Here is a 144,179-nt window from a genome sequence, read left to right on the forward strand (position 1 = left end):
TACTGGGAGAAGGGTGAAAGAAAAAGGAAGATGGATTCCTTTAATAAGAGTGTAGTGCTCTTTTATACTTCTATATGTGTGTAGTGAAAGAAAATGCTTGATATCAAATATAAGAAGGCCCCTCTTAGTGTTCTGCACTGGAGACTGCAGGCATTTTGATTTGTGGGTGGAGGTGGAGGGGTGGGTTGGATTCCAGGTTATTTTACAGCCCAGGGGTGGGCTGTTTGGCAGCATTAGAATGTGGTCCTAAAGTAGATTCCCCATAGTTCTTTAGTTAAACAACAAGGAAATGATTGACAATTGAAAACATTTTGTGTGTGTGGCCAAAATATTGGAACCAGTGTGAGATGCCAAATATTATAATGTAAATTCAGAAGCATTCCTGGAGTTTTTTTAGAACCAAACCACAATGAAAGTGCTCCTGATGCAACTTTGCCATAATGAGGAAAAATTCAATAGGTCCAGTATCCCAACCTTTGTATCTGCCCAAGGCAGACCATGTGTGCAGGCAACAAGGGTAGAGATGGGTTGCCACAGAGCCGAGGAATACCTGATGATACAGGTAGAAGTTATCAAAGTGGAAGGCACCTACCTCAACATATTTTTCACTCTAGAAAATGGGTTATTTGGAGAATAGATGTTCATGATAATAAGAAAAGATGAGAATAATTAGTTTTTATTTCATTTTATTTTTTGTTTTTTTGAGATGGAGTCTCGCTGTGTCTCCAGGCTGGAGTGCAGTGGCGTGATCTCGGCTCACCGCAACCTCCGCCTCCCGGGTTCAAGTGTTTCTCCTGCCTCAGCCTCCCAAGTAGCTGGGACTACAGGTGCATGCCACCATGCCCAGCTAATTGTTGTATTTTTAGTAGAGATGGGGTTTCACCATGTTGGCCTGGATGGTCTCCATCTCTTGACCTTGTGATCCGCCCACCTCGGCCTCCCAAAGTGCTGGGATTACAGGCCTGAGCCACCACGCCTGGCTAGTTTTTTTTCTTCGAATGGTTGACTTACATTGGTATTTGTGTGTATTTCTTATGAACTCTCAAAACTATACTATGAGATAGGTACAAACAGAGAAAATTGGAGGTAGAGAAGCTCAATAACTTGCTCAAGGTCACAAAGTGGTGGAACTGGGTTTTGAACCCAGGCACTCAGGCTCCAGAGCTTATGCCCTTAATCAGCTAAACCCCTGTAAACTTAACTGCCTCTTAGTCTCTCTGGATTTATGGACAAAAGAATGCAGCAGCTTTTTGTAGTCTAACCTCCCACAGGTGGAAGAACCTCTGTTTTCTAAACTTTGCACTTAACCTCACTTATTCTGCAAATTCAGATGTTATGCAGCGAGACTGGGGAAATTTTCAATGCATTGATTTAATAATTTGGGCATTTTCCATTGTTATTTCCCTCCCCATTGGTCTCCAGTTGCTTTCCAAACCCATCATCACTGCATTGCCTTTGGAGGATATTACAGTGGCTAAAATGTTTTAATTCCCAGATTTGCTATGTGTTTGTACATGACCTTAAAGCTAAGGAATTCTCAGGTGATTCTAGTATCTACATTTGTAAATGGCAGTATCTAGGCTGTAAATAGCAGGTAATGGCTACTGCCTGATGGGTTTTTACAAAGCAATTTCTTTGTAAGTGACTTTTGGCTTCTTGGGTCAAAGAATTACATCAATTAAATCAGAAGTGAAAGGTTCTGACGTGATACCAGTTATTACTAGGAAATAGAAGAACATGCCTACAATAAGAACCATGGAGATCAGAGAACAAATACACTCAATTGAGTGAAAGTAACAAATTATTGGAAAACACTTTTCAAGTAGAAAAAAAATGACATGTATATGAACAACAATATTCTTACTAATTTTAAAAGAATACAGAACTTCTCCCATTGCAGCCCATCAAAATCACCTTTAACCATTTTTGTTTGGAAAAATGACTTACTATAATATTTTATTTAGAGACTGAAATTCCTGGCTTGGCTTGTGGCTCATGCCTATAATCCCAGCACTTCGAGAGGCTGAGGTGGTTGGATTACTTGAGCCCAGGAGTTCGACACCAGCCTGGGCAACATGGCAAAACACTGTCTCTACAAAAAAATGCAAAAATTAGCTGTGTGGTGGCACATGCCTTAAGTCTCAGCTACATAGGAGGCTGAGGTGGGAGGATCACTTGAGTTCAGGGGGTGGAGGTTGCAGTAAACTGAGATCACTCCACTGCATGCCACCTTGGGTGACAGAGCCAAATCCTGTCTCAAAAAAAAAAAAAAAAAAAGGCTGGGCACAGTGGCTCATGCCTGTAATCTCAGCACTTTGGAAGGCTGAGGCAGACAGATCACCTGAAGTTGGGAGTTCAAGACCAGCCTGGCCAACATGGTGAAACCTCATCTTTAACAAAAATACAAAAATTAGCCAGGTATGGTGGTGCACATCTGTAATCCCAACTACTCAGGAGGCTGAGGCACGAGAATCTCTTGATCCTGGGAGGCGGAGGTTGCAGTGAGCCAAGATGGCGCCACTGCACTCCAGCCTCGGTGACAGAGTGAGACTCTGTCTGAAAAAAAACAGAAAAATGAAAAAAAAAAGGTGAAGAAGCACTTATTTCATTGATTGACAGAGCTGGAAACTTAAAAGACATTAGATTGAGGTGGTGAAAGCAGCCCACAGACCTTCTCAGAAATGAGATCAAGATGTGCACAGGAGAATTACCAGAAGAGCCTGTCAGATCTGAAGGAAAGGTTGACAACAGACCGGGATCTACACAGCAGATATTATTTAAACACAGAAGATGTATATAGCAACATGGATTACAGTATCTCTTCCATAAATACCAGAACCATATCACCTTTAAATCTTTCTAATGGCACCGTAAGAACTAATGAGGAAAAATCCTCTTGTTTCACGTTCAGACAGGTTAGAAGAATCCATGGGCTTATTGCTCCACGTTGTTCAATGATTTCCAACTCCCCTCAAGACATGCTTCATGCTCCAATATTCCCTATTCTATATAATTGCCAAATTAAAGCTCAGTTTCCTAAGTCAGACATTCTAAACCAATGTGTGAAAAAACAGCTTTGGGAGGGTTGAGTTATTTTCCTCAGTCCTCAGAGTGGCTACATAGGGCCTGAGGCCAGTGGTTTCTAGCCATATGCAGCTTTGGCAGTTTACTCTCGTGTAATATGGAAATAATGTATTCTATGCATGCTGTGACTTTTTTTTTTTTTTAAGTTAGGGAAGAACTTTAAACTTGGAAGACCTGTCCTGAGTATAGCAGGTAGACACTCTGATTAATATTACAAGATTAGCTCATACTAATTTAGGAAGCATTTGGAACAGTATCCAGCACATGGTGAGTGAAGTTAAAGTGCTTGTCAAAAAATACATATAATTGAAGCTATTATTTAAAAGAATTTATACTAAAGTATAAATGACTAATATGTTCAATGTACCATGAGGGTGTTAGCTGACTAATAAAGGATCTTGTTAATCTGAATTAATTTCTAATTGGATAAATCACAACTTGTGTGATGAACCCTTGCAGTCTGTGCATTTTATGCCTTGCAAACTAGTCCTATAAGGCAGAAAATGCACAGATCAATGTTGTTTTATAGTAGAAAGCATCCTGTCACCTACACTTCTCCTAACACCCTTACAAGTGATTTCATATCCCATAGGATTTGGTAAAAATAATCATCACTGGAGCAAGAAGTGAAAGTTGGCAAGAACCATAATGGATATTTAAAATCAAGGAATTATACATATAAATCAATAAATAAGTTCTGGTTGATTAATGCCAAATATCATCAAAGAATAAAGCAATCTGGTCTCTGCACAGTGCTTTAGCCTGTCAAAGACAATGTAGCAATAAGCAATTTTACCAAAATATCATAACACAATATCTGAGAGTTGAGAATTATTGTACAATCCTATTAACTTGACTAGTCAAATATACAAGTTAGATATTTCAATCTATGTTGCACTGATTCCCAAAATTAGATCACAAATCAGGACTGAAACAGACCTATCAGTAACATGGAGAAATTTCAAGTATATTTCTAAATCCACTAGGAATCAACTATTGTTTTTTTTTGTTTGTTTGTTTTTTTAACTTTCAGTGCCTTTAATTCTTTGCATATATGTAACCTTTGGGAAAAAATATATATTGCAGGGTTTGACATTATGTATGAATTCTATGCACATAGATTGACTGTTACTGAGTCTCCAGGAGGCTTTGGAGAGAGCAAAGTGGCACTGAATTTGATCATAGAAGACAGAATCATATTTGTAAAAGAATTCTCCTAGCAATTCAGCTACATAGCAAAGGTTTGTCACTTTTCCTCTCAAACCCTTCTGGCTGTCAGTGCTCTTGGAGGAAGGTAAGGAGGAATGTAAACAAACTGCTGGGGTGAAATCGGATAATAGAGTTGGGCCCTACTGGGGGCTTCTGGGAAGAAACAGCCCATCTAACGTTACTTCCACTGCTATCTCATTGTCCAAATCCTGCCATTAAAACCTTTCATTAGGCCGGGCGCGGTGGCTCACGCCTGTAATCCCAGCACTTTGGGAGGCCGAGGCGGGCGGATCACCAGGTCAAGAGTTCAAGACCAGCCTGACCAACATGGTGAAACCCTGTCTCTACTAAAAATATAAAAATTAGCCGAGTGTGGTGGTGCACACCTGTAATCCCAGCTACTCAGAGGCTGAGGCAGGAGGATCACTTGAACTTGGGAGGTGGAGGTTGCAGTGAGCCGAGATCGTGCCACTGCACTCCAGCCTGGGTGACAGAGCGAGACTCCATCTCAAAACAAACTTTCATTAATACTATACCTTACAGACTTAAGGTGTGGCCAAAGAAGTAATCCTGTCTACTCACAATGCCAGCCTATTTTCCCTTTGAAGCAACCAGGAGAAAGATTTAATGGGGCCTCATACATGGGTTAGGGAAGAAGTACAGCCAACATCAAACTGAGCTACTAAGTCAGGCTTTCATCTCAGGCTTAGCGTCCTTTCTGCTTCAGCACGGTAGCTTCACTGAGTCTCTGCACCTTTAGGGAGCCATTGCCTGAGGAAGTAGCTAGAGATGACGGCCATTTTGGAGAGCCTTGGGAGAGGCTGCAACACACTATAGGAGGCTGAGGTGCTTAGGCTTCTGGGCATGCAGCAGACATGGACAAAACCATTGCTGAATGGCAGTAAAATCTGCTCAGTGTTCTTTGCCTTGTTTATGATCTTCTTGTTATTTAGGAACTAATTACACAGTCTGCAGAGTGTCTCTGTTCCCAGGCCTTGTGCTGCTCTCTGACCACTTGCCTGCCTGTTATTTCTGTCTGTAGACAGAGGTCAGCAAGAGAAGCCATCAGACTTTAATCAAACTTCCCTCCCACTTGTTAATATCAGGGACAAAATCTTTGATGAGGACAGAATGTTTCATACTTGGCTATCAAGGATTCGGGGATCTAGGGATTATTTATGGATTTCATTACACACTTAATTCCCATCCACTGTTATTGTGAATAGCTGAGGTTTTGCCTATATCCCTAACACAATTTCAGATCTGCAGAGGGGCTCCTATGCCCTGAAGTGCTGAGCATGTTCAGGTTGCCATGCCTATCCAAGAATTCTGGGTTGCAGAATACAAAAATATGCAAGAAGCACTCATGTAGGATTACAGGGTAAGCTAGGTGAAAATGTTTTAAAGTGTAGGAACATCTCACTTTGAACAACAGAGCTGTTTCAGAAAAAGTTGTGGTAAAATGGATTTATGAACATTTAGTTACATTTTAATCGACCAGACGAGTTGACAACTCAAGGCTCACTGTGCAATGAGCTCTTTTGCAGGTGCAAAGTATTTATGTGAAGAAATAATTCCCTCCCCATTTATCTTTTTTATGAATTTGAATTTTAATATATCAAGTTGTCTTAAAACACCTGTATAGCTAAATCTGCCAAGATGCTTTTCATTGAATATCTGGTAGATGAAGAGACTCATTCTCCCAGGGAAATATTATAAACAGCCTGGCTGTTTCTACTTTCAAAGCTGAGAAATGCTTATTGTAAATTGAACATAAAGTTTTCAATGGGCCACATCTAATTAGGTTTCTACGCTTCTTGAACACTCACTCTCCACATATGGGAGAAAAGCAAGGAGAGCAGTTCATATAGTCAGGTTTAGAAGCTTTTGCTTTGTTTAATGTTAAATCTATTTGTTATTGTATTTATGTATATTTGGGTAAGAAAGGCCTATGTATTTGTTTTTATTTTAAGTTTCTAAATCTTGTATCTTTGCAAATACTTTAATCACTTGCCTACAGAATTTTCACTTAGACCCAAAGAATCAGAATAAGCTCATTTTCATTTATAAATTTCATCTTTTTCTGCTGTTTATGCCTCATCTTTTCTCTTCTACTCCTAGACAAAAGCTTGTGTTTTTAGCTCCCATTTTCCAGATGATTGCTCTCTTTGCTGTCATTTGTTCACACGGCTTCAGAGTTCCAGCACAAACATAAAGTGCCATAAAAAACAAGCCAGATTTTTTTAAAAAAATGTTTAAAACACAGTAAATCTGCTTTTGCCTACTGTTTGACTTTCTCTTGGCTCACTGCCTGACATCCATTAGGTACACTTGGAATATTCTAGCCCTGGACACGAAGGAAAGAATTTGCTTTTAAGATTGCTTTGTACTATTTAAAGTCAGAGATGATAGTAACCAGAACAATGGCATTGAGCCTTGTTGCCAAGTCTTTTGGTTTACGGCTCTTCCTTGGCTTTGGTATTCATTCTCATCTTTGCATCTGAGATGAGAAGTCCTATTTTGGTTAATGACAACTTCCCTCACACATGCCTAATCATCCTTAGAGGCAGACCTGGAGGCTCTTTTGGTTGTTTAGGCATATGTTCATTTATAAACAAAAATGAGTGTATTCTGATTCTTCTGGTCTAAATGAAAATTCTATAGGCAAGTGATCAGTTAGTAACCTATCCCACAAGACAGGGCAGGGAAAATTAGAAATGGAGAGTCATGGAAGCTGACTGCATTGGTGGACACCACGTTTTAACCACAGTATTGTTTGTTTCTGGTTCCTAAGCACCAAGGGAAGTCTACTAGCATGCACACAAAGCCTCAAGAAGCTTCTTTACTTCAGGCATCTCCTTAGGCCACCTTGTTAAAGAATTTACTTTCATAATCAGTTTCTAAGAATCAGTATTTCTTTTCCTATTTTCCTCCACTTGGACATAATGTGATTAGAACAAAGAGTTCTCATGCTTTGGGACTGATCAGGATCATCACTAAAGAAAATACTACCAACAGTCCTACCTTCATGTAGGAACTCTGTTGTTTTCCCTCCACTTGCACATCGTAATGGCTGTGAGAAATGAGGCTCAGAAGGAAGTCAATTCACATGGAGCCCCATCTTCTTGGAGGGCTCTCTGGGAGGGGCAACTGCACCAAGATTTTTGTTGAACCATATTTGCTGCAACGATGACGTGTCCATCACACTCATATCTCTCGAGAGGCCCCCTAGGAGACAGTGGCATTTTGCAGTGAGTGTGGCCTAATTTGGGTTATTCCAAGGAACATTTGGATCTATCTAATTTAGGTAAATAATGATGAAATACATAGGGGTTTTCCCTCTCTTAAGAACTGGAGGATGTTTTCTAAGGTTTTCTTCAATCAGTGGGAGGGTAAAAACACTTGAGAGTATTCACACTGGATTACTGTGTAAGACAAATTGCTCATAGGCACCCAGGTTAGAAAGATTGGGATTTAACACCACAAGCAATCAGAGGCTGAACTGAACGGTTAAAGGGTCTGTGTCCCTTTGTAGAATAATCAGAGATTGTTAATGAAGCACAATCCAGAAAAACTGTTATTAGGCTTGTAAGTGCTGGTAATATAATGTGTCCAAAAATATATGGCAAAGCTCCCTCTCCCTTAAAAAGACACAAAATTTTCACAAAAAAATTGTGTGAAATGTGTATGGTAAAATCTTCATAAAAGCTGTGAAATGTGCAATTGATTTGGAAAAGGGTTAATGCCAGAATATTTTAAAGCTTTACTCCCTCCTAGAAGTGTAATCCAAAGATATCTTCGGTTTTTTCCTTCCTTTGTAAACTCAAACTCCTAATTGAAAAGCAGTCTGTGTTACTCAATATGAATGAAATAAGCACACTTGGGTCAGGTGTAGGGTTGGGTTGCTTTGGACAGTCTAAAAAGATTCTCCCCTTAGCCCTTATCTGTTTGTTCCCTAAAGGATTTCTGTATCCCTTCAGGCAAACCAAGCAGTAGCAGCAGCAATAATCTTATTTACAAAGAGGGCAAGAGGGCAAAGGGTTGGAAACCCCAAGGGCTAGCGCTCAATACGGTCCCTGTCATCTTGAGATCAGAGGGTTTGCCCCAGCCCAGGTGAATAATGACCAAGAACACTTTGTGACTGATGACTCTGCTATGTGTGGGGAGTTAATTGATGTCCCTCTGTTCCAAGTGAATAATCCACTTTCTAGCAATGATGGTAATGTCATCAAGTGGGAAAATACGCAGCCAGCTAATGTGGAAACAAGATATAGAGTCCCCACCCCCACCCCAGACTCTCTTCTGGGAAAGCAGGAAGTGATACTTTTACAGATATATATATAATGCTTTGTAAAAAATCTCTGAACTAGCAGAACTAGGAAAAAAGCTATCTAAACTTTGACCTTTTGACTAATATTATGAATCTTCTCAGACCTCTGTAAACCACAATGCAGGTGCATCAAGAACAATTAATCACCTTAGCATCTATGATCCTTGGTTATCTGGCCCTCTGCCCTCATCCTCATTACTCTCCTTCAGGTACCATGTCCCAGACACATGAGACTATGTGTCATTCACTAGACATATCACACTGTCTTACATCTCTCCCCTCTTACCCCCAACTCACCATAATTTATCTCCTTGGAGCTTCCTTTATCCCCATTTTTGCCTTTATTCTTTTCATAGCTAGCTCCTACTTTGTCTTCAGTGCTCTATTCAAGCATCATCTCTTCTTCCTAAATCAGGTATTTGTGCCCTTTCTAGTTTCCCATAGCCTCCTCCATTTTAGCATTGATTGCATTGTGTTGCAATTATTTTTTTAAGTGCTCACCTACTTTAATTAGATCTTCAGTAATTTGATGATTCACCATGGTAGATAATAAATGTTGCTTGAGTTGAACAGGATATATGCACAGCACAGTTCACTTATATAGAAATTGACTTATGGGTCTCAACTCAGTAACCTAATAGCTAAGAGTGAATCTGAGCTATACTACTTACTAGTTGTGTGATCTTCAGCAGGCTACTGTCTGTCAAACTGGAACATTAATACCGCACAGAGTGGCTGAGAAGATTAAATGAGATGATTCATCTCATACTAAATGAGATAAATACCAATCATTGTTATCAATGCCAAGTACGTGGTAGGTTCTCAGTAAATACTTGCTAAACTGTATTTTACAATTTTCACAATTTACACTTCACTGGCTATCAGAGTATTATTTCCTCAATGACATATTCTATGTACAAGTTAAAAATAAAAGGCAAGTTTTTTTTTTTTTTTTTTAAATAAGTGAGTTAAAATCAAAACAAGAAAGTGGCTAAAGGCTGGAAAACTCGCTACTGTAGGTGGGACCAGGAATTATTTTAGTGCCCGGCTCTGGAGATAAAATAAATCTAACTTCCCCTCAGCCACTCTTTCAGCTATCCAAGGTGTGTGATGATTCATATGAGGCCAAGTAACAAAGAACACAAATTTAATTTATTTTGACATCCAGAATATATTTGACAAAGTTTTTGAATTGCTGCTGTCTGGGAAGGAAAGGAAATGGAAACATGTACCTCACACACCCATGCTCCCTTGCAATGTGGTGTGATGGAAAGATCCAGAGTTTAGAGACAAAAGACCTGGGTTTGCGTTCAAGAGCAACTTACTAACTACCCATGTGAACTTGGGCAAGATACTTGGCCTCTTTGAGCCTACATATGTAGAATTAGACGTTAGAATTTTAAACATTATTTTTACTAGGCATTCTGGTAGGTAGAGGTGGTGGTTTTCATCTTTAAATTTGTTAGCACATGGGAAATTTTCAGTAAATACTTGTGGAATATATGGCTTTAACTGAAAGAAAAGTGAATAAAAGGAGGCACTGCTTAATAAAAATAATTTGGGCTTTGGAATCAGGAAGTCCTGGGTTCTAACCGTAGTTACCTTGTCTTTACCTCATAGAGTTTTCCTTTTGCTAATAACATGAAGTTAATAGGAGAGACATCACAAGGATGCTGTGAGGGTTAAATAATATATATATAAGTCGCTGGCACAATGCCTGACACTCAGTAGGCACAATAAAATATAGTGCCTTTGTCCTGATCACTAGCTAAAGAACTGGTATAGACATTATTAACTGAATAAGCCAAAATGAAGTATTCCAACACAGATTAATTCTAATACTTTACATTGTTGTAGCCTTTTGCAGGTTTCAAAGCTCTTCAAAACACTTTATACCATCTGATGTTACTGCTATTTTCAGAGCTGGCATTTTTACAGATGAGAAAATCGAATCAGGGGTTGTGGCTTGTTTGAGTCTAAACAGCTAGAAAGTGAGCACACACTTCTACATTTCTGCTACAAGTGGGTCTGCATCTACACAGCTGGTAACTCCTCCTCCAGTGATCTTTTCAACACAGTGGCTGCCTGGGTCAAAACTGGGTATCTTTGACATTTGTCATGATTCTGATATTAGCCAAAAAGATTGCGTACTCAGTAAGGAACATATGAACATTTTCAAATAGATCAGGCTTACCCAAAGTTGTATTCTATTATTATTAAAATAAACACGTACAGTGCTGCATTAGTCACCTATTTCTTAGTGTTGAGAACAATTATTTGTTTGCTCTACAAATATTTGAGCATGTTCAAAGTAATGAAGGAGGTGCTGCAGTTAATACTTGGGAGTCCCAGTGTCTGATTTTTCTCTTAAGCTAAGACTGCAACTGTAATATTTTAACCACTCTTCCCATTTGTCAATTTCTTTTGGTCATTTCCCCTTTTTTTGGATATGTCACAGGGAACTATGTAGTCTATAAGCCCAGGTATTTGTTATTTACTATTACCCAGAAACTTTTGAAGTGGTTAAGACAGTACTTAATGACCAGCATTTCTGAGGTGTTTGGAGACCAACCCATTACATATTTCACCTCCTAAGCTAACTAGATATATATCCTCCAAATTTCTCCTATCAGCATTCCAGGGGTAGTGAGTAAAGGAACAATGATGATGTGTACTGTTCACTTTCTAAAATCCAATATGGAGCCAAGAACTTTACATGTATCACCTTCAATCCAGGAAAAATTTACAGAATATTCTAGAGATGAGTACAGAAATTTTCCAGTTGGAACCATCCTTGAGGCAAACTGGAGTTTCTGCATGTCTTAATTGATTTTGTTTCTACATTATCCCAAATGTATATTTCAATATAGATAGTAACATATATTGATTGTAGATTAGTTTTTGAGTCTTAAGATACTCTATGAAGATACTGAAATAAGTATCTTTCTCTCATCGTCTCAGTATGAAATTTAAGAGCTAAGAATACCTACCATTTGCTTTTTGTTAAGAAGCATTCAGCTTATGCACCTAGCCAGAGTTTACTAAAAGGGGCAAAATGATCAATTTTTGACTATAGTTATTAAAAAGCAAAGATAATCTACTCTCAATATTTCAATATAATCTATTTTCAAATATTACTTGAAAAAATTAAAATCTTTCAAAATTGACTGCAAACAGACTTTATTTCAGATAGTAATATTTAAACTTCATTGTAATGCTTTCTTCATTATAAAATTTAAAGGTATTTTCTCTTATTGTTCAAATTGAAATTATGAGTTTTTACAAACTGTGTTGAAAAGCACTTATCTCTTTTCTGTGGTTCAAAATATATAATGCTTACAAATTCTTTCAATTTATATTGTACTATGTCTGTTAAGTCTCAATTTACACATTATGAATGGTATGTTTGTTTTAATTTACTGCAAAATCAGTTAAAATATTTAATGAAATAATGCTTTTTAAAGGTGTGGTGGCCTTTTCTGCTTTATTGTGTAAAAAATAGCTTTTTTTTGTGTTTTTCCTATGTTAAAAATAAATAGATTAATCCAATATGTCCCCACTTTTCAAGTAAAGTCGTTAAGTGCTTTTTGAGGAATAAATTAGTTCGGCAATCTTTTAGAAATTAAATCCTTGGTATTTTGCCATCAGACTGTAAAATAAGGGAGAGTTCAAAGGCATTTTATGTTCTTCATGGTAATCTAGAATTTTTATTTGATTCCAGGTAACTTTGGACAATAGACATGATGAGATGTTTTCTCTTTGAATAAGTAACAGTTTAATTACATCATTGAAATAAAATATACTGTGGGCTTAATACATTGTAAATATTACAGAAGAAGTACTACTTTGCTATAGTAATTTAATGACTGAAGCTACATTTAATAACAATCTTACCAGTACTTGTATACAAAGTATTATACAGATTACTAACGAAGATATTGCAGCAGTTGCAACGATGTCACCAGCTTAACAAACATCTAACAATACAATATTCTTCTAAGAGGAAAAGTAATAATGTTAGATTTACAGACAATAAAGAGTCATGTTTTCCACTTGAAACATTGGAAATAAATTTGAATCCAGATACAAGAAAAGGTTTCCTTTCTTGGGAACTCTGATCCCCAGTAGGCCTAGTACAGTCAATTTACCTGAAGATAGCTTTTAAGATGCCACGGCAATGTAAAGAAACTCTCCCATCTGAAAATTACTGATTTGTAGGCCACTGCTCAAACATCTGACTTTTTAGAAACCTATTTACATACATTCAGCCCAAATCAGTAGATAGAATGTTTTTTTCTATATTACAATAGGCATTGTTAACATTTCATCAGAAGGCCAGTGCAAGACAATTAATTGTTAATAGCCATTGCCCAGCATTTAGGAGATTTTAAAATATCATACAAATATACAGCTAGAGTGTGAGAAATCTAATTGTGTGCATGATATGGGTGGTCTCTTTTATGGACATGAAATGGCAGAAATTAATCAACAGGACAGTAACTAGAGCACTACTTATCCAGGGCCTAATTCTCATCTGGTGGTTGGGCCTATTTCCTGCAGAGTGGATTTAGGCAGCAAAAGGTCCTTGGCATTTAATACCAGATAGACTTAATTCAAAGTGCCAGAGAGGCTTGGAAATCATCTCAAGTGTAGGACAGATGTCTACAGCATCTCTCAGATTAATATTCTTTCACATATATTTCATACAAAATAAATCAGAGGTTCCTCTTGGAGGCAGCCCTACTTGTCCAAATGAAACATTCTAGGACTGATTCATCATGACTCTGATAAAAAAAAATGAGCAGGTTGGGAATTTGGCCCTTTCTGAAGACATGTGTGATGGTAAAATGCATGGTCAGGGCAAGTACATCATCCTCAGAGGAAAGTAAGATACCTCTGATGTCAGACCTTATAAAACTTACTTAAATTTAAATCATATTTAAATTAATGGATCTAATTATGGGGCTAATGAGTGATATTAACAAATGGTAATTCTAATGAGTATATTCATTGGGGACAACGTTTTCGTCACTTGGGTTAAGAAATGGTATGAAAAGTGTCAAAGCGAATCTAACTAGTTTTAAACCTTTTTAAATGAAGGTTGTATAACATACGTGATGATATTTCACAGATATTTCTTAGAATATCAATAAGCACCAAGTTTAGTGCTGTCAGCCCCATTGTCCCTTAATTTATTATATATGATTTAGATCTTGAAAGCACAACACACTATAAAATCTACATTGCATACGCACAAATGCAGTTTCAAAAATGAATTGTGAAATTTTTCTACCATAACAAGAATTTCATCTCTACTAGCTCTTCATAGCTGTGAAAAGAGCATTGGTACTGCCTGGTGAGCTCTGAAACATGTGGATTAATATTGAAGATGATGCTGGACAAAACACTGGCAATTCTTAAATGGAAACTAGACTCTGGTGAGTTCTTCTTGTAAATAATCTCTCCTCTCTTTAGAAAGAGATCTTATTAATCCTCTAGCACCCTGAGCCTTCATCTGCACATGACAGAGAGGTAAAGTAAAGGAACCAGCAGGCAGATTCAAGGTGTGCAGACAGACAATGCAAAGTATCTCACAAGCCACACCCTGCCTTAGAGCATGAACTGCAAGAAGGAGAACTGCCCCATCAGGCTGCTTGGGTATCTCGAGAGCTAGAAATCACCAGATAGATGCCAGCTCTCTACTTCACTTCAGACTATGTAGACCTTGGGGCCTTGTAGGAGTCATGTTTTATCTGTATAAGAAGAGATTATAATTAAAATTTGTCAGGGTTAAGTAGATTCTTCAGCAATTATCATTCCTTACTGGAAAAAGGCCCAATAATGAGCACCCATGGCGCCATGAAGGAGTATGAGACCAGGGTGTAAGAAGAAAGCAGCTGTGTTTATCTTCATGCTTGAGTGGATCTTGCTAACCACGAGCAAAGAAGAGGTCTGTTCCTTAGACCAAACCTACCAAGAGAGCTGGGTGCTCAGCTGTCACCAAGGGCATGTGGGCAAAGCACAGATGCAGCATATCTAGACGTCAATGCCAAGTGTGTCGGCTCTTCACTGCCGTTTTGTGTCTCATCCACTGTCTGATTCAGCTTTTTTAGCCACATGGGCTGGGTGTGATAGTCCTACTTTAACGTGATGCATATAGTGCATACTACCTACACATGCTATTGAAAAATGTTACCATTTGCTTTTCTGTACAAGTCTTCCTTTTAGTGACTGACATCTTGCTCAATATTCGGTGCTCAGAAACCAAAGTACTCTCCTTTCCCGGCAATAACACTATAAATACATCCCTTACTTGGATGTCTGTCATTATTTCTTGCTAAACACTGGTCTTATGTAATACCTAAAGGTCAATTTAGTAATACTTGATCCAATCTCTTAAGGAGGGATGGGGTGAAATTTTTGAATGGTTGGAGTCAGTATTTTTATCAACAAGATTACAGGAAGAACTCAATTTTAGAAACAGAATCCATGTGCAAGAGGGCAGCAAGTGGTAATAGTTTATACTTGGTCACAGTTTTCTCACTTTATGACATTACTGTAACAGTTACAGGACAGAAACACACATACACACATTTATATTCACACTCACACACTGTATAATTTTACTGATCCAGACACAACTTCTTTTCAATTAAAAAAAATGAAGACTGTTGTTTGGCCACCCAGGCATCAAATCTACTTAAACCTGGAATATAGGAACACAATAGTATTCAAGTAAACAGCAACTGCACAGTGATAACAATATACATTAAGATTAACACATGCTGTCTTAAGAGATCCAGTAATAGCTAAAGACTAAAGAAAGTCAGAGATGTCGCTCAAAAAAAGTCAATATGCTTTCTCTCTTCCATTCTGATTATAATCCATTAGAACAGCTAGAGTCCAGAAGATAATGTGTCTTCCTATGAAAATGCAGGGCTAATAAATTTTTAAGTATGAATGAATTCTGCTCAATATTTTGAAGTCTTCAAATTCTTCTTGTTGAGGTAACAGAAAAATAAATCTTTATGGTTATTTCAGTGTCAAAATTAAAGAGATATTTGAAGAAATACTAAGGTTTATTTCTAGTTATATCATGGGCAATAATACAGAAAAAAAGTGCACTCATTGACATGTATCCACTGCTTGTTCATTGTTCTCATAAGAGTTTACTTTTCAGTTTTGCTAATTAAACAAATATTTATAGCACATAAACACTGATACACATCTCACAGGACATAATACATTTTACAAAATATCTCTAGTACTATAACTTGTAAAAATGGACATCTCTGATACTACGGACAGTTACATTTCACATTATAGTGAAAGTTGTGGTTACAAAGGCATTATTCATTTGATGGCATTTTTTGATGGGTTCTTAGACTTCCAATTGTGTAGCCAAAGGTTTCCCTCCTATTTTGTTGAGACTTTGAAGGATGGTTCAGTCACCTAAGCAACAGGCTTTCTTCACTGTAAACCCCTAGAGAATGGAGTTTGAGTACCTAAACTATGGAAACATTAGCAAACTGATAAGTGATCATGGTGACAATCACCTTTTCACTGAGCATGGTAAACTTAAAAAAATATAACCGAGGAGACAACAGACTCTTCTAGATTTTGAGCTTAAAAAAAAAAAAATCTTTTCCTGTGCTGCCAGGGAGGCATCAGGCTCACAGAGCCTCGGCAGACGTGTCTGTGGACACAGACATGGTTACCTTGGCAATCTTGACGGTGCTCTTGATGCAGCTTTCTGCGGCCCTGTGAACACTGGCTGCGTTGTTTGCGTGTTTGTGCAGGCAGTCTGAGTCCCCCATGCTGTTATCCAGAGGCTGCGCGGTGCCTTCACAAGAGGGAAACATGCTCCGGAAAGCGTGTCGCAGGTCCTTACTCCTCAGAGCATAGATGATGGGGTTCACGGTGGAGTTCAGCAGGCAGAGCATACTGCAGAATGCAAACACCGTCTTAATGAGCTTGTTCATCTTCCCAAAGACATCATACACCATGATTGCAAGCAGAGGGCCCCAGCAGATGATCAACACCACCAGGATCAGGACCAGGGTCTTGGCTAACCTAATGTCCATGCGGGCTTGGTCTGGCCGGGTCACCTGTACCTTCCCATCCTCAGACGTGTGGATGATGATGCTCTTCTGGGTGCCACGCTGAATCATGCGGACGGCGTGGCTGTGAGCCTTCCAGAGAATGTACATGTACGCATACACGATGAACAGAAGCAGTACGCTGGTGACCCCGATCCAGAACATCAGGTAGGTTTCATCAATGTGTGGGAAAATGTCTGAGCAAACGGACTGCAGTTTCTCGCAGTTCCAGCCGAGGAGAGGCAGCACGGCGATCACAATGGCTATGGTCCACATCAGGCAAAACGCCACCACAGCCTTGGGCCTGGTGACAATCCTCTTATAGGCCAGGGGCCTGTGAATGGATATGTACCTGTCGATGGCCGTGAGGAACAGGCTGCCCACGGAGGCAGTGAAGGAAGCCGTGACCCCACCCAGTTTGAATAGAAACACGTTGCGGCTATCTTTGCGGTGGAACACGTGGAAGTCAATGAAGCTGTAGACAAAAATGACACTCCCCAGGAGGTCTGCCACCGCCAGGCTGCCGATGAAGTGGTAGGAAGGCCTGCAGCGGAGGCTGCGGGAGTGGAGGATGACGCACAGCACCAGGAGGTTCTCCAGGACCGTGAAGGTGCCCAGCGTGAGGGACAGGACTGCAATGGCCAGCTGCTGGCTGGGGTTCAGGACCATGAAGCACTCTATGTCCATGAAGTTCTCCCCACACTGGATGTTCTCCTCATTCTCCTTGAAGGACGAGAGAGACTTGTTGTAAAATTCTGTAATGTTCACCTGGTCTGCTGGGACTAGCTGGGGATTGTCTCCTGCAGTCATCTTCTCTTGGAAGGGACTTCCCCTAAAGGAAGTTAAAGGGAATTTCTGTGGGAAGTACCCTAATTTGGATGCCATGTCACCTTTGATGTCTTCGTACTGAATGTCATTTGAGCCCACGTACAGGAGGTCAGTGGTGATGGTGCGGAAGGTGGTATCTGCAAGGCCATCTAGGATCGACTTCATAACCTCAGTCTTTGATTAGGCTGAGCTCAAAATGACTGAGAAAGTGACCCGCAGGGGGCAATCCTAAGAGGAGGGAAAACAAATAAGCTGAATGGTGAGAAACAGGAAGAATAAAAACAGAGAGACACTGTAAATGTGGCAAATGTACTGTCATGGCAACTCATTCCTGTCTCTGAACAGTAGGAGGTCAAGTTCTCACCAGATTCAGTCAACAAAATGAGTAAGTCACTCAGAGAAAAGCTCCCCAAAGTTCGGGGATGGCGTGACACCCACCAGAAACATACGACCTTTTCATTATTTAAACCCTCTGTATTGAAGTCAGTGTGTGAATCCAGGAAGGAACTCCAGGGCCAAGAAGGCTGAGCTAAATGAAATGTTTCTTGGGGACAGTGTCCATTTCGCAGTCACATTAGTAAGTGCTTAGCACCTGGCTTCTCCTATCACATACACATGGTACCTCAGTGCTGGTGGAGGCCGGCGAGTGCACTGATGTGTCACATGACCCCTACTCTTGGAGACCTCACCTTGTCAGACAAATGAGACTAAATGTAAAAGACAACCAAAGAATAAGACAGTGTAGAATCAAGTGGTGAGTTGTGTGGTCCGTGTGTTACTTGTAGCGGGGGAGGAGGAAGCTAGTGAGAACAGAGGAAGCTTGGGGCCATGTGGGCACAGATGCTCCTCAAGACAAGTTTCTTCACCCCGAGAAGGGGAGGTCTGGACTGAGCCGTGGCTGACATGAACTTCTAGGATGTCCACATCAACCAAGAAAAACGTCACAAAGACCAAACTTGCAATGAGGCGTATAGGAAGACTGAGTTTTTTTTCTTTCTTTTTTTTTTTTTTGATACAGAGTCTTGCTCTGTCACCAGGCTGGAGTGCAGTGGCACGATCTGGGCTCACTGCAGCCTCTGCCTCCCCAGTTCAAATGATTCTCCTGCCTCAGCCTCTCGAGTAGCTGGGACTACAGGTGTGCATCACCATGCCCGGCTAATTTTTGTATTTTCAGTAGAGACAGGGTTTCATCATGTTGGTCAGGCTGGTCTCAAACTCTTGACCTCAGATGATCACCTGCCTCGGCCTCCCAAAGTGCTGGGATTTCAGGCATGAGCCATTGTGCCCGGCCAAGACTGAGCTTTTTCACAACGGGGAGGGGGATATGGAGGAGGCCTCCTGACGGCCCCCCTCATGAACAGGTTGGTGATACAAGCGTGCCTGGTAACAGGAGACAGGCCAGAGAGTGTCCAAGGATTTCCATGGTGACAGCTAAGAGGAAAGGCCCAAACTTTAAGGCTCTTCAATTCTAAGCTAAGCAATTTGGTTTTGTTTCAAAATAAACAGCCAGAGAAGTGATCTCAGTATTTATAAATATTTGTTTAAAATGTGGGCTATTGATTTCTTTAGTTTATTTTTAAAAATTAGAAGTATAGAGTGATATCTATAACAATTAAAATAATCATTAAAACAATATACTACTTGTTAATTGGCATTTGTTGTTCCTGAAACATATCACACTGTATGGGGTTGGGGGAGAGATAATCACTATTTTAGAATAAATTTTAAAAATGTTGAACTAACAATAAATGAGTTATTAATTCAGAGACCCTGCATATCTGAATTAATAATTCATTTATTCATGTATTAACAAATTATGAAGCATCCACTATGCACTTGTATTATGTCTAGCTACTGTACTAGACACCAGTGTTGGCAGCATCAAGAAAGAGTCCCTGCCCTTGGCCGGGCACAGTGGTTCATGCCTGTAATTCCAGCACTTTGGGAGGCTGAGGCGGGCAGATCACGAGGTCAAGAGATTGAGACCATCCTGGCCAACATGGTGAAACCCCGTCTCTACTAAAAATAAAAAGAAATTTAAAAAAATTAGCTGCTCATGGTGGCGTGCCTGTAATCCCAGCTACTCAGGAGGCTGAGGCAGGAGAATCGCTTGAACTCGGGAGGCGGAGGTTGCAGTGAGGCGAGATTATGCCACTGCACTCCAGTCTGGCAACAGAGCAACACTCTGTGAAAAAAAGACTCCTTGCCCGCATGAAGGATATGGTCCAGCAGAAGAGGCAGGCAGCTGACTCAGAAATTAAAAGAAAGCATGGGGAGAGCTACAACTGGGGACGTACAGGATGCTCTGGTGACACCCAGTCTAGAGGGCTGAAGGAGGCTTCCCCAAGGAAAAGATATTTATGCTAAGAATAGGTAGCATCAGTGTAGGTGGGGACAGGACACAGAGTCAATGAAAGTAATTTTATTTAATACCCTAGTGTCATGATTCTTAAGAAAAGTAATTTGGAACAGGCATAAAGTGCTAAATGTGGCCCACCTTCCCACATGCTGCCACCTCCACTTCCAGGATCTCATCACTGCTCACCAGAGTTAGGGCGCCTGCTTTCTGACCAGTTTTCCTGCCCTTCTCTGGTCCTGTTCCTTTCTGATCACTTGCCACACAGCTGTGGGGGTGATCTTCATAAATGTATGCTGATTATGTGACTCCCCTCTTTCAATCTCTTTGCCCTAAAAACCAAATATAAACTTTCACGCAGTTTCCCTTTCAGGCCCAGGCCCTCCAGACATGTATGCAACTCTCATCTGCCTTCTATGTTTCCGTCCAGCTGAGCTCCTTTCCAGTTCTGACCCTCAGGCTCTTGTCCTTAATCCTCTCCACAACCTGTCTCCCTAAACAGGATGGCTTTCTATCTCCCACCTGCAGGATGAAGTCCAGCAAAAAGTTTCCTGTGATCTAGCTCCTGCCCACCTCTCCGATCTTCTTCTTGCCAGCCCTGGCCTTGCCACTTGGGCTACACCAGATGAATTTTAGTTCCATAAACACAGCAAATTGACTGCTCTTCACCTCAGTGCTGTTGCTCCCATTGCCCCTTACACTTCTGCTTGGTCAACTCCTCCCCATCACTTTGATGTCACTTCTTGCCAAAGCTCCCTGCTTCCCATGGCGATGAACACCCTTTCTGGGCTCCCAGAATACCCAAACAGAGTTCTATCATGGTACTGACCAGATTTTCTAATATTTCTTCGTGTTTGCGTCTGTTCCACTACTTCCTCCTACCCACTAGACAGTAAGTTCATTGAAGATCTTACTGGGGACTTTATCTTAGTATCAACTCAGCATTTAGTAGAATGCCTAACACACAGAAGAAGGCTCCAAATAAGCTGGTTGATTGGATATATGTATTTCAAAATGGAACAAAAACAAGAAGCTCTTTTCTACCCAAGGAAGGGGAAGGATTCTCCCAATGCTGATTAAAAAAAATGATCATGTAACTTGAATCAAGATATCTAGCCTGGAGAGCTGCCCAATCCAATTGTGCTAGAAATATGCTCTATTTAGGTAAGGTTATTAGCATTTTAAATGAAGCTACCTATATAATTATCTAGTCTAAACTCTCATGGAATGAGCTATATGCAATAAGCAACTTTGGCTACAGAGAGGCAAACAAGAATATTGGCAATGCCATACCAAATGGTGAACAGAGAAAGAGCCCTCAGCACTAATGTGACAGGCAAGCCAGAAGGCTCCCTTAGCTCCTCCATGGTTGTGTAACCCTTTTACAAGGTCACTGTAGCCTGTGATGGCAGTAGGAGGCACTGCCAAACTGAGGGCTCCGAATCTCCCATGGGTAACTTCTATCATCACTAAGAAAATTAAAGGTTTTTTTAGTCGGGGCTTCTGGACCAGTTCTGCACACCTCTCCTGCAACTGTCATAGAATAAAGGAGATGGGAGCCCATCACCTACTGGACCAGAGGCAGGAGCTCTAGGGCACAAGCCACACAGAGGCACCCAGTGTGCTGGTACAGTCTGCTAATGCCAATCAAGTCAAGGCAGTGTCTCAGGGGCAAAGGCTAGTGGCTATAGAAATAAAGGATGCAGAAATAAAAGACTAAAGACCAACAGCCAAGCCAGTTGCCCAGTGCTTCCGGGCTCCTCTATCTAAAATATCTCCTGAGTTCCTAACCTCAGCCTGGCTCCAATGTTAACTCTCGAGTATCCTTAGGTTCCCTGTTCATCTGTCTGTCTGTCATATCTTTTCTCATATCCCCACCTCTTCTAGAACATGCTCTATATGTCCCACCATTCGGCTATTTCTCAGGAGTCAACTCTTGCTCTTTGCAAACTTATGTTTGCTAAACAACTCCATTTACATATGAAAAGTTTTCATCCATAATCAAAGGGACACAGAAGACAGCCACAATGTATGAGAGAGCCGTTCCTTACATGGTCCTGGCACATCCACAAACCTAACTTTTGCCTTTCGACTCCCACCCATACTTAAACACCAGGCTTACTGGCCCTGAGTGACTTGCTGCTCTTTGAATATACCATCACACCTGCACACCTTCCTCCTTCACCTTGTCCCTTCTTTTATCTGGATGGAAGCTCTCTGCCTACTAAACTTAGCTTTCCAGGTCTGTGCCAACGCTACTTCCATGTCTGAGACCTTCCTGACCAGCCCCTCCCACTAGGTATAACTAGTTCCCCAGCGCATCCCTCTATTACAGGCCTCATCACATCATATAATCAGGAGTTCATATATTTATTTCCATAACTAGAATGAGATTTCCAAACACAGAATGGCATCTTTTTTTCTTAAGTGGTTTACCAGCCTGATAGCATGATAGCAGGAGAGCAGAGAGCTGAGTTCCCACAGAAATGTTCACCTGAACCTAATAAAATGGCAGTTGAATTTTTATTAGGTGGTACCTTAAAACAGTGATTTGCATTTGCCTTTTTCTTAAAATTAGAGGACACAAAAAATAATTAATGCAATAGGCATTTAGCCTGAAAACCAGAGTTTGAGCCTCCATCTCCAAGTGGCTCCTGCGAGCCATTCCAGTCATCTTCCCATTCCTTATGCCGTCTTCCCTCAATTAACTAACTCCCCCTTTACACTTTCCAACTGGAAACTAGTTTATCAGAAATTTTGATTATCTTTATGTATTAGATTCACAAGGTTCAAGATTCAAAAGGTACAGAAAGACATACAGAGAAAAGTCAATCTCTCTCATCCCTATATCCCAGCCACCTAGTTTTTTTTCTCAAAGGCAAGGAATAAGTTTCTTGTTACCCCTTCCAGAGATCCTCCATGCATATTCAAACAAACACATGTATTTACCCCTCTTTGTTTTCTTTTTAGCAAATAGTAACTAACATTATTATACATGCCTTTCTTTTCTTCTTAGAAGTACACATTGTGAACAGTTCCATATTCGTATATAAAACCTCTCTCTTCATTCAGCTGCCTTAAGGATCTGTTAGATGAATGTGACCAGCCTCCTACTGATGGAGGTTTAGGTTATCATCTTTTGCTATTAGAAATGATGCTGCAATAAATTGACTCCAACCACAAGTCACTCAGCAAGTCACTCAGGGCCAGTAAGCCTGGTGTTTAAGTATGGGTGGGAGTCGAAAGGCAAAAGCTAGGTTTGTGGATGTGCCAGGACCATGTAAGGAACAGCTCTCTCATATATTGTGGCTGTCTTCTGCGTCGCTTTGATTATGGATGAAAACTTTCATATGTAAATGGAGTTGTTTAGCAAACATAAGTTTGCAAAGAGCAAGAGTTGACTCCTGAGAACTTTTTCACATTTCTTATGGCATTGTGAGTAGTCTTTCTAATCACCTAAGTTCCTAACTTGGACTTACTATGACACCTCCTCTTTCTTGACCTCTACAATCAGGTAGACCACTAAGTCTTGCTGATTTTCCTCTTTTAAGCATATAGAGACAGCTTCTTATGGACTGGTGATACTAAGCCTATTATGTATATATCAATTCCTGTTATTTCACAATGGCCCTATGAAGTAGGTGCTATTATCCCCATTTTCAGATGAAAGGCACAGAGGGTAAGTAAGTTGCTATAGGCAAAGCTAGTAAGTAGTAGAGCAAGGACTGCACCCAGATGAGAGCCACATTTCAAGCCCTTAATAGCTCCATGTGGTTAGTAGCTACCATACTGGACAGCGCAGGTCTAGGGCCCTTGCTTGTAACTTTTTTTGATACACCGTCTCTCTAAGCTAAGACAGGGATATTACCATCTTCCTTGTTTTCTTCACTGATCCCAACCAGTCAAAGCACCTAGTCAATGGAATTAAGAGTTAGCAGACCAAGATTGGCGTTAGATGGTACGTGGGCAATCGGTCTTTCTAAGCCTCAGTATTTCATCTGTAAAACGGGGATGAGGATGATGACAATAATGCCTAAATCGCAGAACTGATCTGAAATTAAATGCAATTAAATGCATGTAAAACATAGTGCCTGACACAAAAGTAAGTCTTCAATGGGTATTATTATTATCATTACTTAGTATTATGGCTCTTTGCTATATACTATATACTAATTATATTGCAAGAATATATTATAATAATATAATACATACTAATTATATCTCAAGAATGCTCATTGCCTTAATTATTCAATCTTATTTTTGCCTCAGCACTTAAAACATAAAGCAAATAGTAGATATATATAGACATGGGTGAGGGATGGGGAACCTTTATTGAATGTCTGTTATATCCAGCCATTTGAGAAACTTTAGATATAGTCTATCATTAAATTGTCAAGGCAAGCCTATCAGGTGCTTATTTATAATCCCCATTTCACAGAGGAAATGGAGGCCATCAGATGTTAAGTAAATTGCCTAGAATATGATGGATTTGCAGATGAATCAAAGTTTCTCAGACTCCACAGTCTGTTTTTAGATTTTATGTGACGATTTCAAAATTAACAGTAAGTAGATTAAAGCCATTTTGCATCTTATATTTAAGTCTTCTGGACTCTTAGAAATGTAAATTAAGGCATTTTGCCAATAGTAATTAAGACTACCTGCTACTAAATCCCTATTTCCTATCAAAGCTCATCTAGGTTAGTCTGCCTACTTGCATGGCCCTAAAGATTAAAATTTAGTCACTATTTGGAAGAGCTATAAAGCTTCTTCAGTGAAGACAAAGGATCACATATCTTATTCCAGTAATGCAAAAAACATGTTTCTGTGACTTACTTTAGATTAAGATCACCACAAGTGTGATCACAATTTCCCATTTCAACGCAACCAAGCACTTTCATTAAAACAAACTAGCTTGTTAAAATCTAAGCTAGGGCATGGTGTGGTTATACGATAATAGAGTAATTTCTGTCCAATATAAGCCAATTTAATTAAAGAATACAGTTAAAAATATATGGATTTTATGTAGTTCAAAGATCTCAGTAATGTCGAAATACTACTGTGCACAGGCTATTTTAACAGTTAATGGGATCATGGCAGGAAAAGTGCTGTCTGCATTTTGATAATTCTTTCCTTTATTTCTACATTTGGATTATTACAGTAATTTCCACCTTATTATTTTTTGCATCAACAGCTTTCTTTGAGAGTTCATTACTAATATGGCTTAGGCTTTGGGGGATGTAGCTGCCATTAATTTTGTTTTTGTTTGCTACTGGGAAAATCATAATTGGAAATTTCTAGCAAGATGTGTAGATGCACCTATTAAAGAAGCAGTTGGTTTTTATTACAGTTATAGTAAAAGAATGATTGAATGACATATAAGGGAATTTTCCCAGAATTCTGCTTTAAAAAATATAGCCAACATATTCTAACAGTGTAAGCTATATAAATCATGACTTCATAGTAAAGATAAAAATATTTTAATGTATTAAATCCATTATTTTTAAAAAATCATTTCAATTTTTAGACTAATATCATCTATTCTTTTTGTCTATTTCTCTATATGCAAACCTGCCTCTCCATTACCTGCTTCCAAGAAAACCATATCTATCAGCTAGCAAGCTATGGTATCATCAAAGGAATTCTGTGGGTATGGCTGCTGCATAAAGTTTTTTTTTTTAATGTTTATCCAGTCTTTATTTTTATTCACATAACCACAAAGGGTTTAAAATGTCCATGTGTTCTAGGCTGAAAACACTGTAGAAGTATTGGAAGGACTGGTGCTCCCTGATATATTATAGACTGCTTTAATCCATCATACTCCTTCTTTGATATTCTAAGTTTCTAAGTGCTTTAAAGAGACAATGCCTGGCACAGTGTCTACACTGACAGGAGTCCAGGATGTCAAATGCAGACGTTCCAAGCCCTTGCTTAACTTGTTGTTTGTCCTACTTTGTTGGTCCTGTTGTTCGCTTGGCTGGCCTCATAAAAGAACCTTGTGAAGAGTTCAGGAGAATGCAGTTCCCAGTGGATATATTTGTTGGTTATTTTCCATTCATTTCTGGAAATAAGTCTGTTTTCTACTAATTTGATCAAGAGAATACTGTGCTAATGTGTTTCTCTAAAGTTAGTAGGGAAAATTTTAGTCAACTCTTATAACTGCATTATGTCTAAGTCACGCTGTCAATATACACGGCAGATGCCATAGGCCAACACCATAACGTGATGAATGATGTTTCCACTCCAGTTGAATGGGCAATGAGTCTTTTCTAACTCTTACCTAATCATTAGAGTTTTGGAATTATTAAAGAAGCTTGGTCACCTTTCCCTCATCTTCTACAGCAAAGTGAAATAATTGATTGACTTAATTATCCTGATAATTCAGGCAAAAATACATAATCTTTCTTCCTTATATTAATGTCAGCTCCTTTTCCTACATATGAAAGAAAATTCCATTATATTGGTAATGCTCAATTGGCTCTCATACCTTCAGTTCTTCATAAATTTTGTAACATAAAATAGAAGTTATTTCATGCACCATTTTCTCTAGTCTATTCTTTACTAACACTGTATGTGTTATATTTTTCATAAAAACATATCAATTGATATGAACTTAAGACATTAAGAGACTTATAAGACTGTATTAGACTGTACTTCCGTTCAAATTTAATGTGAAATATGCCAAAGGTTTCACATTTAGAGACTAGTTAAAACAATTTCAGGGCTCAAGAAAATGATGTCTCGCAACTTCATTGGGTTAGGAACTACATGGTGATGATGCTAAAAAAAAAAAGCCTCTTGAATTAATGATACGAATAAAATCATTTGTTGATCTGTATGACAAATTCCATTTGCTATTTAATTTTGCTCTTCTGTTTAGCTGTTTCCTCCAATTAAGAGTGCCTTGGCATTTTTCTTGAGAGAGAGATCTTTTCTACATACTGGGTAAAGAAAGCAATTTTTTATTATTTTTTTTATTTTTTGAGATGGAGTCTCGCTGTGTCACCCAGGCTGGAGTGCAGTGGTGTGATCTCAGCTCACTGCAACCTCCACCTCCCGAATTCAAGTGATTCTCTTGCCTCAGCCTCCCAAAAGGCTGGGATTACAGGCGCATGCCACAATGCCTAGTTAATTTATATATTTTTAGTAGAGACAGTGTTTCACAATGTTTGCCGGGCTGGCCTTGAACTCCTGACCTCAAGTGATCTGCCCACCTCGGCCTCCCACAAGTGCTGGGATTACAGGCGTGAGCCACTGCGCCCACCTGGAAAGCAATTATTAAAGCAGCCTTCCACTAACAGAGAACATACAAAGTTTTCAATTAAGTAAAAGCCATGGCCATATTCAAAATACTCTATAAAATTGTCTTTATCTTGCATATGAGATTTGGTCATTAAAAGTGGAAGGTGATATATTATTCTGGTCCACAAAATGTGTAGAAACTAGTAAACAGGCTCTTACTTTTGCAGTTCATTATCAAGGAGTCCATAGCAAGAGTGAAAAGTATGCTACATGATATCCAATTGTGCAGCACACCTTTCACAGTTTCTTCTCTCTTCATCTATCAGTGAAGGCATATTTTCTCTTTGACTCCATAATCATACAAATTAAGTCCAACTAAAAGCCAAGTCTTATTACTCCAGATTCAAATCTGAGAGAATTTGGGCAAATGCACAATAGAGAAAATACTAATTTTCAAATATTTTCATTTAAGAAACATTTAAACTTTTATTACACGCCAGTCATGGAAAAAATATATTATTTTTCCTTAATATTTACATGAAGTGGGTGCTATTACAATCTCTGTATCACACAATCAGAGAGAAAAATGCTTTACCCAAGGTCTCTAACTAGACAGGGCAGAGCTGGAACTTCGATCCAGGTCTGCATAATTCAAAGCCCCTGCTCTCAACACAGAGTTCCAAGAACCGTTTAATAAGACACCCTTTCATTCATTTACAGGGAAGAAGAGTTGGTTTGGGAGAAGGTACACATTATCTAATGTGTACATGATAATTTTACACCGTAAACAACTAAAATCTGAAGGAACGATCTGTTGACAGCAAAAGGGCTGCCCAAAGCACTTGCAAGTCATCCTTGCTCCACGGTCTTCAGGAACAAAGTATGCCAATTAACTATAAGGTATAAATCCTAACTCTGCATTAGCACCTTGTTTGCAGTCACTGGTGCTAATGGCAGTAACTGGCAAATAAAACCTAAGTCATTTTTGCCACTATTTTGTAAGTAAGGGAAGGTGTTTTTATACTTCATTAATCAATTGTCAGGAATATAGATGGTAATGACACTTTCCACAACACCAGTGAGACATGAATAGGGCACCTTCTTTAGGTCTGAATGAGACATGCTTATTAGTAAATGAAAGCTTCAAACATCCAATCCCTACATGGAGAAATTCAAACACTCAAAATCACTCAACTTCCCACCATAAGCCATGAGGTTTTCTTAGACCAGGGAGAAGAAGACTTTCTGTGGCCCATTCCTAAGTTCCTGGCTGGAATCAAGGTAGACAAATTATATAAACCTTGCATCATTTGTTGTTCCAACAAATGAATGACCATTACCGTCTCCTGGTGCCCAACGGATGTAAAACTGCACTACTACAGCAATGTGGCTAATAGATATAAAGTTTTAGGCCTTCAAATGCTTGATTTAAGACATTTTTATTGGGCATATAGTCTGTGCCTAGGATTGTGGACATTATATTCCAAGATATAACATTTTTCTGTGATAGATGACCCCCAAAATATATCCATGCTTCATACCCATGTAAGGGACATGGGTCAGGTCAAGAAAGCAAGGGAAATGGTTCTCCCCTCCACCCCTCCACCTCGAATACAGCCCACCCTTCTGTCTTCCTTTCCCTAGTTGAAAGAGTAGAATAGGTTATAAAAACGTATAAAGGGAATATATTTAATCATCAGATAGTATTGGGCTGTGTAAATTCTCTTTCTCTACGTGCTTTGAGATTTTCTCCCAGGAGAGGTGATGGGCATTGCTGAGCCATCCTGTAGTTGTCTTTATTGTGTCTAAACTGTTCAGACCATGAACACCTTGAGAGCTGGGTATCTTATAGGTCTTTTGCCTGGCACAGTGCCTGGCACAGAGTAGGTATTCAATACCTGTTTACTAAGTAAATGTTGGTATGCATCAGCAACATGGAAGATCCAACGTAACAGAACAGCTTTTAACCATAGACAGTTTTTTCTGGCATAAAGCCAGCTGATCATGAGGGCATTAAACCTAAATCTTGGTCTCATACAAACATCCATCTGAAAAAGTGTCGAAATGGGAAAATTATATTGAATCCATCAATTATTTACCCCAGGATGTCTTATTTCAGTATCACATAGAAATTATATTGATGGCAAGTGGAAGTTATGGGCAAAGATCAGGTATTTACTTTTTATTCCAATCCTTGTTCAGCCTGAGTACATATTATGAACTGCAAAGTTCAGCCACTTAACAATCAAGAGTCTTTTGTGACATGCACAACCTTGAATGAATCTTAATTATATGCTGTTGATAGACGTTTAAAGACAATATATGAAATTACTATTATAATGGACTTTTTCTTCCCCCAAATGCACATTATTGTGCATTGATGTTTCCCAAATGGGTTTCTCCATTTGCGAGTGTGCTTCTAAAACTTCTCAAGAGAAGTCATGTGAAAATTCAACCACTAGATGGAGTGGCTTTTATAAGCCCTCAGGAATCAATTTGTTATTCTATTTGGTGGACATAGTTCTTGCTTTGGTTGAGCAACTTCTCCTCCTGCTACAACATTTTATGTATTTTACAACTGAATTAATTAAAATACAAATAGGAAAATATGTTATGGAGAGTTAAAAATGGGTTATTACTACTGCCTACGAAAACTAAATTTCTAATTACTTTTCTGAGGCAAAAGGGCATTGAGAAAATTTAATATATTGATAAAAATTAATTTTGAATATCGGGAATTCTGCCTCAAGAAAGTAATTAAGAATGAGAAAAGGAAAGCAGTTCTACTTAAAACAAATATGTTTAAACCAAGAGATGTTAAAAGTAAGAGGGGTGGTCTCAGGAGCCCACAATCAATATTAATAACCAACTCATTCTATTTTATAAAATATTCAGCTTTCCAATTTCCAAATATGCAGTCATCACTATTGGTCCTAACTCTGTGATGAAAAATAATGGAAAATTAATCTCTATTATTGTAGGGACTAAAATGGAATATTTAACAAGAGAAATGAATCTTGGTTCAAATATTCATACAAATTGAGGACATAGTGACTTTCTAAATAATTCAATTTCCTTCCTATCATTCTCTCACTAAAATAATTTTAAATAAGTTTTTATTATTGCATAAATCCGGGGTTTCCTTCAGACATTATTTTAAAAACGAGGTACTTATGTATCACCTACTTTAGTCTAAATGTTAAGGAAATTTTCAGTGTGTGCTAACAATGCAAGACATAAACAGAAAAATATGCTTTCAAGATGTAAATAATTACATACAAACAGAACTGGAAGAACGAGGTTTCAGTAGCAATGCAAAATATGCTCTGGAAATGTAGTTGTGATTAAGAAGTATGTATGCAAATTGGATGCAAGTGCAGAATTTTTATGCCATTGAAACCATGAGGCTGTTCTATTGTATTCATTCCAGATCGAGCCCTTCTTAGGGTTTGTGTGATACAATTAAGAATTAAGAGATTCCAGGAACTGGAAAGTGTTCAGAAAAAATGATGTGAACATATTGAATTAGTAAATAAGACAGGCACCAATGGGCTGAAAATTATAATGTACATCTGAAAGACCAGTCTGAGAAGTTACACAATGGCTTGCAAGTGCATGCAGGGTTAGTCTATAGGTCAGTGGCTCTCAAAGGGTGGTCTCCCAACCAGAAGCATCAGCAGCATCTGGGAACTTATGAGAAACACAAATTCTCAGGATCCAGATCAGATCTATGGAAACAAAAACTCTAGGGTTGGGGTGCATCTCCATTCTTAGCAAGGCCTTTAGGAGATTCTAGCACATTCTGACGTTTAAGAACCACTGTGAAAGATTACGGAGACATATGAAAAGGACTAAAGGAGAAGAGGAAGTAGATTTAACCTTTAAGAAGAACTAAGGTTAGAGAAGAAGAAAGAATATTCTGTAAGTACAGGTTTTTAGATCATTGAAACAGATTGCTACAGGAGCCAGCTCAAGATAAAATAACCTCCCACAGAAGATCTTTATAACTGAGGTATTCCTATTTGGAATAGAATAATGTCATTTAGCCAGAAAATAAGAGTAAAGAGTGGAGAACCTCTCCAGTTTTTTTAGTCTACAATCCAGGGCTTCTCTGTACTTTTTCAGGAAACTTTTTTATGTATTTTGTCCAGCAAAGGAAAGTGGCTTCAAAATGTAATGTGTACTGATATAATACACAGGTATATATTGAGAACTCCAAACCATTTTCTCCTAATTCTATTTACAAAGGCTATGCAAAGCTTTATAGGATTGCTAAGACATTTCGTCACCACCACTGTGAAGGAACCCATGATTATTGAGCATAACAAGAAAAAACTAAAAGTAATGAACATGTCAGCTTATTTCTTTCAAACTGGAAATACTTGTTTCTGTTCTTCTTTTCCCCCAAACCATAAAATGCTACATTTTAAGAGATGAACCCAGGAAAGAACAAACTAAAATGAAAATTTTGCTGCAGGCCCAAGTAATACAGATCTACTGCAAATTATTTTACAGAATTACTCTGGCAATTATGCAATTTGCACTTTTTATAGTGGACATATTTCAAAAATACCTAAAAGTTATAAATATTTAGAAATATATCCCAACGCACTTAAATACATGACTCTGGGCAAACTGTTCTCTCTTTAATTATTTTGTCAATAAAAATGGATCACAGATTACTCACAATTAGTTACTTTCGCTGAAGACTAAAGTAATTCAAAGATTTCTCCTTTTTGTTTATAAGACATTAGATGTCATTTCCAAAAGTAGCTGTGTATCTTCCAAAGTTAAATTCCCACATATGCAGAGACACAAAATTCTTTGGCCAATCTTGCACTTGTTTTAGTTATATGTTAAATTGTCTAGCTTTCGTTTTTCACATGCATACTGCCTGCTCACCACAACTTGTACAAAAGCTAAAGAAAACATTTAGCAAATTCTGGTAGCGATGCATTTCAATGAGCTGAAAATTGGATTCATTTAGCCAAACACCATGGAATAAACCAAAATACTCAGATCATAGTGGCATTAAGTCCCTCATATAAAGAATAAATAAATTTGATTAATTTTTAAATATAGCTGAGTTAAAAGCAAACACAAGTGACAAAGGTCTAGTACCTAAATGATCTTTTTTTTTAAAGATCAACAATTATATTGGTTAACTTGCTATATTAAAAATATCATTTTTAGGCCAGGCACGGTAGCACACGCCTGTAATCCCAGCACTTTGGGAGGCTGAGGCAGGTGGATCACTTGAGATCAGGAGTTCAAGACCAGCGTGGCCAACGTGGTGAACCCGTCTCTACAAAAAATACAAAAATTAGCCAGGCGTAGTAGCATGAGAGAATCGCTTGAACCCAGGAAGCGGAGGCTGCAGTGAGCCGAGATTGTGCCACTGCACTCTAGCCTGGGTCAACAGTGAGACTCTTATTTTAAAATAAATAAATTAAAAATAAATAAATAAAAACATCATTTTTAGCTTCTTGACCCAAAGAAATCAATGTTATGAATTACCTAGTACAAATGTCCATATAAGTAGAAATTTATTTAAAACAAACTTTAAAAAATTTTTTTCTTTTTTTTTTTTGAGGCAGAGTCTCACTCTGTCACCCAGGCTAGAGTGCTGTGGCGTGATCTTGGCTCACTGCAACCTCTGTCCTCTGGGTTCAAGCAATTCTCCCACTTCAACCTCCCGAGTAGCTGGGATTACAGGCACATGCCACCATGCCCGGCTAATTTTTGTGTTTTTAGTAGAGACGGGGTTTCACCACGTTGGCCAGGCTGGTCTCGAACTCCTGACCTCAAGTGATCCACTTGCCTTGGCCTCCCAAAGTGCTGGGATTGCAGGCGTGAGCTACCGCGCCTGGACTAGAATTTGTTTTTTCAAAAGCATATTAGAATTTATCGCCAGCTTGAATGTAATACTCCTTAAAACTTCACTCAATTCTCAGGACTCATAGATTCCAATTTTCTTCTCTAAAGTTATGATCTAAAAGAATGAATAAAGAAACGGTGAAGGAAAGAGGAGGACCCACTCATTTAAACATAAATTTTGAAAAACATAATTTCCTAATTAATTAAGAATCCAAATAAGAGTGGAAAAATAAGCCATTAAGTAGTAAAATATTGTATTTTAGGGAAAAATTATTTGCCATTTGTGTTGAGAGAAAAGGCAAATTAAATTCTTGCATTCAAAAAAATGCAAAATGTACTTTTGAAAACATTCAAAAATATAGAATATTATGCAACAGCACAATGGGTTAAAAAAGAATTTGCTCAAAAACAATGATTTCCATCTAACCAATCTCTACATATTCAAAAACAAAAGAAAACAAAGCAAAGAAAGCAAAACTTTGAAAGCTTTCCTAAAGTGCAGGTGTGAACATTTCTCCAGCTGGGTCTAAAACAGAATTCATAGTATTCCCAGAACAACTGCAATGACTCTGCCATGCCCCTTTGCTCAGGTTTGGGAGTAAACAATTCTTCCCTCAAAAACCCATACAAACTATGAACCTCGAGAATTCCATGGTGATTAAGTTATTAGCTTAACCTGCCCAAGTGAAACTTAAACTAGAGGCTGTCCACTATTAATTCATCTATATGGAAAATACTTCAAATATATGGCAAATATCAATGGAAACTAGATCAAGAATATATACATGTAACTAACTGTCCTCTAAACTATTATAAAAAATATACTTTTTTTCATTATGGGACCTTGTTTAGTCAAGAAATATAACCCAGGAAAGCTTTTAGTAAATACTTTGATAAGAACTAAAGATAATTACACTACTTTATGTCATGACTTTGACCTCTTATTAGCAATATGTACTAAACATACCTCTTATCCATGTGAGCAAGTTTGAGATGGAATTTGCTTGCTCTAACATCAGTTTCAAAAGCAGCAAGAGAGGTGACAGGGTCTACTAAAAATCACCCACCTTACAAACCTGCCCGCCTAACAAATTTCCTATAGTTTTAACTCACTTGTGGTAACATTGTAATGTGTTATATATAAAAAATGTAACTATCTTAATATGCATTCTGAGATATGGTAATAACCTTCCGTATTTTCCTCCAACTTGTATAGCCCTAATTTCCAATAAATAATAAACAACTAAAAGGATTGGCTACAAAAAAAACTGTCTTAAACCCATCAGTGTTTATGATAAAATTATAATCAAATGTGGTGATGCTCATTCTGGCATATTTGCAAGATTCTTAGAACACATGGGACTGGCACGGATTTCCACCTATCCTGGACAACAAGAACGGCCTTGTTTCCATTCAAGGTGGATATTTGCTTTAACTCTTCAGTGTCCATCCGCACAGCTGCTTTGAATGCGGACATTTCCCCAAATTTGTGGTATTTATTTAAAATCAGAATTATATGTTCAAATGTATAAAGGCAACATATTTAATTTTTATTTCAGTCATTATTTACATCTATAAAAACGTTTATGCATGTAAATAAAAGTATTTATATGTCCAGTTGTCCAAAATTATGCAATATATACTTTGATATTATACATATATTCCAGGTGAATTACTGTTTCTTTTAATCCAGGAAACATTTTGGAGAAATCTGAATTTATAAAGTCAATCCAATCTAATCTAAGAATATACAGAAAATTAAATGCTATCAAAGTATTAAATAGCAATTCAGTGGCAAAAAGTTGAATCCCCAAGTCCCCAAAAGCAGCATTCATGCAGCCATAATATAAAGTTACCATTTCTCTGAGAATAGGATTAGGAAAGAACTGGAGATTCAGGGAAGAAAACATGAAGTTAAAATTTTGGCAACATAAAGTATATAAACTGATTTTGATTTCCTCTTATTCTTTGAGTTCTCTACCAGTCTTCCGTATATAAGAGAAAAATCAGCAAAGCAGGCCGCTTCTCAAAATACAGATATGCAGTATGTAAACCTGGCCCTAGCACAGTGTTTCAAACAATGTTGGGTCCAGATCGTTTTAGAGCCAACAGCAGAATTACAATAATTTAAACCCAAAGTCTGGTTTCACTCTAACTATTTGTCAGTTCAATTAGAAAATGATAAATACAAAAATAGAAGAAACAGACTTACACTGGTGGAGGCATGGCATCCTTTTCAGCAGGGAATGAAAGCTCTCATCTATGTTCTTTATGCAACTGAGCTAACATGGAATTTGGTAAGTAAGATGGAGCCTGTCCTTTAGGTTACTGCCTGTTAGCATGCTTTAATTGCTTTAATTAGCATTTAATTCACTGTATATTCTTAGATTAGACTGGATTAACTTTATAATATAGATCAATTCAGATTTCTCCAAAATATTTCCTGGAATAAAAGAAACAATAACTGTCACCCAGAATTCTTATAAATTCAAGAAGCTATAACCAAATCTTTCATTTTGCTAATTATGTGTCATTAGGTATTTTCAAATTCAATTTGTTACTCTTGTTTTTGCAGCATTCCTGGATAGCTAGTTATGGGAAATAATCCCTTATTAGGCCAACTGTTTTCTGGTAAGAAACATTTGGTAAGCGTGGCGAACTATAAACTGCTATTAGAAGTTCCATCACATAATAGTTTATTCTTACATAGCAAAGTATTTGAATTCTAATTCCAAACACTAATATGCAAGACAACCAAGGAGCCTGTCTAAATTTCCCCGTGGTTAATGTTAATTTTGAGTCAAAGCAAAGAACAGTGTTATACGACTGTTTTGAAACAGTTCCTCAGGCTTTGCCTTAGTAATTAATAAGCTGACACTGCATACTAAACACTTATCAACACAATCAATGGGGCTGCTTCCTTCTTGGGAAAATAGGTAAACCGAATCAAAGAGTTTTCTTTTGGAAGAGGCTGAAACATGCCACAAATATAGTGGTTCTTTTTGAGAATTTCATTCCCAGCAGTTTCATCTTGGTAACATTTAACAATTTCACTATTTTACCATTTTGAAATGCCAAAAAGAACACACTGATCCTGCAGCTAGGCTTATTAGAGAAGAGCAATCTCACAGGCAAGACAGAGAGGAACATGGTCCACTGGGAAATGGGTAACAGAAAAGGACAGAAAACAGTGGATAACAAACAAAGCCAAGCACTACTTCAATGTGAGACCTGGTTTTCATCAGAATTTAAAACTTTACACAGTAAATAATAATCACTTATGGCTTATTTAAGGTTCTAGTCATAACATTCTTTTTACATACATATATTAATGTTATTAAAATTCAGGGGCATGAATATCTAATTTGCTTTCCTAACAACGAGTATGCAAGCACAGTATTTTACTTGTGAAAGGCCAGAATTGAGTATTTCCACCTTGTGGCATCATGTTACCCCCATGGACACTTAGAAACACAATGAGACCTCTCCCCATCAGACACTTGATACATACCTCAGCCAAGAGCGCTCCTCGCCTGGAGTGGGAGACATCTTTGAAACAAAAAGAGTCTGTTTACAGTAAGTTCTCCTGATAAGCTAAAATGGATTAGTTTTTTAAAACCATGTCCAACATCAAGTCTCTTGCCCCACTATGGTAACTGCCATTGTGCCTACAAATAAGTGCCTGTAGTATGCAATGTTTAAAATTCTGGAGGTGCATGTCTTCTGCTCATGTATGGATATAATCTGAAAGTAATTTGTCTCACTTAAGAAACTATAAATGGCCTTTTATTTTTATAAAATTGCTCTTAACTGAGTTAGAGAGCGGGGGAGGGGGAGGAGTACCAGGGAAAAAAGGCACAGAGAAAAATCAATCAGTGTATCTTCCCTTGCAAACTGTCAGTAGGGTAGGATTAGAAAAGCAACACTTTAAATCACATAAAGTCCTATGGGAACCTTAAAGGTTGGTTGCTCTGAGCTTCTCAATATTCTGCAAAATAGATTGATGTCAATGGTGACCCCACTAATACTCAGTGTCCACTGAGCTTCCTCTAAGAAATTGCATTTCCCCCATTGTTCAAAAGATACTAACTTGGTAATAAAAATGAGGAGAAGTTATGGGACCCACAGAGATAATCTTTCAACACCTTTAAAACCAGTAAATCTGTTCTAATCTCTTATTGGATTACATGCCCAAAGAGGCTTAATATATCAGGAAATGAACAACAAAGGCAAGAATAGCACTTATTTGGAGGAAAATAAAAAAAGATGGGAGGCAAAATGATTAATACGTTACTAAACATTTCTTTTGTTTTTCTCATCTGTTCAATTTTAAATATCTGAGAGACAATCTATTAAAATCAGAAACATGCATGCTGCTTTTAAACTTCCAAATGACCAAATGACAGTTTCTCACGTCTGTTACAGCAAACATATTTTTATTTGAGAGGTGATCCGTTTATGATTTGTAAGCCTTAACAAGAAATGTCTTTTAAAAAGGCAACATTAACTTTAGTCATCTAAAGGCTAGTTCTGAGTTAAATGGTTCCATCAACATTCAATTTTAGGTATTAGTTACATGGACATTTGTTTTTCCTCAAAGAGAAGTGGTTCCTGTAGCTTTTTCTTTATCAAAAGTTTATTATTTGACATACATCTCTTTATATGACATTTACTATTTTACATTAGTCAGTTTCTAGGTTTGCAGCAGAGATCGATGTATTTCCCTGGGAAGACTTAGCTGCTAATATGGTTTATAGGCATTCAGCACCAACTCAAGCGCCCGTTTTTCAAACATGCACAATTACACATTTTCTACAAACAGACATCAGTGCATACAGAGCCAGGTGCACACACATTCAATAAATAGTAAATGGTAGAAATCTCCAGAAGTAGCACAGATCACAGTTAACAGGCTGGGGCCATACAGCTAAGTAAACACCGACGCACGATTCGCTCACACGGAATAAGAACTCCACGAAGGACACTTGGGGACCACACTGGTCGTACCCGAGGGGGCGGGAGGCGGAAAAAGTATTTCCAAACGCAACTCTGCCAGGTCTTACCCTTCGCATCCCCTGGTCCTCGGGACAGAGGCTCCCTTGGCACCTCTCGCCCAGCTCAGGGGCTGGCTGTCCGCTAGAACGAAATGTCCCCCACTGACTACGGAGAGCTCTGCAGGGAGCCGAGGCCCCCGCCCGGGCCAAGGGAAGGCGCTGGCGCCGCGGGAGACAAGAAGAGGCGGAGGCGGAAAAGAAGTGGAGAAGGAAGGGGTGGCAGAGGGAGTAGCGTGCGGGAGGCGGCGCCGGCGCCGGGCTGCTGGCGAGGCGGGGTGGGGTGGAGTGGGGTGTGCCTCCGGCGGGCGGTCAGCAACTCAGTCCGTCCGTGCGCCGGCGTCCCGGTCTCCAGCGCCCGCCCGCGACAGCGACCGGGACTGGCGTCCCGCTGCTCCGACCGCCGGCGAGCCTCGCCCCTTCCCCGGCTCTTCACTGGGTCCTCCCGCGGGCCCTGCCTGGCCCGGCGTGGGGCCGCCCGTCTCCGCCAGCCCGAGCACCCGTCGCCTCGTCCCGCTCGCGCGGCCCCTGCCTCTCCCTCCGCTCGCGCTGTCTGTGGCTCCCTCTCGCTCCAGTCCCATTTATGAAGCGCGGTCCCATCACGTGTTAATGAGCCTTTGTCCTGCCCTGGCAGCGGCGGCGGCACAGACCCAGCCGAGGGAACTGCGCGGGGAGGGACCTGCGCGCAGCGCCCGTAGCGCCAAACTTTGCTTGGGGCGGGGGACCCGCCGCAGCGCCAGCCCTGGGGCCAGAGGGGACAAGCCTCTTCGGCCCGTGTCACCTACTTCTCCTCTTCCTCCTCCTCCTCCTCCGCCGCCGCCGCGCTCCCGGAGGCCCCCGCTGCCATGACCTCGCTGTGGTCCCGGATACGCTCACACCCTGGCCAGGCCAAGAAGGGGCTCGTGCCTGCGCCGCCCACGACCTCGGGGCCGTTAATCACACGCTCCCGGGCAGCGCGCATCGCCAACACCTTGCGCGGGGGTCACGTCTGGGGCAGCGGGCTAAGCCGGAAGGGGAAGGGGAGCGGGAGCCCAGAGGCCTAGGCGCGCCGGGCCCGGGGGTGCGGTCTCGCGCCCCCTCCCTCCGCCCAAGGCCGCTCCCGTGGCAGGCGGCAGCGAGCCGGGCCCGGGGCCGGGCTGAGCTTTTGGACCGCGCTGCGCAGCCCCCGAGCCGTTCGCTACCTGACTGCGGCCGCGCGGCCACCTGTCCTCCGCCCTCGGGGCGCCGCCCAGCTTCGCGCTAGGCGCCTTCCCCAGCGCCCGCCGACCCTTCCCGGCGAGACCACTCGGGCGCGCCCCGCCCGCCGGTCCCCGATGCAAACAGTTGGGCTCCGTAGGCGGCTGGCTCGGCGCCTCCCGGCCCGGCGCGCCCCCTCCCCGGCCACCCGGGGCCCCGCTCCTCGCACCTTTTCGCTGGAGGAGGACGCCCCACTCCAGGGCCGGACTGGGGGCTCTGGGACTCGGGGGCGGCCGCGGCGGGCGCCTGGGGAGCCGCGGTGTGCTCAGCAGCCGCGGCAGGAATTAGGGGACATGCTCGTTAATTGTTTCCACTATCAGCCGCCGTCTGCCTCCTGTGTGCACGGATCAAACCTTAATTGGTCTTTACATTTATCATGGTGAATTGCGAACCTCCAAACAAGCCTGGGCCGCCGCTTCTGCCAAGGAGGCGCTCCCCTCCCCTCCGCCCCCGGGGCCCCGCAGGGTGTGCGGCGGCGGTCGTGGTTATTTAGACATCTTTATCTCTCGTGAGTTGGGTCGGAAGAGGATCGCACGGTCTCCACCTGACGGAGCCACGTCACGTCGGCCACAAGGGCCCCGCGCTGGGCGCTGGGTTCGGTTCCCGGCCCTCCTCTTGTGGCCGCCTTGGCGTTCATTTTATGATACCTTGCCGGTGTTCCCAGACATCATCCTGCACCGCTCCGTTTTACCGACCTGCAGGGTCTTCCCGCCCCTGATCAGACCCCAACAGCAACCGTAATATATCTGGACCCTATATTTGAACTACGTGGTGAGAATCCGTGAAAGCAAGCCTCAGGGAAAGAAGGAAGACTGTTGAGTTGAAGGTCCTGGAAGAGGGAAGGCTGTAAATCCGTTTTGGAAACGTCAGGCCAAATCGTACAAAGGCTTCCCGCAGAGCACTAGTGCAGTTTTTGAAAATCCCCCTAGACTGCTTTAGACTAGAGGTATTTCCGTCAAGCAAATGACCATTTGACTCCATTGAGAGAGTCCACCACAGAAATGATTAAGTCCTACTAGGTAGGTGGTTAGAAAAGGTTATCAATAGAGGTCTGATGGACCCATCGATAGATGGAAGAATGACTGGGAGATAGATAGTAGATGTGGGATTAGTGCTGAGCCTTAACCCTGCTGCTTGGGGCAGGCTCTACTCACAGGCATTTTTAGCCTACCTCCATGGCAGAGACAGCTCCAGCGCAAGATTCAAAGGGAGGGGGAGGAGGCTTCAACATCCGTTGCTTTTTTCTTTTAGGGGTCGTGGTTGTTAGATTTTCCCTTCACCTCACACCCCTGGCGGTAGGAAATATTTGCAAAAATTTTCTCTCCTTATGACCTCCCAGACTCTGATTTCCCAAGAGGCCAGATGACGATAACTTCAAAGTCTCTCCTCCACCTGGCAGCTCAGGTTCAAATGATTGCTAGTAATTAAAAGAAAGGATGAAGGCAGCGCTTCCTCTGACTGTGATAAGGACATCTTTAGTCACAAGAAACCTGGGGGAGCTGGACTCCTAGAATGCTTTCAGGCCACAGGATTTCACCTGGGTGCTGCCACCCTCCGCTGTAGCTGGAGGGCATGAGCTGTTGGAGTGGCAGAGCTGTTCAATATCACTCAGCTAAACAACACTGACACACCCTGGTGGTGCCCCTTCTATAAGGAGCACTCTCCCACATGTTGATCTATACCTTCGTGGTGGTCAGCATCAACCTGTGAAAGGTATTCCATGGAAATCTTGTATCTCAACTCAGCCACACCAGCTTTTGCTTTTTCATAAAGAGGAACAATCTGATTATTGTGTCTCTAAGTCATCCCAAATATCTTCTGATTGATGTTGGGTTTCTTCACTGAATTCTATGAAATTCCAAGCAGAAACCTAAGATCGTTGATGGGCCAGTGTGACTTGTGGCCAGAGCCAATCACTCAGAATCTCATGTAGTGGTGACTCCAGCTGAGATAACTGTTTAGTTTGTTATTCTATTGTTGTTCAGGGTTGGGGGAAAACTGGAGCCTGACAGCTGAATTGTACTGACTTTCCATTTAGAGCTCAAGGATAATAATCAGTAATGGAGTCAAAACTTGACTTATGACCTGGCATTTTATCACCACAAGTGAATGCTGTGTCAAAACCAAGAGAGTTATGTTGCTTGGCAAATACTGTTCTCGTGGGCATTCATGTGTATCTTTAAATTTTCGTCAAGGTGTTAGACTGACAGTCAGGAGAGCTGCTGTACTTTTCCCTTGGATTGGGGCAACTGGAAGAGGGGCAGAGATCAGACAGCAGACGGTGCAAGGGAAAGATTCTCTTCAGTACCTTGGAGTTCACATTTTGCAAGGATCACCTTTATGTGGGAGGAAATGATTTAGTTTCCACATGTGGTTGGCCATCCACTGTACTCCTGAGACAGTCAGCAAGAATGAGAAATGCAAGCTGTCAGCCTCCCTATTAGGAACATTATGTTGAGAGCACATATAAATCTAACATGAAGTGCTGAATGGCTCTTGGTCTTCACAGACCCAGGTTGAATTTGAATCCATGGCCTTCTGAGGAAAGGCCCCGGCAGCCCCTGAACAGGCTTCAGTAGTCCCTTCAGTGCTAGGCTGCCTGGTTTTTCAGATCCTTATCCTTTTAAAATTAGAACAGGGCTATGATGAGCCAATTTACTGCCGTTCTGTGTAATTTAGGTTATTCACTCAGTGAAATGTAGAGGATGAGAGCACAGTTAAGGCTGCGTATTTCAACTTCAAAGAAAGATCTCAATTTATGCCTGCCAAAGTGTTAAGAGTTCCACTGGCCATAGAGCATCAAGCAAACATGTCTGCTTTGGTGAGATAGCTGTGGATCCAAAAGGAGCTCTACTTCAAGATGTTTTTGGTTTTATTTTATTTTTTTTAACTTGTCATGGTTTGTCGTGCTTCTCTCCCACTCCCCAAATGGGTGGTCTGTTGGGGATGATGAGTCATGATTTCCTGGTTTGGAAAGCGACATCACTCTCTTTTAGAGTTTTGGGGGTTCGGTCCAAGTTTGGTCCTCACGTTTTCTTTGGTATTTTCAGTGTGATGCTCACACTACAGGGCTGGAACGCTCACTGATTAAGGACATTTTAGGAATGATATTATGACTACACGATTTCATTCTAATTCGGAGCATTGCTTTAGAGTTTCGACAGCTGTTATTGGTTCTCCTTTGAAGCATTTTGTTTTTCAGTGGCTTTGCATCACTAGATGGGAATCTGCTTCTTCACTCCCAGTCTAAAGGGTAAGTGTCAGTAAGCCTGCAGACTGGGCTGGGGCTCTGCCATCACAGCGTAAGGTCTGAAATGCCTGCTCGTGAGATGCTCCACCAGTGACGCAAGCAACTGAAAGAAACTCCTGCACCACTTCTGCGTGCTTCTCAAGAACTACAAGTTGGTGTTGGAAAAGAGATTCTTTTTCACTCAACCGTCAGAAATTAAACTTTGTGAGACCTGCTCTAGGTGGAGAAGTGGGTTGCCAGGGTAGGCAATTAATGGGTAAGGAAGGAAGGGCCACGGGCTTCTTTGACCTTGGGAGATACTGCGTTGTATTAGGTACAAAGAAAATTACTGCCACTTCTCAGTGATCTTCCCGTATAACTAAATATACGCTCATTAGGGCTTTTTGTGTTGCTGTTCACTTTCTCACCTTCTTTCATTAAATCCAGATCTTTAACATCCCAGCTGAGCAGCACAGGGAAGGCCGAGAAATGACAGGAAGGCATTTTCCTTTGTTCATATGTTTTGTTTTGTTTTTCATCACCAAGCAGAGGATTGGTAATGAGGAGATGGATCATCCTTTCATTTCAAACCATATGAGGAGTATGTTCCAACAGATAATAAACAAGCACATCGTGCAAAGAAGGGGGGTGAGGAGGCAGGTTAATAAAGCTTTTGTTCCCCTTTGATTAAACTCTTACAAACGAGTCATCACAACTTTCCAATTAAAAGACTATAAATATTATATGTCTAAATATTTCACTTTTAAAAAACAGGGCAAGCAGCAGTATTATAATGCTAAAATACAGCAAAGAATAGAAACATACTACTAAAAGATACGTACTTCTTAATCACTTGGCCTTCCGAGTAAACTCTCTTCTTGGTGTTCTTCATGGTTTATTTCAACTTCAGGTAGAAACTTGGAAAAAGAAAAAGAAATGACCATCTGTCTTGGTCTATGAGGATTAAATGAAACAATATACATGAAACAACCAGCCTGGTACCTGGAAGTTAGACTCTCAATCAGTGATTGCTGTTTTTATTTCTCCCACAACTTCTGCTACACTGTTGCTGCATCTGTGTTAAGTGTATGGAGAGGACCACAGCCTGGCTGAGGCTCTTTAATTCTCAAGCCATAGAGCAGGCAGCTGATTCATAAACAAAGTGCTCACATTTTGAGGGTTTCTTGGAGCTCAGCTGTGACTTCTTTGCTGTCTCTCCCATTCTAAGCAGATGCCGTAGATTATCTGCTTTGCATAGTGGTCTGGATGTACTGATACCTTGAGAAGCCCCCATTATCTACTTCCTGCAGTTCACCAGCTTTTCCTTGAAATGCAGCTGCCAGTAAAAATGAGAATTGGCAAAAGCCAATGGGGTGTGTGGTTTATCTCTGGATTCCTTGTGTGGCTTGTTGTATCTAAAATATTGTTAAAGAAACAGGTACAGCTTAGGCCTTATTTAAGAATTGAAAGGATCAGATTGTTTTTGAATTTTTTTTTGTTTAAGGAACCATTAATTTAGACAGGCTGTAGTGGAGATTTGAGAACATTTCGGGATATAGATTTTACCCCCAGCTGTGGTGCTGATGGCCCAGGCTATCATGCACCATTTCTAGACCTCATTTTTCTATTCTGTGAGATGGGAATAACACTAATATCTCTAACTTCCTTTATACAGTCTTTGTGAATATCTAATATAATAAAGGTAGAAATATATTGGTAGAGCTTCAAGAAAAATTCAAACAATTATTATCAATAATTTATTTGATTTAATGGTCCACTAGTTTCTTAGTTGTATCAAATTACACAGAATATTTTAATTATTCTTATTTCAAGAAAGAACAATAAATAAATTGTGAATCTTAGAGCTTCGACAGCATTGATTTTTGTATTGAAGGCTCATGAAAGAGGATGTAATGTGTTAATAACCAAGTTAAAGACTCTTAAGCCAGAATACTAGATGAATGTAAAGGATGATTATATATATTGAAAGCAATTTTAGTTCATGGCACGATGATCTTTAAGCTGCGAATTGACTGATTGCTGTGGTCTAAATGTTGGCGTCCTTCCAAAATTCATATGTTGAAACTTAACCCCCAGTGTGATAGTACTAAGAGGTGGGAAGTTTTGGGAGGGGATTCGGTCATGAGGGCTCCACTCTCATGAATGGGATTAGTGCCCTTAGAAAACAGGTTGAAGGGAGCTACCTTGCCTCTTTCACCATGAGAAGACACAGCATTCATCTCTTCCATCACAGCTTGGTCTCGAACCTCCCAGCCTCCAGAACTGTGAGAAATAAATTTCTATTATTTCCAAATTACCAAGTAATTCTACAGGTTTTTGCTATAGTAGCCCAAGTGGATGAAGACATTGATCTCCCTGTGATTATCGCTACTACATGCTACAAACTGTTGCCCACTGGGGGTTACTTTTTCAACTTAAGAGAACACAGCTTCCTTATACATAAAAATCTATAAAACATGCAATTTGTTACCCTCTGAAAATATCCTTTTTCTCAAAACTGGGGTTGATGAATGTTCAGGCTGCATATTCTCCCTATAGTAGGCATTGAGTAAAATAGTGATAACTTTATCTCTGTATTGTGTGTGGTTCTCAGGCATCAGAAGAACAACTGTAAATGCAGAAATCCCATGCGAGATGTTAATTTAGGAGCTATTAATAATTTCTCAGATATGACCTCATGTATCAACTCAGCACAACTCTAGTGTTAAAGTTATTAAAGAGCATATGGGGGGACGATGAACCATTGGTTAATGTTTAAAAAATATCTTTAGTTCTGAGCTTTATATCATGATCTGTTTTGAGGAAAATCCTAATGTCAAGGCCACGTCCAGTCCTCTGACATCTTCCCTCCTTTGTCACCTTCTAGAGGAAGCCTTCCTTTCCCCCTTCTGCAGGTCTTTCTTCCTTTAATAGCTGTCTTTGTTTTAATGGGGAACCTGTGGGGGGCAGGGTAGAGATAAGGAAAGGAAAAAATGAACTGAAGGAATAAAGAAACAACAGGAAAAGAGAAAATAAGAAAGATTTTTCAGAAGTATTTATATCTCTTACAGTCCCTTAAATACTAAAAATTAGAAACTTGAGATGGTATGTGACATTCGTGCCCTGACACTTTGCCTAATGTGAAGTGGTAATGGTGCTCAGCTTTCCCATGGCAGCCCCGAGTCTGACTTTAGAGAATTCCTTACATATTCTGCCAGGGCAGACACGTGACTAATTTATTTCTGTTCTAAAAGACCTCAGAGAAGAAGACTGGTCTAGAATACCTCTGAAAGTTACAGCACACTGCAACAGAGTGGATATTTATTTTTATTTTATTAAAAAAATGATTTAAAGATACTACGATGTCAAGATGACATCGTTAGGTGACATGGCCATAATATGTTGGGACTAATGTACTCAATTGATTGGGTCACTGAGTCAAGTCGTGGGCTCAGTACTCCAGTTCATCATCTAATTTTTAGCCCTTTATTATTTTTGAGTAAAAATAGCATTTAAAAATACTGTTTTAATAAATACTGAAACATACTCATTATAAAGAAAGACTAGGTAATAGAAAGTTTAAGTGAAAGTCTCCACCCCATACTCCCATCTCTCAATTCCTTACCCAGAGAAATTTGCCGTTAAGTGTGATGTATAGCCTTTTAGCCATTGTTTGTATATATAATTGGTTGGATGAGTTAAAGGACAAATCTCTAGAAGTAGAATTTTCCAATCAAAGTTTTGTGCATTTCAAATGTTGAAAGAAAATGCCAATTGCATACCAAGCCCTTTAAATGGATTTGATCAACTCATTTAAGCACGTCGCTGGATACAAGTGAAAACCCCATCCGGCCCCATCTCTAGGACAGCATTGGGCTAGCTCAAGTACGGTAGACCAGGGGACAGTAGCACTCCACACCCAAGGGCTTTGGAAATTTGTAGGAGGAGAGGTATTCTGTTGTCGCCTTGACTGGGAGGTTAAAATAAGGGATTGGGAGATTAGGCTTGATGCAGTGCACAGGGCAGTTCCACACAATTAAACGTTGTCCTGTGTCCCACACAATTTACAAATATTTTGGTGGGCATTCATATTGGTGAAGAACCTGCTTATTATTCTGGGCCCAGAGCCTAACTACATTTTACATATAAATTCAAAGTTGGTTTTTGCTGTTGTTGTTGTTTATGGTTTTAATACACATTGAAGTTTTTAGGCATATAACCGCCATGTAAATTGAGAGTTAAAACATTATGGAAAATTGCCTCACTGTGGCATTTAAGCCATAGACCAACATATCTTTGTCAGTCTATATTCACTACTAGGGCATTTGCAGGGATTCTATGTATAATCTCTATGTCTAAGCTTATATATTTAGAGCATTATACTGACTTTTAAAAAAACGTGGAGTAAATTATATTATTTATTTCACTTAAGGTACACTACAAAATATTTGTTATAAAAGGAGCTGTGTCGGGCCGGGCACAGTGGCTCACGCCTGTAATCCCAGCACTTTGGGAGGCCGAGGCGGGTGGATCACCTGAGGTCAGGAGTTCGAGGCCAGTCTGGCCAAAGTGGCGAAACCCCTTCTCTTCTAAAAATACAAAAATTAGCCAGATGTGCTGGTACGCGCCTGTAATCCCAGCTACTCGGGAGGCTGAGACAGGAGAATCCCTTGAACCTGGCAGGGTGGAGGTTGCAGTGAGCTGAGATCATGCCGTTGCACTCCAGCCTGGGCAACAAGAGCAAAACTCCGCCTCAAAAAAAAAAAAAAAAAAAAAAAAAAGCTGCGTCCGACAAGGTTGAAACCCACTGCTCCAGAGAGCAGTCACATTTCCTGGTTCAGATGTGCTCTGCTGGCTCATGTGGTCTCTGGTTCTCTGATTCCGCTTGGCTGGCTCCTGAGGTGCCCACCTCCTTCTCCATGCCCCAGAACCCAGAGGTTAAGAGTTACTCCAAGCTTACACCACAGTCTCAGAGAACATGACCCAGACAGGTCCATTCTGCCTTGTGTACTCCAAAAGAACAGTCAACTTGTTGGCAGAAGAGTTCCTCTCAGTTCCTGGGAGAAAGCAAGTTGACCAACCTAGTGACCATGAAGCACGCCTGAGAGGAGTGAAAACAAGAAGATACTCGCTCTCTGCCTATGCTAACTAGCGCTTTTTGCAGTTGTAGGTATGGAAGGAGAGAGTGCAAGTGTAAGAGATTATTTAGTTGCATTTCAGGATATTTCTTAGTCTCCCTCTTATTCTCCTAAAATGATTTATTACTGTTTTTTGACCTTTGTTTTACATAATGTGAAAATCCTTTCTCCACAATATTGACTTCCTCTGGAATTATAAGACTCTGAAATTTTAAAAAGAAGAAATCTGAATCCATCACTAAAATGTCAGCCTCATCCAGAATGCAAGTTCTATGAGTATAGGGTTCTGCATGTTTTGTTCATCATTCTAGTCCCAGCATGTAGAACAGTACCTAATCTGTTCTCAATGATACTGATTGAATTAATAAATTCAAATATTATGTAAAGAATCCTTTCCATTTTTTTTAAGTTGCAGAGCTGTGACAAATATTCCTCTTATTTCCCCATGCAACTGTGCTTCCAAATGTCAAAAGTCAAACCTTTTTGTACAACCTTGTTTAACCCTAATCTCCTAATTTACTCCAGTGTCATGAAGAACCAGTATTGTGCTGGATAACTGTAACACAGGAATATCGCACAGACTTATATATAATGAATATCAGCTAGAAATCATGAAATCCCTCTTAGGGCATTTCATTCTTGAAACCATGTTTTGTTTGTTTTCCTTTTCAGTATTTCTTCTGCAAATCAAATCTATCACTGTTGTTTCTCTTTTAAAGCAATGTGAAAAATCAAATGTCCTGCTTATTGACATTGTTAAGATACAATTGCAGTGTTTGGGGGGTACAGGTCATCAAGCTTTGAGCATATATGTGCTGAAAGTTGGTGTGCCCTGGAGTGTGCCAGGCAATTTTCCTTCAGTCTGTGCTATAACTGGTAGTTTTTGCAGTTTTAGGTGTGGAAGAAGATTGCAAGTAACAATTTGAAAAATCCACCTTATCTACCTCAAAAGAAGGGGGCAATGACTTAGCATTGTTCCCAGCCTGCTCTGTGTCATCAGAGGCACATGTTTGAAAGACTGGTTGTCTGTCCAGGCGTGGTGGCTCACGCCTGTAATCCTAGCACTTTGGGAGGGCGGAGGAGGGTGGATTACCTGAGGTCGGGAGTTTAAGACCAGCCTGGCCAACATGGTGAAACTCTGTCTCTACTAAAAATATGAAAAATTAGCCGAGTGCAATGGCACATGCCTGTAATCCCAGCTACTCTGGAGGCTGAGGCAGGAGAATTGCTTGAATCTGGGAGGCAGACATTGGGGTGAGCCAAGATCATGCTGCTGCACTCCAGACTGGGCTACAGAGCAAGACTTCATCTCAAAAAAAAAAAAAAAAAAAAAGAAAAAAAAGAAAAAAAAGACTGGTTCTCCATTCCTGTGGTAGGCAATGTACCCCACAAATTATCACTGCCCAGTCAAAGGCCTATATAAAAGTACTAACTGTCCCAGCACTTTGGGAGGCCGAGGCGGGCGGATCACGAGGTCAGGAGATCGAGACCACGGTGAAACCCCGTCTCTACTAAAAAATACAAAAAATTAGCCAGGCGCGGTGGCGGGCGCCTGTAGTCCCAGCTACTCGGAGGCTGAGGCAGGAGAATGGCGTGAACCCGGGAGGCGGAGCTTGCAGTGAGCCGAGATTGCGCCACTGCACTCCAGCCCGGGCGACAGAGCGAGACTCTGTCTCAAAAACAAAACAAAACAAAACAAAACAAACAAACAAAAAAAAAAGTACTAACTGATCCTAAAAGAAACAGAAAATAACAAGGACTCTTCCTATGTTTCTTCATTTATCTACCTTTGTGGACATCTGCTGAAAATTGTGTATCCACCATAACTCTTACTCAGTTACAATCATAGTATAACCATTGTATTAGGACCTGAGATAGATGCAAAAATAAATATGATGCAGTCCTTGACCTTGAAGATTTTACAGTGTGGTAGGGAAATATGGATATAGAGATTTACGTGCAAAGACGTCCTTGAATTGGATAGATTAATGTGGAAACACAGAAAAAAAGAGTAATGAATTCTTCCTAAAGTGAGCGTTTGGGTAGTGGAAGAAAATTAGGAAAGGCCTCATAGGAATGAGATTTGACCTTGGCTCTGAATAATAAAAAGCATTCAAGTATAGAAAACACCAAATGTAAGTCTGAGAGTAGAAATAAGGATGATGTCTCTAGCAAATGGAAAGTTTGGAGGACTTAAAGGGGAAAGTGTGGAAATAAGTCAGGAGATGAGACTGAAAGTGGAAGTTTGAAAACTTTTCTTAAAGGATATTATATATTGGGCTGAGAAGTTTAGACTTAAGGACTTATCATATGCTAGATGGAGTGGAGAGAAGGCAGACTGCAGGCATAGTGACCATTAGAATACATTTAGGAAAACTTAGGAGGAGAGATAGCAGGGCAGCAACCTTGAGCATTGGCCTTCAGTAGAAGTGATAACCTCAAAGGCCTCTAGGGCTATGCAGGTATCTTGAATAATTAAAGGGTTGAGCAGAAGGCAACAGAAAGTCATGGAACCTACAGTGGCAGAAAGACTAGGTGCCCCAAAGCACTCAAATTCAATAAAAAAAAAGTAACAATGACAACAACATCTCTGTTGAACAAATAGAGCTCATCTGGGGATCAGATTTGTTCTGCAGATGTCAGTTTGCCACTCTTTGATCAATATAGAATGATCTGTTTACTCTCTTTTTGGTACCCTTTCAGAAGAGACAGCATTCCTGATCTTCTCTGGTGAACTATGCTGGTCTTCGGTCACTCTGAAAGTCAAAGACTTTGGTACTTTCTCAACTTCTGCTTCTTTAGTTCAAATTCACTTCCTTTTTTTCTACCTTCAGTGCAGCCACAGATCATTTGGTTCCCTCCGCCCCCATTCTTAGAGTCTTTCATATTTTTTACCTTCCAACTCAAAGTACATTTTGTTTAAAATCAATACATGAAATTATAGTAATAACCACAACTAAACTAAGATTTGCATAACACTTCCTGCTTAAGATGCATTTTCATCCCCTTCTTTTGAGGTAGATAAGGCAAATTTTTCAGATTAAAAAACCCAGACTTCATTTAAATGGCATATGCAAGTCATACAGCTGGAAGATGGCAGTGGAACTTTGGTCTCTCTCACTAAATCACTTTGCTCTTTTCTTGACCTCATCATGCCTCCCATGGCCTCTTTGCAAGTTGGATGACTCATCTGCATATTTGTTCCGTCTAAGTACAGAGACGAAGAATACTGGTTCAGAACTTAGAAAACAATGGCATTTTAATAAAAATGACACTTTGGACCTTTAAAACATTAAGTTAATCTTTTCTTTAAACCCACAATTTTGTTGAGTTGACAGTGTGCTAAAATGATGAATATTTAAAGGCTTTTTTTCTTAATATGGAAAATTTATTCCAGTGACTACGTTTAAAACTCTTGAACTTTGAACTCTTGAACTCATTCATTTGTTTATCCATCAAACCTTTATTATCAGATATTGTGCTAGAAATACAAAAAGGAATAAAACATGGTTTCTGGCAGCAACTCAAGCTCCAGGTCATTTCTGATTGCCTCCATGGTGGATCCAAGGACTGACTATCTTCTGAAGGGCTTTTCCCCAATGCCCTTCTGAAAGGATTTGTACAAATACATCAATCTTTTTGACAGAACCATCTCAAGTTTTACTTAACTATAAGCAAAACTGGCAAGCATATAGCATTCTTTGAACAATAGGTAAACAGAAAAATCATGTGGCCTACAAATGTATTTTTAAACCAAAAAAATGTGGGGGGATGAGGGTGATGATCCAACTCAGAGAACAGCCATTTTCAGTAGACTGTTTTGAAAAAACAACTGATTTGTCTTCTTATTAAGATTCAAGAGAGAATTGCATTTATATAACTTGAATAAACATCTAAAATAATTAAGGATTGCCTGAATTTGAAAATCATGACTGCCAAATTTAAAACAGAGATGAAAGCAGCCAATAGAAGAAAATCAGTTAGTGAAGTAAAAAAGAATTTGCAAAACTCTCCCAGAACATAGAAGAAATGGGTAAAAGATTGAGGTGATGAGTGAGATTTAAAAATATGGGGAAAAGATCATGGAGATTCAGTCAAGGAATATAGAATTCCTAAAAGAGACAATTGAATTGTTGGGCCAGAAACAAAGATCAAAGTGTTAAGATAAGAAAAGATCCAGAGAAACTCGGTCTAAACATCTAGACATTGAAAGTGTGAATAACATTCCCATTCACATTGTATTGTCATAACAAAACAATGACAATGCTCAACCATTAAGAGAACGTAAAAATCCTAGACATTTTCACCACCCTGCTCCCCTACTCCTGCCCCCGCCGCCTGCAACACACACAAAATAAACCAACAACAACCCACCAAGTTATCTACTATGTCTGTTAGGATTCCTGCAGGAAGCAGCAACCACCTCTGATGGTTTCATGAAGAGACTTTAATAAAGGCACTACTTACCGAAAGGATTAAAAGAGCAAACAGGAAGGTGAGGCGCCCAGAGACTAGCAACAACCTGTTTAATGTCTCTTGGGTTAAAGAAACAAGAAGAGGAAGTAAAGTTAGCAGAGCAGGGGCCCTGTATGTGTTCTAAAATCACAAAGGGACAGAGCTGCTGTAAGAGATTCTGCACTGGGCTAGGGGAAATGGAGAAAAGGTAAGTTCTGACCTCTCTCTCCCCTCCTGCCCTCTGATCACCTGCTGGTGCTTTCCATTGCCTGAACCCAGCCCGGAGCCAGCAGGCGAGGGGGCTAACAGAGGCAGAAAACAGCTGTGAGCCTTCTAGTGGTCACAGCAGGGTAGAGAAACATTGAATGGATTTGGAGGGCGGGGTGAGGACTTGAAAAAAGAGACTAAGTAGTATATTTATCAAGGATCAAATAACTAGTTCAATTGAGAAATACTCAGTTAGGTTTGGAAAAAAATACTATAGGACATGGATTCCATATTCAAAAATACTGTAGTACATTAATTTGTTGTTCATGTGTGAATGAAGTAAAAAAAATAATCAAGGATAAGCAAGGGCTTAGGGAACTTTCTAGAGGATTCAGGGAGTGTAAGACAAACTCAGTCTCTTGCTCTCTGAGCTTATATTCATGTTAAAGTTAATTTGTAATGAACAGAGTCATGTGCTGGAAGGAAAAACTTCTCCTTTCCCAATTCAGGTCCTACTGGTTAGGGGCCTGTGAATTAAGTGACAATAAACAGATTAATGGGAGAAAAATATATTAGGTATGCAGGAGTACCTTATATAGAGAGTAGCTCCCAGAACAGTTAGAGTCTCTTAGACTATTAGTCTATCAGTCTAATAAGACAGTCTATTAGTCTCTAATAAGAAGGGCAGAAGTTAGAGTTTCAAAAGTTGAAAGGTTCTGATGGGGCTCATTCACACCGTTTTTTTTGATTGTCCTGGTGTGCAAGGTCACTACCTTCCTGAATGGACACCTCTCCAAAGGGGCTTTAGGGGCAGCTGACTCTCATAAAGCACTGTCAGATGAAGGAAATTCAAAGATTTCTTTCTGAATCTTCTGCAGCTCAGAAGTCTTTACTTTGAAGTATCTCCATACCAGTTTGATGGGCTGTTGGTCTCTTCACATGGTTATAAAAGTGGAAGCACAGGGTGCTACAGGTATACCTTGGAAGGGAAGGACCTGGTTCAGCATGATTAGGGAGACCTTGGAAGGAAGTGGGGTCTTAGTTGAGCCTGAAGGATGAGTAGATGTTAATCAGGCACAGCACCTCAGGAGAAATCCAGGAAGAGGGATCAGTAATATGTACCATGTACCCTCAGGTTGGCACCCAGTAGGTATTGAGCAACCATGATACGAGAGTTAATTAAAATAACCTAACAACTAAAAGTCTTAAGAAAATATTCACAGGGAACTGATGTCATATATCCATTTAGGAAGTATATACTGATCATCCATTAAGGAGCTGGCACTGGGACACAAAAACAAGTAAAATGTATTCAGACCCATGCTTTTGACTGGGCAGTCCCAGAGGGAAGCAGGTAGAGACTTAGAGAATTAAAGAAGCCCTTGATGAGAACTGTGTTCAAAGCACTATAGGGAAGTGTGGTTGCTATGATGCATCCTATCTCCCCACTTGCCTGCTGAAAAGAGCTTTGATTTGGTGTGCTGCACTTGACCCCTGGATCATCTCCTTTCCTCCTCAGAACTTTGCTGTTATGTTTGGGGATATTCAAAGTGTCACTAATAATATTAATGCCTGTGTCATCCTTGTCAATGAGAACTGTAGAGGAGAAAAGATTTCTTATCCATTGCTAGATTCATAGCTGAGGCTTCTATAACAAAAGACAGATACAGATTAACAGGAGAAAAGCATACAAACTTATTTAATGTAAGTCTTGCATGACACAGTAGCCTTCAGAAATGAAGATCTAAAGAGGCAGAGAAACCTGTGTATTTTCATTCCTGAGTTTGATGAAGAAATGGATAGTTGTGGAAAAGTAAGACTGGGTAAAAAAAGTATGGTCTAATGATAGGAAACCAGGAGGAACTTAGCAAAGCCGGTTTGTTCTCTGGGTCTTCAGAGCTCACATGAAGGTCTTGTGGCCTATTCAGGTGAAGGTCAGAAACTCCTTTTCTAGAACTAATAGCCTGCTTCAGGGGAGAAGGGTGAGAGAAGGTCAGAGAGAGACCTTCCTGCTTCTGCAGCTTTCTCAAACACCAAGGTGCCATATTTGGGGATAGCATATCCTCATCCCCATCAGAATCATATTTTCAAAGATCTGTCAGCCAGTTGGCAATGCTAACTGTGTTTCCACTTTTTCATCTCCTTTCATTTCTATGCTTTATCATGGTAAAAGAAATAGCGCAGCTAACTGTTTAGTTTCCCAGAAATTTGGATGAAATTACTGAGGAAATATCTTGTCAAAAACCTGTTTTTAAGTTTGTTTATTCAAATGAAGAAAGCACAGGGAGTTCTTCAACAGTTCTACATTAAAAGGCATATCTTGTATTGACTAACAAAGATTTTCTCCTTGACGAAACTTCAGTAAGGTTCCTCTGAGCCCTCTGCTTCACTAGACCCACCTTGGGCTTCTGTCTCCATCCTTGCAGTAGAGTCCAGTTTGGGCAAGAATCCAGTCAAGTCGATTTAGCCAGAATCTTCCACCCTCCATATCTGATCAAATTACCTGTACCCATCCCCCACCATGTCCCAGGCGACATCTAATCACCCTGGCCTGCCTTCAGAAGAATCTTGTTAGGTCAGTTTAGTGAAGAATTACCCTACTGATGTGGTTTGGCCCTGTGTCCCTACCCAAATCTCATCTCAGATTGTAATCCCCATAATTCCTATGTGTCGAGAGAGGGGCTTGGAGGGAGGTGATTTGATCACGGGGATGGTACCCCCACGCTGTTCTCCTGATAGTGAGTTCTCACAAGATCCAGTGGTTTTATAAGTGTTTGACAGTTCCTCCTTCACATGCTCTCTCTCTTGCCACCATATAAGACGTGCCTGCTTTCCCTTCCACCATGATTATGTTTTCTGAGGCTTCCATGTGGAACTGTGAGCCAATTAAACCTTTTTCTTTGTAAATTACCCAGTCCTGGGCAGTTCTTCATAACAGTGTGAAAACAGATTAATATACCTATTCTTTTAGTGAGGTTCCATCCATGGAACCCCCAACTCTGCTCATTGGCTGTAAATTCCCACTTTTCCTGGCTGTATTTGGAACAAGCCCAATTTCTGTCCTCTACTGCAAAACCCCATTGAAGGAATCCTGAGTAAAGTCTGCCTTACCGTTCTTAACAAAAGTGTAAGAATAATATTTTTTAACATGACACATATTTCAGTAATCATTATCCTTAATAAGTCTTTAAGGGACATACAAAGAAAAAAAGTAGCACAAAAAAGGGAAATAACCACAACATGTGCTTGGTAATAAGGTACATATAACCTAAAATGAGATCATTAATTAATTAGAATTGTTCAAAGTTACTTCTCCTCTGGAAAAATGAGACTTTTATATTTATAGTTAAATGTGTAATTAAGTATTCTATGCATGTCATGTATAAAGGTATATTTATGCAATGTAATTTTAATCAGCTTTCTATATTATTTATCAGTAAAAATAAGAAAAATGCAAGAGTGCTTTGGACTTTAATATGCAGAATCTTAAGTCTCACATCCTGTCACTTTTGTGGGAAAAAGTAAATGGTTGGATAAGAAATATGGTGATTTAACTTATTTTCAAGTTACGAAAATAATGTGATTCTTGGTAGCTATGAAAACAGAGTAGTCTCTAATGAAATATATGCATGAAGGGAGCCATTAAGTCACACTTTATCTTCTTTATCTGGGTTTGTGATAAAATGTTCCCTACTGTTTAAAAAAAGCTGCAGTGAATTGAAGAGCTAAACTCTCTCCATCAAGGGACTAATGATTCTCCTGTTAAAATGTAAATGGAGCAGCCTTGAGTGCTTTAAAGCTTGCTAGGAAAGACTGTGGAATTGTCATTATCCTGTCATTACAGTGGCTCCCCACAGGAGAAATTGTAAAGGGGAAGGAGGGTTGAACTGAACCTCTAAGTACCAGGGACACTTCCTGTAGCACTGAGGCAGTTAAGAGAAGAGCCTGGTATTCCAGAGAGGGCAAGTGAGGAAGCAGACATAGGAAAGCGTTTTAGAAGGTGATATATTAATAGTTCGGATATTTGTCCCCACTCAAATCTCGTGCTGAAATGCAATTCCCAATGTTGCAGGTGGGGCCTGGTGGGAGGTGTTTGGATCAAGGGAGTGGATTTCTTATGAATAGTTTAGCACCATTTCCTTGGTGCTGGCCTCCAAATAGTGAGTTCTTGCAAGCCTTGGTCATTTAAAAGTGTGCGGCTCCCCGTTGCCCCGCTCTCTCTCTTGCTCCTGCTTTTGCCATGTGGTGTGCCTGCCCCCACTTCACCTTCTGCCATGATTTTAAGCTTCCTAAGCCCCCAGAAGCAGATGCCAGTGATGTGTTTCCTGTTTTGCCTGCAGAACTGTGAGCCAAGGAAACCTCATTTCTTATAAATTATCCAGCCTCAGGTGTTTCTTTTTAGCAGTGCCAGGATAGCCCAATACAGAAGGTCAGGTTAGAGAGAAAGTCCTGGGTAGATGCAGAGGCCACAGCCACTGTTGGGGTGGGTGAGGACAGGTCTGAAAAGATTACGATTTTTTTTGGAAGTCAAATTAAATCATTCCGGTGCTGGGTTCAATCTGGACTTTATTCTTTCAGAGCAGAAAGGGGCTCAAAGGCAAGAAATTGTCCTTGGACTGGAAAGCAGAAATGAAGTAAAACAGGAGAGGTCCATGCGCCTCTGAAATTGTGTGTAAAAATGCATGTGTCTCTGTGTCTCTGTCTCTCTAGGGAGAAGATCAGATCTTTAGCAAGCATCAGATTCTCAAAGGGGTCAATAACTCTATCCTCTTTTCCCCTTCTCCCTTGGCCAAAGAAACTAACAAAAAGCTACTGAATTAGAAATGAAACTTCCCATGTATGGAGTTCTTATCATCTGAAAGTGAAGTGTCAACAGGGGCCACTTGAAAGAATTTATTGTTTTAGACTTATGCCAAGAGAATTGATTAACCTAAGCTTATAGTTGTAATGTTTTCTCCCTCGACTATATGTCATTTATCTCTAAACTCCTTCACACTATAGCGAAATTTAATTGTGCATTGAAGTGAATCTGTGTTAAACTAATGGGTGAAGTGGAATGAAAGAAAATCTTCTGAGAAGAAATAAAAGTCCAGAACTCAAAGAACTAGACTTTCAATCTATTTTTCATAGGATATCTTCCCTCCTGTTCCTCCCACCTTCAGGCCCCAGCCCATATGTGGCATCAACAAAAACCTGCCTTTTCCTACCAGACTGTATTACCCACATGACTTTCATCTTTACTCACAAGATTCATTTTCCGTATGATGTATATGTTTGGGCCCTTTCTCTGTCTGTCCCCATGCTACTTAATGTGGAGTGACAATACCTGGGTACCACACCGGAGCAAGGTGTTATTATCAGTGTGGCATTCGCTGTCCATGTCAGGTTGGGTTTGCAGGCGGCTTGCAGTCCAGGCATCTGGCAGCTGCTCTTTGTGTAAGGTTAGTTCCATTGCAGTGCTGAGCAGCGTTCTCAGGAGGCAGGTAGCATCAGAGGCACATAGAAATGGAAATGGTTGGCACTGAACTTGGTGACTGGGCTCCTTTTATGTCATTTAAGGATTTATTCATCATCTAGCCGGAGGGGAAATATGTGCATGTTCTCAGTAGTTATAAGTTTAATGCCAGAATATAGACACACATTGCTGGCAGTCTTTTTAATGATAGGATAAAAAGCTTTCAGAGGCGAGAAGGTAATGGTGGGGAGCAAGAGACTGTGACAAAAATAGGGACGTCATAATTTGCCTCTCCTCCACATTCCTGAATTAGAATGTATGGGAAATTGACTCTGGGGTAAAGCTATTTCTGCTCTTCTCTGCTCTCATCCATTTAGTGCAAATGAAAATGCTGAAAAATTATGGACCCAGAAATCCTAATGGACATGATGTAACGGAATCTTAAAGACATGAACAAGAACATCTAAAAATATTTTTCTTGATAGAAATCTGATACAACCAGGACATTTGATAAGATTATAAATTAGTTCACCTATTATTCTAGAAGCAAAACTAGTTAGGCTAAGGATACGGTGTATAATATAGAAAAGAAGCCTTTTTCCTTTCTGGAAATATTGTTTTTCAAAATGAGTATTCAAATTTTTTAAGAGAAAAATTCACACTAGAATTTTATATACATATATTTTTCATGTGTTAAAACTTTTAGAACAAAAGCCTTAACATACTCCCTGAATTTTATATTTCTTACAAAGGATATTGAATTAAGTATTCAAGAGTGTTTTAAGTATATTTATTTTCTGTGGCATTATACTTAGCCAAAATCATTTTATGCTATATGCATTTTCTATATTTTACTTTTTTTAGAAAATATAATTTTATACTTATTTTTATATTAAAGATGATTTTGAAATAATTTGATATTGTGGACAGTCCTACACTTCACAGATTCATTTGTAAAATTTTAATGGAGCATTTTGTTTAAAGGAGGGACTTCATATCAGAAGAACAATTTCCCAGGGGGAACTCTTTTCTTAAGTATGATCTCCTACTATTGTAGTTTGAAGTTCAGAAGGCTTTAATAATGTCACTCCAACAGTATTTGTGTTCTATAAATTAAATAGCTTAAGTAAAAATAGGTGAAGGGCACTTACCATCATATTTGTTTACATTTTTTAAACAAATGTATTTTATATACTAGCTCTATCTACTGAAAAAGCCTAGAAAGTGACCAATCCAGTACCAATAAACTCCTCTACCAGCCAGATAGTGGTATCTAAGCAACCATTTCCCACTAGAACAAAATAGGGCTTGTTGGAGAAATGGCCAGTTTCAGGTCAAGGGCAAGATGAGCCTTGCATATCATATGTGAAACCTGGGAAGCTATTAAAGCCATTTGAAGTCATGTCAAAAAAACTCAGGAGCCAACTTGGGGAGGCATCCACCCACCCAAAGATGAAATCAGTGGATTATCAAATATATGTGATGCTCAAATTGAAAGATATCGAATACACTTAAGTTCTTAAGTTCATAATGACGTTGGGGGGCAAAAGCTCATTGGAAAAAAAAATACTCATTCATCAACTTTGGAGGATGCCACGGAATCAATTCATTATTTTGATACTGTTAAATAAAGGGAAAGAATCAAGCATTCTGGTTTTCCAAAATGAACTGTACCACAGGATAACCAAATGTTTGAAGAGGGGAACTTTCTTTTTACAGAATTTTAACGAATGGTTACAGAAGGAATAATATACTTAGAATGTTACCACTCTGGAATCTTGAATGAAATAATGGATCTAGGGAATGATTATCGTGAGCTACTAGCATCACAAAAAGAGAGACAATCATATATTATGTGCCTCCTGATGGAAGTACACACCACTCTCCATGAAATCTTCCTGCCAAAAATTGAACCTGATCCAATCAGCCTCTGCAGCCAGCTACCAAATTATAGGAGATACATAGGGTAGAGGAACATGTTAAACTATTCCACTGGCATGGAACCAGCACAGTCTAGAAACTTTACAAGACAAACAAATCACAAACCAAGGTATTTTCAGCAAATGAATTGCAAGGGGAACAGACAAAGGGAGTACACCTATGAAATAAATGAGATTTGAGACACATCAACCAATTGCAATACATGAACTTGATTTGATACTGATTCAAACATTTAAGTCATTTAGAAATGATGGGTAAAAGGAGAAATTTCAACACCAACAGGATATTTGATGATAGCAAGCAATGACCATTAATTTGGGTAGGTATAATAATAATGTTGTAGTTACATTTTTAAAAAGAGTTATTTTATTTTATTTTTTCCTGAAACGGAGTCTTGCTTTGTTGCGCAGGCTGGAGTACAGTGGTGTGATCTCGGCTCACTGCAATCTCCACCTCCCGGATTGAAGCAATTCTCCTGCCTCAGCCTCCTGAGTAGCTGAGATTACAGGCACCCCGCCCCCCACCATGCCTGGCTGATTTTTGTATTTTTAGTAGAGACGGGGTTTTACCATGTTGGCCAGGCTGGTCTTGAACTCCTGACCTCGTGATCCGCCCACCTCGGCCTCCCAAAGTGCTGAGATTACAGGCATGAGCCACCGTGCCCGGCCAAAAAAGAGTTATTTTAAAGTTTTATACTGAAATATTTACAGATAGAGTTTGCTTCGAAACAATCTAGGTGGTTAACAGAAAGAGCAGATGTGGGTAAGACTATAGATGAAACAAATTTGGCTATGAGTTGATGATCATTAGAGCTGGGCGCTTGTCCGTGAAGATTCACTATTTTACTTTCTCTACTCTAGTAAAAGTTTCAAATTTTTATAATTAAATTTTATAATTAAATATTTAACAAATATTTTGAAGATTTTTCTTAATGATTGTTTTAGTATCTTTTCTTACCTACCCTTATTTAAGTTTTTTTAAAAGGCTAATTATGATCTCAAATAGAACTGACTCAGATATCTTAGTTCTTTTAGTTGGTAAACAAATCAAAACTAAGCTCTGTTTCTGAAGCTCCATTTCCTCTTCCAAGACTTCTCTGTTAACTCTAGCAGTTAGAGAAAATACACACTTTATCGCTATTCCAAAGGGAGACAAGCTGGGCTGCAACAGCCAGCTCTGCTGTGATACAGAGCATGCTCTTTCCTCCTGGCTTATAACTCAGATCTACTGAGCAGTAAGGATAATAATTTAGGGGTGCATGTACACTTCAATAAATGCCCACTTGAGGAAAATTTTCAAAGGGAAACATAAATATGCAAAATGAACTCAAAATTTCAAAATGTCATGAAGAAAAATTTTATTTATGTATGTATATAGTTATATATTGAACCATAAGCTTTATCTGAGTACTTACCTTTTTGGTAAGCAAGATAAGATTTCTATCCTCAAAGAATTCAAAATCTTAAAATAAAAAAATCAATGTTTACAACTTATTTTTATAAATATTATAATAGTGTCTGTCTCTTAACTGTTTTGCCTTAACATCTTGCAATATCTGGCACATAAAGAATATAAATAAATATTTCATAGATAGATGGATGGACAAATGATGTTATTGAGGGATGTGGTGGGAGATAAAATAAGAGATACCTGAAGGTCAGGTCCAAAAGGGCCATGCATACCATGCTAGGAAAATACTCTTTATCTGGAAGGCTAGGAGCATTTTGTTGTTACTGTCATTTTAACAATACTTTTTTTAAAGAACAGTTTCTGGTTCACAACAAAATTGAAGGTACAGACATTTTTCTTCTATTCTCTACCCCTACATGTGTACAGCCTCCCCAACTATCAACATCCTGCACCAGAGTAGTACACTGGTGACAATCAATGAACCCACATTGACATAATCACCCAAAGTTCGTAGTTTACATTAGGGTTCGCTCTTGGTGTTATACATAGTGTGGGTTTGGACTAATCTGTAATGACATGGATCTACCATTATAGTACCACACAGAGTAGTTTCACTGCCCTGAAAAGTCCTCTGTGCTCTGCCTAGTCATATCTCCCTCCTCACTAACCCCTGGCAGCCACTGATTCTTTTACCGACTCCAAAGTTTCTGCCTTTTCTGGAATGTCAGATAATTGGAATCATATAGTATGTAGGCTTTACAGATTGGCTTCTTTTACTGGTAACATGCATTTAAGTTTTCTTCATCTCCTTTTCACGGCTGGACAGCTCATTTCTCTTCAGTGCAGAATAATATTCCATCGACTGGATGTACCGTAGTTTATCCACTCACTTGCTCAAGAGAACATATTGGTTGCTTCCAAATAGAACATATTGGTTGCTTCCAAATATTGGCAATTATAAATATAACTGCTAGAAGAATTTATGTGCAGATTTTTTGTGAACATGTTTTAAACTTATTTGGGTGATATCAAAAAGCACAATTGCTAGATCCTGTGGTAAGAGTATGCTTAGTTTTCTAAGAAACTGCCAAACTCTCTTTCAAAGAGACTACCATTTCTTATTCCTGCCAGCAATGAATGGGAGTTCCTGCTGCTCCACATTCTCACTGGCAATTGGTGTTGTCAGTGTTCTGGATTTTGGCCACTTTAATAGGTATATAGTGGCATCTCATTGTTGTTTTAATTAGCAATTCCCTAATGATATATGATGTTGAGTATCTCTCCATATGCTTATTTGTCATCTGTATATCTTCTTTAGTGAGGTGTCTATTCAGTCTTTTGCCCACATTTTAATCTGGTTGTTTATTTTCTTATTGTTGAGTTTTAAGAGTTCTTTGAATATTTTGGATTACAGTCTTTTATCAGCTTTCTCTTTTGCAATTTTTTTCCTCTCAGTCTGTAGCTTGTCTTCTCATTCTCTTGACAGTGTTTTTCACAGAGCAGAAGTTTTTAATTTTAACGAAGTCCAGCTTATCAATGATTTCTTTCACACATCATGCCTTTGGTGTTGTATCTAAAATGTTGTCTTCAAACTCAGGTTATTATCTAGGTTTTCTCCCATGTTATATTCTAGGAGGTTTGTATTATAGTTTTACCTTTTACATTAGGGTCTACGATTCATTTTGAGTTAATTTTTGTAAAGGGTATAAAGTCTTTGTCTAGATTTATTTATTTATTGCTTGTGGATGTCTGGTTATTCTAGCATCATTTGTTGATAAGACAAGAGGAGTTTTAAAAGCTTTTAGAAATGAGAGTATATGTCTTAAGAAACCAAAGGAGAAATTTTTAAATTGTCTTTCATTTACTCTTCCAGGATAAAAATGTACTCTACCATAATCAAATAAGGAATTCATTTACCAATATTAGACATAAAACAACTAATAACCTCTATCCCAGGAACCCAAAAATACTTATTTATGTAGTCTATGGTCTTCAAAACAGTGAGGAATCTCATTTTATCGATTGTTTTACTGGGATGAAGCATGTTATTATGAATATAAAATATATAGCTGAATTCACTGAAGAAACAGTCACACATGAGATCTCTAAATTCACAAAACAAAAATATTGTATGAACTAAAGACAAACTGTCAATTCACAATTGATTGTTGTTTATAATCATCATTTTAAATAACAAAATGAGATTTTTGTTGTTTAATAAAAATACAAGCTATAAAAGATAATCATATCAAATATAGTTATCATTAATACTTGAAATTCTTGCTGCTACTCAAAAACTACAAAAGAAGGGAAGAGTCTGTTGTAGTAAAGAAAGAAAAAGACAGACATTACCATTAAACACAATTCATATGGTACTTTGTACCCAGATTGCAAAACTGCAAATTCCATTTACATTGATTCTAGGTGCAATATAGATAAAGCTAGTTCAAAAACCTAATTAATTCTACTAAGATTTGGGAGCAAAATGAAACAATAATATTCATTCATTCACTCAATATTTATTATGCCTCTACCATGACCAAATAAATGAAGAAACAGTATTATAGTAGAACAAAGATGCATCAGACAGAGACCCACTCCCAAAGACCACACCTTCTGCTACAGTAGATAAGAACCTACTGAAATGACATAGTTAAAATAGAAAAAGATCTGGAGATAAAAGAGGCACAAATTAGTTGCTAGAGATTTCAGGGAAGAAAAAAATTATTTCCAGCTGGGAAAATCAGGAAATATTTTACAGAGGAGAAAACATTTGAGCTAAATCTTAGGAAATTGAGGGACCCTACCATCTGCCACAGCCTTTCTGTGCAGAGCCTGCTTGTTTCACAAATCTCAAATACCTGAGTTTGAGGAGGAGATGACGGTGTTGACCTCTCCTTGCTCCTTCTTCTTGTTTCTACACCGCTACTCCTTCTCTATCTTGTAAAAGCTCTGTTCCCCTGAGGTTCATGCCATTGAACTTTTTACCCTTTCCCACTTCTTGTTGCTGACGGCCAACAGCTTCTGATTATTCCCCTTCTGTCACTGCCAAATGGGGTTCCTGGAACATCTTCCTTTTCACTATGATCACCTATGATTCTTGCTGGATTCAAGACACACATAAACAGGGCTGCTGCTTACAGCTATATAAGTCCAGGAGGCCGCTCCGTCTGTGTCGCCATCAATGATTTGCATAGAGATTTTGACAGATTCTGACAGATGATGATAAAACATTTTGAGGAAAGGGGTGTCATTTTCTAATTTGCATAAAGTCTCCATATTGGCTGGTAGCAGGGCTGCATATGGATAACTCATTCAGTGTTCTGACCCCTTTGTTCTTTGACCTCCACACCTATTACCTTGACCACTACCCCACTTCAGCCACATGATGCCAGAGTCACTTCTGGGATTTTGTCACACCCGGATATTAGACTATATCCTAAACAATGAATCTAGAGACTTTACTTTCCTACCTTAACTTCCCTTGTTTCTAGCTCACTTTACTCAAGTGTGCCTTTGAAACAATTTTCCTTTCTAGTTGATACCATCAAGTCATTCTCTCTTCTACTTTATCTCTGTTAATTAGGTACCGTTATCTTTTATTCTCTCCTATCTAGCTCAGATTTTATGGTCTTTCATCAGAAGTATTCTGTTACAAACATTTTCAACATCCTTTCCTCTCTTCCTCTTTCACATTCGCTAGAGGAAAATCCAATTCTGTATGTACCCAACATTTGCCTTCTCTAGGCTGGCACTAATGCAGCTAAGCATTGTTGGAGAAATTATGCAGCCACCATAAAGCTACCTCCCACCCCATCCCATAGCAGACTTTCCCTAACTCATGCAATTCTAGTAACACTGGTCTTTGGATAGATAATACAACAAACTGGGCTATATTGCCTTTGAACATACTGTTCCGTCTTCTTGGAATGCTTTCCCCCAAACTCTTAGCATGGTTGCCCTCTATGTGGTCTTCAAATCTCAGCTTAATAATAGTGATAGTTAGTAGCTAATATTTACTGAGCACATTCTTTGTACCAGGTGTTTTATAAAAACTAGTCTGATCTTCCCAATACCTTTAGAGGTAGATGGTATTATCTTCACTTTACAGACGAGAAAATTAAGGATTAGAGAGGTCAAACAACTTACTCAAGATCTCACACACACATGTGGAGTGGTAACTGCAGAATTCGGTCCCATGCTAGCTGTGGCCCTGCATGCTTAGGTAACCTGCTACTCTGTTCTGGGCTGTATCCCCACACTCCCCTGTTACTCCTTCACAGATATACCTTCCCAATAACACCATTAAAATAATTTATAAGAATCTTCTCGGTTTGTAATTACACATTTATTTACTTGTGTATACCTTGCACTTTCATTGTTTCCCTCCTCTCACTAGACTTAAGCTCTGTAGAGGTCACATGTCCATTTCACATACCACTGTGTCTTTAGGGCCTAGCAACATGCCTACTCTATAACAAATATCAGTTAACCCTTGTTAGATGAATAAATAAAATTTAATATTGGGTAAAGCAAGCAGAGTAGGGCATTCCAGGCAGAACCAGGCATGAACAAAGGCCCAGCAGGAAGATTGGGGATACAGTCATATGATGGCCTCATGTGTTTGTGACATGAAAGAGTTCCCACTCTGTACATTGGCATCAGTGAGATAAGCAGGGCTAACGAATTAACAAAGACTATATAAAACTAAAAAGTGGAAGGCACCCTGCCCACCTGGACTGGGGACCAGCTGTAAGGTCACTGTCATTGCCAGGGAAGGTGGGGCCAGCTCCCCCTACCCTGAGGTGTGGGCTCAGAGGTGTTGGAGTGCTGCCCTTCCACTCCCATGTGGGCTTATGCTGAGGTTCAAGGGCACTTCCCAAATAAGTAAAGATCATGCTACTGGGCATGGATTGCCACTGTGGCACCTTCTGCAGAGTGGGACGGAAAATTTGAGATGGATAAGAGAGGTAAGACAAGTAAGCTGCAGCAGAGTAGAATTTTATTACCTTTGACCGAAATCATTCTAAGGACACTTAATACAGCAAAGGACAGGTACATGTAATCTTTAAAATAACGTACAAAGATCAAAATGGAACAAAGCAAACGTGAAATTCCGAGTGTGCAGAGAGGCAAGACTGCAACATTAATTTTATGAGGGGACTCTTCAAGGCAATAATATATCACTGGGTCATTTTAACGGCCGTGACTAATATAGCTTTAACTTTAGACTTTAAAGAAGCAAGTGCAAAAAGAGTCTCTGAAAGTTAGGTACATGTTTATGTGCTATAGTAAGTCACTTGCCTTTTCTGATGTTTTTTAAAACTTATTACAGTTTTTACAATGTTCCCGAGACACCTGTAGCTTGGTGTCACATGCATGGGTCAGAAATAAAAGATGCTGAGAGGTGTGGGTTTCACAGGGTAAGGAAACTTAGAATTAAACTGGGTTGTAGCAAAGATTGAAGGAGGAAAGGATGTGTCTTGTAGCTGATTAGGCCAGAGTTCTCAGATTTCCACACATGTTCTGTACTGAGTGGCAACTTTCACCATGGAATCCAGAGCTTGTCTTGGCTACTAAGAACACCCTCTGGCTAAGGAGGTCTGTGGGATTCTGTCTTGCCTCAGCTTTCAGAAGGGATTTGTGAAGAGGAATAAGAAGGTCTGAAGTTGAGGAAACTCAGCAAGAACCACCCACCCACACCTACCCTCCCATGGGCACTCAACGGTTTTAGTATATTTGCAGAGCTATGCATCTATTACCACACTTGAATTTTAGACTATTTTCACGATCCCAAATGGACTTTGTTTTTGCAGTTATAAAAACTAAACATTCAACCTATGTGTTAGATGCTGTGCCAGGATCTGAGCCAGGTGCTGGACCATGTGGGTGAACAGGAAAGTTATGTCCAACTTTTGTGCCGATTGAATCCCAATAGGAGAGATAGACACACATGGCTGGTGTGTGTCTGAAGTCTGCGTCTGGCATGTAGAAGACCCCACTGGTGCCTGACCACCATTCCATGGAGTCTTCCTGCAAGGACCAAGCCTCAGCCACAGGAGCCCACTTGGCCCATGCAGGGCAAGCTGAAGGTGCTGGGGAGTAAGCCCTGGGGGAGCAGCTCTCACACAAATGACAACAGGGAGGGGGCGGGCAACTGTGTCTCTCTGGGATGTTGCTAGGGTATGTTCTACCCCTGTAGGATTGAGCGCCACAGCCCCGCAGTAGTCCTCTCTGCTCCATCGTGATCTCACTTGCCCTTTGCCCGGCCCATGCTCTCTGAGAGCACCTCCCAAATAAACAATGTGCACTCGAATTCTTGCCTCAGGCTTCACTTCTGGAAGAATTCAAGTGTTGTGAACTGGATGTTTATGTTCCCCCCAAATTCATATGTTGAAATCCTAATCCCAATGTGGTGCTATTAGGAGGTGGGGCCTTTGGGAGGTGATTAGGTCATGAGATGAGCCCTCATGAATGGGGTTAGTGCCTTTATAAAAGAGGCCCCAGAGAGCTCTCTCACTCCCTCTCTACCCTCTGAGAATAAAACAAGAAGGTGACCCTCTAGAAACCAGGAAGTGGGCCCCCAATAGACACCAAATCTGCTAGCACCTTGATCTTGGACTTCCCTGTCTCCAGAACTGTGAGAAATAAATGTTTGTTGCCTAAGCCACCCAGTGTATGGTATTCTATTATAGCAGCCTGAACTGACTAAGACACCAACCTAGTACAAGAAGCAAACAAATACAGATTTGAAGGAAAGAAATACCAAAAGAAGTAGATAAATTTATCTTTGCAACTTTGCAAACAATGGTATGGTTCTAGTGATTTGCTGCAACTCTGTGATCTGGTGTGTACCTTTCTTTTTTCTTTTTCCTTTCCTTCTTTTCATTCTGCCTCTCCCTCTTTCTTTCTTTTTCCCTGTAAGATCTATTTCAGTAGGGCAGCAGCAACCTATCACCACTGAGCAAAGTCAGTGTGGTATCTGTTCTGATATTTGAGGGTCAAGGTGATTTCCAGGGGTTCCTAAATGAGAATTGTAACAGCTGAGGGATGTCTCAAGTGTTTACGGTCAGGTGAACAGAAACTTATGAAAGTTGCAATTAATTCTTTTCTCTCTCTCAGGTATTATTATTCAGTTTTGCAAATATGGAAACTAAGACTCCAAACCTAATTCACACACCATACAATTCACCCATTTAGATGGTACAATTCAATGGTTTTAGTATATTTGCAGAGCTGTGCCTCTATTACCACACCTGAATTTTAGACTATTTTCACGATCCCAAATGGACTTTGTTTTTGCAGTTATAAAAACCAAACATTCAACCTATGTGTTACATGCTGTGCCAGGATCTGAGCCAGGGGCTGGACCATGTGGGTGAACAGGAAAGATATGTCCAACTTTTGTGCCGATTGAATCCCAGTGGGAGAGATAGACACTGAAGTTCAGAAGTGCAGAAACAAGATAATTACAGGCTGTGGTAGGTACCGCGAAGAAATAAACAGAATGAATGAGAAAAAGAAGAATAAGGACAAAGTGAACCCTTACATCAAGGGCCAGGGACAGCTTCTCTGAGGCAATAACATTTAAGTGAGAACAAAAAATATTGAAGAGACGTCAGGTAGAAAAAGACCAGGCAAGAGCACACCAGGCTCAGGGAATGGCTGGAGCTGAGGCCTTAGGGGTGGGTGCAGAATGACCTGAATTGAAGTTGGAGAAATAGAAAAAAGGCAGATCCTGCTGGGCTTTATACATTGTGGGAAGGAGTTTGGATTGTATCCTAAATGCGTTGAGATGCATCTGATTTTTTTTTTTTTTTTTTTTTTTGAGACAAAGTCTCGTTCTGTTGCCCAGGCTGGAGTGCAGTGGCAAGACCTCGGCTCACTGCAACCTCCACCTCCCGGGTTCAAGCGATTCTCCTGCCTCAGCCTCCTGAGTAGCTGAGACTACAGGCTCATGCCACCACGCCTGGCTAATTTTTTGTATTTTTAGTACAGACGGGGTTTCACTGTGTTAGCCAGGATGGTCTTGATCTCCTGACCTCGTGATCTGCCCGCCTTGGCCTCCCAAAGTGCTGGGATTACAGGCTTGAGCCACCATGCCCGGCCAGCATCTGCAATATTTTAATCATCCGGTGTTACGATGTAATTTGCTCTTTAAAGACACTTGTCTGGCTGCTCTGTGGAGAATGGGTATTAGGCAGCAAGACTGGAGACAGGAAGACTAAATAAGAGGTCACTGCAGTTGTCGGGGCAAGAAAAGATACGGACTTAGACCCTAATGGCAGCAATAGAAAGAGAAGGAAGTAGACAGAGTCCAGTGTAGGTGAGAAACAACAGGAGGTGAGAAAGTCAATGCAGTATGTAGAGTTTTCTATGAAGGGGAACAGAGAAATGGGGCAGGAACCTAGAGTCAAGGAGAGGTATTTAGAGAACAAGAGGTGCTGGGATGTGGCTGTGATTGTGGTGAGAATGATACAGGAGACAGCTCGAGAGGGTGCAGATTGCCAGGGCCAAGAGCAAATGGGGGGTGGGGTAAAGAGGGGTCCTGGGGTGGTTCTAGAGTTGGGGTGGGATTTAATCACATCCTGGCCAGCAGTGTTTTCTGAGGACTACTTATGGATCCTGGGACCCACGCAGAGAGAGGCTGAGCAAGTGGGGCTCTGGGAACCTACTCCCGCTTTAACTACAGGTGTTACTGCCCTTTTTGTTTTGTATTTTGGATGTATGCTTCAACTTTCACTTGAAGAAAGTAATTGGAGCTCAGTGAACTTTGAGAACTATGGCATGACACTATGCTATTTGCCAAGAGGCAATTTGTTTGGCAAATATATCTCTAATTACTTTAAAGCATTCAAAGTCAAACCAAGAGAAAGCAGTTTCTGCAACTCTGTTTGCTGGGACTTACAGATTAGCCAAGAGTGGTGTAAACCCAGGAGTGGGGCAAAGAACCCTTGAAAGTCCATGAGACCAGACTCTAGCCAGTGGCTACACAGGATGGACTTGGGTCACAAGGGTGCTGGTGGTGCTGGCCGGGGGTGTGGGTAGGATGGGGACAGCCAGGGTAGCCTACCACATGTAGGTCATGGAATCTCCTTTGGAGATTCACAGTCCTCTCCAGGAAATTTCTGGCTTCTTGACATCTCTTTCAGCAGGGGGCAGCTCTTTCCAGAGGCATCATTTCCAGACATGACTAGACAGGCCACTGCTGAGATTCCCTCTGTATAAGTTAATCAAACATGTGCAGGCCACTGGGAATAGTGCTGCCCCTGCTAGCACAACCTGTGCTTGCACTGGTTCAGGGCAGGCCCTGGTGAGGGACTCTTCTCTGCTCTAGCGCTCTAAGGCTGTTGCTAGAGAGCCTGGTCCTCAGAGTGTTCTGATTTTTCTTTGATTCAATGCCACGAAGCAGTGGGACACCTTAACACAAATCATCTGCACACATATACATGCATTCCAGCATATAGGAATGAACAGAAGAGAAATATCACTGCAATAGTTTATAGATAAGAGTTTTATTAACTTTTATCAATTGTATTATTTAGCCAAAAAATGCTAAATAATTGATTCAGTGAATATTTAAGGAGCACATCATTTGCCAAACACTGCAAGAAGCTGGCATAGTAAAGAATAATATGATTTCCACAGTCTTCTGAAAGACATAAATAATTATGACAGTGTGTAATGTATGCCATAATGAAATTAATTAATTACAAAGGTTACGGGTGCAGAAAAACAAGTTTTTAACTCTGTTGTAGAAACTCGGTGATGGATTCATAGAGGAGGGTTGGCTGAGCAGGGCTATGAAGGATGCATAAAAGTTTTCTAGGTAGGGAAGTGGCGGAAAGGTTTTCTGGATTTTTGAAAAAGTGTACAAAGTCACGGAAACTTCAGGGAAATTAATGTGTCTGAGGTTCAAATGCTTCAGCATGCCCTGGGTGTGGGAAGGCCCAGAGACTAGGTGTGAGGCTGGGAAGGGAGTTTGGGTCTAGATTATTGCTTATTATGCTAGGACTACCACTGAAGATTGCTGAGCAAAGAGAGAAACATAATCAGTGTACAGTCTTAGTAATATCCCTGTAGTAGAAGAGGCAGAAAGTGAAGCCAGGAGATCTAAGAAAAACTGTCACAGCGTCCTGAAAAAGACATGAAGGTGCCAGGAAAGGCAGTGGCAGAACAACAGGAAAGGGAAAGATAAATTTTGGGACCTGTAGGGATTAGAATGGAAAGATTTGAAGATGACTGGATATGCAAGGCGAAGGAAGTGTGGATGTTGACTCTAGTTTTCTGATTAGATGACTTAAGGTAGTTCAGGATGCCATTAACTAAGAAAGATGATAGGAGAAGCAGAGTAAGTTCAGAGGCAGAAAGAAAGAAGCTTAAGATTTATAATATGTGTGCAAACACTAGAAAACACATGCTTTAATATCTTGACAGATATTATCAAGACATTTACATTTACTTGGATAGTCCTTGGCAACCATTGATTTTGAATTACTTTTCTAGTAATGCAGACAGATTTGCCTTGATTCTTCTACATTCACCTGTTCTTCCCTTTTTATAGTCATATCTATGCAAAATCTGAGACTAAGGTGAAGGTCATAATCCACAGAGGAAAAAAATTACCCATGTGGGATGGAACCCCAGTCTTTTGAATCTTCAGCAGTATCCTCCAACCAGGAATTGACTATGGACAATATCACAAAAGATGTATGTGTATTGTTACTGGATTTTTTTCTTTATATATCCACTCTGCTATTTCCATGTCAAAGGTTATAATAAATAAGCTGTAAGTGGGTTTCACACCACTTAAGAAGCTCCTGACATTTTCGAAGTTCCCCTGGGATTTAACTTTCTAGGAATACTGAGCTCTAGAAAATGAGGAAAATTCCTTGCAAAGTTTTGTCTAAATAACAAAAAGAACACTTGGTATTCAAACTCTTCAAAAGAATTGCATATTTTAAAAAGTAGAAGAATAATAGGGGCTGCAGGTTGCAACTTGCTTTTGGCTTTTGATTTTTTTGGCAATGTGCATGCTGAATGGGGAATTTGATGAAGCAGGTTTGTGCATAATGAGTAGAAAATTGCACGTGATCGATCCATTATATACATTATCTCAGTGCCTAAGTGAAGATGAGGGTAGTGAAATTATCCTTTGAATTCCAAACCATGCTAATCATCAACTTTGATAATTTTTTCAGTGCTTTGTTTTGTTAGCTTAATTATCCAAACAGGCTATCTAGTGACTTCAAATCCATTATTACCTGTACAGAGACCTGCTTTGTTCTTGTTTGGTAGACAAGTATTTAACATCTCTTTCAAACAATGGTGTGGTTTTGATATGCCAACTTAATACCTACCTGACAGTGTATGATTGAGTAGGCAGAGAGTTTACAATGTTTTATTGAGTCCTTGAACTAGGGAAAAATGTTGAGAGATTATACAGTTCGACTCTGGTTTACATTAGAAATAGACCTGTTAGTTTGCTAATCTTTTCTCAGGGAAATGTCCATGAGTGTGTCTGGGCTGCTCATCACTGTACATTCAAAGCTTTGCACAGAGCCTGGCACATGGTAGAGCTTCAGCAAACCTTTACTGAATGAACGAATGAATAAATAAATGATGACTTGCTATTTCTGTTCTCCATGTTCTGAAGTGCTCCAAGTATTATCATTGACCAGAGATATTCATTCATTGAATTTTCTTTACATAGTGTCTTAATAGAGTAATCATATAATTTATAGTTTAAACTAGATAACTTTTTAGAGTGAAAAGCTGTCATTAATACTCACACCAAGACAACAGGTATAAACCAGAACTGTCTAAGGCAAATAGGGACATATGGTCACTCTATACAGAGAGGATTATGAAGACACTGGAGGACCAGAGAAATTTTTCTTGCCTATATCTGTTGTCTGTTTTTTGACACCTTACTTGGCTTGATATAATTCATCTGGCCTTTTGAACTGATTACTGAGTGTTCTCTAAAGTCAATGGTTTCTTTTTTGGCCTGCCAAGCTGAATTCTTCACTACAGAAGCAGGAAAAAGGCTTTATGAATAAAAGTAAAGGGCCTTTTGGGGCACTATTCTAATCCTCATGCCTATCTGTGTTTGACACATAGTTGGCTCAATAAATGTTTCCTTAAAAAAAAAGCTGTGGTTTTAAAATGGTAGGAGGTAGAACTAGTAAACACTACTCCCACATAACAACCATATGAATAATTAAAATATGTATTTTTAAAGTATATATGCATAATAAAAATTAAGGGGGACTTTGACTTGATGAGAAATTGATAAATGCTTGAAAACTGCAAAGCACATGGTTTAAGACTTAATTGGAAAATCACTTGACCCCTACCACATACACACGCAGCAGGCCATGCGCAGTGAGTACAGGAGCTTGGGATGTAGTGAAAAGGCAATTGCCCTGGGTGTCCACAATGTCCCAGAGGAATCAGGAGCATCTCTATTTCATTGTGTTCCAAGGATTACTTTTCAGTGAAATAGGCAGCTGCCTCTCTGAAAATAGGGCAGCTGGGCCCTCCCCACCAGGCTGTGCAAAGATAGTTAACAGAATATCTCACAGAGAATTTCAGTTACCAAACAAAATCCATTAAGAAGATGAAAATTTTCTCAAAGGTTGAGAAACCTATCAAAAATAATAACTACAACTTTTCAAGACATGGTCTAGTAAGATATAAATGCAAACAACAAAAAGTTAAAAAGCAGAGGGATAAAACTAAAGTTGGAGTTTTTAATAGTTTTATCTTTACTTGTTTGTTAGTTTGTTTATGCAATCACTGTTGTCATTGGTTTAAAATAATGGGTTATAAGATATCATTTGCAAGCCTCATGGCAACCTCAAATCAAAAACATACAACAGGCCAGGCGTGGTGGCTCATGCCTGTAATCCCAGCACTTTGGGAGGCCAGAGCAGGCGGATCACGAGGTCAGGAGTTTGAGGCCAGCCTGACCAACATGATGAAACCCGGTTTCTACTAAAATACAAAAATTAGCCAGGTGTGGTGGTGCACGCCTGTAATCCCAGTTACTCAGGAGACTGAGGGAAGAGACTCGCTTGAACCCGGGAGGCAGAGGTTGCAGTGAGCCAAGATCATGCCACTGCACTCCAGCCTGGGTGATAGAGTGAGACTCCATCTCAAAAAAAAAAAAAAAAAACACACAACAAGAACAACAGAAAACAACAGATACAAAAAAATAAAAAATAAAAAGCAAGAAATTAAAAGATACCGTCAGAGGAAATCACCTTCACTAAAAAGAAGACAGGAAGAAAGGTAAGAAGGAAGAGAAGAGCACAAAATAACCAGAAAACAAAAAACAAAATGGCAGGAGTTAAGTTCTTACTTATCAATAATCAATAATAACATTGAATGTAAATGGACTAAACTGTCCAATCGAAAGACACAGAGTGGGTGAATGGATAAAAAAACAAGACTCAATGATGTGTTACCTACAAGAAACACACTTCACCTATAAAGGCACAAACAGACTGAAAATAAAGGGATGGAAAAAGATATTCTATGCAAATGAAAACCAAAACAAAGCAGGAATAGTTATACTTATATCAGACAAAATAGATCTCAAGACAAAGACTATAAAAAGAGATAAAGAAGGTCAGTATATAACGATAAATGGGTCAATTCAGCAAGATGATACAAAAATTAAATGTATAAATATATACACACCCAAATATATGTGCAGTAAATATATATGTACCCAATAGTATACATGTACATGTAAATATATATGCACCTAGGATTGGAGCACCCAGGTATATAAAGCAAATACTATTAGAGCTAAAGAGATAGAAAGACCCAATACAATAATAGTTGGAGACTTCAACATCCCACTTTCAGCATAGGACAGATCACCCAGACAGAAAATTCACAAAGAAGCATCAGACTTAATCTGCACTATAGGTCAAATGGACCTAATAGATATTTGCAGAACATTTCATCCAATGGCTGCAGAATATACGTTCTTCTCCTCAGCACATGGATCATTCTCAAGGATAGATTATCTCTTACGCCACAAAACAAGTCTGAAAAAATTCAAAAAAATTGAAATTAAATCAAGTATCTTCTCTGACCACAATGGAATAAAACCAGAAATCAATAACAAGAGGAATTTTGGAAATTATACAAACACATGGAAATTAAACAATGCACCCTCAAATGACCAGTGGGTCAAGGAAGAAATTAAGAGGACAATTAAAAAATTCTTAAAATGAAAACACAACATAGGAAACCATATGGGATACAGCAAAAACAGTACTAAAAGGGAAGTTTATAACTTAAGTGCCTACATCAAAAAAAAAAATACAGTAAAACTTCAAATAAACAACCTAATGATGCATCTTAAAGAACTAGAAGAGAAAGAATAAACCAAACTCAAAATTAGTAGAAAGAAATAAAGATCAGAGTAGAAATAAATAAAATTGAAATAAAAAATACAAAAGAGCAGTGAAATGAAGCATTGGTTTTTTGAAAAGATAAACAAAATTAACAAGCCTTTACCCAGACAAAGGAAAAAAGAGATAAGACCCAAATAAATAAAACCAGAGATGAAAAAGGAGACTTTACAACCCATACTACAGAAATTCAAATGATTATTAGGCTACTATGAGCAACTATAAGCCAATAAACTGAAACACTTAGAAGAAATGAATAAATTCCTAGTCACATACAGCCTACCAAGATTGAACTGTGAAGAAATCTAAAACCTGAACAGAACAATAACAAATAACAAAATTGAAGTTGTAATAAAAAAAATCCCAGAAAGAAAAAGTCCAAAACCTGATGGCTTCACTTCTGAATTTTACTGAACATTTAAATAACTAATATTATGCACTTAAGTATGCACTGAAACTATTCCGAAAAACAGAAGAGGAGGAAATACCTCCAAATTCATTCTATGAGACCAGTATTACCCTGGTATGAAAACCAGACAAAGACACATTAGAAAAGCAAACAAACAAACAAACAAAAACAACTACAGGCCAATATCCCTGATGAACATTATGCAAAAATTCTCAATAAGATATTAGCAAATGGAATTCAACAACATATTAAAAGTGTCATTCATAATGACCAAGTGGAATTTATCGCAGGAATGTAAGGGTGGTTCAACATACACAAATCAATCAATTATTACATCATATAAACAGAATGAAGGACAAAAACCATATAATCATTTCAACTGATGCTGAAAAACCATTTAATAAAATTCAGCATCCCTTCATGATAAAAATCCTCAAAAAACGGTATAGAAGGAACATACCTCAACACAATAAAAGCCATAGCTAGTATCATACCAAGTGGGGAAAAACTCAAAGGCTTTCCTCCAAGATCTGGAACATGACAAGGATGCCCACTTTCACCACTGTTATTTAACGTAGTACTGAAAGTCCTAGCTAGAGGGATCATCCAAATTGGAAAGAAAAAAGTCAAATTATCCTTGTTTGCAGAGAGATGCTATAATCTTATATTTGGAAAAACCTAATGACTCCACCAAAAAACTATTAGAACTGATAAACAAATTCAGTAAAGTTGCAGGATACAAAATAAACACACAAAAATTACTAGCATTTCTGTATTCCAACAACAAACAATCTGAAAAAGAAATCAGTAAGGTAATCCCATTTACAATAGCTACAAATAAAATAAAATACCTAGGAATAAATTTAATCAAAGAAGTGAAAGATCTCTACAGTAAAAACTATAAAACATTGGTGAAAGAAATTGAAGAGAACACAAAAACTGGAAAGATATTTCATGTTCATGGATTGGAAGAATCAATACTGTTAAAATGTCCATACTGTGCAAAGCAATCTACAGATTCAATGCAATCACTATTAAAATACCAACGACATTCTTTGCAGAAATGGAAAAAATAATCTTAAAATTTATATGGAACCACGAAAGACTCCACATAGCCAAAGGTATCCTGAGCGAAAAGAAGAAAACTGGAGGAATCATATTACCTGACTTCAAATTATGATACAAAGCTATAGTAACCAAAACAGTAATGGTACTGCCATAAAAACAGACACATAAACCAATGGAGCAGAATAGAGTACCCAGATATGAATCCATGCATCTGCACTAAACCCATTTTCAACAAAGGTCCTGAGAACACACTATAGGGAAAGGACAGTTTCTTAATAAACGGTGCTGAGAAAACTGGGTATCCATATGTAGAAGAATGAAACTAGACCCCTACCTCTTACCATATACAAAAATCAAATCAAAATGGATTAAAGACTTAAATCTAAGACCTCAAACTATGAAACTACTAAAAGGAAATATTGGGTAAACTTTCCAGGACATTTGTCTGGGCAAAGATGTTTTGAGTAATACCCTACAAGCACAGGCAACCAAAGCAAAAATGACCAAATGGGATCACATCAAGTTAAAAGCTTCTGTGCAGCAAAGGAAACAGTCAACAAAGTGAAGAATGGGAGAAAATATTTGCAAGTTATCCATCTTACAAGGGATTAATAACCAGAATGCATAAGGAACTCAAACAACTCAATGGGAAAAAAATCCAATAATTCAATTAAAAATGAGCAACAAATCTGAACGGTCATTTCTCAAAAGAAGACATACAAATAGCAAACAGATATAGGAATAGGTGCTCATCATCATTGACCATCAGAGAAATGCAAATCAAAACTCCAATGAGATGTCATCTCACCACAGTTACAATGACTTTTATCCAAAAGACAGGCAATAATTAATGCTTGTGAGGATGTGGAGAAAAGGGAACCCTTGTACACTGTTAGTGGAATGTAAAAAAGAGTGAGGTTCTGTCATTTGCAATAACATGGATGGAACTGGAGGACATTATGTGAGATGAAATAAACCAGGCACAGAAAGACAAACTTTGCATGTTCTCACTTATTCGTGGGAGCTTAAGACGATTGAACTCACGGAGATAGAGAGTAGGAGGATGGTTACCAGAAGATGGGAAGGGTAGTGAAGTGGGGAGAGTGAAGATGGTTAATGAGTACAAAAATATAGTCAGAAAGAATGAATAAGACTTAGTATTTGATTGCACAACAAGGTGACTACAGTCAAAAGTAATTTATTGCACATTTAAAAATAATTCAAAGAGTATAATTGGATTGTTTGTAACACAAAGAAATAGTACATGTTTGAGTTGATAGATACCCCATTTACCCTGATGTGATTATTACACATTGTATGCCTGTATCAAAATAGCTCATGTTAAAAATTAAAAAATTTAAAGATGACTTTTCTCAAAAAGTGAGGAACTGGATAACTGAAAGCACTTATACTTGTGGAAGTAGCGCAGGACTTCCACATAAGGTAATTACATATCATCAGAGAAACAAGGGAAACATCACATTAAAAAAACTATGATGAGTGGTTATGAAAAATAACCAATTATATACCATAAAAATAAAATGAATACAGCTAAAAAATGGGTGAACAGCAAATAAGCATAATTGAAAAGCAAGTTAGTGATGTAAAAGACTGTAACAAGAAATTATCCCAGAAGGTAACGCAACAGGAAAAATAAAAAGAACAACATAAAAGAAAAGTTAAAACAAAACATGAAGAACAAGGCTTGAGAGTCAACATCAATCCATTAGGGTCCCAAATTGAGAGAATATGGAGAATGCAGAGGGAACCATACTTGTTGACGACGTAGAAGCCAGAAAAGTTCTAGACCTAAAGAAAGATGTATGTCCTAAAATTTAAAGAATCCATCAAAGAACAAACATAACAAAAATAACAACAGGAGTAACAAAACCCTATTCCAGATATTTCACGGTTATGTCAAGCCTAGACGGAAAAATACTAAAAGCTAGAAGAGAGAAAAAAATCAGATTGCTTCTAAAGGAATTGGACTCATATAGACAACCTTACTTCATAGCAACATCATCGGACACAATGGGGTAGTGGAGCATCAACTTCAAAAAGTTGGGGTGAAATAGCTTTAAGTCTGTAATTTTATACACAACTAAATTCTCATTCATATATGAGGGCAGAGTAAAACATCTTCAATCATACAAGTCCTCAGAAAGCTTATTATTCAAAGACGCTTTTTGCTAGAGAATCTATGCCAGGAAGAAGAAAATGAATTCCAGGAGGAAGTAGTTGGATGCATTAATTACGTAATTAAAAACTGATAATAAAATAAGTTTATTTCTAGGGAAGTAGTGTTTGGCTTTTTTATTGTAAACATGAAATTAGATACAATTGAAATTCTGTAATTATTTCCTTCAATTACAGTCATGTATCATTTAATGACAGGGATACGTTCTGAGAAATACATTGTTAGGCAATTTCATTGTCATGTGAACACCATAGAGTGCATTTATACAAACCTAGATGGTGTAGCCTACAACACACCTAGGCTATAAGGCATAGCCTATTGCTTCTAGGCTATATACTTGTACAGCATGTTACTCTACTGAATATTATAGGCAATTGTCACACAATGATAAGTATTTGTGTGTCTAAATATAGAAAGGTACAGTAAAAATATGGTATAAAATATAGAAGGTGTCACATCTGTATAGGACACTTAACCATTAATGGAGCTTGCAGAACTGGAAGTTGCTCTGGATGAGTGAGGGAGTGAGTGGTGGGGTGCATGTGAAGGCCTAGGACATTACTGTACACTACTGTCTTTATAAACACTGACCACTTAGGCTAAGCTAGATTTATATTAAAAATTTCGTTTCTTCAATAATAAATTAAGCTTAGCTTACTGTAACTTTTTTACTTTATAAACGTCTAATGTTTTAACTTCTTGACTTGTTTGTAGTGACACTTAGCTTAAAGCATAAATAATTGTACAGTTGTACAAAAATATCTTCTTTCTATGATTACTCTATAAGCCTTTTTTCTGTTTAATTTTTTTCTTTGTAAATTTTTTTTAAAAAACTAAGACTCAAACACACACATTAGCCTAGACCTACACAGGGTCAAGATCACCGATATCACTGTCTTACACCTCTACATCTTGTCCCACTGGAAGGGCTTCAGAGATAACACACATGGAGCTGTCATCTCCTATGATAACAGTGCCTTCTTCGAGAATACCTCCTGAAGGGCCTACCTGACACTGTTTTCCAGTTAACGTTTTTTAATAAGTAGAGGAGTATACTCTAAAATAAAGGTAAAAAAGCATGGTACAGTAAGTGCATAAGCCAGTAATATAGTCATTTATTATCATTATCAAGTATTATGTACTGTAAAAAATTATATATGCTATAGTTTCATATGACTGGCCATGCTGTAGGTTTGTTCACATCAGCATCACCACAAACACATGATTAATGTGTTGCAACAGCTACAGCATCACTAAGTGACAGGAATTTTTCAGCTCCATTATAATCTTATAGGACGACTGCTGTCTGTGTGGTCTATTGTTGACTGAAACATCGTTATGTGGCATGTGATAATATATAATATGTCACAAGCCCATAAAGGTATAAACAGGAATAATCAGAAGCTTGGTATTCTCTGATTAATCAGGCGCTGGCCTTTAGGGGAAGCCCCATGTCGTGATGCCCGAGGAGGGGAAGGTCAGAAGCCAGGACTGAAGCAGGCTCTAAACTCCCCACAAAGAAGATTGAAGAGCAAATGTACCACAGAATCCCTGACACAGGGCCACCTCTAACCTTTAATACACCCTCCTGAAGATCTGTATCTTCAATTTCTGTCAACAACTAGTTCTTCTATGCCAGTTTCAAGAACTCTTCAAAGGTTAGCAAGATTTATAGTGAGAGAAAATATGACAAACCAAATAAAATCGAGTATTAACAGAATATTGAGATCTCAGAAATGCTCTGACTTGCACTCTATACCTTTACCTAACTTTCCTAACCCCTTTCCAAGTCAAGACATAAAGATCTTTGAACTGTATAAGGGTTTTCCCCTTAGCCATGTTCCCCCATCATCCAGGTAGCTGGTGGCCTCATCAGAAGTTCTTTCTCTTGGCAGCTCAGTGTAAAAGCAGACATTTGTTAAACAAGGATCCCTGTAATGACTCCCTAAGTAAGGAGAATTTTAGCTTTCCCTCCCATTACTGTCAGGATTGGCACTATGCCTTTGGGGGACATCTGTTGTTTCGATTGCCCTGCAAACCTCCATCTTCCTGGAAGCACCACACTCCCTCCCCACGATGGGAGCTGATGTGATCCTGTCTCTCTGGTCCCAGTGATTGGCCCAGGAAATGAGCTCATACTTTATGGGCCAAAATCATTCTCAGAATTTTCTGTTCACCTCTAGAATTGGGAGAGATGAGGACCTTTTTCTCTCAGAAATCTGTGTGGATGTGATCTTGGTCATGAAAATATTTCCAGGACATGGAAGAAGAAAGTTTGTCAATGAAGCAAGTAAAGCCAGAGAGACAGCCGTGAGGGGCTATGGGATGGAGTGTTAGTGGAGTGGGTCCCTGGGTCTTATGGCATTAGTTATACTCCATCCTGGATTCTGGGCCTTACATTTGTTCCTTTCGCCTAGCTAGTTCAAATTGTCCATCATTTGCAACCAGAAGAGTCCTGTCCACTTCAGTGTTTTCCCCAGAACAGGTGCGCAATAAAGGTCACTGGATCCAGGGGAGCAGGCCAAGAATTAGTTCAGCATAAGTGATCAGGCTCCGGAAGAGGAAAGTGAGTGGGCCTAGCCAGAGCATCCTTGCAGGGGGAAAGCATGTGTATTGGGCAGGGTGGACCATGGGGGACCAATTTGCCAACAGGAGGCAAATAACCAACCACATGGCAGCAGCTCATGCCAACAGAAAACAACAGAGGTGACAGTAAGTCCCAGTTGGAAAAGGTCCTTGATCCAGAAATTAAAAATAACATTTAGGGAATTCTGTTATGAGCTTTATAGGATTGGGACTGCAGTGATCTTTCTGTGGTCTAATATTTGATATGCGTTGGTTTTCCTTTGTCTAAATAACACTGTCTCTTTTTACTTTGTACCAGTACACTTATATGTGAATTTATGCATGTAATTCTAAAGGGGAAGGAGAAAATTGATGTCAGTCTATTGGGCTTTCTAATGGAGAGATTTTCTCAGGACTCTGGGTGAGAGATCAAGCCAAGAAGAGTATAACTATCTAAAAGAGAATCCCAGACCTTGAGGGCACAGGTCTTGTCTGACCAAGGGTCGCTTCTAACTTCTAGTGTTGCTTTCTGTGGAACTACAGTTTTCATTTGTGACCACAATTATTACTTCTCATATATCAGATTAAGGAATTCTCCAAAGGTTAGCTTTTTTTTTTTTTTTTTTTTTTTGAGACAGAATCTTGCTTCTTCCCCAAGGCTGGGTGCAATGGCGTGATCTTGACTCACTGCAACCTCCGCCTCACAGGCTCAAGCAATTCTCCTGCCTCAGCGTCCTCAGTAGCTGGGATTATAGGCATGTGCCACCACACCAGGCTAATTTTTGTATTTTTAGTAGAGACAGAGTTTCACCCTGTTGGCTAGGCTAGTCCTGAACTCCTGACCTCAAGTGATCCACCTGCCTTGACCTCCCAAATTGTTGGGATTACAGGCTTGAGCCCCCATTCCCTGCCCAAAGGTTAGCAATTTTTTATGGTGGGAAGATGGCTTTGAACCGAATAAAATAAACGATTAGATGACTGTTTACATTCCAGATGTGCCTTGACTTGTCCTGTATCTCTTACGCACCTTTTGCTTTACTTTCATCATTTATTTAAAGGTGGGAATCAGCTTAGGTCTGTACCAGGAGCTTGGTATAAAAATTATTTAACAGGTTGCTAGAAGGAACTCTTCCAGTCTCAGTTCTGACTTGAGTGCCAATAGAACATATAGCCAGAGTGAACATGAGAAAAACCTGCATCTGCTGAACTTACAAAGGAATTGTGAAGATCGAGATTGAGATAGAAATAGAGAAAGTGCATGAAAAAGGAGAAAACTTGGTGATGACACTGTTTTCAGAGGGCTATTACCACTCTTTGAGCCTCCTAAGACAGGGAGTGGGTTCTAGCTCCATCAGCTCAAGCTTCATAAGGGAAACTTATCTGGGGTAACTGACAGAGCTTTGAAATGTGTTGGGAGTTGAAAGACACAAAGACTGATGCCTAGAAAGTTAAAGTATACCTGTGTCAACAGGGCTAAAAGTGGCTGTATTAAGAGCAGCTTGAACTTCCAATATTGCCGGACCAGCAAACACTGAAGTGTTTTCTGTGGACCAAATATGAATCATTTCTGCTCTCGTATGTTAAGTTTTTCTTGTGGCTGATGTTGACCGAAAGTCAGTTGTGTTTATTTCTCAAATGTATTTATGCCAGTCATGCTTATTATTATAATGAAATAATTTAAATAAATAGTATGTGATAACAATGAAAAATAAATATGAATGTAAATACAATCATCATTTTTGAAAATTATAATAAAGGCAAGTCATTAAACAAATCATGGTTTAATAATCCAGATTCTGGGATTATTAAAAGTTTGTTACTAAGTGACAGAGTGTGCCTCTCATTATCTCATATTTTTACCCAAAATGCTATGTGAATAAACCCATTTTGTAGCCCCATTTAATTCCAAACGAGAACAAATGTTGGCAGAGAACATACCGTCATTTTCTCACAGAGAGGAGCACTGTCAATCGCAAAGCCATTGTCTTGGCCACCAGCTAGGGAAAGTAATAACTTCCAGAAATTCTATTATTTGTGTGCCAGTAGGTCCATATGACCATCACAAGGCAAGTCTTTTAGTATCATCTACCACATACTTCATGTCAGTTCATTCATTCATTCAATTAATATTGATTGAACTCCCACAGGGAGACTGGCAGAGAGATAATGCCTCCTATTGAACCAGCAAGAGAAAAAATCATGTGACTCCTCTGATTCCATCAGTAGGCTTCTGTGGGGGAATCCTGAAAAAGGATATAGCTTGTCACGGACTCTTTCTTCTGATGAAGCTCACTGTGCTGGAAACATTAATAGCCTAGGACTTGCTTCCAGGTATGGCATTCAGTTACTGTCATGCATTGTATAAGGATGTTTCTGTCTATGATGGACTGCACAATCCCATATGATTAAAATACTGTATTGTTATTGTACTTTTCTATGTTTAGATATGTGTAGATATGCAAATACTTAGCATTGTGTTAGAATTGCCCACAGTACTCAGTACATTAACTACTGTACAAGTTTGTAGCCTATGGGCAATAGGCTCTGCCATATTGCCTAGGTGTATAGTAGGCTAGACGCTGGAGGTTGTGAAAGTATACTCTGTGATGTTTGCACAATGGTGAACTTGTCTATTGACACATTTCTCAGAACATGTGTTAAGAGATACATAACTGTATCTATATTCATGGTCTCGCTTGTTCCTGGTGGAGGAGAGGCTCCACCACAGCACAATGGAGTGTTGGTTACACATGGATTTATAGACCCTGGGGCAGTGGCCCTGGGCCTTGCCTGTCATCCAGGGCCAGGCAGCCCAGCCCAGGTAGGGGAGAGGTATCTTGGTGCCTCTGAGTATCTGAGGGAGACAAGCTGGTTCTCATGCATAAAGGAAACTTTATCATCAATTCTCCAGTATTGATCAATTTCCGTTTGCCTGTTGAATTTGTGTTAATTTTCCATAACCCTCAATGTTCATGAAGTGTTGAAAAATGCTAATGTGTTTGTGATAGAAGCTGTAAAATTACTGACTTTTAACTAACCCTATTTCTATTTCAAAAGTGACTTAGACACCATATAAAATTATAGATCAAATCCCTTCCTATCTCAGTAGAGTGTTTTAAAAACTGAGACCTTATTCACAGAGTACTTATAACTTCGTTAAGAAAGGAATTACATAAAAATATAATTGATATTAGGATTTGTAAGTATCTTAATGCATTCAGGAATTTGAAAATAATACCCCGTCTGTGTGCTATACATTTCTAAGTATGTGAAATACAGTGTCTTAAATAGCTGTTGTGGTTACATCCTATTTATCTCAAATCATGTGGCTATGAGCTTTAATTTTGAGCAATCATGATTCAGACAGGAGAAATTAGAATAGATGTTCCACCAACTCTGTGTGTTGTCTCAAGTTAGCCATTAGAGAAGAAAATTGAATTGTCCTAAGGTTTTCTTATCATTAATATGAATTTAAAACTCTCTTAGAGTTCTTTCTCAGTTTGGTAAATGCCAATCTATATAGGAATGAATGTTACTTGTCAGAACACTGAATTCTTACCAAACATGTATTTGATGATAGTAGGGAAGAGAAAGTGGATATGCAGATATCAATTACTCGTGGTGATTGGCAACCCACACTGGTCCTCTCATCTGCTCATTAACTGACTCATTCTATGCAATTTATTATTTAAGGAAGAGAAATAGTGAAGTTGAGAAATTACCATACCTCATTCCTGACTCAGTGACTCCAAAAGAGGAATCAGCAGGAAGGCTGTGTGAGCTTGAGTATGGAAAACTAGACTATCCTTTGTTCTGAAGAGGCCTTATACCTCTTCTTGCCCTTGCCCTGTGTCTGTCAAGGTTACCAGGAAAATGCAAGAGTTACCATCATTCCTCTCTAGCCCTTATTGTAGATTATTTCTCCCTCTTAGATAAACTCAGAGGCACTTGTCATGATGTGGAGGCTGAGAAGGGGCTCAGTGAGAACATGTCTGTAGACCGACTGTCCTTAAATGGAGTGGGCCATTTTGATAGGAGCAAGTGCTCCTGCAGCATATACACAAAGGACATGGCACAGTTGATCAGGAAACCTCCAGGCAGAATTTGGTTATAAGCAGGCAGTTTTTAATGTAGCTTGGCAGCAAACAGTATTTGCAAGGGAGAAGAAAATGTATAAAGCTACCATTTGGGGGCATTCAATAAATGCCAAAGACCATGCTATGTGTGCTACATCCCCAATATCATCCTGTCCACACAATGTCTCCAACAGGTTGATATTACTTTTATGCCCACAAAGAAATTGAAGGCTATAGGGCCCACATAAGACTATGTAACTAAAAAAAGCAGAATCTTGATGAAAGTAAAGGATTATCCGAATTCATAATCCACACATTGACCCCTACCAGGGATCATAACTAAATGAGAAAGACAGTATTCATCCTTGAAAAGATGTTTATTAAAATCTAAAGCCATGGAGGTATTTGTTAGATTGAAACATGAAATTGACAATATTCAACTGTTTGACCTGCAAAAATGGCAAGTTCATATAATTTAATCATATATATTTATAACTCCTTCTGTGGAAGACATTCATAGATGGGGGGAACACATTGCATAGCTTCCCATAATCACATGTTTTTATTGTGTAACATAACAAGAAAAATCACCAGAGCAATATATATTCACTTAAAGTGTATATAACTAAGAAAGAAAGTTTCCATGCATTAAAAATTAAAGTTTTACCATTGGGAGATAAAAAACTGGGAATTCTTTGTAAGTAATACATCAGCTTTGATAAAAGCTGACAGTTTGACATAGAGTAGCCCAGAATACCAAAGCAGACAGTGTATGACAGAACAACAAAATACGATAATCTAAATGTAGTGTAGGAGAAAGATACTTCTCTGGCCACTCTTGTTGGATTTATTTATAATTTACTATGCATTTGTTTAACTGTTTAGTAATATGAATACAGTTCTTTCATTGTGCATATCTAGTTAATTTCAGCTAATGCTTGCTCTTATAAAATTCCAAAGTAAAAGAGTCACTTGAATACTGTGGTTGTCATTCATACTGTTGACCAAATCTGTCCAGCTTTTCTCTCTTTCAGACACAAGAAAATGGAAGTGGCATTTCTGAGACCCCTGTGGCTGGGTGAGCCCTGTGACTAGCTCCAGACAATGAATTATGAGCAGAGCTAACATATGTCATTTCTGGGCTAAGCATTGAATTGCTGATGTGAGACCTTCTAGAGCTCTCTTTTTCCTGTGGCATGACAGTTGACATTTGATACAATGGCTGCTTTCTCAGTCTAGATCCTGGGAGGAGAGGAGATTTGGAGCAGAGCTCCTAGCCCACCGTGATGGACATATAGCACAAGAGAGAAATAAACTTTATTACAACAAGCCACTAAGAATTTGGAGTTACTTATTACAGAAGCATTCCCTAGCCTATCTTGACTGATGCAGGTGTCTTGAATAGCTCAACTACATTTTAAATCCCCATTCTAAAAATAAAGGTTGGGTCTATCTGGTTTGAGTATTTGTATTAGTTCTGATAAACAGACTACGTACCTGACCTACAAAACGGTGCCTGAAAAGGGCATTTTCCACTGTGGGTGTAAGCTACCTTTTTTACTCACAAATAGGACCCTTCATGTCCCGTGACCAGTTCCCCAAATGAACTATCTCCTGGTTGAAACAAAGCCTTCACAAAGGTAGGGAGACTTCAGACAGCTTCATAGGAAGTAGGATTTCACAGGAAACAAAAGCTCTATCTGAAAAAGAATTCCTCTCTCTCTCTCTCTCTCTCTCACACACACACACACACACACACATAATTTACCATGTAGTCAAATTACTTACATTCATTAAAATTACTCACATTCATTAAAATTACTCATTTAAGCTGCAACATTGTCACCAGAAGAGTCTAATGACAAAGATGATACCTAGAAAGGTTTAAAAATCCATTATAATACGTTAATATATTAGCAAGAGTTATTTATTAGCTCGAATTTTGTGATCATAGAGGCAATAGAATACCTGATTGTCAAATTGGAACTCAAGAAAGAGACACTAAAGGCCTAGGCAGACACTGGGGACTGACCAAACCAACTGACTTCACACTGTGAACAGTAACACGAAAGAGTGGTGGGGAGCATGAAAAACTGATTTTGCTGACGTAGGATTTCACCCTGGAGAAGAGATCATTTTAACAGTGATTCCCAAAGAGGAGTCAACAGGAAGACTGTGTGAGCTTGAGCATGGAAAACTAGGCTATCCTTTGTTCTGAAGAGACTTTATACCTCTTCTTGCCCTTGCCCTGTGTCTGTCAAGGTTACCAGGAAAATACAAGAGTTTCTACCACTCCTTTCTGATTCCAAATGAGGTTTTTCTTGAGAAAAATCCCCATAATTAGAGATGCATATCAGTAACATAACATAACGGGGAAGCAAATTTCTGTTAAGAACCGTGAGTGTCTATAAATACATTTATACATTCTTAGTCTACTAGGTAAGATTTGCCTATTTATCAGCTGCTGCCAAATATGTAGCAATTGTTCTAATTTATAGAAAACTTCTATTGAAATCTGTAGTTATAGGTAAGCCTATGAAGCTCCTCACATTTCAGCAAAACAGTGAGTCTTGTCATAATGCACTGATATCTGCAAGATGCTAAGTACTATTACAGGTCTGGTCATGCCTAGCAATCATGTGATGAATGAGAGCATATCACAGAAAACAAAATATGTATGAAAACAGCATTCATTTTAAGAAAAAATATGAGATAAAACATGACAACATATTTTGTTACAAGCAAAAGAGAGAGAGCCTCCATCTCTCCTCCCCACACTCACCGTCTCTGCCAGCAGGGATCTTTGAAAGAGCTGACCATTGCATAGGTAATTTATGCAGCTCTTGTAACACCCAGACACTAATGCAAATTCCCTGCTTAATAATGCTGACCTTCACTGCACCAAATAAGGGCCTAGCAATCAGAAATTTCCTTCAATCTTGCATGGAGGAGTTACATTTTAAAGCCTGTCATCCTGCATAGGCAGCTACCATTTAACTGTCATCAATACAGCTTTTAGAATTTAAATTGAGTAGCATATAAAATACTCCTTAGCTCCAGGTAATTGTAGTTTATAATTTATTTCCTCCTTTGAATGTTCTACTACAAGATTCTGTGCATTTTCAGTTTTGAAGAGTGGGTCAAGAAATATGGTTTGATAAATAAACCAAGGCTAAGCCTAAAACCTTTGACTTAAATTACATTGAAGTTTTAAAACTGTATTGCACTTGTTTTTACCTGCTTTAGTGTAATAATTTGCTATGGCTGCCATAACAAAAAACTACAGACTGGGGTGGCTTAAGCAACAGAAATTTGTTTTCTTTCAGTTTTGGAGACTGGAAGTCCAAGCCAAGATGCCAGTAGGTTTTGGTTTCTTCTGAGCCCTGTCTTCTTGGTTTGCAGATGGCCACTCTCTTGCTGGGTCTTCACATGGTTTTTCCTTTGTGTATGTACATTTCTGGTGTCAATTTGGGTGGCTGAATTTCTTCTTTTTACGAGGACACCAGCCAGATGAGATTTGGGACCACCCTAATGGCCTCATTTTAACTGAATCACCTCTTTAAAGGCCCCATATCTAAATACAGTCCCATTCTGAGATACTGGGGGTTAGGGCTTCAACAAAGGAATTGCGCAGAAGGACACAATTTAAGCCCATCATATTTAGTACACAGAATATGATACAGCTTTTTCACGATCACTCAGAATCTCAGTATTAGACATTCATATGTTTTTCTATGTGGTCAGCATATAGAGAGTGAGGGGGTTATGGAACGTACTTTTTTAGAGAAGTCCCTAGAATCACTTTGCCGCCTGGAAGCCATAGACCTTTGCTGTTCATTATTGGAGTCACTAGCCACATGTGGCTATTTATATTCAAATTAATTAAACTTTAAAACATTAAAAACTTAATTCCTCATTTGCACTAGTAACATTTCGAGGGTTCAGTAGCCAGATGTGGCTAGTGGCCACCATACTGGGAAGTGCCAATATCGAATATCTTTATTATCACAAAATTCTATTAGACTGTGCTGCTGGACTGTTGCAGCTTTCCTGTTGACATGAACTTGTCCCATTTTTACCTGTTATATCTTCGAGAGAACTTGACACAACCAGAGTCCCCAGGAGCTATGCTATTTTACCCAGTGTTTTGTTCCATTTCTCTTTATCATGGTCATCTCAACTCCTCACTGTCATTGTTTTTGGTCACTGCCTTTATTCTTCATCATATTTTCTCCTAATTCCACTTTTCTGCCTTTTAATTTCTTGCTTTTTTTCCTTCTCACTCACTCTCTTCTTTGGCTTCGTTTTCTCCTATCCTTTTCTTTGTTGGAACAATTTTGCTCTGAACGGTTTTGTCAACCCGTGAAAAATTCCCTTTCTTCTAGTCAGTAAATACCATTAATCTTTATGTTGTTGGCTACTCTTGAAATTTTATTGGTGTTGCAATCAGATATGCATCTTAGTTTAAGAGTGCCTCATGTCTGAATAGTGGCTAAGATGGCCACATAGTGTGTCTGGAAAGCACAGCAATTGCAGGAAGTTTCTTTCCTCTTATTCCTCTTTTTGACTCTAGTATCAGCTCCCGAGAGGAAGGAAGGGCTCTGGAGTCAGTCTGCCTGAGTTCAAATTGTGTTATCATCACCTACTAGCTATTAGGTTTTAGCAGGATTTAACTTCAGTTTTTTCATTTGTAAAATGGAGTTTAAGAACAATATTTACCTTATAAAGTTGTTAGGATTAAATAAATTGACTTGAGAAAATGGTGTCTACAATATAACTCAATAGGTGGGAGCAGTTATTATTTCTCAGGAAAAGTTTAGGTCTTTACAAGATTGCTATTGACCTTGTCCGCTGGACAGTACTGAGAGTTATTCCAAGCAGAGGAACATTTTTTTTTCCATGTAGACTCTTTTTGTTGCGCCTATTTCATACTCAATTTCTGCTAGGCACTCCATCCATTTGCTCAGTCTGCCATCTATCTACAGAGACAAGGCTTAAGCAGAGATTAGTATAGGACTGGGAATAATCTGATGCTAAATCATATTCAACAGAAACTATATTTTGTAAAGTTTGGTAAAGACTGTGCTTAGTGTGACCTGGACTCATCAGGAAAGTCTTCAGAGGTCCCAGAAAAGAATAATTTTCCTTCCATAGAAGAAAAGGAGGAGAAATAAGAGCCATGTGAGGAAGGTGTTGAACCGAGGTAGAGAGACTGGACTGAACATAGAGAGGAGGCCCTGGGTAGGGAAACAGGATAGATGAATGGGGGTAACAGTGAGCAGACTGGCAGGTACAGGAGTCAAAATCTGTGTGGGGACCAGAAAGGGATATTTTAGTTATCTCAGTGTCTCAATGTAAGTAATTTCCTATATAATTTTTTAAAAATATATGCTGTAATGTATTTTTGATTGTTTAATTTATTAAGCTCCCTTTCAATGACTTTATTTCTAAGTTAGAGCCTTTCAAATTCTCATCTCCCCTCAGGGTTTTTTTTTGTTTGTTTGTTTGTTTTTATTATAATTTAGGTTTTAGGGTACAAGTGCACACCGTGCAGGTTTGTTACATATGTATCCATGTGCCATGTTGATTTCCTGTACCCATTAACTTGTCATTTAGCATTAGGTATATCTCCTAATGCTGTCCCTCCCCCCTCCCCCCACCCCACAACAGTCCTCGGAGCGTGATGTTCCCCTTCCTGTGTCCATGAGTTCTCATTGTTCAATTCTCACCTATGAGTGAGAACATGCGGTGTTTGGTTTTTTGTCCTTGCGATAGTTTACTGAGAATGATGTTTTCCACTTTCATCCATGTCCCTACAAAGGACACGAACTCATCATTTTTTATGGCTGCATAGTATTCCACGGTGTATATGTGCCACATTTTCTTAATCCAGTCTATTGTTGTTGGACATTTGGGTTGGTTCCAACTCTTTGCTATTGTGAATAGTGCCGCAATAAACATACGTGCGCATGTGTCTTTATAGCAGCATGATTTATAGTCCTTTGGGTATATACCCAGTAATGGGATGGCTGGGTCAAATGGTATTTCTAGTTCTAGATCCCTCCCCTCAGGTTTTTAAGAATGAGTTCATCTTAGCATCATCAACATACGTAACAAAAATTCACCAACATGTCAAATATGTCATTAACAAAATATCAAATTGCAGTGAACCTCCCATTGACCAGAAGAACATTAAATAACTCATGTGTAGAACAAGATGTAATTGTTCATGGTTATTCAAGATGAGTATATGTGAAGAGAAATTCAAACAATCAGTTTATTTCAAATCTACATTTATTTTGTACCATCCATGCATTAGAAAAGTATATTTGATATTTAAAAGTATACAATAGAAATATAAGAAATATCTTTACCTTCAAATAGTAATAAAACACTTATGCAAAGAAAAACAACTAAATTATATCAAGTGATTTACTTTTAAATGACAAAGTGAATAGTATAGTATTAAATGATATGAAATCTTATTAATGGGAGAGATTAAGGGATGTTGAGAAATATCATCATAAGAGTTGCTGATTTTTGAATGTACCTTAAAAATATGTAGCATTTAGTTAGGTGAAAAGAAAAAAGCCACTCTTCTTGCTAGGGAAGAACATTATGAATAGAGTACAGAGGCAAGAATGAGCCAGAGTTCTCCTGGGCAGTGTGAAAAACAGAGGCCAGAGTCGCACTGGATAGTCTGCAAAGGTAAGGTTTTTGGATAGAAAATTAAAGGTGAGACTTCAGTGATAGATTGATATTTTCTCTCTGAAACACAAATCTTCAATAAGTATTTACCCCAGGTGGCAAAGCATGACTCTCTGACAAAATCATAGAAACATTCTAAATGGTCAAAGTACCTGCTGTAATGCAGAGTATAGTGTTAGTTATTGCAGTTTTTTAACAGGTGCACATTATCAAAATTAGTGATCTGGGATGGAGAGTTGTAGTCCCAGAAATACATACTCCAAAGTGGCTACTTCGATAGTAATTGGTTTTATCCAATTTTGCCTTATTCATCGTAACCTTTCTCTTAAATTCTTACTTTCTTCTTTCTCTGTTTTACTTTTCTACTTTTACTTATATAACTACCTTTTTCCATATGTCTCCTAGAATTTAGTGATACCCAAGGACATTTTTAGTTTCAAGCTAATAAAATTTCTTCTTTCTAATTCATTTACTCAGCAAATATTTATTGAATACCTACTGTGTTCTGGGAAACTAGTCTAAATAGATTGTTTAATGAACCAAATAGATTTAAAAATCTCTGCCCTTAGAGAGCTTTAATTTAGGTAAGTAGAGAGAGATAATGAAAGGAAATCATGAAATATCCTCATTATTATTCCATTTTAAAGGTGAAAGAACTCATACTCAGAGAGCTAGGCGAATTTCCTGAGATCATGTAGTTACTAACCAGGAAAATAAAGCTGAAACTCTTACGTATTCAGTCGCAGTTACTTACAGTGAAATAAATGATTACTAAATTGTGTACACATAAATCTTCAGCTGGCTTTTGGCACCTGAGATACACATCTTTTGCCTCCATCAATTCTACACATTCTTTGTGTCTTTGTTTTGAAAGACTGGAACTAATATGCACTAAATCTTCAATGAGAAGCAGCATGAGGATCTCTAGAGTTAGAGTCTATTACTAATCTTTGTGTCTCTGCAGAACACACAAATTGAGAATAGGTGATCATGTTCCATTTAGCTCCACCCTTGACAGTTACTGGATATCAGCACCCTCGACAGCGACTCTTCAGCCAACCCCTTTCAAAGTGATTCTCAATAAAAAACTGCACACTATCTTCTCTTCTTCTGCATTTTAAGTATAATATGGCTATTATGACATTTCCCTACAGCTAATTGTCCAGAACATATCTAACCTGTATGTACTCAATTAGTAAGTGGTTAAAAGTGCATAAGAATGACATTTGAATTTAACATTCCAAACAGAACATCTGGTTTAAGTGAGTCAAATAATAAAATTTGCACAGTTTAAAGGACGTGGTGGTATTTTCTTATTTATACATTATTTATATTTATTGACCATGACTGCCTTAAATGAATTGTCAAAAATTTGAACATCATACAAATATTTGGATGTATAGAAATTAGAAGCCAAGGAAATTCCCTGATCTAAATATACCCTACAAATATGAATGTTCACTGGCTGACAGGATTGTAATTTAGATAACTTCATTACAGTGAGAAAAATAAAGCCACTTTGGAAAGGGAGTCCAGCCTCCCAAAATAGAGAGGCTGTTTGCAAAGAAATTCAGGAAATGAACGCAAGATAATAGGTTTCTTCATTTGGAATTGTGAGGCGGTAAATTCCTTATCATTTATAAGAGGAACAGTAGACTTCTATGCTGGCATTTTGATAAATGATAAGACTTAGTGGAAAGAAAGCTTGTGAATTCTAAGCAGAAACTTCTCTCAATTACTGCATAGTCATTCTTTTCTGCATGAAAGGAATACTTTTCTGAACAACTTATGTTGTGGTCTGATCTTTGTTTATGGTGTGGTTTACACATAGAGGAAACTGACATTTGTAACCTTTATTTTGTTTATTATTATTATTTTGAGATGGAGTCTCACTCTGTTGCCCAGGTTGGAGTGCAGTGGTGCGATCTCCGCTCACTGCAAACTCTGCCTCCTGGGTTCACACCATTCTCCTGCCTCACCCTCCCGAGTAGCTGGGACTACAGGCACCTGCCACCTCGCCCGGCTAATTTTTTGTGTTTTTAGTAGAGACTGGGTTTCACCTTGTTAGCCAGAATGGTCTCGATCTCCTGACCTCGTGATCCGCCTGCCTCAGCCTCCCAAAGTGCTGGGATTACAGGTGTGAGCCACCGCGTCTGGCCCCAACATTTGTAAATTTTAGAATCAATCACCTACGTAAGGTAAATGTACATATAACTCATTGCTAAAAGATAAAATAAATAAACTAGCCAATGCAAAAGAAAGAAGGAAGGAGGGAAGAAAAGAAGGAAGAAAGGAAATGAATTAAGGGAAGAAGGAAAGACTCTTAACTTCCATTATGAAGAAATCTTTTTTTTTTGTTTGTTTGTTTTTTATTATACTTTAGGGTTTTAGGGTACATGTGCACAATGTGCAGGTTTGTTACATATGTATCCATGTGCCATGTTGATTTCCTGCACCCATTAACTCGTCATTTAGCATTAGGTGTATCTCCTAATGCTGTCCCTCCCCCCTCCCCCCACCCCACAACAGTCCCCGGAGCGTGATGTTCCCCTTCCTGTGTCCATGAGTTCTCATTGTTCAATTCCCACCTATGAGTGAGAACATGCGGTGTTTGGTTTTTTGTCCTTGCGATAGTTTACTGAGAATGATGGTTTCCAGTTTCATCCATGTCCCTACAAAGGACACGAACTCATCATTTTTTATGGCTGCATAGTATTCCATGGTGTATATGTGCCACATTTTCTTAATCCAGTCTATCGTTGTTGGACATTTGGGTTGGTTCCAACTCATTTGACCCAGCCATCCCATTACTGGGTATATACCCAAAGGACTATAAATCATGCTGCTATAAAGACACATGCACACGTATGTTTATTGCGGCCATTATGAAGAAATCTTGGTAGCAAAACGAATGAAATGAATTTTCTAATTTCTTCAGTGCCACCTAATTTCATACACATAATGTATACAACAAATAATTTGAAGTGCCAGTATGTGGTAGGCACTGTGTAGGGCAGTGTAAAAATTGTATATGAGCGGAAAATTTTTCAGCTTTGAAATCTCCATTCCTTCAATGTATTGGTTGCTTTGATAGAGTATAAAACTGACCATTTCCAAGGCGGGCAAAGTCCCTGTCTATGATCAGCTTCTCAGAAAAGATATCCAACCATCCTGTAAACTGGAGCAATCTGCCTATGAATCAGCTATGGAATTGGGAACTGTAGGTGTCATGACTGTGTCTGTGCACTTTAGTCTTTTTACAGTTTATGTCAGTGAGGTCTTGTGGTAATAACTAGAATAGAAGTTAAACAGGATCCAGTGTTCAAACAGTTCAAAGTGCAGAAATGCCTCCAATGATCCACAGCACAGCTTTATAGGGAAGGTACAGACAGGAAAGACACATAGAAAGAGCAGATGTCTTTGGCTTAGTTTAGAATTGTAGCTCTGTTTCTTCCTAGTTCCTAGTCCTTTGGCAAAGAACTTAAATGCACAGAGCCTTAGATTACTTACCTGCAGCATGGGGTAGTTATATTTACCTCAGTACCTCAATGTGAGGATTACATAAGGCTGTTTATGTGAAAGCACTGTGTAAATTCTAAATCACTCTAGAAATATTATAAGAGATAGTATATGCCTAAGCAATGAACAGAATGGCTAAGATAAAGGTAGAACAATATGTCTGCACAGTTTTTGTTGTATAGTAAAATGCAGTGCAAATCTAAGGCCTTACTCTTCACCATGGCCTATGCATATAAGTGGAGACTTTGGAAATTTCTTTTTCTTTTTTTTGAGATGGAGTCTCGCTCTGTCACCCAGGCTGGAGTGCAGTGGCACAGTCTCCGCCCACTGCAAGTTCTGCCTCCCAGGTTCATGCCATTCTCCTGCGTCAGCCTCCCAAGTAGCTGGGACTACAGGCGCCCGCCACCACGCCCAGCTAGTTTTTCGTATCTTTAGTAGAGACGGGGTTTCACCTTGTTAGCCAGGATGGTCTCAATCTCCTGACCTTGTGATCCACCTGTCCTGGCCTCCCAAAGTGCTAGGATTACAGGTGTGAGCCACCGCACCTGGCCTGGAAATTTCAAGACCAAATTTTTGTTAATGAATACGGTGGAGAAAAAGTAATGAAATAATGGAATGTTCTGCTTTATCTTTTCCACCTATTCATTTTAGCCTGGCAAGTGAATGTGTGTGTGGAGGAGGTGTGAGTGTATAGTATATGTGTGTGGCTATGTGTGTATAACCATGTAGTGTGTGTATGCACATGTCCGTTGTGTGTGTGATATACGCATTTGTGTGGTTGTGATCCGTTTGTCTATGGTGTGTGTCTGCCTGGTACGTGTGACATGTGAGAATGGGGGGTCTGCATGTGGATAGTGTGGTGTTGTGTGTGTGCATATCTGACATAAGGCTCTGGAACTGACATTTTAATTGTACTTAAATGTACAATTAAAAGAAAAGAATTTCAGTGAGTCCATTTATTCATATTTTTTATTTTTTTATTCTTGTGTCACAACTTGAATTCCTCTCATTCCCACGTATGCCCTTGGGCCTAAAGTTGTCTTGGCCCAACAACGGTAAACAGGCAACGTCTAAATTAAATATTAAGGTCTGACCTTTCTTTTTCCATCTCATAAAGAACATATAAAGGCTAAGTACTAAAGATTGTGGGACTAAAAGTTTTTCAGAGAAGCCATGCTGGTTTTGTTCACATTTATATTTTTGTATATAGGACATTTACATTTGTTCTAAATATTTCTGTAAAACATCCTAGGCTTTTATCACCTTCAAACTGTATGATATTTAAGACATTTAATTTATTCATGTAGGATGAAAAATAGTTGAGATAATTTAGCAGATAGTTGTTTAAAATATGTATTTATTTCAAATTTCTACCAAAGTGGTATATGGCTCTAACTCTTCTAATAGGTCACTTTAAAATTCTTATACTCTGGTTTATTTCCTGCAGTAATCACTATTGATTGATAATCTTACGGCATGAAGTAGTATAATGATGTACTTCTAGCATTTAAAGAAAGAGATTAAAGTTTTTTTTGATAGTAATAATTGCCCCTTTTACTTTAAAAATTGTGTTTCTGAAAATGATGTTACTCTGATCTCAAGTGGATCCTATTCAGCTTTCATGCAACAGTGAGCATCATATTGTGGTAGAAAGTACATGCACACAGCTTTTTATTAGAGATTTTTTAAAGAACACTATAGAAAGTGTTCAATAGAGAATGTGACTTAAACTGTGCATTTATTTGAAACATCAGGCAAACCAAATGGAGCTATTTTGCCAATTTAGCCATTGCGTAGACTGGTGGCTTTACCCTTCCTATTCTTCAGTGTCTAAGATCAGGTACTCTTTGGTAACATGGCACAACTGGCTGGTCTAATATTTCCAAAATCCCTGAAGCCTTAAATAAGTTCAGAAAATGTCCTTAATATCGGCCAGTGAAAATATTACTAATTTAGGATTTCCTTTCAGTTATTATAATATACGTACACATTAATATATGTTAACTAGGAAATAAAAAATTTCTATGTGGAGTTGTCAAGAGGAAAGCCCACAGATCACATGCCTTCTTCCTAATGCATTTCTGATTGCCAGCATATTGTGTGTGTGTGTGTGTTTGTGTGTGTGTGTGTGTGTGTGTGTGTAAGCATTTAAAAGAAAGAGATTAAAGTTATTTCAATCTAATTTTAGGCTGGCAAGTGAAAATGTTGCTTTGTTGTATTATTTGACTCTTATTCTTTCTTTCTTGCTAGCTAGCTTTGTTTTTAGAGATGGGGTCTTGCTTTCTGGCCCAGGCTGAAGTGCAGTGGCACAATCACAGCTCACTATATCCTTGAACTCCTGGGCACAAGGGATCCTCCTACCTCAGCCTCCCAACTCTTGTTTTTTACTCTGTTTCTGACTATTACTACTGCTAAGAATATATTGAAGTAGTAAAAACCCATTTTTCAAAACAAATGTCTTATATAGGCTTTCATAAACAAATTAATAACCTTTTATAAACTAAATGGATGTATGTTGTGTTCCCTTACTTAATTGATTAAAAGGTTAGAACAATGCAAAAGTGCTTGATGATCTATAATGTGTACACTAAAGCTGACATACTGGCTGATGACTGGCAAAAGCATTAGCAAGTCCAATCAATGCGACCAAATATCTGAAAGGAAAAATGTTTATTACCTCTGCCTAGTAGGCATAGAGATAAAGAAGGTAGACCACAGAAAAACCTAGGTTTTTCAGGAGTCTAGGAAGTCCATCATCATATTTTCTTTTCTCCTGTATCCCCACTACTGCTTCTCAGTTTTACCCTCAAAATACAAATCTAATGATCAATGCACATAAAACTGTTGGGAAGGTGCTAAATGAAGGTGGTCATAAATACTAAGGCACAAATTTGACCTGTGGTAAACTAGTGATGACACCGGTTGCTGAACATATATGTTCACTGGTCCCTGCTCTACACCTATGTTGTATAGTTTCTATGTGTTCATAACTCAGAGATGATTCTTTTGTATTTTTAGTGCCTGGGTAACACAAGCATCTTTGGAAACCATAACATGAATATTGGTTGATTGTTTAGAAAAACCAGTTCTTTCTCCACCACCTTAGGTTCCCCCAAATCATATGTATATACATCATTCTTTTTTTTTTTTTTTTTTTTGAGACGGAGTCTTGCTCTGTCTCCCAGGCGGGAGTGCAATGGCGCGATCTCGGCTCACTGCAAGCTCCGCCTCCCGGGTTCATGCCATTCTCCTGCCTCAGCCTCCCGAGTAGCTGGGACTACAGGCGCCTGCCAACACGTCCGGCTAATTTTTTGTATTTTTAGTAGAGATGGGGTTTCACTGTGTTAGCCAGGATGGTCTCGATCTCCTGACCTCGTGATCCGCCAGCCTCGGCCTCCCAAAGTGCTGGGATTACAGGCTTGAGCCACCGCGCCCGGCCTATACATCATTCTTTCCCTAAAAGACCCACATGACAAAGACAAACTAGCTGCTCACCAAATCTGTTCTCCTGGGATCATAGCTTGACTGCATTTTCCAACCTCCCTTCTAGCCAGGTGAGGTTATATGACTAAGTTCTAGCCAATGGAATGTGGGGGGAAATAACACAGTGATGATCCATAAATGCTTTTGGCATAGTCCTCTACTTTCTTTCCCCATGTGCTATCTGGATTTTGATCCCAGGGCCATCTAGGGCCCCATGTGTTGAAAACGGCAGATCATCCATCATCCTGGATCCCTGAATGACTATGCAGAGCAGAGATATTTTTCTACCACAAATCAGACATCATGTAAGAAGCAAATAATTGTTTATTATGTTAAACCATCAAGATTTTAGGATTTACTTTTTTTTTGACAGAGTCTCACTCTGTTTCCCAGGCTGGAGTGCAGTGGTGCAATCTTGGCTCACTGCAGTCTCTGCCTCCTGAGTTCAAGCAATTCTTCTGCCTCAGCCTTCTAAGTAGCTGGGAGTGCACCACCATGCCTGGCTAATTTTTGTATTTTTAGTAGATACCTAGTTTCAACATGTTGACCAGGCTGGTCTTGAACTCCCGACCTCAAGTGGTCCATGCCTTGGCCTCCCAAAATGCTAGGATTACAGGTGTGAGCCACTGCACCAGCCAGGATTTACTCTTACAGCATCCAGTATTACCTTAACCAATACAATAGGCCACATTCAAGTAAAACTAATATATGTTTCAGCTACTACCTGTCATACAGCAGATGCTTAATAAAATATAGCTATTATTAATCACAAAAATGTTATTTTACCTACCTTGCTTATATAAGTCTCTATAATATGTTATATTGAAGTAGTAGGAGACAGAGACAAGCAGTAGTTACACAGAGTTCTGCTTTGCTGTCACCTATAGGGAATTCAGAATCCATTATTCCTGCGGGAAAATAAGTACAAACAAGCTTAGTCAGGGGTAATATTAGGCACCTACATAATGTCCTTCATACAGCACAGTCTTAATCAGTGCTTGCTCATTGTACTGATGAAAATGTTGAGTAATTACTTCGTCTTCCTCTATCAGTCCTTTTTCACACTGCTATAAAGAACTGCCTGAGGTTGGGTAATTAATAAAGAAAAGAAGTTTAATTGACTCACAGTTCCACATATCTGGGGAGGCCTCAGGAAACTTAGAATCATGGTGGAAGTGGAAGAAGACACATCTTACATGGCAGGTGAGAGAGAGTGTGTATAGGAGAAAATGTTAAACACTTATAAAACCATCAGATCTCATGAGAATTCACTCACTGTCACAAGAACAGCATGAGGGGGATCTACCCCCATGATCCAATCACCTCACACCAGGTCTGTTCCTCAACACCTGGGGATCACAATTCAAGATGAGATTTGGGTGGGGACACAAATTCTAACCATATCACTCGCCTCCAGCCCCCCACGATTAGGTTATGATCTGGTAACTTTTGCAACAGACCATGGAGAAGACAGAACTGTTATGGTACCCTGGCGAGGTTAGAAGCCTAACTGAAAGCAAATGCTCCAAGCACATCAAAATATTTTAATATTGATAGCAGAAAACAGTTGTTTTGGTTGACATTTAAATTATATCTGAATATAAGGCTCTAACATACAAAATAGTACATAAAGTAATAATTCAGAAAATGTCAAAATTCATAATGGCTTATTCTCACTTGGGTATGACATTTCTCAAAAGGCTGAAATATCTCTTTGCAATTTGGTTGTTAGAGCTCTAACCTAAATTCATATAAAGTGAACATTCAATGCTAAATTTTCCGTTTTTTAATGTATTACATTGGAAACATAATATGAAGCGGCCATCGTTGCCTTAAAATACCATCCTACTGTATGTTCAAATAGTGGTTATAGACAATGGCTTTTTTGAACAGAAGTCTTAAATTCTTGGATCTATTAGATGGGAAGATTATTTTAGGTAAACCATAACTTTTTATTTAAAAAGGGGGGTTAGGAAGTAGACTCTGTAATTAGTCATAAGAGGCCATCATTTACCATTTCTTGACGTAAGATTCATCCCCAAAGGAAAGTAATATATTATTTGAATTTGAATTTTTATAATGCACATAGTATTTACATTATTTGTAATATTTACTTTTTTGTAGTATAAACTTTTTATTGACATACAACATACCTATAGAAAAGTGCACAAATTATAAATATACAACTCAATGAATTTTGCAAAGCTAACCTACCTGTGTAACTAGCACTCAGGCTTAAATATAGGATGCTATCAGTATCCCAAGAAGCTCATGCTTCCAGTCACTAATGCTTTGTCCCAAGAGTAACAACTACCCTGACCCTCAATACCATACACTACTTTTGCTTCCTTTTGAACTTTATGTAAATGGTATCACATAGTAGCTTTAATATATATTGATAGATTTCCAAAGCAGTTGTAAAAATTTATACCCCTGTCAACAGAGTATCAGAGATCCAGTTGCTCCCATACTCACCAACACTTGAGAGTGTGCACACATTATTTTTATAATAATAACAATAGTACTAATGGTTAATAATTATAAAGCCATCTCAATTCAAAGGAACTAATATGAGTCCTAGACCACTTATTTTTAAAATGGGGAAAATCATATTTAATTTTTATTATGAAAATGTTTATACATACAGAAAATTAGAGAAAAACACCTAGATTTAACAACAGTTAATATTCTGCCATAATTCTTCAACTATTTTTTGACCTTAGTATATACTACAAGAGAAGGACAGAACAAGTGGTGAAATAAGACTCTCCAGCAATCATTCATCCACAGAAACATCAATTTGAACTATTCAAACATTGAAAATACTTTCACAAGAACTAAGGAAACCAGGTGAGAGATTACAGTACCCAGTTGTAGCACAATCATAAGAAAAAATATATTGAAGAGGGTAGGAAGAACAGTTTTATATTGTCTGTATCACCCCCTCACCCAGTCCCAGGCAGCAGTATGGACAGAGATATTGTCCACTTTGGAGAAAGACAGGGAAGTGAGCACAGGGCTTTTTCTTGGACCCCAACACCAGCACCAAGAAGGGCTCCATGGCTGCAGACCCCAGGCTGGTACCTTTCTACTGAGCCTCCAAACCACCACGGCTCAGTGGTGAACACAAAGGCCTAGGTTTCAGGCCAGTGCAGGAGAACCAGTCTTCAGTTTGCACCACCACCAGGCTGACTTCAATGACCCTGGGTTCTGGACAGCCCTAGAGGCAGACAGGTCTCAGCAGCCCCAGGCTTCCAGTCCACCCCAGTGCCATGTTGTCTGCAGTGAACTTGGGCTTCAGGTATGCTCTAGCACTGTCAGCCCCAGTGCTTCCAGGCTTCAAGTACACCCCAACACTGCACAAGCCTTAGCAGCTCCAGGTTTTGGAACCATGCCAGGCACCCTGACCAGAATCTCTGGACAAGCTGACTGTTGAAAGACTTTCTCATACAAAGCCAGTCTGAGAAGATTGGAATAAGTACCTACTTCTTCAAATGTGCATACATTGGTGCATGGCCACAAGGGTCAAGAGGAATCAGTGAAACATTACATCACCAAAGGGATAAAATAAAATGCCAGGAACTAACCCTAAAGAATTGGAGATGTATGAACTGCTTGACAAAAAATCTAAAAGAACTCTTTTCAAGGAAATTCAGTGACCTTCAAGACAATACAAATAAATGAGTCAACAAAATGAGAAAAACAATTAATGACCAGTATGGGAAGTTTAATAGAGAGATTGAAAATTAAAAACAAAACAAAACAAAACAAAACAGATCCTGGAGCTGAAAAATACAATGAATAAAATGAAAACTATAATAAAGAGCATCAACAGTGAAATTGATCAAGCAAAAGAGTCTGTGAATTCAAAGACAGGCAATTTTTAAATACTGAGGAGGAAAAAAAGATGAATAAAATAGAAGAGCTTTCAGAAGTTATGAAACAACATCAAAAGTGTAAATATTTGAGTCGTAGGAGTTGAAGAAGAAGAAGAAGAAAAAGATAAAGGGGTTATTAAATAAGTTTTAAAAGCTTAATTAAAGACATAGTAGCATAAAATTTTCCAAACATGGAGAAAGATGTAAATATCCACATACAGGAAGGTTAAGGTCTCCAATCAGACCAAATCCAAACAAACCTACCTAAAAAGATATTTTAATCAATCTGTCAAAATCAAAGGCAAAGAGAGGATCCTGAAAGCAGCAACATTAAAAAACAAAACAACATATAAAGGAGTTCCAATACAGGTAGCAGCACATTTCTCAGAAGAAACATTATAGGACAGGAGATAGTGAGATTATATATTCAAAGTTCTGAAGACAAAAACTACAACTGAGAAAACTGCACTCCTAAGCAAAGCTGTCCTTCAGAAATGAAGGAGAAACAAAGACTTTCCCGGATAAACAAAAGCTAGAAAGTTCATCACAACCAGACCTATCTTACAAGGAATACTAAAGGTAGTTCCTGAAGAATACTAATGAGTAACATAAAAACATCTGAAAGTATAAAACTCATTGATAAAATAAATATGTGATCAATTTCAGAATACCCGAATACTGTAATGACGATGTATAAATCATTTTTATCTTTAGTATAAATGCTAAAAGACAATCAATTAAAAATAATAACTACAATTATTCACTAAGAGACATACAATACAAAAATGTAAATTTTGATATTAACAATTCAAAATGTGCAGAGAGAGTGGAATAAAAGTTTAGTGGGGTTCTTTTTGCAACCAAAGTTAAGTTGTTTTCAGCTTAAAATATCCTATTATAACTATCAGTTTTTTAAAAGTATCATAGTAACCACAAAACAAAATCCTCCAGTAGATACACAAAAAATAAAGTTAGGACATCAAAGCATACTACTAGAAGCCGGGCATGGTGGTGTGTGCCTGTAGCCCTAGTCACCAAGGGGGCTGAGGCAGGAGGATTGCTTGAGCTTAGGAGTCTGAGGCTTTAATGGGCTATAATCACACCTGTGAATAGCCAGTACACTCCAGCCTGGGTAATATAGTTAGACCTTGTATCTAAGAAAAAACAAAAACAAAACCCACATATGCTACTAGAGAAAATTGCAATTACTTAACTAGAAAAAAATAACAAGAAAGTAAGAAAAGAACAAAGAATCTACAAAACAGCTTGAAAACAATTAACAAAATGACCATAGTGAGTCATTACCTATTAATAATTAGCTTGAATATAAATGAATTAAACTCTTACATCAAAAAACACAGAGTGGCTGAATGGATTATAAAACAAGAGCCAACTATATTCAGGCTACAAGACACTTACTTCACCTGTAAGGACAGACATAGCCTGCAAGTTAAGGGATGGAAAAAGATACCCCAAAGAAAAGAAAACCATAACAAGGCAGGGGTAGCTATACGTATATAAAGCAGACTTTCAGTCAAAAACTATAAAAGAGATAAGAAAAGGTCATTATATAATGCTAAAGTGCTTAATTTAGCAAAAACTGTAAATATGTATGCACCTAACATCAATGTACCTAAATACATAAAACAAATATTAATAGTTCTAAAGGGAGAGATGTACTGCAATACAGTAATAATAGGGAACTTCAACACTCAACTTTCAGCAATAAACAGATCATTCAGAAAGCAAAGCAACAAGGAAACAACAGACTTAAACTATTCCATAGACCAAATGGATCTAACAGACATATGCAGAGCATTCTACACAATCGCAGCAGAATAAACATCCTTGTCAACCACAGCAGAATAAACATTCTTCTCAACTGCACATGGAAGATTCTCCGGGATAGATTATATGTTAGACCACAAAACAAGTCTTAGAATATTTAAGAAGACTGAAATAGCATCAAGTATCTTTTCTGACCATAATGATGTAAAACTAGAAATCAATAACAAGAAAAATGTTGGAAATTTCACAAATACATGGAAATTAAACAACAAGCACTTGACAAGCAATGCATGAATAAAGAAATTTTAAAATTTCTTAAGAGAAATGAAAATGGAAGCACAACATACCAAAAGTTATGAGATACAGCAAAAGCAACTGTAAGAAGGAAGTTTGTATTAATAAATGCCTACAACAAAAAAGAAAAATATCAAATAAATGACCTAATGCTTCACCTCAAAGAACTAGAAAACCAATAATAAATTAAGCCCAGAGTTAGTAGAAGGAAGGAAACAATAAAAATCAGCACAGGCTGGGCACAGTGGTTCATGTCTGTAATCCTAGCATTTTGGGAGGCTGAGGCAGGCAGATCACTTCAGGCCAGGAGTTCCAGACCAGCCAGACCAACATGGTGAAACCCCTGACTCTGCTAAAATACAGAAACTAGTGTCATGGCACACTCCTGTAATCCCAGCTCCTCAGGAGGCTGAGGCATGAGAATCACTTGAACCCAAGAGGCAGAGGTTGCCGTGAGCTGAGATCATGCCATGGCACTCCAGCCTGGGTAATACAGCCAGACTGTGTCTCAAAAAAAAAGAAAAAAAAAAATCAAAGCATAAAGAAATGAAATAATGATTAGGGAAAAAAACAGAAAAGATTAAGATTAACAAAACTAAGAGTTGAGTTTTTGAAAAAATAATCAAAATTGACAAACCTTTAGTTAGACTAAGAAAAACAGAGAGAAAACTCAGAGAAATAAAATCAGAAATGAAAAAGAAGACATTACAACAGACCCAACAGAAATACAAAAGATCATAAGAAACTATTATGAACTATTATATGCCAACAAATGTGATAACCTAAAGGAAATGGATACATTCCTGGGCACATACAATGCACTGAGATTTAATTATGAAGAAACAGAAAACCTGAACAGACCAATAACAAGGAGGTTGAATCAGTAATAAAAACTTTCCCAGCAAAGAAAAGCCCAGGACTTGATGGCTTCATTGCTGAATTCTACCAACCATTTAAATAATTATACCAATTCTTCTCAAACTCTCCCAAAAAAGGAATGCTTCTAAACTCATTTTACAAGGCTAGCATTACCCTAATACCAAAGCCAGACAAGGACAGTACATAAAAATACAACTCCAGACTAATATCCCTGTTGAACATAGATGCAAAAATCATCAACAAAATACTAGCAAACCAAATTCAACAGCACATTAAAAAGATCATTCATCATAATCAAGTGGGACCTTTCCCAAGGATGCAAGGATGGTTCAATATACACAAATCAATAAATGTAATACATTACATGAACAGAATAAAGGACAAAAATCATATGACAATTTCAATAGGTGTAGAAAAGGCATTTGACAAAATTTAACATCCTTTTATAATAAAAACTCTCAACAAATTATGTATAGAAAACATGCACCTCAACATAGTAAAGACCATATGTGAAACTCACGGCTAACATTATACTCAACAGAGAAAAGTTGAAAGCTTTTCCTCTAATATCTGGAACAAGATAAGGATGTCCATTCTTGCCACTTCTATTCAACATTGTATTAGAAGTCCTAGCTAGAGCAATTAGGGAAGAGAAAAAAATAAAAGTCATTAAAATAGGAAAAGAAGTGTTAAATTGTCTCTGTTTGCAAATGGTATGAGCTTATACATAGAAAACCCCTAAAGATGCCACCAAAAAGCTGTTAGAACTAATTAACAAATTCAGTAAAGCTGCAGGATACAAAATCAACAGACAAAAATTAATAGCATTTCAATACACTTACAGTGAACTATCTGAAAAAATAACCAAGAAAATAATCTCATTTATAATAACTATAAAAAACCCACTTAGGAATACATTGAACCAAAGAGATGAAAGATCTCTACATTAAAAACTATAATAATGTTGAAAGAAATTGAAAAAGACACAAATAAATGTAAAGATACTCCATGTTCATGAGTTGGAGGAATTAATATTGCTAAGATGTCCATACTACCCAAGGTGATCTACGAATTCAATGCAATTTCTATCAAAATACCAATGATACTCTTTACAGAAATAGGAAAAAAAAATCCTAAAATATATAGAACCACAAAAGACCCTCAATAGCCAACACAGCCTTGAGCAAGAAAAACAAAACTGGAGGCATCACACTACTAGACTTTAAAATTTATTACAAAACTAGAGTAACCAAATCAGTATGGCACTATCATAAAAATGCATGTAGACAAATGGAGGGGCATAGAGAACCGAAATGGAAATCCACACATTTATAGCCAACTGATTTTCAACAAAAGTGCCAAGAGCACACAATGGGTAAGGGACAGTCTGTTTAATAAATGGTGTTGGGAAATTTGGATATTCACACATAGGAGAATGAAATTGAATCCCTATTTTACATCACACACAAAAGTCAACCCAAAATGGATTAAAGACTTAAATGTAAGACCTGAAACTACGAAATTACTAGAAGAAAACATTGGGGAAAAATTTCATGACATTGGTCTGGGCAATAATTTTCTGGAAATGACCCTAAAAGAACAGGAAATAAAAGCAAAAAAAGGAATAATGAAATCACATCAAACTAAAAAGCTTTTGCACAGCAAAGGAAACAATCAACAGAATGAAGAGACAATCTACATAATGGGAGAAAATTTTTGCAAACTATATATCTGATAATGGGTTAATATTCAGAATATATAAGAAATTTAAACAACTAAATAGCAAGGAAATAAATAACTCGATTTAAAAAAATGGACAAAGGACCCAAATAGACATTTCTCAAAAGATGACATACAAACAGCCAACAGATATATGAAAAAAAAAAAAAAGCTCAGCATCGCTAATCATCAGAAAAATGCAAATTAAAACCACAATGAGAGATCACCTTATACTTGTTGAAATGGCTATTATGAAGACAAAAGATAACAAGTATTGGTGAGGAAGTGGAAAAAAGGGAACCCTTATACACTATTGATGGGAATGTAAAGTAGTACAACCATTATGGAAAACAATATGGAGGTTCTTCAAAAAATTAGAAATAGATTACAGTGAACCTGAGTATAATTTTTTTTATTAAAACTAGAACTGCCATATGATCCAGCAATCTCATTACTGAGTAAATATGCAAAGGAATGAAATCAGTATGCCAAAGAAATATCTGTACTCCCATGTTTATTGCAGCATTGTTCACAATAGCCAAGATCAACCTAAGTGTTCATCAGTGGATAAATGAATAAAGAAAATGTGGCATATATACACAATGGAATACCATTCAGCCATAAAAAGGAAGAAATGCTGTCATTCATGACAATGTGAATGAACTTGGAGGGTGTTAGCTGAAAAAAGCCAGGTACAGAAAGACAAATACTGCATGATTTCACTCATATGTAAAATCTTTAAAAGTTGATCTCATAGAAGTAGAGAATAGAATGGTAGATACCAGAGGCTGGGACAGTTGAGGTCAAAGGATGTGGCTGATGTTGGTCAAAGGATACAAAAGTTCAGTAAGATATGAGAAACAGGTTCAAGAGATCTATTGTACAACATGGTGACTATAGTTAGTGTATTGGTTCTTAAAGAATGCTAAGAGAGTGGATGCCAGGTGTTCTCACCACAAAAATAATAACTACCTGAGGTAATGCATATGTTAATTTGCTAGATTTAGTCATTCCACAATGTATATATGCTTCAAACCAACTTTTTTTACATGATAAATACGTACAATTTTATCTGCTAATTTTAAAATAAAATGATACAACCAAGTAAATTACAGATGTCAAGACATTTCCATCTAAACTGTTTAGTATACATTTCTTTAAAAGTAAGGCTATTTTCCTACAGAATCATAACACTATGACATCTAACAAATTTACAATTATTTCCTTTTAACATCTAAGATCCCATATACACTCAAATTTCCCCTACTTATCCAAAAAATATATTTTTACAACTGACTTATTTAAACCAGGATTTGCTAAAGTAATACACATTTTATTTTATTCCATTTGGTTGTATGTTTCTGAAGTTCCTTAATCTGAGAGTCCATGCTCCACCTCCCTCCCACCTTTTAAAAATGATTTGTTGAATTAACAAAGCCAGTTATCCTGTTGTCCCATCTCCTGGATTTGCCTTACCATTTCTTCATGATCTCATTTAACTTGTTCTTATATCCCGTGTATTTCTCATAAACTTAAAGTTAGATCAAGCTTTACTGTAGATCAGTGACCTTCACATTGCATCACCACAAGATGCAGACACCATCTCATATCTCACCATCAGTCATACAAAGACTAATCGCTGGGTTAAGATAGTGACTCTGAGACCTTTTCATAGTAAAGTGATATATTTTTCCTTCCAACCTTCTCTTAATCTGGAAGATGACTCTATTTTTATGTTAACAAAAATAAATTATGAAAGAAAATTAAAATATAAGTTGATCCCTGGCAAAATTGTTATGGAAGGTTTATCTACAGCACATATATCCCCATTTTTAATTTATTTGACCCTTCATTTTCTTCTTCCCCAACATATCCCATGCCCTCTACTTACCTTCTACATATATGGTGGTACTAGACCAATGACAAGTCGGTAGGAAAGGTATCCTGGAAGAATTTTGACTCTAAACTCCTATGTGCAATGTTCACAAGCTGGAAAAAGAATACCAACATCCTTTGGATTATTGCCTGTGTGGTGGCCTTCATTTTCAAGATGTTTTATAAACATTGGCTATTGGGTCAACCACTTTCTACAACTGTAACAATGTCCTCTTAAACACAATTTATTTTACAAATGTGGACTAGTCTTTAACTATTAAAAATAGCTATTATTATTAGTCTCATAAGAATGTCACCATCTGATGGGTCCAATAATAATATAAGACATAACAGTAGGAAGAGGGGCTTTCTTTGGTCATGTTTTGATAGTTTAGAAGAAGCCATAATAAGAAGGCAAGATTCTGCTTCTATCAGTATACAAGAGCTGCACAATTACTCAGTGAACATTTGTCTCTTCAATGCACTGTGTCAATCCTGATGTTGTTTTATTGTCCCATGAGGCATATTATTGGGTCTCAAGCATGGAAAAAAGTTAGGAGAATATTAAGCTCTGAATATGAAGGATGGACACTCACCATGTGCTCAGCAGCCTGGAAATCATTATTTAATATTAAGTTATTAGATGATTACTGAGCCAAAAGGACTTAATATCCATTATGTAAATGTTCAGTCATGGACACTGTGCCCCAACACTTATTAACTCCAAGCTGAATATTGAATGGCATGCATCCAGAACTGAACATGTTCAAACAGACAAGTACTTTGTCTTTAAAAAGCAGGACCATTCCATCAGTAGTACATTATGTCCTACAAATAAGAGAACACTTTTTCTCGAACAATATTAAACACTCTAGCCAGTAAAAGTGAGAGCTGGGGATGAAGCAGATAGTGTGGTGGGAAAGGGAGAGCATTTCGTGGCTACCCGTGAAGTTCACATTTTGTCCTGCCTCTATTTGAACAAACATTCTTAAGGTGCAGCACAATTCCATGTGCAGAGGGCTGGTGGCTATACTTTGTAAGTCATTCAAGGATTTAGAAAAGAAATTCTCCTCTTTATAATGTTACGTATAACAGTAGGTGACTTTTGTATAATTCACTGGTTTATCTGTTCATCTTAGCATTTTCAAAAATGAATTCATGACTCTGTAATGCAGCTTTTGTGGGTCTTTGAGTTTTATAAAGTTGGCCTGACAACGTTTTATATATACTAGCCCACAGAGAGTTAAGAGATTTTTTTTTATTTTATCAGTCTTCCTGTGGCTCTGAGGGAGTTCCTCTCACATAAAAATTGCCCTCATTGCTTCAAATGCTGTACAACCCCTAAATGACCAGTGTTGGGAAGACTTTTTGCTCCCATTTCCCACACCCAATGCTTGTCTTCCTTTTCAAGTCCTGGTACATTGTTGAGCATGGTAAAGATGCCCATTAAAGGACTGTTGAATTAACACATGATAAAATAAATCATTGTATAATATCAATCAGAGTATGTGTTCTGGGCAAGTCTTGAAGCTTAGATCATGAAACTTGAATAATTTGGTCAGTGTAATCATTTCCAGAGCAATTGAAACCATTTAATCCTTCTGATCTTGGCTTTTTGTGGCTTTGGGGCAGAGTACATGAGTAGAGTACCAGAGGGAGCTGTTTTTATAATTGTGTTCCTTTACTCTTATGAGGAAACCACTGCATAAATGTGAATCTCATAGGCGCAACATATGTTTCTAGAAAATATGCAACAACATGTGAGCTAGCAGGAGGGAGAAGCCGTGAGAATTTTCATTTCTCATGGAAGGATTTGATTAGCAGGCACAGTTAGCTGCTCAACTTTGACTTGTTTCTCACGTTTTCTGGGGAAGAGACTCCTGTCTCTGAAATATAGTCCTAGATCCCTGCTGCCTTGTCCCTTGAAGACAACTGACTTCTTGTAGTCTGTGGTCAAACTCCTGTGGCATTTTGTCCTGCCTTCTGACGAAGGCTGTCTCTTGAGGCTTTCAGCTGGATCCCCTAGGACTGTCTGCCTCCTACTGGTTTTGCTGAGAATATTCCACTCATCAGCCTCTGGCCAGAAGATTAATCCTTTACCTGCTGGCCAGCTCTAATCTTTCTAGATAGTAAATTGGCCAGGAGAGGAGATACTGACCATTTCAGGAAGAAGTTATGTTGTCACTATCAACCTAATTTGGAAAGTAAACTTCACTTGCCATGAACAAATCAGTACTCTGTCTACTATGTGCTACATCGCCTGGCCACAGTCACTGGACCTTGGCATCTGCTGCTGGGCCTGCCATCTCTCAGTTAGTGGCAGATACTTAGGGGGTCACAGGGAAAAGAGTGCTCACCTCTTCAGTCCCATTTGTATCCTCTCAATCACTCAGAAGAGCAGGGGTGTTGGATTATGTGTTATGTCTCTCCTTCAAATCTTGCAGAAGACCATAATGACACCACCACTTTCTGGAGACCAGCCTTCCAAAAGCAGTCAGAAGAGAGGAGAATGTAAATGAAAAGTTCCTGGATGCCTAGAAATAAATGACCAATTCAAGAACCAAAGGCCTAAATATTACAAAAAAACACTGCATAGTAAAAGGAGGAATTTTCTGACCAGTGGCCAATGTCTCTAAAAGGTAGATCTTTGGATGTGAGCCCAGAAGTAAGTAGTATAGATAGGAGAGAAGCAGGGTGAAAATGAAAATAAATCAATGGCAATGAGCACTAAAGGCTCTAGCAACATCAGTCGGAAATAGCGATAGAGACAGTGGGCGGGGCCCTTCTGAACATTGGTAGAAAGAAGGCTAATGCAGGGAGAAGGGGAGTTAGGTGCAACTTGGACGTCTTTGAGGATAGGGCTAGAACCATCTGTTAACTACAGATGGTCCCTGGCTTTTTTCAACTTTACGATGGGTTTATCAGGGTATTAAATGCATTTTTCACTTTCAATATTTTCCACTTACAATGGGTTTATTTGGATGTAACCCTATCATAAGTGAAGGAGCAGCTGTACACAGAAAAAGTTGAAAACGTATCTCTACCTCACAACATAGAGAAAAATAAATTCCAAATGAACCAAGGACTTTAATGTGAATCACAAAACTGTAAAAATTTTGGAAAAAATACAGGATAAAATGTTTATGAAATTTTGAAATTTCAGTGTGTGAAAAGATTTCTTCATCAAGTTATAAAAAATATGCAACCCTAATAGGAAAAGATTCATAAGTTTGACTCCATTAAAATTAAGAACTTCTTTTCCTAGAAAGACACCAAACAGGTGAGTGAAGAGATAAGCACCAACTGGAAGAAAGTATTTGCAGCACATATAAATAAAGATGTTATTCAAAATATTTAATAACAAGTGTAGTGTAGACATCACTAATTAAAATGGATGCCAATGGTCAGACTCAGTGGCTCACACCTGTTATCCCAGCACTTTGGGAGGCCAAGGTGGGCGGATCACTTGAGGTCAGGAGTTCAAGACCAGCCCTGCCAACATGAAACCCCATCTCTACTAAAAATATGGAAATTAGCCGGGTGTGGTGACATACACCTGTACTACTACTCGGGGAGGCTGAGGCTACTTGGGGGAGGCTGAGGCAGGAGAATGGCTTCAACCTAGATAGCAGAGGTTGCAGTGAGCCGAGATTGTGCTACTTCACTCCAGCCTGGGTGATAGAGTGAGACTGTCTCAAAAAAAAAAAGGATGCCAACAATAAACCACTATCACATAACAACACTACCAATACATTGCAGCTCAACATCGCTATGTATAACAAAGGACAAGAATACAGAATACATAAAGAATGCCCATATATATATGCACACACATATATATGAGATAAACAGTAAAGTGGGCAAAAAACAGGTATTTCACAGAAGAGGGAACACGAAACACTAAATTTATATATAAAAAGACTTGGCACTGTGGCTCATGCCTGTCATCCTAGCACTTTGGGAGGTTGAGGCGGGTGGATTGCTTGAGCCCAGGAGTTCGAGACCAGCCTGGGAAACATGACAAAAACCTGTCTTGGCAAAAAATATAAAAATTAGCTGGTCATGATGGTGCACACCTAAGTGCCAGCTACTCCAGAGGCTGAAGGATGATCACCTGAGCCTGGGAGGTCAAAGCTGCAGTGAGCCAAGATTGTGCCACTGCACTCCAGCCTGGGCAACAGAGTGAGACCCTGTCTCAGGAAAAAAAATATATATATATGTGTGTGTGTGTGTGTGTGTGTGTGTGTGTGTGTATGAAAAGACAAATCTCCTTAATAATCATGAAAATGTAAATAATAAACTGCCATAAAATCCTGTTTTTCAGCTACCAGACTGGTAAAAGAAACGAAAAAGTTTAGTCAGTCATAGTACTGGCATAAATGTGGAATAATAGTAACTCCCCTTCATGTTGACAGAAACATATACTGGCACAATCACTTTGGATTGTTTGGTATTTGGAAACATGGTATTTGGATTGTTTGGTATTTGGAAAACAGTTTGGTATTACCTAGAACATTTGAGGCATGCGTGCACCCTACAACCCAGCATTTCCTCTCATAGGTGTAAACCCTGGAAAAATTCTCACCCATGTGTACCAGGTTACATGTACAATACTGCTCTTTATATCATTGATTGTGATAGAAAAAATGAAAACAATTCAAATGCCCACTGATATATATATGTATATATACATATATATATAATACTTTAAGTTCTGGGTTACATGTGCAGAATGTGCAGGTTTGTTACATAGGTATACATGTGCCATGGTGGTTTGCTGCACCCATCAACCCATCATCTACATTAGGTACTTCTCCTAAGGCTATCCCTCCCCCAGACTCATACTTTCCGACAGGCCCCAGTGTGTGATGAACCCCCCCAACACCTGTGTCTATGTGTTCTCATTGTTCAACTCCCACTTATGAGTGAGAACATGTGGTGTTCGGTTTTCTGTTCCTGTGTTAATATGCTGAGAATGATAGTTTCCAGCTTCATCCATGTCCCTGCAAAGGACATGAACTCATCATTCTTTATGGCTGCATAGTATTCCACGGTGTATATGTGCCACATTTTCTTGATGGGGTTGTTTGTTTGTTTCTTGTAAATTTAAGTTCTTTGTAGATTCTGGATATTAGCCCTTTGTCAGATGGACAGATTGCAAAAACTTTCTCCCATTCTACAAGTTGCTGTTGACTTAGATGATAGTTTCTTTTGCTGTACAGAAGCTCTTTAGTTTAATTAGATCCCATTTGCTAATTTTGGCTTTTATTGCCATTGCTTTTTGTGTTTTAGTCATGAAGTCTTTGCCTATGCCTATGTCCTGAATTGTATTGCCTAGGTTTTCTTCTAGGGTTTTTATGGTTTTAGGTCTTGTGTTTCAGTCTTTAATACATCTCGAGTTAATTTTTGTATAAGGTGTGAGGAAGGGATCCAGTTTCAGTTTTGTGCATATGGCTAGCCAGTTTTCCCAACACCATTTATTAAATAGGGAATCCTTTCCCCATTGCTTGTTTTTGTCAGGTTTGTCAAAGATCAGATGATTGTAGATGTGTGGTGTTATTTCTGAAGCCTCTGTTCTTCCATTGGTCTATATATCTGTTTTTTGTACTAGTACCATGCTGTTTTGGTTACTATAGCCTTGCAGTATAGTTTGAAGTCAGGTAGCATGATGCCTCCAGCTTTGTTCTTTTTGCTTAGGGTTTTCCGGGCTATGCGGGCCCTTTTTTAGTTCCATATGAAATTTAAAGTGTTTTTTTCCAATTCTGTGAAGAAAGTCAATGGTGGCTTGATGGGGATAGCGTTGAATCTATAAATTATTTTGGGCAGTATGGCCATTTTCACAATATTGATTCTTCCTATCCATGAGCATGGAATGTTTTTCCATTTGTTTATGTCCTCTCTTATTTCCTTGAGCAGTGGTTTGTAGTTCTCCTTGAAGAGGTCCTTCACATCCCTTGTAAGCTGTATTCCTAGGTATTTCATTCTTTTTATAGCAATTGTGAATGGGAGTTCACTCATGATTTGGCTCTCTGTCTGTCTCTTATTGTTGTATAGGAATGCTTGTGATTTTTGCATATTGATTTTGTATCCTAAGACTTTGCTGAAGTTGCTTATCAGCTTAAGATTTTGGGCTGAGATGATGGGGTTTTCTAAATATACAATCATGTCATCTGCAAACAGAGACAATTTGACTTCATATTTTCCTAATTGAATACCCTTTGTTTCTTTTTCTAGCCTGATTGCCCTGGTCAGAACTTCCAATACTATGTTGAATAGAAGTGGTGAGAGAGGGCATCCTTGTCTTCTGCCGGTGTTCAAAGGGAATGCTTTGAACAGATATTTTGCCCATCACTATGATATTGGCTGTGAGTTTGTCATAAATAGCTCTTATTATTTTGAGATACATGTCATCAATACCTAGTTTATTGAGAGTTTTTAGCATGAAGGGCTGTTGAATTTTGTCAAAGGCCTTTTCTGCATCTGTTGAGATAATCATGTGGTTTTTGTCATTGGTTCTGCCCACTGATACTAAAATGGATAAATAAATCATGGTGTTATATATTTTCGCAGCAAAACACACAACCGTGAAAATGAATGAACTATAGCTATATGAATGAGTCTTAACAACATATCACCAAATGAAAAAGCAAATCATAAAGGATATATGCAAATTCAAAAGTAAGAAAAAACACCTAAGTGTTTAGGATCAACAAGGAATGTTGGGGGAGGTATGGGTTAGTTCTATAGGAAGTTAACTCATTTTAAAATGTAATTTATATTTCATCATTCCAAACTTAGAGTCCTGAGTTAAAATAAAATTGCAGTTCACTGGCTGTAAACATTTTGTTTGTTTTACAAAATATTTCCTGATCCAAACAAGCAAGTAAGCATGAAATATCATTTAAAACAATCTGATTTGCATTATTAGATAAAATATATCCCTTTTATCTATAGTTTTCTTTGTAGCTAATCTTTTTCATTATAACTTTGTTTATAATTTGAGACTTAATTTTTAATAATTTGTTTAAAATGTTTCTTCCTATATTTTGAATAAGAAAAATAATTTTTAATCTTGTGCATTGAGTGATTTCAATGTATAGATATATATACATCTATATAACAATTTTTAAAAGGGTACAATTTTTGTTTAAATTCACCTTTATAACTATATGTAAAAGTTTAACACATTTGTTCACAACTAACATTATTTTTAATTTAATTTAATTTTAATTTCTACTCTTGAATATTTTATTACTTTTATGAGACACTTTAGAGGTTGGATTATTTTCAATTAATTGGGTAAATCTATTAAAATTTGTAATTAGTTTTAATACTCAGATAAGTTTATTTTCCAACAATGACATTTTTAATCTTCTGTATTCAAACATGTAATAAGTGAGCATAATATAAAATGCTCAAAGTGCAAGTTGATTTATTAAGTATAAAGTTAACAGAGCACCCATCTTTTAAAATGTTTTTAAACCTGTAAGATAATTATTTTTTAATTATTATTAATCAAATAAAAATATACGGACCCATGCTTAGAACCATATCCTTATGATAATGTTTTCTCACCTCACAATAAATAGGTAAAGAAAAATAAGGCTGCTTGTATTGCTCTAATAAACTAATATGTTTTAATTTTATATTTGATCCAGGATGGGAAGAAAGTTTGCAGCGTTCTCAATATTTGATACATTTATTTTACGTTTCTATAAAATATCACTTTTTTTCCTTCCTTTTGTTTTGAGACAGAGTCTTGCTCCGTCACCAGGCTTGAGTGCAGTGGCACGATCTCTGCTCACGGCAACCTCCACCTCCCAGGTTCAAGTGATTCTTCTGTCTCCGCCTCCCAAGTATCTGGGACTACAGGCACGTGCCACCAGGCCCAGCTAAATTTTGTATTTTTAGTAGAGACGGGGTTTCACCATGTTGGCCAGGATGGTCTCCATCTCTTGACCTCATGATCCACCTGCCTCGGACTCCTAAAGTGCTGGGATTACAGGCGTGAGCCACCGCACCCGGCCAAAATATCAGTTTAATACTCTGTAACTGATTACAATTTTGCAATGTGCTAAAAGCATACTATGGCATGAAATATTGCCATTTTAGTTTACATACGATTTCCTTTTTACATTTGTAAGACATAGGCCATTTGCAATGCAGTGTCTTTGTTGTATTTCTTTTTCTTTTAATGTTTTTGTGATGAAAAGGCAGTGATCATTGTGCTCTCTATTTTCCGTTACCAGACAGGTAATTTTACTCCCGTGTTAAAGCATTATGCCTTTTCCAGAAGTGTTGAAAAACTGTCATGTTGTACATGCATTTCATACTTACTAAGTCTGGCATTTGGAAACTCGAGAAAATCCTGCAAGTGAGGCTATTATCAAACACAGAATTCTCTACAGAAACGAATTGAGATCTGGGACAAGTGAAAGGAAGAATACCTACTGTATGGAAATTAAAATAGTCTCTGAAACACTCAACAATGAAAAAGCTCAAATTCCACTCCAAGGCAGAAATACCACAAATGGCTTCTGGCTCACAAAGAAAATCAATCCAGGAAGATGTGCTGATTTACATTGCTGATATGCCTGAAAAATGGGCATAGGAAGAATATAGCTTTCAAAACACAGAAAGGCGGGTGAATAATTAGATTTGTACTAGGAGATACATAATGCAGAAAGAGCCCTTCAGAATGAGTACCACACAAAAGGGATGCAGGACTGGAGTGAGGACCAGGGCGGATGCTCTCCCTGTGTCTCAACCTGAGAGCTGCTCCAAGAAGCGTCCGGTGAAAATGATGGTTTAAGAAGAATTCATTAAGGTCCATAATGGGTACCCAGAGGTGATCATAAACTTGCAGAAAGTCTGTCACTTAGTGCCGTCTTATTACAATCTCTACACTAGGTGTTATGTAATTTCCCATTTCTCTAACAGATGGAAAAAGCACACTTTGATGTACCTTTTATTAATTTCACTGGCTATTGAATTGTCTGAACTGTGGAGACCTACTGCAATGCATCAGCCTGTTCATTACAGCTCTTGTCTACTCAGTTTTTGGAGAATGAATGAAATAGCCTAGAAATTGAAATATGAACTATAGTTAAGTCCATGAGGACGGTTTGTCTGCATCAATAAATGTGCAAGGACACATATGCAGTGTGCTGCGATTCCAGGGAAGGATGAAATTGGGTACACCCCTACATTTTTTGAAGGCACACATCCATCCCTATCCTAAACAGCCTATATTGACATTTATATCACCCTTTACATCACTCTTTTTTCTTTTCTTTTTCTTCTGTCTTTGATAAAGGTTGAAGGGTGGGAGGTGATGGGAATCAGAGTGAGTGAAGATTGTCGACATTTTCTACACAGCCTCTCTCTCGCTCTCTGTCATGCATACAAATAAACACGCACAAACTGTCATGAGTAGATCAAAACCCAAGGCCCTGACCTTGACTTAAAATCCAGGGCAAAGGTTAAGGAGTGCCCACACTTTAGGAAAGTGAAGCTAGGCCCCACATCCATGGACCATGTCCTCATAGCATGATAAAGACAAATCTGTATTTTCTGACTTGGTTCAAGTCCTAGCTGCACCAGCTGTTTGGCCTTAGATAAATTGCTTAATCTCACTAAGCCTTACTTTCCTCGAGTACGGACTGACTAGCCAACATCCATTGCAGGGTCTCTCAGCTCCAGCACTGTTGATATTTGGGGCCTGACAATTCTTTGTCATGGAGCTATCCTATGCATTGTAGGATATTTAGCTGTACCCCCTGGCTTCTACCCACTAGATGCCCAGTAACATCCCCTCCCATCCCCAGTGTGACATCGAAAAATATCTTCAGACATTGCAAAATGTATCCTGGGTGACAACATTGCCTTTGGTTGAGAACCACTTTTCTATTATTTTGATAAGTGCCAAGAGATTTTCTAAAATCTCTTTGACTGTTAATTGTATCAATTCTTTCCAACATAGAGATGGGTACTATCATTATCTGCATTTCACAGAGGCAGACACCGAAGCACAGTAAAATTAAGTACCTTCCTGGACATTACATAGCTTTAGGAGGCTGAGCTTGGACAGCAAACCAGACATCAGGCTCCAAGTGAGTACTTTTTACCTCTATAGTCTGAAATGATCACAGCACCAGGCTCATATAACTGACTTGGGTATTCAATGACTCAGCAACTGTAGAGGCTACCACTACTGTTGCTGTTGTCACTATCAAAAGCACAGCTTATCCCTTCTGCAAGTCAAGGCTTTATCTATGAATCTCAGGGCCAGCTGCTGCCCTGCCACACACCCAGTCTGTGCCTCAGGAGAAGGGAGGAGGCAGCATTTCTGTGGGACTTCCCTCTTCATCTCCTGATTCCCACTTCTGGTCAGTCCTCCATCTCATTTCCATCACTACTTGATTCAAAGGTTCAGGGGAATCACAAGAAACTTCACATTCAGAAAGAGGGGTACTCAATATAGAACCAGTGCTTCCCAAACTTGGCTGCACTTGGGAGCTTCGGGAGCTCGGCAATACCGACTGGTGCTCAGAACCCTGACCTAGAGATTCTGCTTTAACTAGATTATAGTGAGGCCTGAGTATGGGGATTTTAAACAGCCTCTGAGATTGTTCTAACATGCAGCCCAATGTTTTGAACCATTGACCTGAGATATCTTTTCTGTACTAATCTATTTTCAGTCCATGTGATTTTAATATCATTTACTGATTAAATTAAAGTGCTATTTTATGTCACCAGGTGGTAACTAACTTGCAATTTACTTCATAAGCTATAATCACTTCATAATGGAAAGTGTGCAGAAAAAAATGAATGCAGGAGAGAAGAATTTAGTTTAGATTTGCTGTTTTCATGAATGCTGCCCAGAGGGTAATCCAATTACAGATGAATAGCCCTTATTCTCTGGACAGAAACTCAGTGACAGTAGATACAGGAGTTTATCAGGCTAAAAAAATAAATAAATAAAGTAGAGCCTTTAAAGTCTAAAAATAAGTGATTAGCCAAATAAAGGTTATGTTATGAAATGGTGTGCTTCCTTCCATAAAGGTCATTGTTCTGAAAGATATATATATATATAAATTAACACAGAAAAATGATCACAATATGTTATCCAATGAAAAAATTGGGTTACAAAACTGTGTATACATGACCACCTGTTTCTTTGTACAACAAAAATAAATATTCATAGGATGTATTTAGAAGGTTGTTCTCCAAAATGTTAACAGTGGTTGTTACTGGATGATGAGATTGAAAGTCAGTTTTCTCCTTTCTGTCTCTTGATATCTTACAAATTTTCTACAATACTTACATATGACTTGTGTAACACAAATATATAAAAAGAAATGTCAAGAAATTCAACTCTCCTAGCCAGGCATGGTGGCATGTGCCTGTAATTCCAGCTACTCAGGAGGCTGAGGCAGGAAGATTGCTTAAGCTCAAGAGTTGGAGGTTGTAGTGTGCCATGATCATACCTGTGAATAGCCACTGCATTCCAGCCTGGACAACATAATGAGATCCTATCTCTAAAAAGAAAAAAAGAAAAAAGAAATCCAACTCTCTTTGTTCTAATCTCATATTTAGGGAAGCATTCTTCTAGTCTATAATCTGGCAGATTTAGCAGATTTAGCGGACCTATCCCAAAATGAAAAGGTTATTCTAGCTGGCTTTAGGCATCTAGTCTCTGGTAAGTTAAAACCACTAGTATAGTTTTTAAAGTAAATTTCTGCTGCAGCCAAGGTCAGGCCTGCAAAAGTCAGTGGACCAGGGTCTAATTCCCCATGCTCCATGGTGGGGCCTCCCTGGGAAGCTACCCTGAAACAGCCAGATGTCCTTACCCTGTCTCCTCACACACAAGACCATATGCATGGGATTTTGTGTGTATGCTTTCATTTGGAGATCTTGCCTCAGCCACTCTTCTCCTAGGTGGGCCATTTAAATATTCAGACAATTTCATGATGAGGTCAATTTTGAGCTGGACCTAGGATTTGCATTCCTGTTTGAGAAAATAGTAAAAGCAGCTGAAGACATGTTGCTGAAAGCATATGGAGACAATAAAAATATAGAAATCTAACTCTTGCATTCACAGTCTTTTATTTTGAAAGCAAGTGCCTAATAAAATCATATCACCAACACAGAGCTTTGTATGTGATAAATATTTGATGAATGAGTAAAAGAATGAGTCAACAAGCAAATATAAACAAAAGCCATCCATGTAGAAGGAAAATGAATTTTACCTAGCGTGGGGTAGGCCCCTCAGTGAGCCAACCTTATCTTTTTTTTTGCACTTTCAGATTCAGACTTTTTCACAGATGAGTGACACATAGTTCCTGTGGTTAGAAGCAATTCACAGACTTCTAGTGCCAGAGTTCATACGATAAGCCACGTGAAAATATCTTCTGAAAGAAAAGAAAATGAAGAAAAACCCTTTCTCTATAATATGTACTTTTGTGTGATTGTTATATCCTTTTCAGAAGCCATTTTTTTGGTCTGATACATATACCATGACTAATTCTACAATAATAGCTTAGTCATCACATTCAGGAATTAGAAGTATCTTCGGGAAATCATTTAGTTCATCCCTCAACCCCTACCACACTGCCCCTCCACTCCCATTTCTATAAAGAAAAACACCTAACCTCTTATAAACACAGGATTCTGATTGCATCATAAAGGCCTCCAAGGAAAGAGATCCTATCACTTTTCTTAGTAACATTTTCCAAGGTTTTATTTATCAAAGTGAAATTAAGAAATTATTCATTTGATCCCAGGTATCAGTGTTTATAATCATCATAATGCATTATCATTCTATTGATAAACTAAAAATAATTTCCTTAATGTATTCTTTCTAATCTGAGTCAAATCTAAAATTAATCATCTATAATCATCAAACCTAATTTAATTAAAACTAGCTGTTCACCATCTGGTCTTATTTATATAAATTTAAGAATCTACCATTTCATAAGAAATTCCTGTTTAACCAATTATGTTAAGCATCATTACTATGTAATTAATTTCAGTTCAAATTACATTTGTTGTCACTTGACAGAAAAGTAATTTATGTGATAAAAAAGCAGTTGACCAACTAATTATTCTGCCAATAGGGGTCTTTTATCTCAATGTTTCACCTTTTTTTTTTTTTAAAAAAAAGGTATTTTATAAGAAAACATTCTTTTTGAAATATGAGATTAGCTTTTATCATTGCAAAGTAAACATAAGAAATAATATTTGGAATGAATCATCATTATGTTTTGCAGTTTCAAGACCTTTATCTAGATAAATTAGTAAGCAGGGAAATAAATTAATGGCAAAAACAGGCCATAAATTTAAAACCAAATGCACTAAGTGAAGAAAATTCATAGGGAAGCAGGAATTAGGTAAGAATGTAGGTATTCCCAAAAGCAAGCTTTCTGCAGTATTCTTGATTGCAAGCTACATTCAGATATGTTTCCCTCTTTGTGATTGATAAATCTAATAGAAGAGATGAATAGTTACTGATTATGAAAAAGATACCTTTATAAATAATTCCTATTTCTACGTATTTCCTTTTGAAGGCTTTTGGAAAATCAATGATGCTATTGTAAAGAGTCTTAAAAAATGTTGTTTGGTTGTTCGCCTTAAATCCTGTCATGTGAGATTTTGATCATCAAAGGAATGAGTGAATTTCTGAGTAAAAAGAAACAATTTTGAAGACAAGACTTCCTTGCTTGAGTAGGAGCTGGGCAGAAAATCCAGAGTATGGCAGAAAAAAATAAAACCATCTAGGATTCTTCCTCTGGCTCCAACCTTGCTCTAGATAAGTGGAGTCAAAAAGGGAAGGAGAAGAATAGGAAATAGACATATGTCCAAATCTAAGAAACACTTTGTAGGATAAAGAAAGAACTTCTTTCTACAAACAGGGCTCAGTAAGGAGTCAAGTAATATTGTGTTACTCTATTTGTTCTGTTCTTATTCTGTGCTATAAGCTGGTACAAGTGTACTAGGCATTCAAAAGTTGCCAAGTTTCTATAGATGTGGAGGCCATGTAACAAGAGGAGCTATTAAAAATTTTTTTTACCAGCCTGATTAAGAGCAAAAACATGGTGGCAAATTTTTGTAACTTTAACATTGATTTTAAGTCTTAAAATCATGGGCTGTGTGTTAAATAATAGAATTACATCAATGTTAAATCTTCTGAATGTGATCATTGCACTGTAGTTATGTAAAAGCATATCTTATCTTAGGAAATATACACTGATGTATTTAGAGGCAAATGGGGCACAATTTTTAAAAATTGTATATGTATATATATATTGTATATGTATGCATAGAAATTGTATATGTATGTATATATATAGCCATATATATGTATATATGGCTCTCTCTCTCTCTACATATATATATATATATATATATGGCAAAGTGCCAAAATGTTGGCCATTAATGAACCTGGGTGAAGGAGTTCTCTGTGCAGTTCTTAAAATTTTTCCATCATTTGAAGTTATTTCTGAATAAAATTTTAACAAATAAAGAGTATAACCTGAAAGAGTTGTCTGCATCTGAAAAACTAACAATTAGTGATCAGTATATTGGGCTAAATCATGTTAGATCTTTAAGTTCTGTGGTTGGAGCAGTTCTCATCTCCCTTTCTCCTAGCCAACCTCATGTCCCAGCCCCACTCCACAGAGTGTGGAGAGCTCCTTAACATGCCTGATGAAACAGAACTCTAACCGGGAAGGTATAAGCTATGAGAAAATTTGATGCAAAGAACACAACAGCTGATGCTCTGTCCCTAATGGGAGCAGAAAATATTCAGTTTTTTTCTCTGAACACGCATCTCTGCAGTGAAACATAGACCCCCACTATTCCACCGGCTTCCGTGAAAACCAGATGGCATCTCTCGGATAGAATACTCATGACTACAAAGGTGGCATGTGGGTCAGCGCCAAGATGATCACTTACACGGCAGCTGCAGATGGTGGTCCACCACATCCTGAGGCAGGAATAATGAGAACAACATCCACTTCATCATCATCTGAATATCCAAACAAACACCAGGGGAAAGTTAATGAACACAGCAATGGGGCATGTCCCAGGAGGGGAGAGGGGGTAGACTGGCTTACCTGAGATGAAATGAGAACTGCAGCAAAACATATGCAAAACATTGAATTTGGCTTTTAATTGAGAATCAAGGATGATGGATCTATAAAAAGAGAGTTGTAAACTGTAAAGCACTATAGAAAAGGGAAAAATTATTTCTGTCCACAAAGCTGAATAATGAAAACAAATGTGTTTCTTAAATGTTGCAGCAGTGGGAAGAACTTCTCTAAGATTAATAATAAAACACTTTCATCAGGACAGATGGGGTGGATTTAATGTACTTTTGGAAACTAAAATGGCAGTTTCTATAATGTATATAAGTAATGCAATGGGTGGATGAAATGTTATTGAATTAGTCTTGGTAATTATAGCTGATTATCTTTAGATAGGAACTACAATATGATAAACTAACTAGATGAGTAACAGGACCATAGTAAATGATGTAGTTGAACATTCTCGAACTTGCCTGAAATTACATAATTATGTGCATGCTTGATTTCCAGTGTTATTTATTCACATCTTTTGATTATCAACAGGCAATTAACTTTTGCTGGGGAGAAAGAAAAAAGGGATTATTGGGTGAATGGATGGAAGAAGGGCAGGAAGGACGAATGGCTGGGTGACCAGATGGACAGGAGAATGATGAATTGAAGGTGGTTAGGTGTTAAAGTGGATGAAAGAAAGAATGGATGGGTTGATGGGTGAATAGAAGAATAGAAGGGTCTGCCATTGCTGAGATGAAAGGATGAAAAGATAGATAGATGGAAGGATGGATAGAAGGATACTGGGTCTGACTAACATCAGCCCAATTAAAAGCCTTTGGATTTTAACAAAGCAAAGTTATTTAATAGAATGCAGTTCTCAAATAGTCCATTGTTCCTATAATAATAAAATTGGATTGACAGTCAACTCATTGACTCTTTGCTGGGGAATGGCCATTGGTTTGGCAGAGGTTCTACTTGTATCTCAGTAATATTTCAACTTCCATTTTCCTTCATTTTCTTTCAGTTACTCAAATAATGTGTCTAATACAACATTGATATACTGCCTTTGTGGAAATTTTATACCTGTATTTTAATTTATTTAGTTGAAATGATCCATTTGCTTGTTTATTTGCTGTTTTTATTCAACAAACATTGAGTGTTTACTGTGCCAGGTAGTGTGATGGAGGTACAATGGTAAGCATGCAGAATCATTCCTCTCCCTCACAGTGCACTAATCAAGTGATCATTTAAATACATGCTTAGTGAAAAAGTGTGGTCAGTATTATGATGAAACGCCATGTTGAAATTGAACAAGGTTTCTGAGAAATCAGGTTGAAACATTCAACTCACAGTTAATCTACTGTTGTGTTTTTATTTATTTTTTATTTTTGTTTATTTATTTATTTTTTGTTTTTGTTTTTTTTGAGACAGAGTCTTGCTCTGTTGCCCAGGCTGGAGTGCAGTGGTGTGATTCTGGCTCATGGCAAGCTCTGCCTCCAGGGTTCACGCCATTCTCCTGCCTCAGCTTCCTGAGTAGCTGGGACCATAGATGCCCGCCACCACACCTGGCTAATGTTTTTGTATTTTTAGTAGAGAGGGGGGTTTCAGCGTGCTAACCAGGATGGTCTCGATCTCCTGACCTCGTGATCCCCCCATCTCAGCCTCCCAAAGTGCTGGGATTACAGGCATGAGCCACCGCACCCAGCCTACTGTTGTGTTTTTAACTAAGCCTGTCTTTGGTGAGCTGAATTTACTCACCATGTTGAAATGCTAAATTGCTTCTGTTTTCTAAAGTTGTGTGTATTACTGAGGTGTCTTCCATAATTTTGGGATGGTTTAGGCATGTATTTTATTACTCATAATCATGAAGCCATCTTAAGTATTTTGGTCCGTGAAAACAAATATGTTACAATCAGCTAGGTCAAGTTAATATTGTTATGGAGAACTGAGGGGTTCCAAGATGGCCAAATAGGAACAGCTCCAGTCTACAGCTCCTAGCATGAGTGATGCAGAAGACAGGTGATTTCTGCATTTCCAACTGAGGTATGAGGTTCATCTCACTGGGACATGTTGGAAAATGGGTGCAGCCCACAGAGGGTGAGCCAAAGCAGGACAGGGCATTGCCTCACCTGGGAAGTGGAAGGGGTTGGAAAATTCCCTTTCCTAGCAAAGGGAAGCCATGACAGATGGTACCCGGAAAATTGGGACATTCTCACACTAATACTGAGTTTTCCAAGTCTTAGCAACAGCAGTCCGAGATCTAACTGCAAGGCGGCAGTGAGGCTGGGGAAGGGGCATCCGCCATTGCTGAGGCTTGACTAGGTAAACAAAGCAGCCAGGAAGCTCGAACTGGGTGGAGCCCACCACAGCTCAACGAGGCCTGCCTGACTCTGTAGACTCCACCTCTGGGGCATGGCATAGTTGAACAAAAGGCAGCAGGAACTTCTGCAGACTTAAATGTCCCTGTCTGACAGCTTTGAAGAGAGTAGTGGTTCTCCCAGCATGGAGTTTGAGATCTGAGAATGGACAGACTGCTTCCTCAAGTGGGTCACTGAAGCCTGAGTAGCCTAACTGGGAGACACCTCCCAGGAGAGGCTGACTGACACTTCATGCAGCCAGGTGCCCCTCTGAGGCAAAGCTTCCAGAGGAAGGATCAAACAGCAACATTTGCTGTTCTGCAATATTTGCTGTTCTGCCACCTCCACTGGTGATACCCAGGCAAACAGGGTCTGGAGTGGACCTCCAGCAAACTCCAACAGACCTGCAGCTGAGGGTCCTGACTGTTAGAAGAAAAACTAACAAACAGAAAGGAATAGCATCAACATCAACAAAAAGGACATCCACACCAAAACTCCATCTGTAGATCACCATCAACAAAGACCAAAGGTAGATAAAACCACGAAGATGGGGAGAAACCAGAGCAGAAAAGCTGAAAATTCTAGAAATCAGAGTGCCTTTTCTCCTCCAGAGGATCGCAGCTCCTCGCCAGCAATGGAACAAAACTGGACAGAGAATGACATTGACAAGTTGACAGAAGTAGGCTTCAGAAGATCGGTAATAACAAACTTCTCCGAGCTAAAGGAGGATGTTCGAACCCATAGCAAAGAAGCTAAAAACCTTGAAAAAAAGATTAGATGAATGGCTAACTAGAATAAACAGTGCAGAGAAGACATTAAATGATCTGATGGAACTGAAAACTGTGGCACAAGAACTACATGACACATGCAGAAGCTTCAGTAGCTGATTCGATCAAGTGGAAGAAAGGGTATCAATGATCGAAGATCAAATGAATGAAATGAAGTGAGAAGAGAAGTTTAGAGAAAAAATAGTAAAAAGAAATGAACAAAGCCTCCAAGAAATATGAGACTATGTGAAAAGACCAAATCTACATTTGATTGGTGTACCTGAGAGTGATGGGGAGAATGGAACCAAGTTGGAAAACAGTCTTCAGGATATCATCCAGAACTTCCCCAACCCAGCAAGGCAGGCCAACATTCAAATTCAGGAAATACAGAGAACACCACAAAGATACTCCTCGAGAAGAGCAACTCCAAGACACATAATTGTCAGATTCACCAAGGTTGAAATGAAGGAAAAAATGTTAAGGGCAGCCAGAGTGTAAGGTCTGGTTACCCACAAAGGGAAGACCATCAGACTAAAAGTGGATCTCTCAGCAGAAACTCTACAAGCCAGAAGGGAGTGGGGGCCAATATTCAACATTCTTAAAGAAAAGAATTTTCAACCTAGAATTTCATACCCAGCCAAATTAACCTTCATAAGTGAAAGAGAAATAAAATCCTTTAGACAAGCAAATGCTGAGAGATTTTGTCACCACCAGGCCCGCCTTACAAGAGCTCCTGAAGGAAGCACTAAACATGGAAAGGAAAAACTGATACCAGCCACTGCAAAAACATGCCAAATTGTAAAGACCGTTGATGCTAGGAAGAAACTGCATCAACTAACGGGCAAAATAACCAGTTAACATCATAATGACAGGATCAAATTCACACACAACAACATTAACCTTAAATGTAAATGGGCTAAATGCTCCAATTAAAAGACACAGACTGGCAAATTGGATAAAGAATCAAGACCCATCAGTGTGCTGTATTCAGGAGACCCATCTCATGTGCAGAAACACACAGGCTCAAAATAAAGCAAATGGAAAACAAAAAAAGGCAGGGGTTGCAATCCTAGTCTCTGATAAAACAGACTTTAAACCAACAAAGATCAAAAGAGACAAAGAAGGCCATTACATAATGGTAAAGGGATCAAAAAAAGAGCTAACTATCCTAAATATATATGCACTCAATACAGGAGAACCCAGATTCATAAAGCAAGTCCTTAGATACCTACAAAGAGACTTAGACTCCCACACAATAATAATGGGAGACTTTAACACCTCACTGTCAACATTAGACAGATCAACGAGACAGAAAGTTAACAAGGATATCCAGGACTTGAACTCAGCTCTGCACCAAGTGGACTTAATAGACATCTACAGAACTCTCCACCCCAAATCAGCAAAACATACATTCTTCTCAGTGCCACATTGCACTTATTCCAAAATTGACCACATGGTTGGAAGTAAAGCATTCTTCAGCAAGTGTAAAAAGAACAGAAATTATAACAAACTGTCTCTCAGACCACAGTGCAATCAAACTAGAACTCAGGATTAAGAAACTCACTCAAAACCACACAACTACATGGAAACTGAACAACCTGCTCCTGAATGACTACTGGGTACATAATGAAATGAAGGCAGAAATAAAGATGTTCTTTGAAACCAAAGAGAACAAAGACACAACATACCAGAATCTCTGGGACACATTTAAAGCAGTGTGTAGAGGGAAATTCATAGCACTAAATGCCCACAAGAGAAAGCAGGAAAGATCTAAAATCGACACCCCAACATCACATTAAAAGAACTAGAGAAGCAAGAGCAAACACATTCAAAAGCTAGCAGAAGGCAAGAAATAACTAAGATCAGAGCAGAACTGAAGGAGATAGAGACAGAAAAACCCTTCAAAAAAATCAATGAATCCAGGAGCTTGTTTTTTTTTAAAAAGATCAACAAAATTGATAGACTGCTATCAAGACTAATAAAGAAGAAAAGAGAGAAGAATCAAATAGATGCAATAAAAAATGACAAAAGGGATATCACCACCGATCCCACAGAAATACAAACTACCATCACAGAATACTATAAACACCTCTACACAAATAAACTAGAAAATCTAGAAGAAATGGATAAATTCCTGGACACATACCCCCTCCCAAGATTAAACCAGGAAGAAATTGAATCCCTGAATAGACAAATAACAGGCTCTGAGATTGAGGCAATAATGAATAGCCTACCAATCAAAAAAAGCCCAGGACCAGATGGATTCACAGCCGAATTCTACCAGAGGTACAAAGAGGATCTGGTAACATTCCTTCTGAAACTATTCCAATCAATAAAAAAAGAGGGAATCCTCCCTAACTCATTTTATGAGGCCAGCATCATCCTGATACCAAGACCTGGCAGAGACACAACAAAAAAAGAGAATTTTAGACCAATATCCCTGATGAACGTTGATGCAAAAATCCTCAATTAAATACTGGCAAACTGAATCCAGCAGCACATCAAAAAACTTATCCACCACGATCAAGTGGGCTTCATCCCTGGGATGCAAGGCTGGTTCAACATATGCAAATCAATAAACATAATCCAACATATAAACAGAACCAAAGACAAAAACCACATGATTATCTCAATAGAAGCAGAAAAGGCCTTCGACAAAATTCAACAGCCCTCCAGGCTAAAAACTCTCAATAAACTAGGTATTGACGGCATGTATCTCAAAATCATAAGAGCTATTAATGACAAACCCACAGGCAATATCATACCGAATGGGCAAAAACTGGAAGCATTCCCTTTGAAAACTGGCACAAGACAGGGATGCCCTCTCTCACCACTCTTATTCAACATAGTGTTGGAAGTTCTGGCCAGGGAAATCAGGCAGGAGAAAGAAATAAAAGGTATTCAATTAGGAAAAGAGGAAGTCAAATCGTCCCTAATTGCAGATGACATGATTGTACATTTAGAAAACCCCATCATCTCAGTCCAAAATCTCCTGAAGCTGATAAGCAACTTCAGCAAAATCTCAGGATACGAAATCAATATGCAAAAATCACAAGCATTCCTATACACCATTAACAGACAGAGAGCCAAATCATGAGTGAACTCCCATTCACAATTGCTTCAAAGAGAATAAAGTACCTAGGAATCCAACTTACAAGGGCTGTGAAGGACCTCTTCAAGGAGAACTACAAACCACTGCTCAAGGAAATAAAAGAGGACACAAGCAAATGGAAGAACATTCCATGCTCATGGGTAGGAAGAATCAATATCATGAAAATGGCCATGCTGCCCAAGGTAATTTATAGATTCAATGCCATCCCCATCAAGCTACAAATGACTTTCTTCACAGAATTGGATAAAACTATTTTAAAGTTCATACGGAACCAAAAAAGAGCCTGCATTGCCAAGACAATCCTAAGCAAAAAGAAAAAAGCTGGAGGCATCACGCTACCTGACTTCAAACTATACTACAAGGCTACAGTAACCAAAACAGCATGGTACTGGTACCAAAACAACATGGTACTGGTACCAAAACAGAGATATAGACCAATGGAAAAGAACAGAGCCCTCAGAAATAACAACACACATCTACAACCATCTGATCTTTGACAAACCTGACAAAAACAAGCAATGGGGAAAGGATTCCCTATTTAATAAATGGTGCTGGGAAAACTGGCTAGCCATATGTAGAAAGCTGAAACTGGATCCCTTCCTTACACCTTATACAAAAATTAATTCAAGATGGATTAAAGACTTAAATGTTAGACCTAAAACCATTAAAACCCTAGAAGAAAACCTAGGCAATACCATTCAGGACATAGGCATGGGCAAGGACTTCATGACTAAAACACCAAAAGCAATGGCAACAAAAGCCAAAATAGACAAATGGGATCTAGTTAAACTAAAGAGCTTCTGCACAGCAAAAGAAACTACCATCAGAGTGAACAGGCAACCTACAGAATGGGAGAAAATTTTTGCAATCTACCTATCTGACAAAGGGCTAATATCCAGAATCTACAAAGAACTGAAACAAATTTACAAAAAAAAAAAAAAAAAAAATCAAACAACCCTGTCAAAACGTGGGCAAAGGATATGAACAAACACTTCTCAAGAGAAGACATTTATGCAGCCAGCAGACACATGGAAACATGCTCATCATCACTGGCCATCAGAGAAATTCAAATCAAAACCACAATGAGATACCATCTCAAGCCAGTTAGAATGGCAATCATTAAAAAGTCAGGAAACAACAGGTGCTGGAGAGGATGTGGAGAAATAGGAACACTTTTACACTGTTGGTGGGACTGTAAGCTAGTTCAACCACTGTGGAAGACAGTGTGGCTATTCCTCAAGGATCTAGAACTAGAAATACCATTTGACCCAGAGATCCCATTACCCAAAGGATTATAAATCATGCTGCTCTAAAGACACATGCACATGTATGTTTATTGTGGCACTATTCATAATAGCAAAGACTTGGAACCAACTGAAATGTCCATCAATGATAGATCGGATTAAGAAAATTGGTACATATACACCACAGGATACTATGCAGCCATAAAAGGGGATGAGTTCATGTCCTTTTTAGGGACATGGATGAAGCTGGAAACCATAATTCTGAGCAAACTATCACAAGGAGAGAAAACCAAACACCGCGTGTTCTCACTCATAGGTGGGAATTGAACAATGAAAACACTTGGACACAGGGTGGGGAACATCACACACTGGGGCCTGTCATGGCATGGGGGGAGGGGGGAGGGATAGCATTAGGAGAAATACCTAATGTAAATGACTAGTTAATGGGTGCAGCACACCAACGTGGCACATGTATACATATGTAACAAACCTGCATGTTGTGCACATGTACCCTAGAACTTAAAGTATAATAAAAAATATATCATTATGGAATAACAATATTGTTATTGTATATGGAAATATAGTCTAAATTGTTAAATGCACATGTTGCTTTTAATGTCCGACCCTTCTTTTCCCCTTGAGACTGAATCTGGGTCATTTTTTGGCTTTTCCCATCTTGCCTTCACAAGACTTTTTTTGAGGCATTTGATACACAAAAAGTTTTGAGAGAGCTTTTTTCTCTCCCTAAGATTTAAGAACATTCCTGACCATTTTACTCTTATTGTTTTTAAGTTCAAGCTATAGTTCACCTTTATTTATGTTAACTTAAGAAATTTTTTTAAGACTAATGTTTTTCCAATTGCAGCCTCTCTGCCACCAACCACAAACCTTACACATTACTTCCCACTCTAGGATTCAGCCTGTAGATTCCAATTTACTTAAATGTATCTTTTAATGGCATGTTGGAAAGAGCTCAGGATTCAGGATCTGGATTCTTGGGTCAAATCTATTAGTAATTCCACTAGTAAATGTTTATTAGTCACTTACCTCTCTATACCTCATATATCAAATGTAGATAATATCAATTCTTTCACAGAGCTATCGTGATAAATAAGGTAAAGTCTATTCTAATGGTATGAAAGTAATATGCTAATTTAAGCATTTAAAATGTAATTATCAGCTGATTGTATTTCTTTCCACTGCGTTTGCCCACTTCGGTTAAAACAATTCAGCAGCCTTTGATGGAGTAGCACAGTGCCTGCCACATCCTAGGCACTCAAAAATATTAACTTCTCTCCTCCCTCCCTAATAAAAATTTAAAGCGTCAACTTGAGTTTAGAATAAACAGAGATGAATGGTTTTACTAATTCCCTTAGTACATCCCCTGGCTGAACTGTTTTTCTCCTGGCAGGCAGGTGAATAAATACTGTGTTTGGCTTTAGCTAAGCAGGGTAGTAGCTAGCACATACAGCACCTCAGTGTAAATATCAAGAGGTCTCATTCTCCCAGCTCAGCCCTGCACTAGGGTGCTTGACAGGATTTGAGCATCACTAACACTTAGATGAGTCCGCTTTGTTCAGTGCACTAACTGCACAACCACAGAAGGCAGCCCTGTAACCACTCTAGAAATAGGAGATTGGAAGCTTCTGTCATTTAGCTATCACTATCATATCATTCATGCTGAAAATATTGGCCCAGCTATTTCCAATCATACGATTTTTCACAGCCTCTTCTCTTCTACATCTGTTCACTTGAAACCATGAGACTCATATATATTAGTCTTGTAAGACAAGCTCATTTGCCTCATCATGGAACTGTATCTTTTAAGATATTTTTCTTTTCATTTTATACTACTACGGCCATCAAAATGGTGCCTTATAATTGAGCCAGAATTAGCTGAGATTAACAAGTATGCTTTTCACTTGATTGTTCTTATAAAAAGCAAAAATATTCCCTCTTTTAAAATAACACAAGAATTTACAGTGAAGGAGCATTACATGGGGACTTCTAATTTACAAACTTCCCACTGAAAACACTAACTCATGTGTCTGTTTGGTCTGTGCCAGGGAAAAAGTTTCTGAGAGGAAGGAGATATCCATCCAAGCCCTTTAATTACTTCCTCTTGCCCTTCCCCACGTGATCTGAAGTTTCTTGGATCTATGGCAGAGTGAAACATTCCTTAAATGGGCATATCTCCTTATGGAAAAAGACAGTTGCTGTAGGAGCAGCAGGAATGAATGTGATTCCACCACAAGGCTTACGTTTTTCAAGGATTCACCATAACCCAAGCAGGAAATCTAGGTTGAATAGACAGGAGATGTGGACTCTTAGTGCTGATGTATGCTAGATGAAGGGTAGGCAGGTGTGCAGATATTCCCAAACATGGATAGCTCCTTTTGGAGACAACACAGCCACTGTCTGAGTCTCCACAATTCCTTCTTCCAATGTTCCGAGGAATAACAGCAGAAGCACAAATGGTCCCTAAACCTCTGCACAGAGACACTGTATGGAGTGGTTAGGGTCACAGACTAACCTGCAAAAACTTGGCATTTCAGTTACTTTTGGGTAAAGCAGTCTTTACAGGGTGTGCTGGGGCAACTTAACCACAATTTATAGCATTGTTTCTATGGGAAAACATGCTGTGCATTTCAAAAACTAATTTATGAGTGGATTTCAGAGCACAGCACAGGTGTAGATCAGAATTTATTTTTAAAAATAATTCCCATTCACGGTGGAATTAAATAAACACTTAAATATGATTACAAACTCTCTTGCTATTCCTTACACAATTTGTCTGTCAAACTTGTTTTTAGACATAAGTTTAACCAAAAATGCTAACTTTTGGTTCTCAGCACTTTCCTTCTAATTAATATGAGTTAATATTTGCATTGATAATTTACAGCATTTTAGTTCATGGAGCCCTTTGACATATTTGAAGTCTTCACAATAACAGCGAGAACTGAGTGACTGTTGTTTTTTCCCATGTCGTAAGTGAGGAAACTGAGGCTCGATGAGTTTGGCTTACTTGGGATAATATAGGATTAAGCGAATAGAACTGGAAGTCATCCCAGGCCTGATGGCAAATGCCATGAGGCTCTTTCCGCAACATCCCACTGTCTTGTAAAAACCTTCTGATCGTGACAGAGCGAGAGAAATCAAATAGCGCTGTCTCACTAGAGGAAAGTCCTTGATGACTTTTTCCAACCAGGACACTGTTAGCAGCTTGCTTCATTAACTAACTGGAAGCCTTCCCCTTTCCTTATAATCAACACTTGGCTCACTCTTGCACCACCTCCTTCTCTTTGCAATCAGCAGCGTGCCTTTGATGCAGAGCTTCGGCATTTTCTGAAAGCAGAAGTGTATTTTTGATAATGAACTATTCAAAACAGCATTTAAACCAAGAACTTTGGGTTTTTAAACAGAGTCTTAAAGCCATTAACTTCCCTTTGAGCAATATCCACATCCTTCTACAGTGACCAATAGACAAAGAAAGTAGAAACTTTGCCTTCAGCAAATGTACTAAGAGGTCGCCCACAGACACAGATCCCAGTGTGGAAATCAATTGAAACAAAACAGACTAGAGTAAATGGATCAGTAGGGACACTGAGTCTTATTAGCATGGTTTTGTTTTAGTCCTGAATCTAGTGTGTATTTCATGAGTAATCAATTGCTTTTTAAAAAATGTTCAAGAAAGGAGAATCTATAAGCAATTATAATATCCTATTCCATTATTTAACATTATTTAATATTGCCATCAACAAGCTCTTTTTCATTATATTTATATTTCTATAAATAAAACCATATTTCTCAATCTTTTTATCTATGAGACTACAAGATTAGAAATTCAGAATTCCTCTTTAAATAAATACTTGATATTCCTTTTTTTAAATGTGAGAACTTTTTATTATCCTCCCTTCATCTTCACTGACTGTTGTCTAGCACATAGCAGACATTTGATAAATAGTTTTTGATGGAATGAGTGTTGACATTACTAATTAATTCAGTAAGTATTTATTCATATCATACTATCAGTTCATACTACAAGAGATATTGGAGTCAGAAAAAACAATAAGGAAGTTATTGTTACAGAAGCCCTGACAAAGTGGTGAAGATGACAGCCAATGAAGGAAAGAGATATTGCAAAAGCAGAACTAGCTTGACAATGGACTCTAGCGCCTAAAAGAGAGGGAGCAATGTAAGATAATCAATCTTTTTGAGCTTCAGTGACCGTGATAGGGAAAAGCGTTAGGTTAGGAAACATAGGATGAGAAGCAGCTTTTATGATGGAGAGATAATTATTTTTCAGACCCTTTAAGCTTGAGGTGCTAGTGGGACATCCAGGTGAAAGTCTGGCAGTGGACTTAAAATGTGAAAGAGGAGCTCAGGGAAGGAGGCAGAGTGAGGCAATGATGTGGTGAGGCCTATCTTTACTGAGGTGTCTGCAATCCAGAAATTGTGTAAGACGGCCGTGGGAAAGAGCACAGAGAGAAGAGAGGCAGTGACACTGATGCTGCAGGGCATAAGGAGGGAGGAGGGCCAGGGAAGGAGCAATCTGAGAGGCAGGAGGAGAAGCAGCAGAGCTGAGGGGCGTGGAAGCCAGAGGGAGACAAGCATGCCCAGGAGTTGCTAGGCAGCCAGCTGACAGGCAAGTGAGTGAGAAAATGCCACTGGGAAGGAGACCCAGGTGGCCTCTGCAGAGCCGTCTCAGGAGATGATGGAAGCTAAAGGAGAAGCAAGAAAATCGAAGGTGAGGAGGTGAAAGGACCATGTGTAGACTCGGCTCTTGAATTGTTCAGAGGTTCCTGGAAAGAGCTGAGGCCTGTCTCAAAGATATTGTTACAGAATCCTGAGTCACATTCATCATTCTGAAGGTTTGCTAGCTTGTTTTCTTTAACTTTTTTTTTTTTTTTTCTGAGACAGTCTTGCTCTGTTGGCAGGCTGGAATGCAGTGGTACAATCTCGGCTCACTGCAACCTCCACCTTCTGGGTTCAAGCGATTCTCCTGTATTTTTAGTAGAGACGGTGTTTCACCATGTTGGCCAGGATGGTCTCTATCTCTTGACCCATGATCCGCCCGCCTTGGCCTCCCAAAGTGCTGGGATTACAGGCGTGAGTGACCGCGCCCGGCCTTTCTCTAACCTTTTTGAAAAGTCTTTTATAATCCCTTTAAATCTCCCTTTCTTCCATTCTGTGTCCGGGCAATTGCCACATTTACTATTCTTTTCCTGTAGTATTTCTAAAGTTCCTTTCTTCCTCCTCAAGATATTTTTCTGTAGTTATTATTTCCTCCCTTGAATATTGCAACATTTTGAATATTGAACATTTTATCTACTATTTTCTTCTGCTCTAGACTATTTCCTATGACTATCTGCTTACCTCTTTGGAGATGGATTCCACTTACAACTATACCCCTATTTAAGTCTGGTTAGTTTGTATACTAAATCTTTTTAGCCCTTCACAGTTTAGCCTAAAAGCTCTAAAAGGCGATAAAATGTATTATTGACCCTTCTAGTTGTTGCATTTGCTTTCTAGACTTTACAGAATCAGCATAATTGATATTTACTAGGAATAAAGTTTAGGCAAATACAACCTTACAGATGCAAGTAGTAAACTTTGTGGCATTGCATATTTTCTAAATCAGCTAACTTTATCTCCTTAAGAATTGTTTGTAGACAAATAATATCACAAAGTAATATTATCTAGTTTTTAGTGTAATTTTTATCCGTTCTTTAATAAGAGAATAAATAGCAAACATGCCATTTTGGAAAATAGAAATGTGACAATCTATTAGTATTGAGCTTTGTAGCATATAGTTTCGCTTCTTTAAAAGACACGTGTTTACATCCTTTCACATCTTTTCACCCTCCAGTGACACTTTTGTCCATGTCACCAATCTCATTGGCAAGAAAATCATCTGCAGCATGACTGGTGGGATGAAGGCGAAGGCTGACCAAGACGAATCCTTGCCGTGAGCCACCATGTTGGCTGCCCAGGATGTGGCCCAGAGGTGCAATGAGCTGGGCATCACTGCCCTACAGATCAAACTCCAGGGCGCAGGAGGAAATAGGACCAAAACTCCTGGACCTGGGGCCCAGACAGCCCTCAGAGTACCTGCCTGCTTGGGTATGAAGATCGGGCAAATTGAGGATGTCACCCCAACCCCTCTGACAGTACTTGCAGCAAGGGGGGTCACCATGGTCACCATCTGTGAACAGGACTCCTCAAATTATTGTTCTCTGTTAATAAATGGCCTTTATGTAAACTAAAAAAGGGATGCCTTGTGTATTATAGTACCAGGAAGACAGGGATTAATATTTCTACTACTGAAATAGTTAGCACTTTGATTTTCTCTTCTTTAAAAGAAATATTTGAATTTTGTTTTTAAATAGTAACTTTGATTACTATTTTGTCTTTTGTAAGCACCCATGATTTTTCTTCAGTTTTTGGTCAATTTGACCAAGACACAGATAATGATGATTAGACATAGACAACCTTGAAATATTGAAAGTATGATATGGATAGTGAATACAGTAACTTAATAAGTACAAAAATGGCTAGATTGTACAAAGAATGCCTGGATTGTGCCCACATTATGTAAATTCAGAAGTCTTTTGTAAATTTTTTCTCTGGGGAAAATTTCACAAAAGCACCCTCTTTCTACTTTGGATTAGCACTTAACAATTGTGAATGTTGATCCTTCGCTGGTAAAGAGTGAAAAATCTTCCTTACTTTTCCATCTCTGGAAATAGAAAAATGTTTTTTTAAAAATCAGCTGCAGAATATATTCCAAGCTAGTTAAAGATACAAGATTTTCTGAAGAGTAACTTGCAGCCAGGGTTATCATTGGTTCATAGTTTACTCTTAGCATAAGCTAATGAATTTGAAATAAACCTGGCCCAAACATGTTAGGAGACAAAGCTCTATTATAACCCAGCTCTAAGCTATCATTTATTCACTGGGAAAAAAAAAAAAAACCTCAGGAAGAAGCTTGCCAACGAACCAGATGTCACCATCAGTAGACAATTATGTTCCACAGCTTGGCACCTGGGGCCCACAGTCATCATCCAAGAAGGAGGAGAAATAAAAAGTAGAACATTCTGGCAGACTCCAGACTGAAAGATTCCAAATGGCTCATGGAGAAAATGGAGGCTAAAGAGCTGCTTCTTTAATTCTCAGGAAGGAGACCCCAGAACTGAAACATGATCACTCTACCTATTGAGGATGTCATGATCCTTACAGATAAAGCAGAGTCTACAAGGACCTGGAGTGCTCCCAGGGGCTGGCTTTGGGAGCCGGCATGGCAGCATTTGTACACTGGAAGATTTACCATGTCACAGAGACAATCTCATCTTTTGGGATAAATTACCAACCGAACTGAAAACGTTTCCTTCTTTGGCAAATTTTAAGGATTGAAAAGGACTTAGGATTTAGAGGTGATTTCGGTGAAATACTGTCCAGAATGTACTGGACTGAATTGCATAAAATACCTTTTCAAAATCTGCCTTATTCCATAATTAACCTATGATTAAGAAACTGGAGATTTACATGGAGAATCTCATCAAGGCCTCCTTTTTTTCAGCTGAGAAAAAAATGAACTCCCTCTTTTGAAATGCATTTCAGTCGAGAGTAGACACTTTGCAATCCTCAGATGGTTCCAAAATGAAAAGCCTTTTCCACTTTTATGTAATCTAGGAATTAAGGACATAAATGAAAGTTGAAATAACCAACTTTTATTTGTATTTTCTTTTTTTTCTTTTTTTATTATACTTTAAGTTCTAGGGTACATGTGCACAACGTGCAGGGTTGTTAGGTATGTACACATGCACCATGTTGGTGTGCTGCACCCATTAACTGGTCATTTACATTGGGTATATCTCCTAATGCTGTCCCTCCCCCCTCCCCCGACCCCACAACAGGCCCCAATGTGTGATGTTCCCCTTCCTGTGTCCAAGTGTTCTCATTGTTCAATTCCCACCTGTGAGTGAGAACATGCGGTGTTTGGATTTTTGTCCTTGCGATAGTTTGCTGAGAATGATGGTTTCCAGTTTCATCCATGTCCCTAAAAAGGACATTAACTCATGCTTTTTTATGGCTGCATAGTATCCCATGGTGTATACATGCCACATTTTCTTAATCCAGTCTATCATTGATAGACATTTGGGTTGGGAAATAACCAACTTTTATTAAAAGTTTTCTGAACATTTCTTTATATATAAAGATTCCACTTAAATGGAAACTGCCCATGTTCAGACAAAAATAAAATGTCTACATTAGATTTATTGGTTCAGTCTGTAACTAAACAGAACAACTAAAATATTGGTTAAGTGGAAACTGCTTTTTCCATTTTTCTCTGCCTTTATAAATCACCAAATCCTGCATAACGCAAGAGATTGTAACTTAATTTAAAGATTATGTTTATTGTTATGTTTAAAGATTATGTTTATGTGTGTATGGTTATCACGTATTTCCATGGTCGAAACTGATTTTTATAAAATTGAGGAAATATTTTTATTAGTTTTCAGTAGTTACTAATGTTTTGTTTGGATAGAGCTAACTGGCCCACTTAAATTAGTCTATGAATCCGCAAATAGTTCTTCTTCACAAACAAACCTTACCAAATATCTTAAACTATATATACTACATTTGGGGCAAAGGGCAAGATTCTTCTTTATGTATGATAACTATAGTGCCAATTAGCTAGTTAATATGTTAAGTGATATAAATAATTACATATATAATAAATAAATTACATATATAATAAATAAATTACATATATAATAAATAAATTACATATATAATTTATTACATAACACATATTTAATTATACATTAACATTTGCCTAAAGTTGGAGTTCCAGAGTCTATCTTTTAGACTTTCAATAGCTTTGATCATTCTTTCATGATGAGGTAGCACATTAATTTCTTCTGGAAATGTGATGCTTTTAATGTAGTAGTTTTTGAATGTTTTGCTTTGGGAATTACTTTATTAAAGGTTAAAAACAAAACAATGAGCACATGTCCCACTGCCACCACCAACTCCTACTTCCTCTGCCTTTGGCCCTTCTTACCAAAACTCTCCGTAGACATTACCAGAAAGAGCTTTGCTATGTATTTAAACGATACACATGAATAATGGCATTCTAGTTTGCCTTTGATGTGAACAAACAGTACTATTCTCTGACGGTTATAAATGTTAGTGTTACCAGCCCGTGTGTCACTCTTGATCGATGGGAAATTGTTTTCCTAGTGACAGGAAACAACAAGCTGAGAATCAGAAGTGGTCTCTGGCAATGCCACCCTGAGTGTGCAACATCTCGTTGGAGAATCAGAAGTCCCCAATTCTATTGCGGGATTTGCATGATCGGATAGATAGCCTCTCTGCATCTGAGTTCCCTCAATTGTGATGAATCATTGTTATTCCTGTCCCTGGTTCTCATCACAGAGATAATAAATTCCATTCTGAGTGCTGTGGAGAGCTACGACCCTTCCGCAGACCTGTGTAAATTGAGAGGGCGTTAGCGGCAAGCCACAAAGCAGTCCCTTTGTCTTGCTGCTGAAGCTTCCACACTCCCACACTCTCTCTGACACCTGTCTATCCTATTTCTAAAGTGGCAGGGAAAATGCCTGGAGTTAAGGGCCACACTCATTGCCAGCTCCAGCTGAATAACTTGGAACGGATGGAAAAATTAAGAAGTGTTTTCTGTCTTCCTCAGCTCTCACAGGAGGTCTATGGTACTTTCTCAAGGTCAAGGAGAGAACTGAAGTGGGTGGAGAATTTCTGCAGAACACTTCAAGGCCCTTTGAAAACTGAAAGGGACATACTTTTATAATAGTACATGCCATATTGTAAACTCCTCTGCAAAGTTTCTTGACAGAAATAATGACTTTGATTGCTATAGCTCAGATAAATTATCAAGACACAGTAGGAAAAAGGGTAAAATAAGAGAGAAAAATATTTCATCACTGATGTCAGCTTTTAGAAAATTATTGTATATAATATTTGATTTAAGGAATATCTACTCTTAGTTTGAGGATCCCTGGTGAATTTCTTTCTATAATTTATAATCCAAACTAATACTTGCAGTTCTGCTTCTGTATAACCCAACATATTTTAGTAGGAAAGGGGAAATCCAAAGGAAAGTTTGGATAGCACTATATGCTCCAATGTTTCCTGGCATTAGGAAGGAGATTTTCTGAATTTTTCAGCTTCTTACCCTGCAGAATGGAAGCAATTAGTTACAATAAATGCAGGGAATTTCCCATAGCATTCCCTGCTATGTAGAAAGAAGTAGAAATCAAGAGACCTGGGTCTGCTTCTAGCTCATTACTAACCATCTATATGCCATTGGGAAAGTCATATAACCTCCCCAGATTCTAATGTGTTACTCTATAAAATAAAATAAGTGGCTTATTTATTCATTTGAAAACATTTGTTAAGCACTCGACAGACTGAGGCACCATGCTAGGCTCTGGAAATAAAAAGCCAAATAAGATACTGTCCTTGCCTTCACAGAGCATGCAGCCAAGAAGGAAGGGACAGAAGCATAAACAAGTGCAGGAAAGGGTAGATGGTGTTATGGGAAAGTTGAAGAGACCCAGGACAAGCAAAGGAGGCATATTGGTTGGAGTGGGCAGAAAGTAATTTCTAAGGTTTGTGAGTCTAAAGTCAGGGCTTAAAAAAAAAAGAATTTGTCAAGAGGACCTCAGAAGAACAGTGAGTTGGAGGATACCAAAGGAATTTCCAAGAACAAGAATCAGCAGATGAAAAACACAGGGATATAGAACAGTCTGGCATGATAGGAAAACCACAGGGTTCAGGGTGGACAGAGAAGATAGGAGCCAGATGGTGGAGCATACTAAGGAGTTTGGCACAGGTATGACCTTTAGTACATAGGCATGACCTTTAGTCTATGGCATAAGCTTTAATCTATGGCCATAACCTTTAGCCTCTGGGCATAGACTAGAGGCATGGCCTTTAACGTAAGAGGCTAACCTTTAGTCTGTGGGCATGACCTTTCGACGTGGTCAAGCAGAGCAGATTTCTATGATCACTCTTGCAAAAAATATGGAGGATACTGAAAGGGAGAATTAAAAGGGTGCATTGTCTTACCTTATCCACAAACCCTTCTAGGAGAAGCTGCCCCACCCACTGCCCTTGCTGAAAGCAAATGAGCTATATTATCTACCATGTGACATTACCCGTCACTACACATGATTGGGTCAGGTACAGGTATCTAATGCAAGCATGGCAAATCTTAGCTCTGGATGAAGTCTCTTAAAAACATGAGCTATATTCAGAGTCCACTTGGGCAAAACTCAGAGAGCAGTATCATGAGTATTGATAAGGATCTAGAGAAATGGAAACCGTCAGGCACTATGGGTAGAAATGTAAATTGGTAAGCCATTCTGGAGATTAAGTTGGCTATATTTAGTATAATTAATTATGCATATATCCAGCAATCCAATCTTGTTTCTGTATATGTAAAGCAGAAGATGAATGTGACTAATTGTGACATTCTCCCTTAACAAGTCCATAAATGGACACATACAAGGTTGTTTGTTGCACTATTGTTTTGAGAACAGGGAATT

The 144,179-nt window shown here is 38.7% G+C and overlaps 1 protein-coding gene and 1 pseudogene across 7 annotated transcripts; one reads left to right on the plus strand and one right to left on the minus strand.

Moving 5' to 3' along the window:
* Nucleotides 1-12,300: 12,300 nt before the first annotated feature.
* On the minus strand, nucleotides 12,301-52,378 carry CNR1 (cannabinoid receptor 1). 7 transcript variants are annotated; one of them, XM_055258376.2, is made up of 4 exons: nucleotides 52,144-52,378; nucleotides 44,743-44,821; nucleotides 43,381-43,455; nucleotides 12,301-17,778 (listed from the first exon to the last, which is right to left on the minus strand). In XM_055258376.2, exon 4 carries the CDS (start codon nucleotides 17,713-17,715, stop codon nucleotides 16,297-16,299), a length of 1,419 nt encoding a protein of 472 aa, XP_055114351.1. In that variant the 5' UTR covers nucleotides 17,716-17,778; nucleotides 43,381-43,455; nucleotides 44,743-44,821; nucleotides 52,144-52,378; the 3' UTR covers nucleotides 12,301-16,296. The 7 variants fall into 7 exon arrangements, with proteins under 7 accessions (XP_055114351.1, XP_063475353.1, XP_063475374.1 ...); XM_063619283.1 differs by lacking the exon at nucleotides 52,144-52,378 and adding an exon at nucleotides 45,419-45,495; XM_063619304.1 differs by lacking the exons at nucleotides 43,381-43,455; nucleotides 44,743-44,821; nucleotides 52,144-52,378 and adding an exon at nucleotides 38,859-39,399 and having other exon boundaries at nucleotides 12,301-17,445; nucleotides 17,613-17,778.
* An 84,927-nt stretch (nucleotides 52,379-137,305) lies between these two features.
* Nucleotides 137,306-138,802, plus strand: LOC129462164 (small ribosomal subunit protein uS11-like; annotated as a pseudogene).
* The last annotated feature ends 5,377 nt before the right edge of the window (nucleotides 138,803-144,179 follow it).

The sequence above is a fragment of the Symphalangus syndactylus genome, chromosome 2, assembly GCF_028878055.3.
Source record: "Symphalangus syndactylus isolate Jambi chromosome 2, NHGRI_mSymSyn1-v2.1_pri, whole genome shotgun sequence".
NCBI classification, from domain to species: Eukaryota; Metazoa; Chordata; class Mammalia; order Primates; family Hylobatidae; genus Symphalangus; species Symphalangus syndactylus.

What these genes read in the sequence shown, in the direction of transcription:
- CNR1 (XM_055258376.2), bottom strand. Translation starts at nt 17,715, where the DNA reads ATGAAGTCGATCCTAGATGGCCTTGCAGATACCACCTTCCGCACCATC.